The 144,179-nt window shown below is 38.1% G+C and overlaps 3 protein-coding genes across 3 annotated transcripts; 1 reads left to right on the forward strand and 2 right to left on the reverse strand.

Annotated features, from left to right (window-relative positions):
- Positions 1-447: 447 nt before the first annotated feature.
- Positions 448-72,873, reverse strand: LOC129739923 (uncharacterized). Its single transcript, XM_055731475.1, has 3 exons — positions 72,698-72,873; positions 11,670-12,725; positions 448-739 (listed from the first exon to the last, which is right to left on the reverse strand). The coding sequence occupies exons 2-3, from the start codon at positions 12,203-12,205 to the stop codon at positions 502-504; spliced, it is 774 nt and encodes a 257-aa protein (XP_055587450.1). The 5' UTR covers positions 12,206-12,725; positions 72,698-72,873; the 3' UTR covers positions 448-501.
- A 44,660-nt stretch (positions 72,874-117,533) lies between these two features.
- On the reverse strand, positions 117,534-118,698 carry LOC129738918 (general odorant-binding protein 99b-like). Its single transcript, XM_055730248.1, has 2 exons — positions 118,385-118,698; positions 117,534-118,315 (listed from the first exon to the last, which is right to left on the reverse strand). Exons 1-2 carry the CDS (start codon positions 118,427-118,429, stop codon positions 117,920-117,922), a joined length of 441 nt encoding a protein of 146 aa, XP_055586223.1. The 5' UTR covers positions 118,430-118,698; the 3' UTR covers positions 117,534-117,919.
- Positions 118,699-133,380: 14,682 nt separating this feature from the next.
- Positions 133,381-134,091, forward strand: LOC129755387 (general odorant-binding protein 99a-like). Its single transcript, XM_055751844.1, has 2 exons — positions 133,381-133,539; positions 133,608-134,091. Exons 1-2 carry the CDS (start codon positions 133,501-133,503, stop codon positions 133,983-133,985), a joined length of 417 nt encoding a protein of 138 aa, XP_055607819.1. The 5' UTR covers positions 133,381-133,500; the 3' UTR covers positions 133,986-134,091.
- Positions 134,092-144,179: the final 10,088 nt, after the last annotated feature.

Genomic DNA, 144,179 nt, shown 5'->3' on the forward strand with positions numbered 1-144,179 from the left:
CTATCAAAGTACTAAAGATTTGAACAAAAGCCTATTCTTGGGTCTACTATTAGAACATACAAAATCATTTATCAAACTCAGAATAAATATAAGCATATACACTTGAAAGTAAAATCAAGTATTATTTAATCAGATTTACGACAAATTGATAAAATCTGTTAACTCCGCGACAAAGATTCCGTGTCAAAGTTTTGTCGAAAAATCTTTAAAATTGCAGATTTTTCTTGAGTATAGGGCATTGGTTCTTTCTAGGTTTATTCCAAGAAATTATTTCTACGAGTGGCTCCAGAGATATTTATATTCATGATACTGTTTTTTGCACTATAAAGGATCTCATTATGAATAATTCATTCCAAACTCCATTTAGTATCAAAACGGGCAAATTTTATTTACAAAATTGATAATTTTTCATTCGGCCCAAATTCTTAATTTTTATTACCCTCAATTTCGTGCTGAAACATCTAAATGTTTCCCATTTTATCATACCAAATCCTCAATGCGTTACCTACCTGTACTATTGACGGCGCTCTGCTTAAATCTTTCGCCAGCCGGCAGCAAATACATGGGGCCCGCAATCTGAACTCCATGATTCAAAATCGTACTCAGCACCCCCACCAGCAGGATAATCCAACCCCAATCACCCTCCGGATAGTAATGGCGCCACAGGGTGGACACTTTCAGGGCCGCTTGCCCGGAAATACACCGGTGCCCATCGCACGGCAACTCCGCACTGGAAACCCTGAAAATGAAACAGTTGAAAAACAGGAAAGTTAGTCGAACAATTGTTAAGAAAAAAAATGTATTTTAAACATAGGTTTAAGAACATTTAAACTACAAATCAATCTGCTCAACACAATTCAATCTCGTCTGCTAATTGAGATGTACCTAATCCAATTAGTGTAGCACCTTTTATTTTCCAATTACGTTCCGTTTTTCGCTGCAAGGAGGAAAAAAAGTTCGAATTGGATTCACCCGGCTTCAAATGGCATTGCACTTCAAAGTATCAAAACATCAACAGGATGACACACTTGGCACAGACTAATCCAATCAACGATGGAACGAAACAGAAAACCTAGGATAACCACCGAGTGAAAGTGAAAGAACGAAACGAAAACGTAAAACTTCAATTTCCAAAGGTGCGATACAATCTTAAGTATGCTTTGCTCTTAGCAGTCCAATTTCGACGGGTAAATATTTTTTGTTTTAGTTAGTTTTCGCCCTAGGAGTGATAGATGAACCAGGTCATCGAAACCGCCAGCCACCAAAACCAAAAACCGAAACTGAAAAGATGATTCAACTTTGCAGCCAGGGAATGGGTTAGCGGCCCTGACCTAACCTGGATGGTCGAACGACCAAAAACGAGGTGAATCCTGACCAGGACACTGGAATGAGGAGCTCAATTTGTGGCTACAAAAGTGATGGATGTGCCAGTAACTCGGCTAAGTGGGTTCTAGTTATCTGCTTCTATCTGCTCTGCATGCTTGTTAAAAACGTGCCTGCACGTGTTGTGGCAACGTTATTTTTTTGCTCTGAGTGCTCAATTCGAACCGAGCTGAGCTGAGTTCGTTGATCTGGATGGTCTAGGATTGCAAAATTAAACGAGAAGGAGTACAGATTTTTGTGTATAGGATATTAAATGAAAATTTTTGAATTTACTTCCAAAATGAGTACAGCCGAAATCAATATTACGACATTCATTTGTCACGTTGATCTTTGTGGGAATAATTTTTGAAGAACCTGGGAAATAACTAATCAATAAACGAAATACGAAAATTGGTTCTGTTTTTGACGGTCGCCATGGTGCGAGAAGTGTTTTGGGAATTTTTTTTACGCAGGATGTTTCTCTTTTCGTACATCTTGACACACGTGACTGATTTGAAAAGAAATATTAAATTATAATGTCCGCTCTTTTCTGATGAAAAAGAAGAGGGTTGCACATCATGCTTCAGTCTGTATTTTATCTAGCAATATTGAACATTGCTATTATAAATAGTTTTCAGTATTTGAAATATAATTTTTATCTTATTACCATGCTCAAAATCGGTAAACAAATTAACATGGAAGAAAGACGGTGCCAAAAATAAGTCGTTTTGAAAAGTCTTACCGACAACAAACGTCAAAGACGTCTATAGCGGTGAATAGGTGCACTATACTTTTTTCTTCTCTTACATTGGTTTTTTTTCTTTCTCTTTACTTTTTCGGAATCAGCCAAGAAGAAAAGGCATTTTTATGAAGAGAACGACAATTTCAGAATTTCTTTTCTAGAAGAGATTTTTGGTGATTTTCTACAAGTACCGGAATTCGGCTGCAGGACCACGCAATTGACTTAAGAGACTGGCAACGGAACGAAGCGCGAGCAATATATATACATCGCTCTAAGAGCAAACACACAAGAAAGACTGTAGTAGGCCTTGTGGTGGCCGGGAAAACGTTACGTAAATGGTCCCGCGTCGATTCTCCATAGCACAGGACCGTGGTAAAAGACCTCCACTATTGACGATCCGGAGCCAGCGTCTTCACATGGTCCCAGTCTCTTCGACAGTCCGGATTTCGACAGCTAGGAGTTTCTGGGCCTGCCTCTTCTTCGATGCCCATCTGAATTCCAGTTAAGCGCCCCTCTGCAAATTTCGTTTCATCTCTTTGCAGCGTGTGCCCAATCCATCTCCACTTACGTTACTGAAACTCGATTTCTAGGGCCCTTTAATGACACCGGGGATGTAGTTCCTCATTTGAGATCCAGTTGCTAGGCCACAAGGCGCTGGCGAAATTCCGCAGGCAGCGATTTACAAATACTTGCAGTTGCACACCCAAACAGCAATACGGATTGGACGCTTGAGTTGAATATTCGGATTTTAGTAAGAGTAGAGTGATCTGGAGTGAGCGCCAGATGTTTCGGAGACTCGCAAACGCAAATCGTGCTTTTCTGATCCGAGTTTCGATGCCTTTCTTGGTACTACCATCAGGCTTTATCTGGCTACCAAGATACTGGAAGCACTCCACTTCCTCAACCTGTTGTTCAGCTACCACGAAATACGAAGGATTTTCTGTGTTGATTTTCATCGACTTGGTCTTTCCGACATTGACTTTGAGACTTGCTGCCTTGGAGCTTTCGGTGAGGTCGTCGAGTTTGCTCTGCATGACTTGCTGTCTTTGGGCGAGCAAAACAATATCGTCAGTCAGGTCAAGGTCGTCAATGTTGTCCACAGGAGGGAACTCCCAGATAGTGGATTGTACATTTAATTCCTGATCACACGCTTCACATCAAGTGGGACCATACTGCGTGTCTCCATTACCTCGCTGGCTGGTCATGTACTGTATATGCCGATTATGAAAACGGCTTTCCACCAGCATACAGAGTATATCGGCATCGTTATCGGTGTTTTTTGAAACTCACCGTTTGGTTCGGATCCTTCCGCAAGTAAACGTTTTCCGGGCAACTGAAGATTCTGCTGCTTCGTCGTTGAAACCAGAATTTTTTTTCTTTATTCCCACTTGTTCCATGCAATTTGTAATTGCGAACTATAGAATTGGTGATTACGGATTACAGCTGATGATTGTAAACACAGTACCAATGTTTACATCATCACACGATAAAGCGAAAGTACTCAAGTTAGGTTCGTGGTAACGCAGCAATGTTGCCAGATATTCTAAGTGGTTAGCACAGAATATCACACAGAATTAATAATTGAAGATATCACTTCAGTATAGCAAGGATAACGGCTATCGCTCATGTTATAAGTCTGGAACATTGGAAAACGAGTTAGTGAGAGGGGTTCTCTCAAGTTTTTCATACTTGTGGTTAGCAAGCACTCCAGCAGCCAGTGCAGAAAGGGGTCAGCCACCAGCTGGAGGACCACCGCAGAGGGCCATCCAGCTGATGGAAGACCGACAGAGCAGAGACCAGCCAGCGAGATATCACAGGCCAGCCAGGAGGTTCCACTAGAGGTCGAGTCTGTTCCTGGACCTAGAGGGTTTCTCTCGATGCCGTAACGAGCCGAGCTGCAGTTAGCAAGCGTGAGCTCACGTCCGACGGCCGGGACAAGTCTCAGGATCAGTAACCGGGCTTCGCAGAGTTGGACAGGTCCAGCTGCAACAACACCCCGGATTAATTGGGTGGTGCTAATAGCCAAGAGGGTTACTCCATTGTCGAAGCATTCCACGGCAATCCTCGGTTTGGTCTACAGACAATCGATCCAGTCGAGATCTCATCCATTACGATGAGATAGAGTAGCGGTGTAAGATACGTCCTTGTCTCACTCCAGCAGTTACCGGGACTGGATCAGACAAGACACGCTTCCGGTCTCATCAGTGGCTATTCACCGTGCTGGCCTGGTATTTACTTAATGCTTAACCGCATCTCTGATATTCGGCCTCGAAAAAAATGCAAACAACTGATCAAATCGATGCACGGTAGCTCAGTGACAACCTCAGCTTGCTGACGATTCGAAGTTGTTCTTCCTCCTCAAAAGTGGCTTCGTCAGCCCCGTGTTAAGTAGCTTCTCCTGTGTTCGCTGACTGCGTCTCTGGGCCGGTTCGGAATTAACGGAATCTTGATCGTCATCATCATCATCATCTTGCGCCATACGCTGACTGCCACCGGAATCGATGAATCATTGATTCCGGTGGCTGATAACCTCAACACGCAAATGAACGGAGTTTCTTGCATGTTGCTTTCTGGAAACCCCAGAAAAGCAACCTCTTGTAGCTAATACCTGTCCATAAAGCCTCAGAAATCAACGAGCGGTTGGAACCGATGAAGACTAACCTTCGCCCAAACAACCTTCTTCGATGCACCTGGAACAGCTTCGAACCGTAGAATACCAGCTTGACCAGCTGGACCAAATCCTTTCGACTTGTTGAAGTTTTTTTGCTTCACTCCCGGCAGTAAGGGAAGAAACACAAATCACTAAATAACGCCACAAAACAAAACCAAAACAAATTTGTTGCTTATTATCTCTCTTTAATCATTTCTCAATTCTGCTTATTTTTTTCAGACCGCATACTCTTTCGTTCTCCTTCTTCTTCTTCTTCTCCCACACATCATCATTCTCTTTTTCTTCTTCCATTCCGATTCTACTCGTCTCCTTCTTCAGATTTATCAGGCCTTATTCTTGATCATCAGTTTTCCGCCTTTGTTCTTCTTCCACTGATGCTGCTGCTTATTTCCTATTTGCCTGCTTCTTATCCTCTTCTTACTTTTCTACAGCTTCTTCTTTTTCTACTTCACTACTTTTTCTTACAAGCGCTAGTAATCACTTGTTCTTAATCTTACATTTCAGTTTTACTTTGCAGCGACCAATGATGTCATCAGATGACCGAAGCGGGTTTGGGCACCGCTGACAGCAATCCATCAACCAGTCTATAACTCCCAGAAGAAGCACGGCTCCAGTTCCCAAAGAGGGTTGACTCCAGCTCCAGCCAGCGGCGATTCCATGCACCCTCGGCTTTCAGCTCCCAATAAAAGCCCTTCAATAAATAAACCAGTCAATAATGGGTACCAGTCTGTAATCTTCGTTTCTCTTCACTCAGTCCATCCGTACTCACTCAATTTGGGGATCTGAGAAATGTTCGTTGCAGCCAATAGTGATCGGAAGTTTTTTCTTCCGATGTCCGCTCTCTATAAAAGGGGCCTTCAGTTCGGTTGTCTACCATCAAACATCCAATCAGATTCACCCGAAGAATCGATCGAAACTTCCTTGTCGTGTTCCGTCTAGTTGCCGATCTCAGATCCTTCCGCATCCCAGACTTCCAGAGTTCTGCACGGAAGCCTTGAACGGTACTGCTGATGGAGAGCATTTTTGTTTTTATTTTCCCGCTCGTGGAATTTTGTTTCGTTCCTCCCGTTACGGACTTCTGCGCGCCTCGTTAAGCTGGAATCAGCGGGATCAGCAGCAAACTCGCGGGGATTATGCCAAACGAGATGGTGACTTGGTGACTTGTTGATTTCGGTTAGCTTGACGTTTTCACATTTGCTTCACACTGATTTTGTTTGTTGTTGTTGTTGTTGGGTTTTACTTTTGTTGGATTGAGTGTCAAAAGCCTAGTCCACTCTAGGCAACATGAACTGCGATTTTTGTTGTGAGACGAACTGTGTTGTATGTTGTTGTTGTTGTTGTTGGAAATCTGAGACGGTTTCTCCTGAAGAAAATGGGAGACGCTGAAAGCGTCTCGAGACGAACCGCCTCCTAGCGTGGACTAGGATAAAGTCATATCGCCAGAGGCAATGTTTATGTTTGTTTTCCATGACGATTGAGATGATGATACACAGATACACGCAGAGAATATTTTAGCAACAAATACTTAAAATCAACTCAAATGCTTCAGGCTTCATGGCTTTTCGTTCCGCTGCATCAACGCTTCAAGCGCTTCAAAAAACCTGAGAGCAAAGGTCAGCAGCATGAGTCCAATTTGGCTCTGATGCGTTGCTGCAGTTGCTAGCAACTAACCGTTGCCCACGACATCTCCTCCAAAGCCATAGTAAAATCGTACTGTAGGCTTAGATGAGCTCACACGTACTGATTGCAGCGTAGTTCTACATCACGAGAGTAACCCCTTCGACAAGCAGCATTTTCCAACCTTCAACCCGGACTAATCCGCATTCGTACCTGACTAATCCCTGTTGTACATACTGAGAGTCTTATTTCCGGGCGTCAGAAATGAAACCACGCTGCTAACCTAAGGTTGCCAGAATTTTTTTCACTACCATCCGGGCCTAGCAATTCCGGGCATTCTTTCAAAAAAACCTGGCAAAATCCGGGCATGGATTTCAATTTTTCAAATCCAAAAACCAGGCAAAAACCGGGCAAAATTTAGGTGTTATTATATATAAAAGCAAAGAAAAATGCAAAAAAAATCGAAATTCATATTTTATTAATGTAATTGCAGACTTCCAACAACTTTTTGGAACACTTTAATATTTAAAGGTTTATAAAAGTAAATCAGCGAAATTATTTGATACAACCGTTGAAAATTTCCATACCGATAATCGGTTTTGCTGAAACGTACTCAAAAACTTTGATTTTTTTTGGTTTCTTTGTGAAAATTGTGAAAAAAACCGGGCAATATCCGGACTTTTTTCACGATATCCGGGCAACCGGGCCGGACCGGACTTTCTCGAAATTTTGCATCAAATATCCGGGCAAACCCGGATAAAACCGGGCAATCTGGCAAGCTTATGCTAACCGCAGCGCGGCTAGTATTAGCATCGAGATTAAACCTCTCGGATCCCGACTTTCCGGTATTGAACTTCAGAGCACCTTCTGGCTGACCAAGAGCACCTCGTAGCATCTGCGCTGGTGGTTCTCTGCACTTAGATCTGCCCTTAAATGCTGACCACAGCTCACAACCAAATCACGAGAGTAACCCAATTAATCTGGGGTGTTGCTGCATTTGGCCCTGTCCACCTCTGCGCAGCTCGGTTGCTGATCCTGAGACTCTGCGGCATCGAGAGTAACTCTCTCGGTCCACGAACCTCCCCGGAAACGACCTCTGGCGGAACTTCCTGGTTGGCCTGGGTCATCTCGCTGGCTAGCCCTCTGCGATAGCCCTCTAGCTAGTGGCTGACCAGACCAGACCAGACCATCTGCACTGGCTACTGGAGCACTTACTTACCGCAAGTCTTATAAACTTTAGAGTACCCCTCTCACTATTTAGCTCATTTTCCAATTTTCCAGACGCATCTGAGCCCATTACATGTTGAAAATGAAGTATTCAACGCAGGTTTCAGTGGTGGAATAGGGTTATCGTTTATTCACTTTCTTTGTCATGTCCTTAAATAACATTGCTAAACTGAAGTGATATCCTCAATTATTAATGTTCTCAATTATGTGTAATATTCTGGGCGAACCACTCCGAATATCTGACAACACTGCATTACCACGAACCTAAATTGAGAACTTTCGCTTTATCGTGTGATGATGTAAACATTGGTATTGTGCTTACAATCATCAGCTGTCATCAATAATCTCCAATTCTATTGTTCGCAATTGAAAATTGCATGGAACAAGTGGGAACCAAAACAATCAATATTCTGGTTTCAACGACGAAGTAGCAGAATCTTCTGTTGCCCGGAAAACGTTTTCTTGTCGGAGGATCCGAACCAAACAGTGAATTTCAAAGAACACCGATAACGATGCCGATATACTCTGTATGCTGGTGGAAAGCTGTTTTCATAATCGGCATCTACAGTACATGACCAGCCAGCGAGGAAATGGAGACACACAGTAAGGTACCACTTGATGTGAAGCATGTGATAAAAAATCTAGTACTTGGGGCTAGTGAACGGTAGACAATGTGCAACTCGAGACCCCATACACCCAACCTTCGGGTAGTGATCATATCACCTCTTGTCTGCAACTCCGATTCTCTACCTCCCCGTGGTGCTAGCTGGGGTGCGAGCAACCTTAGCGGAGATCGGGTACCCAACCCCGGTGGATGCTTTGGTCGCATGCAGACTGAGTCAGGGGGCTTCGTACGCGTCTGTTCTCCATGTCAGGGGCGGCGTGCGGAGTGCAACAACGTCCTGGTGGTGTTCGGGACCCAAAACAGCAACATCACGACGGTCCTCCTGCGAGATAGTGGGATTGGCTGCGGGTCTTGCGAGCCTGTGACTACAAAAAACATAAGCAACGAACAACGAACAACAAATTTCAAATGGAAATCGGCAAAGACCCACGCGACGAAAAGGGACTAGCGATTGGAAACTTGGAACATGGAACTGCCGATCTCTAAATTTTGTGGGCAGTACCCACCCACGTGCTCTCCAACGAATTGAAGAGCCGCAAATTCAACATCGTAGCGCTTCAGGAGGTATGCTGGAAGGGCTCCACGGTACGAACGTACCCAGATGGTCGTGCCATCTACCAGAGCTGCGGCAACACACACGAGCTTGGAACAGCTTTTATGGTGATGGGAAAGATGCAAAAGCGCGTGATCGGGTGGTGGCCGATCAACTCACGAATGTGCCGGTTGAGAATCAAGGGCCGGTTCTTCAACATCAGCATCATCAACGTGCACAGCCCTCACCTCGGAAGTACCGGTGACGACAAAGACGAATTTTACGCGCAGCTGGAGCGTGAATACGACCGTTGCCCAAAACATGATATCAAAATCGTCATCGGGGGTTTCAATGCTCAGGTCGGCCAGGAGGAGGAATTCAAACCGACAATTGGAAGGTTCAGTGCGCACCAGCTGACCAACGAAAACGGCCTCAGACTTATCGACTTCGCCGCCTCCAAACGAATGGCCGTACGTAGTACCTTTTTCCAGCACCGCCTCCCACACAAGTACACCTGGAGATCACCGTACCAAACTCAATCACAGATCGACCACGTTTTGATCGACAGCCGGCACTTCTCGGACATCATCGACGTCAGATCCTGTCGAAGCGCCAACATCGAGTCGGACCATTATCTGGTGATGGTGAAGATGCGCCCAAAACTCTCCGTAGTGAACAACACGCGAAACCGGCGCCCGCCTCGGTTAAATATCGCGCGACTGAAGCAACCTGAGGTCGCGGCAGACTACGCGCAATCGGTCGAAGCAGCGCTGCCGGCAGAGGGCGAGCTTGACGAAGCCCCTCTCGAGGACTGTTGGGATACCATCAAAACAGCCATCAACAGTGCTGCGGAGAACGTCATCGGTTATGTGGAGCGAACTCGACGGAACGACTGGTTCGACGAGGAGTGTAGGAGGGTGATGGACGAAGAGAATGCCGCGCGGGCGGCAGTGGTGCAAAGAGGCACCCGTCGAAATGTGGAAAATCACCGACAGCGGAAGAGGCAGCGAGTCTGAATTTTCCGGGAGAAAAAGCGCCGCCTGGAGGAGGAGGAGCTCGAGGAGTTGGAGCAGCTGCATCGTTCCCAAGAAACACAAAAGTTCTATCAGAAAATCAACGCATCCCGCAAAGGCTTCGTGCCGCAAGCCGAAATGTGCCGGGATAAGAACGGGGGTATCCTGACGGACAATCGCGAGGTGATCAAAAGGTGTAAGCAGCACTTCGATGAACACCTGAACGGCGCACATGCAGGAGATCAAGACGGTGGGGGAAGGTACATCGCCGGCGTAGCCAACGACGAAGAGGAGCCACTCCCAACGATGAGTGAAGTTAAGGAAGCCATTCGCCAGCTGAATAGAAACAAGTCGGCTGGGAAGGATGGCATCGCAGCTGAACTCATCAAAATGGGCCCGGACAAGTTGGCCGATTGCCTACACCGGTTGATAGTACGGATCTGGGACATAGAACAGCTACCGGAGGAGTGGAAGGAGGGGGTAATATGCCCCATCTACAAGAAGGGCGACAAATTGGACTGTGAGAACTACCGAGCGATCCCTGTCCTCAATGCCGCCTACAAAGTGTTGTCCCGAATCCTACTCCGCCGCCTAACGCCGCAAGCAAACAGATTAGTGGGAAGTCATCAGGCCGGCTTCATGGAGGGACGGTCAACGACGGACCAGATATTCACATTACGGCAAATCTTCCAAAAATGCCGTGAACACCAAGTCCCTACGCACCATCTATTCATCGACTTCAAAGCCGCATACGACACGATCGACCGTAACGAGCTATGGAAAATCATGGACGAGAACGGCTTTTCCGGGAAGCTGATTAGACTGATCAAGGCGACGATGGATGGAACGCAGTGCTGTGTGCGGATTTCGGGTAAATTGTCGAGTTCATTCGAATCGCGCAGGGGGCTTCGACAAGGTGATGGTCTATCCTGCATGATGTTCAACGTGGCGCTAGAAGGTGTTATTCGACGAGCGGTGGGCGAAATGCGGGGCACGATTTTCAACAGATCCAGTCAACTTATCTGCTTTGCCGATGACATTGATATAGTTGGCAGATCATTTGCGGCGGTGGAAGACATCTACCGCAAACTGAAACGCGAAGCAGGAAGGATTGGGTTGATGATTAATACGTCCAAGACGAAGTACATGCTGGCCTGCGGATCCGAGACCGACCGAACCCGCTTGTCCAGTAGTAACAAGGTCACGATCGACGGCGACGAGCTGGAGATAGTCGAAGACTTTGTCTATCTCGGCTCACTGGTGACCGCAGACAATGACACCAGCCGTGAGATCCGGAGGAGAATTATCAGCGGAAGTCGTGCCTACTATGGACTACACAAGCAACTGCGGTCGAGAATACTTAGCCCTCGCACGAAGTGTAACCTGTATACGACGCTCATTAGACCGGTTGTTCTCTACGGGCACGAGACATGGATATTGCTCGAGGAGGACCTGCGTACACTCGGAGTATTTGAGCGACGAGTGTTAAGAACCATCTTTGGCGGCGTACAGGAGAACGGAGTGTGGAGGCGAAGGATGAACCACGAGCTCGCGCGACTCTACGGCGAACCCAGTATCCAGAAGGTGGTAAAAGCTGGCCGGATACACTACGGGACATGTTGCGCGAATGCCGGACGACTGTCCTGCAAAACAGGTGTTCGCTACGAATCCGGTAGGAACAAGACGAGCGGGGGCGCAACGAGCAAGGTGGTTAGACCAAGTGGAGCGTAATCTGGCGAACGTGGGGTGATCGAGAAATTGGAGAACGGTTGCCATGGACCGAGTGAATTTTAGGAATTATGTTTGTCAAGTTATGTCGTGAGACGGACTAAATGTATAAATGTAAATAAAAAAATAAATAAAAAAAACTAGTTACTCACCCCACACCACTGCTCCCACCGGGTTTCCTGCCCAGAGACCCGGGCACCCTCTCCGCATAGATGTAATCCCAGTTGTCGATCTTCAGCGATTCAGAACGAACATTTTTCCGATAGCTCGGGAAACGATGATCACTCGATTCACTTCCGGTATTGAGGTCCCGCTCTTCAACCCGTTCCACTTTTCTTCTACCCCCACCACTACTGGCACCACACTTCCGGCATTGATAACGCCGATGATTCTGCTGCAACCGACTCTTGCCCACCAAACCAAATTGACCCACGTTGGCCACATCCGGCAGATGCAGCCTCGAATCGACGACATCATCGATGTTCTGGATCACGAACTGCGGCGGGTGTCCTCCCATAATTTCGGCAGAAATGTTTGGATTCGATTCCACCAGATTAGTGGGCCCTGTGATGCAAGCCGGTTCCACGATGGAGCTGTAGGTGCGACCCCGAGAATCAACACGCAGCTGGACCACTGCCATCCTGGTCAGAATCGATGGCCATGTTTTGCTATACTTGAGCAGGGACATTCCCGCGAACCTCGTCAGATCCCAGCTGCTGGCCAGGTTAAAAAGATCTGGGAGGAAAATGGGGGGACGGGACCAAGCCAATGAATTTCAAACTTTAACATTTAACCACTAGACACAGCGGCCGCCCACAACACAACACAACTCGGAATGGGTTGTCATAATTTTTATGGAACCACTTGATACCCAGGACGATGATGTTGGCACGGGTTCGCTCGTGTGGAAACATCACTGGCTTCCAGCTTCCAGCTTATATTGCCGCCCCGGAGGATTTTACGGGACCAGACATCGTTAAATGATGACACTTTTATTCTCGATTACTGGCAGTTTTTAGAAACAGTTGCATACTTTACACCCACTTCTTGGTGGCTGGTTGGCGTTTTGGAAAAGTTTCGCTCAAAGTGCTAGCCAAGAATTATGTCCGCTGCTGCTGTTGGTGGCCGAATGAGAAGGCGTCTGTTCCTTAAAAAGTCGTTGCCACCATTTTCACCGGCGATGGTTCCAGGCAATGGAAACTAATTTTCTGCCGGGAGAGAGAAATAAAAGAAAGCAAAGCAGAATGTTAATGTTAGTAGTTTATACCTATAACTTGTCAAAAGTAGGGTTGGATGAATTTGATGACTTTTTAATATTATTTTTTTTTATTTTTAATTTGATTGATCTCTTTGCTTGAGCATTTGATTATAAATTGTATCACATTCAATCGAACAATTCATCCCAAAATGAAAGTCAAAGAAAAGTCCTTAAGGATGCATCCCCATTACGAAATTGTCCCTCTTTTTTAAGGTCACACTTTTGCTGACCGGCTGACTGACCTATTTGAGTTTTCAAAGAAAAACAATCTCTATTTGGCCTAGCTCAATCGCATTCTGCTTCAGCCAGCCAGTGCAGGATCTATTTATCTAGTCTTGGATTTCATGAGCCCAGGCCAGGAAATAAAAGTTGGTAAATGTCCGACCTCATCGTTGTCTTGCTGTAGGGTGCCAAAAGTGATGACTTCACTGAATGGTCCATTGGCTTTGTGCAGCATCAGTTGGTTGGCTCCTCATCTCCTGATTTGTCTTGTACTGGCGACAAACACAAAAAATAGTGCACTTTCATTGCGAGTTTGCTGCACTCTGCAGCCCTACTGCCAGCTCGTGACAGACATCCTGGCCTTCACTGAAATGGCAGAAAATCTTGCTCATATTGGCTCATTACATTTTAACATGAGATGGGGAAATTTCGTTAATTTACAAGAAAATCAATGCTGTCCAAGTATTCAAAAATTTTGAAAAACCACATCAAAGTCAGTCAATAAGGCTAAAATATTTTATAAGTTTTTCACAAAGAGCAAAAACCATCAGCGTTTTTATACTTGGCGTAAAAATCTTCAAATGTTGAACGTTTAACCAAATGGTGACTTTGAAATAGTTACAGAAAAAAACTGCATTAAAAGTATTCCGTGTCTCTCGAACAACAACAAAGTGTCTTCAGAATATTTGGTCCTTGGTCCTCCTTTATAACTTTTTTTTTTTTTTGTAAATTCTTTATTTGAAACGGCTCATACCTTTAGGCTTTAAGGAGCCAAACTCGTTTTGTTTGATAACAATTGTGTGCTTATATCTAGTTCACTTTTAAAGAAAAAAGAAGATAGATAGGGAAATATGAAAATAAGAAGAAATTATAGACGAAGATCAATAGCTTTTAGGAAAAGATATATTTCGAACATGTAGTCCAAGTCTCTCACACCCAGCACATCTCTCACTGGAACATAGGGTGGTTTTCCTCGGGCCCGAAGGGAGTCTATCAGGTTCGTTCTAGCGACAAGATGGACCTCGCACGACCAAACAATATGCTCGATGTCGTGGTAACCTTGACCGCAACTACACAAATTGCTGCCAGCAATATTCAAACGATAGAGTACCGCGTCTAAGGAATAATGATTGGACATGAGACGGGAAAATATACGAATAAAATCTCGACTCAGGTCCAACCTATTAAACCAGGGTTTGAGGCTTACCTTTGGGATAATCGAGTGGAGCCATCGACCCAACTCATCCTCGTCCCATTTGCGCTGCCAGTTGACAAGAGAGTTCCTTCGAACTATGAAGTAAAATTCGTTGAAGACGATTTCACGGTGATATGTGTCGCCTTCCATCGCCCCCACCTTTGCCAGAGAGTCCGCCCTCTCATTACCCAATATCGAGCAATGTGAGGGGACCCAAACGAAGGTGATGGCAAAGCAACGTCTTGATAAAGCACTCAGAGTCTCCCGTATCTTCCCGAGGAAATACGGTGAGTGCTTTCCTGGTCTTATTGAACGGATTGCTTCAACAGAACTGAGGCTGTCCGTTATAATATAGTAGTGTCCTACTGGCCTTGAAACGACGCTGTCCAACGCCCAGTAAATGGCTCCTAATTCTGCGATGTATACCGAGCATGGTGGATGGAGGTTATATGAGGCAGTAGCTATTTCGTTAAAAACTCCAAATCCCGTTGATTCCTCTATAAGCGACCCATCTGTAAAGTACATTTTGTCAGCATCGACGTGTCTATATTTAGCATCGAAAATTCTTGGAATCAGAAGTGGACGATGCGAATCAGGGATTCCACGAATTTCTTGCTGCATAGACAAATCAAACTGGACAGAAGAGTTGTCGTAGTCTGGGATGTAAACACGAGTTGGAGAATATGAAGAAGGATTAACCTGCATGGACATGAAGACATGGTATATAGACATAAATCTGGTTTGAAGATTTTGCTCAAGAAGCCTTTCAAAATTTGCGGTCACCAATGGGTTCATGACCTCACACCTGATGAGGAACCGGAGTGATAACAAATTGAATCGATCTTTTAGTGGGAGTATGCCTGCCAAAACTTCAAGACTCATATTATGCGTAGAAGGCATACAGCCCAAAGCGATGCGGAGACAACGATATTGGATACGCTCGAGTTTGATGAGATGAGTTTTAGCAGCTGACTGGAAACAGAAGCTACCATATTCCATAACTGAGAGAATTGTTGTTCGATACAATTTTAAAAGATCTTCTGGGTGAGCTCCCCACCAAGTGCCAGTGATTGATCGGAGAAAATTGATTCTTTGTTGGCATTTTCCTTTCAGATACTCAATGTGGGCTCTCCAGGTACATTTGGAATCAAACCAAACCCCAAGATACTTAAAACACCTCGATTGAGTGATCGTTCTGCCTAGGAGATGAAGCTTAGGTTGAGCAGGTCTACGCTTCTTAGAGAAAACAACCATCTCCGTTTTCTGTGGAGAAAACTCAATCCCAAGTCCCAAAGCCCAGGTTGACAATCTGTCTAAAGTATCTTGTAAAGGTCTGTGCAGATGAGACTCAGTAGATCCTGTGACAGACACTACGCCGTCATCTGCAAGTTGTCTTAGTGTGCAACCTTCGGAGATACAACTGTCGATGTCACTTACGTAAAAGTTGTACAAAAGAGGACTCAAACATGAACCTTGCGGGAGGCCCATGTAAGAGGTCCTTCTAATTGAAATATCTCCGTGAGCAAAGTTCAGATGTTTCTCACAAAGCAAGCTGTATAAGATGTTGTTCAATAGGGGAGGCAGACCCCGGGAGTGCAACTTGTCAGACAAAACCTCTATTGAGACTGCATCAAAAGCTCCCTTTATGTCTAGAAACACTGAAGCCATTTGCTCACGTTTTGCGTACGCCATTTGTATCTCTGAAGACAGCAAAGCAAGACAATCGTTTGTCCCTTTGCCCCTTCGAAACCCAAATTGAGTATCTGAAAGGAGATCATTTGTTTCCACCCATTTATCCAATCGGAACAAAATCATTTTCTCCATCAATTTCCGAATGCAAGACAACATCGCTATTGGACGGTACGAATTAAAATCGGAAGCTGGTTTCCCAGGCGTAATTTTGTGGGAGGTTTGTCGCGGGAAACATCCTTAAGCACTTTGTGGAATGTGGCACGCAGCATGCGTAATCGTTCTCACACGAACGAAAGTGAAGAACATTCGCATAAATGGATTTTCAATTTCGCACGGAAAATCTGTCCAGATTCCACACCAGTGCAAAAAATCATCCGAAGTGTGTCTCCGAACAGATGCGATCTGGATTCCAGCTTTTCAATGATGGAATTCTCACTTGCTCTCCTCTCTTGTAACAATTCAGCTCCGGGAGTTGATAAAATAAAATTTAACTTGTTGAAAAACCTTCCGGATGCCGCCAAATTTCGCTTGTTGAATTTATTTAATCAATTCTTGGAGCATAACATTGTTCCCGAAGATTGGAGACAAGTGAGAGTTATTGCCATCCAAAATCCTTTATAACTTGAAACCAACAAAATAAGTCCAAGTCTACTATGACAAAATTGAAAATCATGACTTTTTCGTTTCAAGAGAAGGAGCTTTATTTTGAGTTGTAGAGTAAGCTTGCCAGATTGCCCGGTTTTATCCGGGTTTGCCCGGATATTTGATGCAAAATTTCGAGAAAGTCCGGTCCGGCCCGGTTGCCCGGATATCGTAAAAAAAGTCCGGATATTGCCCGGATTTTTCCACAATTTTCACAAAGAAACCAAAAAAAATCAAAGTTTTTGAGTAAGTTTCAGCAAAATCAATTAACGGTATGGACATTTTCAACGGTTGTTTCAAATAATTTCGCTGATTTACTTTTATAAACCTTTAAATATTTAAGTGTTCCAAAAAGTTTTTGGAAGTCTGCAATTACATTAATAAAATATTAATTTCATTTTTTTTTGCATTTTTTCTTTGCTTTTAGATATAATAACACCTAAATTTTGCCCGGTTATTGCCCGGTTTTTGGATTTGAAAAATTGAAATCCATGCCCGGATTTTGCCAGGTTTTTTTGAAAAAATGCCCGGAATTGCTAGGCCCGGATGGGAGTGGAAAAAATTCTGGCAACCTTATTGTAGAGTACTCAAAAATATGAAACTTTGTTGAAGAACCAAGTGCAACAAACCGGTGTTGGTGCCATTTATCACCACGCGCTTATATTTGAACACAACATGCAAATATTTGACGTGTTTCGCTTGTTTCCAAACAAAAATTGAATTCTGTGCTACGCAGAACGTGAAGAACAAAGCGATTGATAACACTAGTTTACAGCATTTTTGAACTTAGCAAACCGAAGGACATTTTAAATGTGAAATCAGGCGCTAAATCCGAAAAAAAATTTAAAAAAATCTCAGTAGAACAGTTTTTGAATTATGCTACAAATATGAAGTTTTGAAATAGTTGAATGGAAAAAAATTGACAAAATTGACAAAAATGATAAAAATGACAGAAATGACGAAAATGTAAAATGTAAATCAATAATCATCAAAATGCAATAAAATATAATGTGTGCGCTCGATTGCAGTGAAATTGCTGTTTGAATAACCGATCACTTTTTTGGCAAGCCAAACATAAAATTATTGGTTACTAGCTCAACCCAATTGCCACTTAAATGTATACTAGTAAGAATGCCCCTGAAATGTATGATAAAACTTTGATTTCTATGTGATTCATTTTAGTAAAGGGCCAAAGATGTTTCGAGAAAATCGCGTTGAAAGTAATTAGGTTTAAAATGTAGGTCTTCAAACGGTACTTTTCCACCCAGTTGACAATTCGATTTGTTAACATTTGGCCGCATGCCCTTTTGAAAAAATTGATACCATTGCTGCTCTCATGCTGGGTGGGAAAATAGAATCTTATTGGAAAAAAAATAATGTGATACTGGGATCAGCTCATCTAGTAGAAGCATGTATCCTGCCAAGTTAAAAACAAAATCAAAAATAAATATTTTAAATATTGTCGAGTATAAGTTTTTGCATCATTCAATTCCACTTGCCGTTCCAAATGTTCATTTCCTTTGAATTAACTGACATATAATCGTTTTTTAATTCAAGTGTGTGATTTAATCATCAATACTCTTATTAATCTAAGTATATGTCTATAGTTGTATAACTTTCATTTGATAGTATTTCTTATAAAGTTTAATACTGACAAAATCGATTTAAAAATGAGAAAAATGAAAAAGTATACAAAATAGACAAAATTGACAAAATTAACAAAATTGATAAAATTGACAAAATTGACCAAATTGACTAAACTGACTAAATTGACTGAATCGACTAAATTTACTAAATTGACTACCTGGGCTTAATTGACAAAATAGCCTAAATTGAGTAAATTCACAAAATTGTCAAAACTATCCAAATTGACAAAATTGACAAAATTGAGAAAATTTACAAAATTTACAAAATTTACAAAATTTTCAAAATTTACAAAATTTACAAAATTTACAAAATTTACAAAATTTACAAAATTTACAAAATTTACAAAATTTACAAAATTTACAAAATTTACAAAATTTACAAAATTTTCAAAATTTACAAAATTTACAAAATTTACAAAATTTACAAAATTTACAAAATTTACAAAATTTACAAAATTTAAAAAATTTACAAAATTTACAAAATTTACAAAATTTACAAAATTTACAAAATTTACAAAATTTAAAAAATTTACAAAATTTACAAAATTTACAAAATTTACAAAATTTACGAAATTTACAAAATTTACAAAATTTACAAAATTTACAAAATTTACAAAATTTACAAAATTTACAAAATTTACAAAATTTACAAAATTTACAAAATTTACAAAATGTATACATTTTCAAAATGGACAAAATGACAAAATTGACAAAATTGACAAAATTAACAGAATTGACAAAATTGACAAAAATGATAAAATAGACATAATTGACAAAATAACAAAATTGAAAATATTGACATTTCAAAGTTGTCATAATGTTCAATATCTGTAGTTAATTCGATCGATTTTTGTAACCTACGTTGAAGCATCGTATTTTAGTCTAGCAGTTGTAAATTTACTTTTTTTTTTTAATTTCTTCGCTTCCTTTGCTTGAGTGGTTGAATTATTCGAAACACATTGAGGCATCTTTTTTAAAAATTATACTCTTTATTTTTAGACCTCTTCTATTTTATAGATATAAGATCATAATGTCATAGAAACGGGATCATACAAGATATCCCAGAATTCAATCATTCAAAAAATTACAATTAGTTTACAATAATGTTATCATTTATGTGAGTTTTTTAATTATTTCAAAACACTTTTATCCTATAAAAATTTTTGAATCTTTATTTCTTAAATTCATTTAAGATTTACTACGTTCGAAATACTTTAATCATTATTTAGAATTTATAAATCTATCATTTATTTATTATTTTGTTTCCTGTGTATCCAAATATAATTTATAAACTGTAAGAAAGGCTACAATCCACTGTAAAGTGTATTAATTTGGGTTTTTGATTGGCCTACTAATGCATATGCAAGGAACGGAATAGTATACCTAGCATCCAGTTATCCTGGATATAGAGGGAATTATCTTTAACCTTAGCACAAGCCAGGTGGTTTCGTAAAAAATCAGGACAATGCGAAGCTAAAAATTAGGATTTTTCAAAACACCTCTTGATTCATGAAAATAATAAGTAGTTCTGCATTAATGAAGGCACAATACTGCCGCTATTCGCAAGACTGTCCCATATGCATTTTCGTCATTTTTCAGTTTATCTCTAAAATCGTTCAAATACAGTTAGTTCTTCAATTTAGACTAAAAACTTTCATAACTTTGTTCTCAACATATATGAAAAAATACCAAGTCATGTCTGTCCCATATGAAATATACCCGCAAAGTTGTCCCATATGTCTATTTATACAGAATGCTTCAAAATTGCTCCTCTAATTTACGTTAATTTTACAAATATTTATACTATGTGTGCGACAAAATAAGCATTCATTGAAATTGCGAGAGTTAAACTAGATAAAACAGTACAGTAAAGTTAAAAATAACAATTTCCATTTAATTTTTACAAGCTAAGTTTAGCCTAATGGGTAAATTCCATCAAACCTTTTTTTTTAACTTCGTATGAAGCTTATTGAATTGTTCTTTGTAAAACATGGAAAATAGTCAGCTACAAAGCCATATTTTTTAGGTTTTTGTCATGCTGTTACTTGCTGCTTGGACTTTCATAAAATCTATGAACAAAAATACGCGTACCTGGTAGCACACGCTTAAGTCATATTGAATTGATTTTTCTCATCAAATATTGGCAGCCAAGATACTTTGCTGTTTCTGATTCAGCATTTATTTAATTTGAAGGTATTTATAGTCTTTTTAAAAAGATAATCGACAGAAAAACTTTCCAAAATATGATGGTACAGGTTGTTTTATTCATGGAACGTTGTTATTCATTTTATTTTAGACCCACTCAATTCTTACGATAAATTTTCTTTATCTTTGGCTATCTAAACATGTCATGAACATCATTTCAAGCTTATTTTTATCAGTAAACAACCAGCAAAGTGAATAATACAGCGCAGATAGAGAGAATTAAATGATCAACTGACAAAAGAAAAGCCCAATATGGGACAGCTTTGCGGGTATATTTAATCCACATGCGAAATATACTCGCAAGGCTGTCCCATCATTATTTTCTCCTCCGCATCAACAACTTCTAAATCAAAAACACATTGGACGAAATTCTACAACAATTATCTTAATATCTGTGAAGAAAGAAGTACAAAAGGTAAAGTTTCAACCGAGAAATCCACGAAAGTTTATAAAAATCTTTAAAGCCGTTTTTCTCGGTTCGTTGTTTTTGCATATGGGACAGACTTGCCGGCAGCGGCAGAATACAGGTATTGTAAACGCCTTGATTTATGCAACAACAGTACGCAGCTTTTTGGCTGGCCTGCAGTTCATATTGAAAAAAGCATCATTTAAATATCATCTGAACCGAAGATAACCATCTGTTAGAAGGGTTTAACTATTATATAACAGATTTATTAGATTTTCCCATAGTTTAACTACAAATTCGATTAAACTTTAGAGGTTTTCATAAAAATCAGAACAATTCAGGACATTTAGGCACCAACTTTTAAAAATCAGGAGAACTCGAGAGTTTTTAAAAAATTAGGACAGTATCTCGAAAATCTGAACAAATCCTGATAAATCAGGTTACCTGGCACTTCTGAGCACAAGAGAAACAAACCGCATGTAGCAGTATCATTCAATAACGATCCCCATTATCTTCTTCCCAAGACACCCAAAAGATTCCCTTTATCGTTTTTGGATTACCGTCAACTGGGGCAACATGCAACAATTTTCAACTTCAATGGCTTCTAAAAAACTTATGTTCACAGTTAATCTTATCCTTTATGCATCAAAAGTTTTAAGGATGCTGGGGCATCAAATTGGCGTAGTTAAAAAAATATTGGTTTCTTCAGTTATTTTTAATTTTCTAAAAACATGCGATTTTCACACTCCTTAGACAATGGGGTAACTTGCAACAAACTTTGTTTTTAATGAAAAATCTTATGAACACGTACGAAAATTCATAGTTTTTAATATATTTGCGATGCCTTAAAGACCATTACGCATGACAACACCAATTGCAGTAGTTTTTGTGTCTGTAAAAACAAATTTTCACATTTTTTCTGAAAATAAGGATGCTGCATACATTTAGGGGTTAAATAATACTACGAAAAAATCTACAAGCTGAAATCATAAAAATAAATGTTTGGATGAATAAAATTTAAATGTTTACAAACGCGTGATGCAAAACATTCATATTCCAGCACATGGTAACGAGATTTACAAGGTATTTCTTTGATTTGCATTTTGTTGCATTTAACCCCAGACACCTAACTGAATTTTAAAAATATTCATTTAAAAAAATTGGGTGATTGTTCGAAAAATATTTTTACACCAACAATGTTGGTATAATATGAGGAAACCTGTAAAAAGTTTGTAGGTAATTTTATCAAGCCGATCCGTCATACTGGGTAAAGTTTTTTTCGGCATCAAAAAATGTTTAAATTTGTACATTTATTGCTCGATTTTTCAAATTTTACATAAAAATAAAAAACTTAAGACAACTAGCTTAAGATGCGAGAAATTATGTCATCATCATTTTGTTATCATAAAAAGATAACTTTATAACAATACATTAAATTAAAAATTGATTCAATGCAGTGTTATATAAATGTTGCATCGAACCCCGCTGTTGCATGATGCCCCGTTTGACGGTATTAATGAACGATTATACTAATCGTTTTTTCATGAAATGGAATCGTTTAGACACAAATAACGATACAGGGAACGGGTTGTTAAGTAAATAAACGATTCATTTCTTTTTTTCTTTTTTCTACTTGCTCTGATGCGAGCTATATCATACGTGGTATCTTTACTGAATGATCGTCTCATAAGAAAAATAACGATACAGCATATTGTGTAGTGTTGATAAAAATATCAAAATTAATAATTTTAATTCGATTTTCGGAAACAATGAAAAACATTTAGTTCAATTTATTACATTTATTTTATTTGTTGTAAATAAAGTTTATCTTAAAATACTTATCAAAAAACTTCCAGCACCTTCCGGATGTTCCGAATAACGCCTTCCGGATTATGTGAATAGCGCCATTTGCATGGGTGTTGCTTGTTTTGGCCATATTGAGGAAGTGACCACTTGGTCGTTGGTGCAATCCTGCGGTATCTGTTTGTTGCTGCAGCAATTCCGGTCGATTCTCCAGCTACCAGCTTCGCGGAGCTGCTACGTTGGCGTTGCTTCTAGCAGATTTCGGCTGCAGGGTTTTTCCTCCGAACCTGAAACAATGTTCAATTGAGACAAATTATGAAGAATCGTTCTAAGAACAAACTTTGCTTTCACGTGCTTTATCTTACCTCTTACCTTACGCTGTTTTGATTCCTTGGAAGTCTGGATCTGGCCAGAACCACAGCCCGTTAAATTTACGTGAACTCTTTTGCTCGAAGATTTTTTTTTCTCGAAATCAGACCGCGTGTAGTCAGACAGCAGAAAAGTTGAAGCGTGTTGCTTAAATAATCATTTTATTTTCAAAACGATTCATTGTATCTTTGAGAAATAATTTTTAATCATTTCAGCGTGTTGCAAAAATAATCGATTTATTTCTTAGAATATTAATCTTATCTTTCATGAATAATATTATATCAGTTTCTAGCTAATGCACATTAACCCAAGACACTTCATGGAACGTTACTATTAATGTAATCAGAACGGAATAGTATGGAAGATATGAAGTATCGTATTGAGCTATGCGGGAACATCAACAACTGAACAATTGTAATGCACGTCAGTGGTGCCAGGTGTCCTGATTTTTCAGGACTTGTCCTGACTTTCGAGAGGTTGTCTTAATTTTTCTAAAACTTTCGAATTGTCCTGATTTTTGAAAATTTGTTTTCAAAATGTACTGAATTGTCCTGATTGTCAAAAAAATCTCTAATCCTAATCGAATTTATAATTGAACTATGAAGACTACTGTTAGTCCTGATTTATGACAAATTACCTGGCACCCCTTATGTACGTACAAGTATAACTATGCATGCCAACGAATGACGCGCAACGTAAGGTCAATTTTTGAAAGGGGCACAATTTTTGCCATATTTGAAAAATTTGTCAGGTTTGTAAAATTTATCAAGTTTGTAACCCAAGTAACAATTTTAGCTTTATTATGGTCAGCAAAATATCGTTTGGACTATCGCATTAATCTTCATAAAAAGCTAAAGCGCATTTTATAACATCACCTGGACTCTTATAAAGCCAAAATCAGGCTATTTGGCCCTACCCTAGAAACGTCATCAAGACATCTAATTGTTGGTCATCAATGTTGGTCACCAAAGCTTTTAAAAAGCTATTATTTTTGTTTTTTTTCGGTTCTGTCAGTTCTCGGAGTTTTTTTTTAATTTTTCCAGCAACCATAATGGTTGATGAATGATGATTGCATTATTCAGATATGATCTGGTAAAATTAATAGCTAAAAAAACCAATGTTTTAACCATATATTGAGCGTCTTTTCTACTGCCAGTCAAGATTTTAGGTAAAATGTATATGAAATAGTATCTTAAAATAAATGCGCCTCGTCAAATCTGATGGTCAATCATGATGGAATTGATGGAAAAAGGCCTGAAAAAATATTTTCCAATGCTTGTATGTGAATCCATCAACATGGCGTCATTTTGTGCCCTTCGATTTTGCAACCAACATGGCGTGAGTCAATTCATTGTTTTATTATGGTTTAATGATGACCCCAAAAAAAGCTACGATTTGACGTTTCTCTCGCAAGCCAACCAATTACACGCTAAGGTTTAGTTCTTCATTTCTGAGTTGTTAATCATTAGTACAGTAAATGAGGACAGACTTTTTGAATGAAAAGAGATTGGTTTTGAATGACCCGTGGAATAAATCATGAGTCAAATTTCGTTTTCTGACGCCATCTTGAAATCCAAGATGGCGGCTTCCGCTGAACTTTAAAATGGTGTAAATGACTTGAAATCGCATGAAACCCCAACAAAATGGGTATCGGGTGAAAGGGCTAAACGAGTAGAAGTTGAATTTCACTATCAGACGCCATCTTGAAATCCAAGATGGCGGCATCCGCTCAACTTTTAATGCTTAATGCTGACAAAAAGTCGCATTAAACCACCACTATACGGGTATTGGGTGAAAGGGCTAAACTAGAAGTCGATTTTTTTCTTTCCAACGCCATCTCGAAATCCAAGATGGCAGCTTCCACTGAATTTAAAATACTGTTAATCAATGAAAATCGCTTGAACACAACTTTTTTTCACGTAATACTACTACTATTTTAAGACAATTTAGATCATTTTAAATCACTTTTATTATTTTTTCATTATGTTTCTAATGCATTTAGCACTTTTCTTGTTTTGTTTATAGTTTTTGTTTTTTTTTGCCATTTATGTAATTCTATTATTCCTATCATGCTATTATGTTTAAATTGTATTGGTCTTATTCTAGCGAAAACTATAAGGTTATGTTGTTTCTGTTAACCGTCTGATTTAGGCACATGTGCCAAATTCGATGTTGCCAAAATCGAATGTTGCCAAAAACGAACGGGGCCTGTATTGTGGTGGTTTTTGTGGGATTTTCAGTCACTTACAGATTTTCAGAGAAACGCGAAAAGAGATATTGACTTCTATCATTTAGCCTTAGCACCCAATACAAAATATTTGGGAGTTCCATGCTATTTTCATTCATTTACAGTATTTTAAAGTTCAGCTGAAGCCACCATATTGCATTTCAAGACAGCGTCAGAATGCAAAAATAAACTTTTTGAAGCTTATCCCAATTGACAAACACCCATATTTTGGAAGTTTCATGCGATATTCAATGATTTAGAGCATTTTTAAAGTTTATAGAAAGCTGCCATCTTGGATTTCAAGATGGCGTAAGATAGCAATATTCGACTTCTACTCGTTAAGCCCTTCCACCCACTACCACCTGGGTTTCATGTCATTTTAAGTCATTCACTACATTTTAAAGTTTAGCGGAAGCCGCCAACTTGGATTTCAAGATGGCGTCAGATAGCGAAATTCAACTTCTACCGGTTGATTTCTTTCAACTTATACCCCTATAATATAGGTTTTATGCGATTTTCAGTCATTTACAGTATTTTCAAGTTGAGTGGTAGCCGCCATCTTGGATTTAAGATGGCGACGGGCAACAAAATTTGACTTCTACTCGTTTATTACTTTCACCTAATAACCATATTGTGAAGGTTTCACGATATTTTCAGTAATTTACAGCTTTGAAAATAAAAGCGGAAGCCGCCATCTTGAATTAATGATGGCGTCAAGCAACAGTTTTTTTCCTACTATTTGGGCCCTTTCACTAAATACTCATATTGTAAAGATATTCATACTACTTTCGGTGATTTCAAGTTTTCAAAGATGTATTTTTTTAATTTTAACTCAAAACCAACACGCATAACTTACCAAAAATGTGTAAAAATGGGAGTTCCAATTCAAATATGTGCTATCTAATCTGAGCGTGTCCTGTTTTGACATCTTGATCGAGAACTGTCACTAAGTTTTATGGCGGTTTAATAATCATGCACTGAGTGCTATTATAGAACATGCAAAAGAAAGCTTGGAGCAAACTTTTAGGTTTGTGTTTTATTATAGTTTAAAAAGAGCATTCATAACTCTTTCAAAATAACTAAAACAGCATGTTTAATAAAAGTTTTATTAGCGTTTTCAAAACCATCTGAAAACATATGGTCGAAATAAAATTATAAGCATTCTGCATGACCATAATAAAACCACCATAAAACGAGCTGCACAGAAAAATGCCATAATTAAACCATAATAAAACTTCCTAATGCTAGTTGGAATAATCTGTGTTACTTGGGAAAATTTGTCATTTTTGTTTTTTTTTAAATATTTTTTAACAGTTTTGTCAACAATGCGAATTTGTTCCAATTTGTAATTTTTGACGATTTTAACAATTATGTTATTTTTGTAATCATAGACTTTTTTGAAATTTTTGTAAATAAGGTAAGGTTCAAAAATTTGTTCGTTTTGTCCAATTTTGTCAATTTGGCAAATTTGGTCCACTTTATAATTTAAGAAAATTTAATCAATTATTTAATTTTTTTTATTATAAGTGACTATTTTGACATTTTTGTCAATTATGTCGGTTTTGTAAATTTGTTTAGTTTCTTCCATATTTTTCACTGTTACCAATTCAGTCAATTTTGCTTATTTTAACAATTTTTTCAGTGATATGATTTTTAATTGATGTTATCTATTCAGTTTAGCCAATTTTGTAAATGTTATCACTCATGTCAATCCATTTATTTTGTCATTTTTGTCAAATTAGTCATTTTTATCATTTTTGTTATTTGTGTCAATTTTTAAAAATTGTCAAAAAATAACATTTAATTTTCTAAACTAAGAACCAATTGAACATTTTGCAATTGAGAGAGTCATGCTTGGGTCATGCTGGAATATTATCAAAAATTTCACAAAAATGACATAATTTACCAAATTGAAAAAGTTTTAAAAATTGACATTTACGACAAAATTGAAAAAACTAACCAAATTTACAATATGGCAAAATTGATCAAATTAACGAAATGCAACAAAGTGATAAAATTATCAAAATTGACCAGAACGGCAAAATTTTCAAAACTGACAAAATTATAAAATTGAAAAAAAAAGGATAGTTTACATTTCAAAATTCATCAATTATATAAGTTTTGTCAGTATAATGAATTCTGTCAATTTCGTTATTGTTGTAAATTTTGTCATTTATGTTATTTATGTCATTTATGTTATTTTTCAACAATCTGTTCAACACATGAGAAGTCATATACTGAAATTGCCAGCGAGCAATGGCGGTGAGCGCGATAATTAGTATCAAAAATCACAATTTTCGTTTTTCAAAATCATTCATGCACGATCCTAATCTGTCATCTTTTTTTCACCTTTTAACCTCTTCTCATCTCACGTGGTGTGCAATCTAGATTTGAATTCCAATTAAGCTTTTGGCCGAATCGGTTCTAAAATTACAGGATTAAGTTCCCGATTTACAAGCATACATCAGACATAATATTATTCATGTTTGGAAAAACTTCCGTTTCATAGTTGTACTAATAGTCTAATAACTAACAAAGGTTTAACATAGGAACTTGGCTCTCATACCGTAAACTACGTTAGCGATTTCAAGTCCCATCGTTCGCCGCGACGCCATGTCGTTTGCCACTTCTCAGATTAATCTGTGCTTGAGAATATAGCGTTGGGAGAAGGATGAGGATGGGACTTACAATCGCTATCGTTGTCTACCGTATGAGAGTCAAGTCCAAAGTAAACAAAGTTTACAAAAATTCACACTAATGCACATAAATACACAGACATCGCCTGAACTCGTCGAGCTGATTCGATAGGTACCTATAAAGGTACATATATCTAGGACCCCTAATTAATGATCTCCCAAATCGACCGATAACTATACCTTTCTGAAAGAAAGGCAAAAAGATAGTTAAAACGTTATAACTTCCCGTATTGGTACTAGAGTCTATCAGGTACTCACTTCAACAGACGTTATAAAACAAATTTTCCGTGTCTTTTCAGCATTTCACTCGCATCATACATATGACAGTACATTCTTTCGGTTCTGTTTTAATTTTCCTGTCATTCCATGCACCCGGAAATGGATGCACTCGTCTTGTTCTGGGTGAGTGGGCGAGCATGTTGTATAGCATTGCACCAAGAGGATATTCCTTTTGCAATAATATTTCTGACAACGACAATGACGACGGAAGCAATATAGAACAAATCATACTTTTACTGGAAGTCAAAGATCGATCCAATCTGATTCCTGGTTCAAAGAACAAACGAACTTAGTTTTTCCTCAGAATCGGATTGATAGAAAAGTCATTTCTCAAATATTGAAATTGTCAACCTTTTAGAAATCTTCAATTTTCATCGCCTTGAAGAAGTTTTCATTGATATGCTGGAAAATTCCAACTCACAAAACAGATTTCATTAAAAGTCAGACATGAACCGATCGTCATCATTAATCGCGTAAAAGTTTATCAAGAACGAGCCAAAAAGGGTAGTAATAAAATTAATTTCACCAGTACTTAAGTTGTAAAACAGCACACACTCACAGGCTCTCTGAACGACCGTTAAAAAAAGAAAGGAAAAAACCTAACAGCGGAAGTTCCCATCCAGCAACATTGAAGCACCGAGAAGAACTATGTTGGAACTACACTGCACATGCACATGCACAAATTCTGTCCCAGGGCGGCAGATTTTACGTGCCTTGTCTGGAATCGAGTCGGTCGGGGTCGGTCGATCCGGAGTTGACCTATTTTCCTGGGAGCGAGCGAAAGTTGTTAAGGTTGGAGTCCTGTCAAAAAAAAGGACGGGAGCTGAAAAAGTAGAAAAGCAACACCGGAAGCACAATGTACACATCGTGCATCGAGCGTCGAATAGAGTTGAGTTTCGAGTCTCGAGTCCCGACTCAACATTGTCAAGAGGCACGCGACGAAAAACCATAAAAGGGCGAATAGAGAACAGAAAAGCTTTTTCCAACAGCATCCGGAAACATGCGGAGGGACGAGATCGAAAACACCCCCGTCGCGATTCGAGCTGGCCGAAGAGAAAAAAACGAAAGCGGAAGCGGAAATGCAATTCAGCTGTTGAATGGAAAACCATTTGCATGTAATTGAGTGGTGGAATCAAACAGGAAACATGTGGCTGGTTGGTTTAAGCCACTGGCATTATCCTTTGAATTGATCGGGAGATTTGATCTGGATTTGTTCGATTTTCTGGGAAATTGGTTCAGATTTTAAGATTTCCATTCATCTGAAATCTTTCCCAACTTCTTCCTTCTTCAATCTTTCTTCTTCCTTCTTCCTTCTTCCTTCTTTCTTCTTCCTTCTTCCTTCTTCCTTCTTCCTTCTTCCTTCTTCCTTCTTCCTTCTTCCTTCTTCCTTCTTCCTTCTTCCTTCTTCCTTCTTCCTTCTTCCTTCTTCCTTCTTCCTTCTTCCTTCTTCCTTCTTCCTTCTTCCTTCTTCCTTCTTCCTTCTTCCTTCTTCCTTCTTTCTTCTTTCTTCCTCCTTCTTCCTTCTTCCATCTTTCTTTGCTTCACCCTTATTCAGACTTCTTTCTTCATATTTTTTTCCTTTTATGTAATTCAATTCTGAAATTTTCCAATCACTGAAAAATGAATGTGGTATATTTTGTATGTATTTTTTTTTTTGTAACTTCTTTATTTGAAACGGCTCGTACCTTTAGGTTTTAAGGAGCCAAACTCCTTTTTTGTTATTTTACAATGGATTGCTTAACTTATCACTTTTCCATAGAAAAAAGAAAGATAGAAAGGGAAACATGAAAATAAAGAGAATCATAGTCGGAGGTCAATAGTTTTAAGGAAAAGGTATATTTCGAACATGTAGTCCAAGTCCATCACGGCCAATACATCCCTCACTGGAACGTTGGGTGGCTTTCCTCGGGCCCTAAGGGAGTCAATAAAATTCGTTCTGGCGACAAGATGGTCCTCACACGACCAAACAATATGCTCAATGTCATGGTACCCTTTGCCACAGCGACATAGATTGCTGCTAGCAAGATTAATACGATAGAGTACCGCGTCTAAGGAATAATGATTGGACATGAGACGAGAAAATATACGAATAAAATCTCGACTAAGGTCCAATCTATTAAACCAGGGTTTAAGGCTTACCCTTGGGGTAATTGAGTGTAGCCACCGACCCAACTCATCCTCGTCCCATTTGCGCTGCCAGTTGACAAGAGAGTTTCTCCGAACCAGGAAGTAAAACTCGTCGAAGACGATTTCACGCTGATACGTGTCGCCTTCCGTAGCACCGACCTTTGCCAGAGAGTCAGCCTTCTCATTGCCCATAATCGAACAATGTGAAGGGACCCAAACAAAGGTGATGGAAAAGCAACGTCTTGATAAAGCACTCAAAAGAACTCGTATTTTCTCAAGGAAGTACGGTGAGTGCTTTCCCGGTCTTAATGAACGGATTGCTTCAATAGAGCTGAGACTATCCGTTACAATATAATAGTGTTCAACTGATCTTAAGGCGACGCTGTCCAAAGCCCAATGAATAGCTGCTAACTCTGCAATATATACAGAACACGGTGACTGAAGATTGTATGAGGCGCTTGAGATTTCGTTGAACACTCCAAATCCCGTTGATTCATTTATGAGTGACCCATCGGTAAAGTACAATTTATCAGCATTGACGTGCCTATATTTAGCATTAAAAATTCTCGGAATTAAAAGTGGGCGATGCGTTTCCGAAATTCCACGAATTTCCTGCTGCATAGACAAGTCAAACTGGACAGAAGAATTGCCGTAATCTGGGTTGCAAACACGAGTTGGATAGTACGAGGAAGGATTTACCTCCATGGATATAAAGACATGATATATAGACATAAATCTTGTTTGAACATTTTGCTCAAGTAACCTTTCGAAATTTACAATCACCAATGGGTTCATGACCTCACACCTGATGAGGAACCGAAGTGATAGTAGATTGAATCGATCTTTCAAAGGGAGTATTCCTGCCAAAACTTCAAGACTCATGGTATGCGTTGAGGGCATACATCCCAAAGCGATACGCAGGCAACGATATTGGATACGCTCGAGTTTGATGAGGTGAGTTTTGGCAGCTGACTGGAAACAGAAGCTACCATATTCCATCACTGAAAGAATAGTTGTTCGGTAAAGTTTTATAAGATCTTCTGGATGGGCTCCCCACCAAGTACCAGTGATTGAACGGAGAAAATTTATTCTTCGTTGGCATTTTCCTTTCAGATACTCAATATGGGCCCTCCAGGTACACTTGGAATCAAACCAAACCCCAAGATACTTGAAACACCTCGACTGAGTGATCGTTCTGCCTAGGAGTTGAAGCTTAGGTTGAGCAGGTCTACGTTTCTTAGAAAAAACAACCATCTCCGTTTTCTGTGGAGAAAACTCAATCCCAAGCCCCAAAGCCCAGGAAGACAATCTGTCTAAGGTATCTTGTAATGGTCTGTGCAGATGAGACTCAGTAGATCCTGTGACAGACACCACGCCGTCATCTGCAAGTTGTCTTAGAGTGCAGCCTTCAGAGAGACAACTGTCGATGTCACTCACGTAAAAGTTGTACAAAAGTGGACTCAAACATGAACCCTGAGGGAGGCCCATGTAAGAGGTTCTCCTAACTGCAATATCTCCGTGAGCAAAGTTCAAATGTTTCTCACAAAGCAAGCTGTATAAGATGTTGTTCAATAGTGGAGGTAGACCCCGGGAGTGCAACTTGTCTGACAAAACCTCTATTGAAACTGCATCAAAAGCTCCCTTTATGTCTAGAAACACTGAAGCCATTTGCTCACGTTTTGCGTACGCCATTTGTATCTCTGAAGACAGCAATGCAAGACAATCGTTTGTCCCTTTTCCCCTTCGAAACCCAAATTGAGTATCTGAAAGGAGACCATTTGTTTCTACCCATTTGTCTAAACGAAACAAGATCATTTTCTCCATCAATTTGCGTATACAAGACAACATCGCTATTGGACGATATGAATTGGGGTCAGACGCTGGTTTTCCGGGCTTTTGGATAGCAATGACTCTCACTTGTTTCCACTCTTGGGGAACAATGTTGTGTTCCAATAATTGATTGAATAAATTTAATAAGCGAAATTTTGCAGCATCGGGAAGATTTTTCAACAAGTCAAATTTGATTTTATCAATTCCCGGAGCTGAATTGTTGCAAGAGAGGAGGGCAAGAGAGAATTCTACCATAGAAAATTTGGAATCGAGATCGCATCTATAAGATGGCACTTCACGAATAATTTTTTGTGCCGGTGTGGAATCTGGACAAATTTTTCTTGCAAACTTGAAGATCCATCCATGTGAATGTTCTTCACTTTCATTCGTTGATGATCGATTGCGCATAGTTCTTGCCACCTTCCATAAGGTACTTAGGGAAGTTTCGCGTGACAAACCTCCCACAAAATTTCGCCAATGCGCCCTTTTTCTTCCCCTTGATCAATTTTTTAAATTGATTTTCGAGGGAAACATAAGCATTAAAACTGTCGATGGAGCCGTCTTTGCGGAATGATTTGAACGCGTTCGATTTATTCGTATAAAGCTCAGAGCACTGGTTGTCCCACCATGGATTGGGAGGCCTTCGGCGAACAGATGAACTTGGTATGGGCTTCGTTTGAGAGCGAACAGCACAATCGTAAATCGCACCTGCAAGAAAGTTATATTCCTCCAAGGGAGGTAGAAAGTCGACAGAATCCATGGCTGTTATTATCGCTTCCGAATATTTTTTCCAATCGATGTGTCTCGTTAGATCATATGTCAAATTTACTGGATTTGAAGTGTTGACCCCATTGGTGATTGTAATTTCGATAGGCAAATGATCACTACCATTGGGATCCAATATTACCTTCCACTGGCAATCCAATGATAGTGAATTTGAGCAGAGCGAGAGATCAATAGCACTTTGTCTTGCCGGAGGTTTAGGGACCCTTGTTTTTTCACCCGTGTTTAAAATTGTTAGATTGAAACTGTCACAAATGTCATAGATAAAAGTAGAACGACTATCGTCAACTTGTTCTCCCCAGACAGTTCCATGCGAATTGAAATCCCCCAGGATCAACCTTGGCTCAGGCAAAACTGAACAAAGGTTCTCTAGGTGACTTCGATCCAATGCAACCCTCTGAGGCCAGTACAAACTGACAACACATAAGTCCTTACCTCTTATAGTTGTATGACAAGCAACAGCCTCAATCCCTCCTGACAAAGGAAGGGGGACTCTGTAAAAGGAGTGATGTTTATTGATCCCCAAAAGTACCCCTCCATAAGAATCGTCCCGATCCAAACGGATAATATTGAAGTCGTGGAATGAGATGTTAGATTGTGAAGAGAGCCAAGTTTCGGACAACGCAAAAAAATCGCAACCAGATTTATGAAGCAAATAATTGAGAGAATCCATTTTAGGCAAAAGACTACGACAATTCCACTGTAAAACAGTGATATCTCTGGCTTCTGTTGAATTAGCCATCGAGAGAGATAAACACTGAAAGGAGGGGCCAAGTTTGCAGCAATTGTTGAAAAAGTGTCTTTACAATAGGCAGCATTGAGGTAACAATGCTTCTTACGGACTCAGAAACATCAAAACACGAAAATATTCCGTTCAAAATATCAGACAACTTAAAGAGTCCCGATTGAGTAGTTGGTGTTGATGAAACTATCTTGGATGTTGAGACTTTCGATGATCCTGCGATTGTTGGGTCATTTGGAGGTGAAGTTGTTGCACGAAATCCCGGAGGAACTTGTGTTTCTTTTTCTATTACAGTCGATCTGTTTATAAAGTTGAATGGAGATATAACCGGAGAGCTTTTTCTCTTTATCTTTGAGGATGATGCTTTAGCACGCTTTCTGGAGTTCTCAATCATGACAAATGGTCGCCCTTCATCAGCTGAGTCGGTATCACCTACATCAATTGGCAGCGCAGCAAACACGTTGTTGGATTGGGCCGGTGGGGAGGCGCTCTTAAGAATTGCAGCGTAAGAACGTTTTGAACGTTCTTGTAGTGAACGCCTTTGTTTCTCCCAGCGATTGTTGAAAGTTTGACAAGTAGATATTTCATGAGGGGTGCCTCCACAATAAATGCATTTTTCCTCAGTAGCTTGACAAGCTCCCTCCTCATGAGTTTGTCTACAACTAGAGCAGCGCGCTTTATTGCCACAATGTGATGCTGTATGTCCTAGCGTCTTACAATTGGTACAATTCATCGGACGTGGTACAAAAAGTCGAACCGGTAACCTCAACATTCCGTCAATCAAGACGTAGTGAGGGAGGGCGGTACCTTCAAAGGTAACACAGAATGAAGCTGACGGAGAATACTTTTTAATACCATTAACAGAGCTGGAAGTTCTGAGTTGGCGGCAATCCAGGATTTTGACCGAAGTCGTATCGAGGCTCTTGAACTTTCCAACCCCATTGGTCTTAATGTATTCTTCCGACAGACTCATGTCCGTGATCACGCCCTCAATCTCTACGTTTTGAGACGGAATGTAGACCCGGTACTCTAAAATAAAATGTTTGCTGGCAGCAATCTCGTTAGCAGCCTGCAAACTAGTTACCATAACCCGCAATTTGTTCGGCGTAATCTTTGTGATATTGGTCACAGAGGGCCATCTCACCAGATCCTTTGTAATCTGCACAACATTCAAAACTTTTCCGTTCGGCTTGGGCCGAAAGAAAATCACCCACGGACCAGAGAAAGATGGATTCTCCGGATAAACTCGAACCCGGGGGGCCACACGAGTTTTTGTGGATGACTGCGGTGAATCATCCGCTGGAATATCATTAGCGCCGGAATGACCCGGTTCCTCTTCTGAAACCATTTTCTCTGGAACAATCAGATCATTCAGGCGCCCCACATTTCCGTGGATGACTCGCCCATCATCACCAAAGACCGGTGTGACTAATCCCCCGGCTTCGTTCATATTCAATTACGGAGACAGGATCGTCTTCCGTATTTAAATATGAACGAAGTACAATTATCTCAATTAAGCAAAAAAGTGAAAATATAGATACTCAAATAGAAACGAGATTAGAGAGGAAAAAAAGGGAAAAAAAAGAAAAATCAAACTTGTTTTTATTCTGCTTATTCTCCAGTTGTGATACAATCCAGCGGCTACGTTTTGTGGCCGTCCCTCACACGCTTTCGAATCGGCACCAGTATCCAGCCGATATGCGGAGATGACCTTCAAGGTCATCACGAGGTACGGAGCCAAACAACGATTTCTTTTGTTCTCCACAACAGCACTTGCAAAAAAACCACCGAGATGGAAAAAAAGTTCACAATATCACAGCACAAACCAAAACCCACTATTGTTGGATGGGGAAAAAATGTCTGCACTAGATCTAGCTAACCGGTCACGGTACACACAAACCGAACTTATCCGGTAATCGGCACTACGGTGTTTTCACCCGGATGTATGTATAGCCGAATAAAAGAACGCACTATTGGTTCGCGAACTAGCAACGATGTAAAAGCACGTCCGCACTAGCCAACAGCTACGACTCGAATGATATTTTGTATGTAGCTAGCAGCTTCCACGGACTTATATTTTACACTTAAGGTCAACGTCAATTATCGTTATTTTTGTCTTTGGAGCCGATGTCCGCGAGTACGAGCCCAAAGAGCAAACATCGAACACAGTTGTACCGGATAAGTTTTTCAATAACGATCCGCCAACTGCACCGTTGATAACGTCGCGAATGCCATAAAGATGGTAAAACGACTATAATCGAAACAAAAAAAAAAAGTTATTTTTGTCGGTGACCTATATACATCTGAAAATTAAATTATCTGTGCAATTTTCATGCATGAAGAAAAAATGTTTATGTTTCCACACAGAACAATAGTGTAACTCAACATAGCAATAGTCATATTTTCAAAATTTCAACCGGAGCTATTTCCGGAGAAATACCTAAAAAAAAAAACTGACATTATAAACTTACGAAACATGTGCTGTTTCCAAATAAATTTGCAATAGTTGCGGTACACGGTGACAATTATGATGACAAATATGGCACACATTAGTGACTAGAATGTTTTTCACGCAAACCAAACTTCGAACGTGTGCTCCTTTTTGTTTTTTGTTGTTTTGAGCGATGTGGGGCTGCCACAAATGATTTTCCTGTTGATGGTTTGGCGTTTGTGGTTGGCGTAAGCGGAAAACGAGGAAAAATCATTGAGCAAAACTTTCGATGACAATTGTTGAGCTGTTTTTTCGTTCCCGTGAGTTTGTGTTGTTTTGCCAATAAAAGGGGACATTAGCAATAACAGACATATTTGCTACAGTAGACTGAGTCAATTTGGGGTCATTTTTTAATTTCTCAAAACCTGGGGTCTTAAAAGCTTTGTTTAGGTTCAAAATTCATCCATGAATAAATAAAGAACAAATATTGAATAATCCTTTGTATTTTGATGATGTAAATAGTTCATAGGAATAAATGTAGAAATATAGATTTTCTTGTGAACAAAGGTCATCAATATGTGTAAGTTAAATTTATATTATCCTTCGTTAAGATCTGTACCTTTCCATAAGTGGAATCAGATGAACTTTGAGGGACTCGTGATTGAAACGAAGGTGGATGAATAAATACATGGACGACATGGATGAATGATCGAGGAACGTTGGTGAATGACAGACTAGTACGGGCATTTTCTATTCTAATTTAGGAAAGAATGGTTGGATAATTGGCGGCAGAGAAATATTGAATTTCTTCATGGTAAGGATGGTGTAATATCAGTCCTTATTCTGCGCCGCGCGTGACGTGATGATTGTCACCTCACCTCGGAGTCACCGTGAGATTTGTCTCCTTATTCCCGAAGTCGTTGCGGGTAAAGTGACAGAGGTTCATTCTAGGTGAGTGACCGAATGAACACTTCTGTCAAAATGGAAGAATTTAGCTGGTGTTGTTTTAATTTTGCTCTCGGTTCGGATTTCCCGAATTAATTTTTTGTGTAACGGGTTAGAATTTCTGTTCGAAAATGGCCATCATCGGATTGTACGGTCACAGCAAGCTGCCTGAGGATGATAAACGGACGATTTGTGCGACGTAAGTGAAAATTTCGCTCATCAAAGCTGGGTTCGGATCTGGGTCATACTGCCGATAAAACAAAAGCCGACGGCTGCTGCTCCAAAGAAACATTTCCAAAAGGTTTATCAGGTATGTAAAATAATTTGTGTTTTGTACCTGAAATTGGTCGAAACAGAATGGTTTTAATAAATTTTCATCACCCAAGAGAAAATAAGTTTTTCTTCGTTTTCAATCATGGAGTATGCTGCCGGTTTATATATTTTCCCCAAACGAGGCTACCCCCGTGGCATGCCGGAAATTGTTCGCTTACCAGATAGAACATTATGGAATGCCGAGAACTTATCGAAACCAACAAAATAGCAGCAGCAGCATCAGATTCAAACTTCAGATTTCGGTTAAATAAATCTGAATCCGATTTTCAATTTACCTTAAAAATGGATTCCAGATTTGAATTCGAAAACTACACTTAAAATTGTGCTTCGGCTTTAGCGTCGAATCCATATTTCAATTTGATTTTCAAAAAGTTATTTAAAAGCATTGAACCAAATAAAAAAAAACGAATTCAATTGATTTTTATTAACGGCTTATTTTTCTTTGGAACCTTCCAGGAAATTCATTTTTGTTTAAATGTTTTGACTTGTCGCTTATTGATACCGGTAATCCTCACCTGTATCCTTCACTTGAATTCCACATTTTTTTTATTTTGAAAAATATTCCTTAGCATGGCATATTATCATTAAAAAGTGAAAATAAACTTAAAAGTACTAATATTTGATTTTCAAAGTCTTCGTCATTTCATCGTTTAACGTTTCGCAAATCAAATTTCAATTAAAACTAAATTTTGGATTTCATTTGGAGATCATACTTTTCATTCAGTATTCCAATTCAAGTTACATATTTTAGATAGCAATGAAAAAGTTTCAATATATTTAAAAATCATATTTGCTAATAAATTTGTTTTATTTTGTTTCCAAAACTATCATTCATTTGTATAATTTACTATTTAGAGCCTAACATTCTGATTTACATAAAATTTTGATTAAATTCCTATCTCGTCACCACCTGAAAAGGTACCGAAAATTCTTACCTAAAATCGTCACCTGAATGCGACGATTCTCACCCACGGTGACTACGAGAATAGGGTAAGAACTCACAAAGTTCATCCGAATTGACGTTCGTCACCTGAACCGACTACTGGAATAGAGTGACTTGGGTGACTCGACTATCATCACGTCACGCGCGGCGCAGAATAAGGGCCATTATGTGAGATCGATAAGTTGGAATTTGGAGTAAATTGTGAGAAAAAAAGGTTACAACAGATATCACTTCAATGTGAAAGTGATAAAAAGCTATAGCTAATGTGATGGCCTTTAGTTTTAGGACTAAAATGACGAAAATGAATAAACGATAACTCTATTCCACCACTTTCAACAGATTATGGGCCCAGATACGTCTGTATTAAGAAACAAAGAGTTATAGAGGGGTAGGACTCTCGGGAGGACTCTCGGGACCTGCAATCAGGATTGGTCAAATTCGAGTACTTCTGATGGAGGATTCGCCCGGAACGGAAGTGAGAGAAACCTATCTGTGGAAAGGGGACTCTTGGAATGTAGAATTATGCTGCAGTTAGCAAGAGTGAGCTGATTCAATGTGGATTTGAAAATATTTTGGGTGACGGTTAGTTGCTAGCAACTTCAGCAGTGCATCAGAGCCAGATTGGGCGCATGCTGCTGAATGTTTCCGGCTCTTTAGAGTAATAACAGCGTTGTAGAAACTGAACGGTCTATAAAGCTGCGAGCAGAGAAGATTATTTTCGTACTTTCGAATTGCGTTGCACATGTGGTCTACATGTGTGAGCTCGTCTTCGCCGGTTGAAAACTGTTCTGGGTGCTTTGAAGGAGGTGATTTGGGCGACACGGTTAGTCGCTAGCGGAGCTAACCAATTCTTTCTGCCGATTCCTGCACTGAGTGCAGTTCCACAAAGTCATCCTTACATGAAAACTTTAAGCGGAAACGCAAAGATAGCTACAAGCGTTTGTTTAACTGGGGTTACCAGAATACAACGTTTAAGAAATCAATGCTTTACATTCGCATGCTGAGGTTATCGGCCACCAGAATCAACGAAAGATTCGATTCGTCATCGATTCTGGTGCTAGTCAACAAATTGTAGGTTCAAGACGAGAGCCTGCTAGCGGATGTTCGAAATCTCATAGAGCTAATTGTGATTGCAACAGCAAAGAGCGGAGAAATCTTAAAAGCCTCCAAAACAGGACTAATTTATTTAAGCAACATAATTGGGAAGTCAATAGTTTGATATACTTGTGGTTTCAGGTTTGGATGACAGCTTACTTTCGGTCAGAAAAAGCACCGAAAACGGTAAAAGGTTTACTTTTCTCGGAAAACAAGCACAGTTTGCGTTTTCAAGGGATGTTTTCGCCCGAGAGAAACTTCTGAACAACGAGTACTGCCTTAATTTGTTGGTGGTGCCTAATCGAGACGATGTTGTTCATGAACAAACGGTCATCGTCAAAAGTGTTGAGATTCCATCCGAAGCCTTCATATCTGATCGGTTAGCCCATGTCACACATTCGAGCGGTCAGCCGATGCCAACAACAGAACACTCATCTGAGCGGTTAGCTGATGTGTCGCTGGTATCAATCCTACTAAGTGTGTGGATGTAGATGATCAAGGCTGGAGCGACTACGAGAGTAGCATGGAATTTAGTGACGATGATGATCAAGATTCCGTCAATCCAATACCGACTCTGAGGCTCAGTCAGAAAATCAGTGAAGCTACTAACTGGCTAACGTAGTTGCTGATATTAATGAGGAGCTACCTTAAATCATCAGCGAGCTGAAGCGCCGTACAACAGAGTCTTCTGGAAGACAGCTATCGACAAACGAATGGCAACCCTGGAGAGGAAGTATGCGGCATGGGAAGCGGTTAGCCTTCCCTAGGTCATAGGATTCGTGATACGAACGTTCGATAGATGAACGATGGTAAGACTACATCGCGACAGAATATCAGTGCTGCGGTTAACGCACTCAGAGAATAGCAGGTCAGCCCGATGCACAGGCTTTGGCGAGGCTTGAGGCGGGTTCTGCTAAACCATCGACGTATCACTGTTGGTATACCGTAGAAACGCGACACCGGAAATACTAATCAGATATGCAGATGAATCCGATGACCGAATATCTGTATCGGGTCACGCTTACATGATCTTCGTGAATCTTATATCCTGGTCAACGAAACGTCAGCAGATGGTCAGTCTAACATCGACCGAAGCTGGGTTAGGATCTCTTTGCCATGCAGTCAAGGAAGGTTGGTGGTTTACTAACTTCCTGAGTGAATTAGATCTGTTAGCACCCTTTTCACATTTTAGAGGACAACATCCCTTGCATGTAGTCCTGGAGGAGGCGCGGTTCAATCAGCGGATAAAGCACTTGGATTAAGTGTGAATAGTTCTTCAGAAAGATCGCAGTCACCAAGAGCGTAACCAAGGGCAAGGCGTACGAAGCTGTTCAATATTGTTTAATATGTAAATTGAGGGGAGGTGTTGAAATTTATCTACCGTTCTCCCGACAGAGCAACTTTTATTGGATCGGTCAATTCGCAATTGAACAAATAAGCGATGATTCTTGATGACAGGTGATGATGATAAACACGGTACAAATGTTTACATCACCACACGGAAAACCTGAACGACTTCGTGGCTATTCAGCAGTGTTTTCAGATATCTATTCTCAGAATATTCACATAGAAATGAATGGTTACTCATTTACTAATTCAGAAATGAGTATTTTCCCGGATAGGTGGAGAATGCGACAATAGCAATCGCCTGATAAATTTATTGGTTCTTATTCTGCGCCGCGCGTGAGGTAACGATTGTCGAGTCACCGTGGGATTTGTCACCTTATTCCCGGAGTCGATGTGGGTTAAGTGGCAGAGGTTCATTTCAAGATGAGTGACTGAGTGAACTCATATGTCGAAAAAACTCGGTTTGTTTTGGTCGCGCTTCCGAATATAAAAAATAGTTTTTGAATCAACAAGTGCGAATTTCTGTTCCAAAAAGACCACAATCCGATTTTACGGTGATAGCAAGTCGTCCAAGCCGGAATTGAGGCCGAGAATTGCAGCGGATGAGCCAGTAAGCTGCCTGATTGGAGAAAAAAAACTAACCGCAAATCAAATACCCAAGCCGACGGATGTGTCCAGAGCATCATAAAACGGATTCAATTTAGCATTTTCAAGTAAGTAAGAAATGTTTTGCAGGCAGCTTCTTTATGTATCTAAATGCGGTTTTCTCCTGTTTTTCAAGCAATTTATTTGGTACCTCATTAACTACAGCTGAAGAAGAAAAACGTCACGCTGCTGGGAGACCTAATAATTCAACCGTTTGTTTTTACTTTCGAATGGCAGCAGCATCCGCCGGATTAATTTATGCATCAAGATGCAAGCTGTTGAGTTGGACATATTGCTCGCCATTGGTTACCAAAACACACAACTTTCGAAATTCCGAAATTTTTCCAGTTGATACAAAAGATTTCGATAAAAAAAAAGTGGTATAGTGAAATGAAATTTAAATTTGAAACAAATAAGGGTACGGATTTATGTAATTTTTGAAATTTAGGATTCAGAAGATTATTTGAAAAATAAAAACTTATTCAATTAAAAACTTACTCCTCACTTGTTTTATTATTCAACTCTATTTTTTTAATTTTAGGTTCCAATTTTGATTTTTGTAATGAATTCAATCATATATAAAAGGAAATATTCCTTGATTTTTTTTTATCATCTGTCAATCTGTCATCTGTGGGCATTAATCGAAAAGTTGATTTTAAAATTTAAGTTTTAGGTCCTATACCATACTGCTTTTGCAGCTCACAACTTTCCATCTAATCGAAGGATTATTCTCACGCCACCTCACTTAAGGCTCAATCAATCATTGGCTATTAAACCTTTCTAACTCTTGTGCTTCTCGAGATAAATCCAGCAATATTTAACGCCGACGTCGCCTAAGTGTTCTATTTTCGGATCTGCACATGATCCATTAATCTCGGCTCGGCAAACCCTTCTCAATGGAGAGAAATATCACCACACCACCAACATTGTCACCGTCATTATTATTATGGCATTCGAAAGGCCGTTAAAAAGACGCAGTAGAAAGGCGAACCAGAGCTACAGGACCATTTCGTATCTGAAGCCGTTTGGATGGAGCAAATCCAACCGATGAATTGGCAAATATCCTGGCATCATCCTCATCATTCGGTGCCGCTCGGATGGAAAAAGACCAGTGTCATTTTTGCTCCCAGGATAAAGAGCTCATGTCCTATCAACCTCCGGCAGACTCCGGTAGCTTTGGATCCGCCAATTTTCCTCCTCCTCCCTCCCTTTTCTCACTGTTTTACAGCCATTTAACTCTTGGCCTGGTTTTTCAGGCGGCTGGCTGCTTTCGATTTCTTTTCTCCTTTTGCTTTGCTATAATGCTATATATGGATGCGATAAGATTCACCAAAACCGAATATGGATTCAGTTGTACTGCATCGGACTGAAATGTTGAGGACTGAAGATTTTGTATGAGTGCTTTACGGGCTGGAAGAATCGATAAATTTCATCTATTTATTTAAACTGACTTGTTTTGGAGGAAATTCTACAATTTCTATTGATTCACTTTTTATTATTACTAATAAAAAAAAAAAAGAAATAAATATATTAATTTGTTTGCCAAATTAAACATGTCCTATACCTGAAACTGAAATGTCCAGTCAACTCCACGTGAGCTCATCACGTCATACTTTTTTTAAGGACCACTAGGAACTTCAGAGCCTTGCCCTCCTTAGAGAATAACCCCAAGTGGATAATGGGTTCTAGAGAGAGTCCAAAATTTGCGACTTGTGCGACATCTACATCAAAATGTAGATAAGCACGTACAAAACGTGTGAGGCTGGCGCAAAAAATATGACCTTTCCTCTTAAGTTGGGGTACTGCGAAGGGGTGGAAAAATAAATACCTACCCATAAAAAAAAACGAGAGCCGTCTGGGTAATTCACACACAAATCCAAGAGCATGAAACCCAAACATTTGGCTCCCCGACATCCGGTTTGTTTTTGTATTTTTTTTGTGATTCAAGTGCAGCGGTCGAAGAGTAGCGTTTTTTCCGGTTGTTTCGTTCCGTTTTTGTGGCGGCTGAATTGTGATTGTGTGAGCCAGGAAAAAGCTTTCCGGAAAATCCAGATTATGAGGTTGCCCATGTTTGACATACTCAAGTAGGTACGCTTGAACTGGGGTAAAGGCTTTTCTGTTCTAGTCTCATGGATTGTGACTCAAGTTATAACACTTTATGATAAGTTGAATTTTAAAGGCTTGAAAAGTATTTACGAGTAAGTATAGGTCAGAACCCATAAGTTAACGAGGACATTCCATGATTTTAAAACGGTAAGTTTAAACATGAATTATACTTGAAGCCAACGGTTCGGTCTCAGACTAAGGTTGCCACAATTTTTATTCAGCACGTAACCGGGCCGGACAAATCCGGGCAATTTTATAGAAAACCTGGTAAAATCCGGTCATTTAATTCAAAATTGACAACCAAAAAACTAGGCAATTTCCGGGCACATGTTGTCAAAATCCAGAAATTACTCAACAAAAATCAAGAATAAAATTTAAAACAATTTTTTCTCATCATAATCTATCGACAGATCTAAAATCGTATTTAAGCCTTACAAAAATCCTTTCATGATTTACAATAACTTACTAAACTTAAAACGTATATAAGTCTTCCAAAAAAAGCTATCATGATTATAAAATTCTTAAATTGAAATCCTTATGAAGAAATCAATTTAATAATTTTACTACAAAATTTGTTTCTCTTTGTTTTATTTGCCAAATCAACTGAATAAATCCGGGAAAATCCGGACATTTTTTTAAAATCAACCCGGGTAATCGGGCCAGGCCGGATTGTTCCCAAATTTTGTTTTAAATATCCGGGCAAACCCGGATAAAACCGGGCAATCTGGTAACCTTATCTTAGACAAATAATCCTATTTCACTTAAAAAACGTCACTACCTATATTATTCAGATGCAAAAACTATCAATATTCTGATCTTAATTCAGAAAGAAATCCTGGTATTGAAACCAATCCGGTTCCTGATTTCTTATTTGATTTTGATCCTTATCCTAATCTCGATTCGGATCACTATATAAACCCTTATCTTGATCATAATCCTTGTCTCGATCCAGATCCAGATCCAGTCTTGGTACATATTGATACTGATTATGATTAGGGTTATCATCCTGATTTTTTATCAATCTAAGAGACATTTTACCCTTTTCTGAAAAATAGCAAGATTGTTATTGAACAATTTTCATACTTAGTGTGAGGTGCTTTAATATGCACCATCTACAGTTGCGTTCAAAAAAGAATGAAATCGCGTGAAGCTGCGCACCCTTTTCCAACTTTGACAAGCTACCATTTCTCTCTCGGTTTATATTTTTTCATGAAAATTTCACACAACTCTAGTTCAACTATCCAACTAACACTCCACAAAATTTGAAGTCTTTTCAATGACGGATCAACAAAGATACAGCTATTCCCGTAATAAAGGGAAATTTGGAACTGCTTCACTTAATTTGCTGTATCTTTGACAATTTTCATTGAAAAATCTTGAAATTTGGTCCAAAGATGTAAAAATGTTTGATCTAATACCAGGCCAAGTTTCGTCAAAATCGATGAACGTGATCAAAAATGGTGCCGGGTTGAAGATGAGGTTCATTATCGCCCAGCAGACGATTTATCCCATGTATTCTTGGTTTTTTTCTTTCACAAAACCAAAAGGTATCACAAAAATGTTGTAAATTGCTAAAAACTTCATTCGTATTTTGTTTCGAAAGAGAAAATGTTTCAACAGGGTTCGAATCAAGAAAAACAGAGTTTCAGAAATGACCTGCTAATTATACGGATAAACAAACTTGATCCACAATTAAAGCGAATATTCTATTCGCTCATTTGTTTCAATACCAGCTTTGTTGGAACAATTTCTATTTCTAAACAAAGCAAGGATGAAGATATCAATTTACAACATTCTTTGTAATAAATGTTGGTTTTGTGAAAGAAAAAAAACCATGAATACATAGATTATGATGTTTTCCATACAAACATCCGTCCAAAAAAGAATGAAATCGTCTGCTAGGCGATAATGAACCTCATCTTCAACCCGGCACCATTTTTGATCACGTTCATCGATTTTGACAAAACTTGGCCTGATATTAGATCAAACATTTTTACATCTTTGGACCAAATTTCAAGATTTTTCAATGAAAATTGTCAAAGATACAGCAAAATAAGTGAAGCAATTCCAAATTTCCCTTTTTTACACGAGAAGCTGTATCTTTGTTTCTCGACATTATAAAGACTTCAAATTTTGTGGAGAGTTAGTTGGATAGTTGTACTAGATTGTGTGAAATTTTCATGAAAAAATATAAACCGAGAGAGAAATGGCAGCTTGTCAAAGTTGGAAGTGGGTGCGCAGCTTCATGCGATTTCATTCTTTTTTGAACGCAACTGTAAGTGAATCGTGATTTTGCCATGTTATGCATTATTTTTCTATTATGTTATTGTGTTTCTAAAAATTTCAATATATCATACACTATATAGAGCATGGGTGGAGAAACCATGGCCCGCGTCTGTCTTTTTGAGGCTCGCAAAGTTCGTTTCAGAATTGAATGTTTTTCTTCTACATCATTAAAAAGAAAACGACTTGAGCAAAAGAGAAACGTTTTACTTACCGTCAAACGGGGCATCATGCAACAGCGGGGTTCGATGCAACATTTATATAACACTACATTAAATCAATTTTTAATTTAATGTATTGTAATAAAGTTATCTTTTAATGATCACAAAATGATGATGACATAATTTCTCACATCTTAAGCTAGTTTTCTTAAGATTTTCATTTTTATGTAAAATATGAAAAATCGAGCAATAAATGTACAAATTTTAACATTTTTTAATGCCAAAAAAAACTTTACCCAGTATGACGGATCGGCTTGATAATATTACCTAAAAACTTTTTACTGGTTTCCTCATGTTATACCAACATTGTTGGTGTAAAAATATTTTTCGAACAATCACCCAATTTTTTTTAAATAAATATTTTTAAAATTCCGTTAGGTGCCTGGGGTTAAATGCAACAAAATGCAAATCAAAGAAAAACCTGGTAAATCTCGTTTCCACGTGTTGGAATATGAATGTTTTGCATCACGCGTTTGTAAACATTGGAATTTTATTCATCGAAACATTTATTTTAATGATTTCAGCTTTTAGAATTTTTCGTAGTATTATTTAACCCCTAAATGTATGCAGCATCTTCATTTTCAGAAAAAATGTGAAAATTAGTTATTACAGACCAAAAAACTACTGCAATTGGTGTTGTCATGCGTAATGATCTTTAAGGCATCGCTAATATATTAAAAACTATAAATTTTCGTACGTGTTCATAAGATTTATCATTAAAAACAAAGTTTGTTGCAAGTTACCCCATTTTCTAAGGAGGGTGAAAATCGCATGTTTTTAGAAAATTAAAAATAACTGAAGAAACCTATAATTTTTCTAACTACGCCAATTTGATACCCCAGCATCCTTAAAACTTTTGATGCATAAGGGGTAGGATTAATTGTGAACATAAGTTTTTTAGAAGTTGAAAATTGTAGCATGTTGCCCCAGTTGACGGTACTGTTTGTACTTTGCAAATACGTATTGTTCAATAAACATTTGTTATTTAGATACTTCATACCAGTGGTATTTAAAGTGACCTCCACTATGTTGAAAGTCTTCAAGCGGAAACTAGTATAACATCGAGACGTTTGGAAGGCGTCAGGGAGATATGCTCATAAATTAAGAAAGAACTCAAATAATTCAGAACACTAAGAAGATAATTTTTTTTTTTGTTTGAGCACATGATAAAAAGAATGTAAAAAATATTGTATATTATTATGAGCCGAAAGTTATACAAAATTTCAAAACTAGCCATAAGATTTTCACAAAACGTATATTTAGTTTTTTTTAACTTGGTATGTCGAAGTTATAATTGAATTTATCAACTTCAATTGAAACAAATCAAACCAAAAGAAGTTCACCAAAAATTAAGCAAAAATATAATTTAGAAAACATAAAATAAGCGGACTAATAAGTGATTGTACTTTTAAAGCCAGACTCTGCAATTAAAATATACAGTTAGGTAACATTATTCTAAATTTCAACTTGAACTGGTACTTACGTAATACGGAGAAGGGGGACTTATACAAAAATATTTTTTTTCATATTAATTTGGGTTTTCTGATTTTTTTTTCATTTGAGACTGATATTGAGACTGACGATGTCGAATTTAAATTTCATGAAATGGGATATTCTGATAGAATGATCAATGAAATTTTAAACATTTAGCTTAGATACGAGCAAATTTTGAAATTTTTCCAAAGAACAACACAAGAACGTAACACGGAAGAGCTCTCTTTGTATTTTTTTTATTATAATTCAGTTATATATTCAAATTTTTACCATGATTGAAATGTGAAAACCATGAAATTGACCATGCAGTAATTAAAGACACACTTCATCCCAAACTTATTTGAATTTTCTGGATGAATTAATATGCAAAAAAAATTTTTCCCTTACATTGTACAAATTCAGGAATCAATCAAACCATTTCAAATTTTACATTGATGCTTGGTGACCCAAAAGGCATCGTAAAAACATATGGGAGCTTAAAGTCAATTTTTGCAGCGGTCTATTGATCACCCAGTATCTACTGTTTTGAAACTTTTTGGGTCCTTATTAAATTGTTTTTGAGAAAACATATGATGTCTGTAGATGCTATCGAAAACTTTGCAAAAGACTGAAAAAGTGGTCAAAATTGGCGCAAATCAGTCTGCTGAAGCTTATGAGCAGTCTTCGATATAAAAATAGATCCCTGGCCTACGATTGAATGGAATCAATTTTTTTATTGATCCACTGTAAAAGAAGACTATAAAGAACAAAAAAGAGAAAAAAATGGATTTGTTCCTGAATTGAGTTTATTTTGTTAATTTTAAATCGTGTTTGGGTATAATGAGACACTCATGATTAACACACAAAGTAAAAAAAATGACTGATAAAAAAAATTTTTTGAAACATATTGCAATGAAAGTTTTAAATTTTCGATAGGTCCTTCAAAAGAGTTTCTTAGCAAATACAGAGTTTAAAAAATCTGTAATCGTAATTTGAAATGTGAATTTCCGATAACTGAAAAACATCCATTTTGAACTTTGCAGAGTTTATTCAATGTTTGATGGTTTATTTAATTTGATAAAAAGAATAATATATTTTTTATATTATTTTAAAAGTTCCAGTTATAGAAGCCAGAGATAAAACCGTTTAATCCTCCAATTTTCAGAATAAACGGCTTAAAAAGTTCATTTTTGAAGTTTAAATAATAACTTCATGATCAATTACACTGACAAATAAATGTTGGGAAAAGGGTAATTACGTGAATGATCAATAAAAACTGATAAAAAATAAGGATATCAAATTTTTGTTATTAATATTGAAAGCACAAATAAAATACAAAGTTAGTTAACACTGCGCAACAAAATTAGGTTTTAAAGTTGCTACTTCGAAACATTTTTAAAACTTTTTAAGATTCACTTAAAAATCATGATCGATCCAAAAAATATGATTTCATATAAAAACATAGTTCTAAAATGTTTTTAAACTTTCAATCGCAGATATTAAAGTTTCAAATTACAAGTTCTGAGAATTTTGCCACTTTCGATTGAAATATTGGGTCCGAGAAAGAACAGAAGATTGAAACTATGTTTTCTTATTAAAAATTTCGAGTTAAGGGCTTATGTTTCAAGAACACAAAAATTCTGAATTGAAATATAAAGACAAATTTGTTAAAAATATTTCTGAAAATCAAAAAGTTTGACTATAAAATTCGGCATGTTAATGAGAAAATTGAAAAAAAAAAACTCTAAAATTCGGTAAATTTATTTGAAAATAAAAACAAAATATGAAAATGAAAAAGGTTAGTTTTTAAAGAACATTTCAGAAAGAGTTTTTTTTTCAATAAGCATGTTTCACCATAACCCTTAACAGGATTCAATTGAGAATTCGAGAATTCATTTTGGCGCTTATTTTTTAATGATTGATTTGTTAAATAATGTCCTATACTCTAACTTTTGTCAAATTTGTTAGAACACATTTAGTTTTGGCGATAAGGAGCTTTTAAATGTATCAGTTTTAAGTGAAATCAAACATTGAAAACTGATTAACCAACAAACCTACATTTATGAAAAATCTGGTTCTGATTCTTCATCCAATTAAGAAATAATATTATGATGATAATGATGCATGATATAAAAAGTAAAGTTCAAGCGTAAAAAAAAATGGAAAAATATCTTTACAAGTATTTTTGACATTACAGCAGAAAGTGTAAAAAAAACTTGAAATTTGATAGAGAGGAAAAGTAAAAAAAACATCAGACTTCTATAACGGTTTGTGCAGGACTTAAACTACTTGAAGTCTTGAGGAAAATTTATAATTCATATAAAACTTATATTTTAAAATAATATGTTTTTGATTTGAGTTTTTTTTTTAAAGTGTAGGAATTTCTCTAATGATTTTAACTTATTTTCAGAAGTCATTTAAATAACAAAAGCTGATAGAAATATTGCATATTTAGATTCTAGGCACCCAATTTAGTTGAAATAACCTTTTAAATTTATTGTACCTCAGCAAAATGAAAATGTTGTGGCCTTGTGTGAATTATTAAAACCTTTTTTTTTCAAGCAATTAGAAGAACAAAAAACAAGAAATAAAATTGAGTCTGAAATTGTTTTTTTGTTAGAATATTTCATATCATCATAACATTTGTAATAACACAAACGTTTTTAAAATATAAAAAAATTGTTCGTAGGTCGAAATATCTCAAGTGATTTATGTTGAAATTCCGCCGGAGGCGAAAACAAATTTCTGACTTGCTTGTTAACACTTATTTTCAAATACCCACATTTTAAGATCAAGTAATGCATTTTTTAACGTTTTTATCTACTTTTTCAAGTTTCATCCAATTAGGCAATAGACTATTTGAGTGTCTGAACACGATACAATGATGTAATTCACATATTACAGCTGTTCTCTATGGTTAAATAAGCGTTTTCCTTAAGGTGGCCATTATGCCCTCATCTCCCCTATTTTAAACATATCGCTTAAATAGAGAAAAAATCAAGGGTAGAATTTGTTTAAACTGTTTTACGAATTCAAACACTTGCTCCCTTCATTTAACACTCCAAAACCAAAAACCATAAGCTGATCCAACTTAAATCCGTTGACTTTGGATGGCGTCGTCTGTAAGAAATCATGACCTATATAGGGGAGAAAAAATTATACCCAGACATGTTCCAGCTCTTTGCACGTCTCCAGTAAAAAGCATCAACATCATCAACGACACGATGCCGGTGAACATTCTCTCATAGAAAACATTTCCTTTTTCGCAGCAGCAGGATTTTGTTTTACCTTTTCTATCACCCTGGCGCACCTTTTTAAGTTTTCTGCTTATCTAAAAGGGAGGCTGAAAAAAGTGTGGGTTACTCAGTCAGTTTTCTTCTGCTGTCATTCCTTCAATGAGGTGACAAAAGTTGACCAGCAAATGTTTGTAAATGATTCTAAACCGAATTCAGCCGGGAAATTCCGGTTATTAAAAATTTGACGTAGAACTATTTCAAGCATCCTTTAAATTTTGATTCTTTGTTTCAAATTATGCCAAATATATTTGTTTTTTTTTTTAACTTTTGTTGATAAAAAAGTGTTTTTTGTGTCATAATATTTGCCTGAAATTGAGAACTCAAAAAAAAACGTAACGTTCTGTAGCGTAGAATCGTTTGACTTAAAAATGCAAAAAAAATGGTTCAGCTCGACAGTGTAATCTAAAAATAGAATCAAACTGAAAACAAAATTCAAACTCGATCCTTGCAGCAAGAACTCGTCGACCCAGTTAACCTAGTTTTCGGAAAACCGAAACACCTGCCGAGGATAACAGAGCGACAATTTATCTACCCTAGACGACCATTTTCTACTCCACGGAAAGACAAACAGAGGAAAAAAAAACAGAGAAGAAAGTCTAGAGTCTAGAGCTTGAGCTAGCGTAAGTGAAGGAAAAACGACAACAGCCGAAAAAAAAGTATCAACATCAAACGCCATCTTCAGAATACTAACTAATCTGGCGAGGCCGGGTTCTGCCGTTCGCTCAGCTGGTGGTGGAAACCATTTTAAGCCACCAAAGGAGAGTTAATTTTTTTGAGAGCTTGGGAAAATTGTTCCAATTTTCTTTGTAGGAGCAATGTAATGCCCTATTTGTACTGATCGGTGCCGTTGACATGCTGTTTAGCGTCGTTATCAGATACGCGAAGGTACCGATTATTTTCAAGGTTTTTTCTTGCGTTATAAAGTTATAAGGCAAGAAATTTGTAAAAAAAGGAACTAAAAATGTATTTAAACATCGAAATAATATATTTCTGAATTGTATAGCATTCTTTCAAAATGATTGACGTTTTTCAATTTTAATTTAGAATCAATTTCCGTTTTTGGAAAATTTCTCGAACAAGTCCCAAAAAAAATCATAATGATGAAAATCAAACAAAATTTACGATGATTTCTATTTTTTTCTTATAGGGGAGATAAGGGCATAACGAGCACCAAGGGCATAATAAGCACTCCTTTTTTCTACAAAAGCACGGTATTTTCTTAAAAAATATTTCATGAGGATTTGTTTCGTACTACCTATAGTATTAAGTTTTCACCAAAAAAGAAATATCCTTTTCATCATTACAGAAATATTAAATAATAACCAGCTAGGTTCTCAAGTGACGAAAAAATTCTAATTTTTGAGCACCACCAAATAAGCTTTTAAGACCTTTAAATCATAATCCAAAAAAGTATGTTTAGTCCTGGGGGAGGAAGACTGAAATTCGCTGTATCGTTTTCTGTATCGTTTTTTTTACTGTTCGGCAAAAAGCCAACAATTGTTGAAAAGATTTGTAATCGTAAACTTTAAACTATATAAAAATTTTGTCCGGTCAATGGGAACTACCCAAAATCTAAATCTGTTATTCAAGCTATCTTTAGAATAACCATTAATCAAACAATTTTTATTTATCAGCTTCAAAAACTTCAACGAAATATGAGCAACTCAATACGCCTGATCATGCAGAATTTGCCAGAGCAAAACAAAACCTTATTAAATCATTGTTTCATTCAAAACAAGTGCTTTTCAGTATCAAAAAAGTTTCTTTGATATTCACTAAATATGAAAGTAAGATTTTGTAACTTCGCACTGGTCGGTAGATTGATGAGAGAAATTTTACGTATGAAAGATTTTTTTCTTTTTTTATTCAGTCTTCCTCCCCCAGGTTTAGTCTAGTTCTATAAAAAAAATTACTATAAGCCCTTTTTTAAAACTTAATGAAAAAAAAACAGTGAGTTATTTTCATTGGAAAATATAACTTTAAACAGAAATAAAAATCTTGGCAGTACAAGAACACTTCCCGATTTACCCATGCTAATAAAACAGCGTATTTTTGTTTCCAAAGTTTGTTGAAATATCTCATAAGCAGTTGTTGACATTTGGAATGACAACCGTTAGTACATTTTGAAAAATGGCAAATAATCTTTAACGCTTTCGTTCGCTGTCACGGTGTTGATTTATCACCTCGTAGCAGACGACAGTATTTTTACGCACCCAATAAGCGAACCACGGCACGTTGCGTTCGGTTGCCAAATAGTAGGTAGGAACCGTGTTTCGATTCATAAATCGGTAGACGAATCTGGGATCCAGAATGAAAATGAGATTGCAGTGAAACACGTGTTAATCCAGCTTTTGCTTTGGGCAGCTGGAGATGAAAAAGTGTTATTTGATGTTGAATTTTAAACTACACGCAAGCGATCTATTTGATCGTTTTCGGTTTATGCCTGAGTGATATTCTGCAAATAATGACTTAATGCGTCAAAATTAATTATCCGCTCGGTGCTGGCCTAAAAATATTCGGATTATTTTTAATTTTTTTTTCTTTGAAGCTTGAACGATGGCTGGGCCGCCGTCCGCGGCGGCCTTCGAATCTTCTAAGCCAACGGTCATGGCATCAAATCCCGGTCACGGCATACATAGTACACTTTCTGTGGTTTGGCTGTGTTAGCATTTGTAAGATCCATCACATCTAAAAAAAACTAGGACTTTTTTTAAGATAATGAATTCTCTTCAAGAAAACATCAAATTTCATTGAAATTCAATTTGTGTTAGGGTTGGTTAAAATAAAGATTAGAGGACTAAAGGGTGATACGGTCAAAATTTGGTCAATGGAAAACGCGTGTTAGTCGGTGAAATCGTTTATTTTAAAAATCAAATTAAATTTCTTTTTCAAGTTTAATTAGTATAAAATTCAGGAAAAATATTCAGTTAGGCTCCCGCTTTTCCAAATCCGAATTGCCGGGCCTTACGCTTAACCCCTGCCATCAGATTTTGTACAGCCACCTTGTCCACCTTCTTCGCCGCAGAAAGCCAGTTTGCCTTGAACTGCTGCTCGTCCTTAGCAGTTTTTTTGGTCTTCTTTAGGTTCCGCTTTACAATAGCCCAGTATTTCTCAATTGGGTGGAGCTCTGGCGTGTTGGGAGGGTTCTTGTCCTTGGGAACCACCTGCACGTTGTTGGCGGCGTACTACTCCATGGCCTTTTCACCGTAATGGCAAGATGCCAAATCCGGCCAAAACAGTACGGAACAACCGTGTTTTTTTCAGGAAAGGCAGCAGACGTTTATTCAAACACTCTTTCACGTAAATTTCTTGGTTGACAGTCCTGGAAGCTATGAAAATGCTGCTTTTCAAGCCACAGGACAGATGGCTTGTCAAACCAGATATTTCTTCGCGAGCTTTGACAGTTTCGTGTGCTTGAAAATATCTGCTACCTTTCTTCTTCCTTTTGCCGTATAAAACTCCTGTCCCGCAAGCTCGGCTAGTCGGCTTTGACGTAGGTTTCGTCGTCCATTACCACGCAGTCAAACTTCGTCAGCATCGTCGTGTACAGCCTCCGGGATCGCGCTTTAGCCGTCGTATTTTGATTATCATCGCGATTTGGAGTCACTACCTTCTTGTAAGTCGATAGTCCGGCTCGTTTTTTGGCTCGATACACGGTTGTAGACGATACACCCAGCTTATTTGCGGTATCTCGGAGAGAGAGGTTAGGATTTCGCTTGAAACTACCGGCAACTCTCTTTGTCGTCTCAGCGGCTTCCGGTTTTCGATTTCCCCCGAATCCAGACTTCCTGGCTGTCGACAAACGTTCCCCAAACACTTTAATTACATTTGTAACGGTTGATTTGGCAATTTTTAGCGATTTTGCCAGCTTTGCGTGCGAGTAGCTCGGATTTTCGTGATGCGCGAGCATAATTTTGATACGCTGCTCTTCTACTTTGGACGGCATTTTGACAACTGAAGATTGAATTCCAAAATCAAAATAGGAGCAACACGCACACCTGCAAAATGAGGGGTGTTCAGGTTTTTTAAAGGCAAAATTGAAAGAAATACTTCAAGTTGATATTGATCAAATTTTGACCGTATCACCCTTTACTATTTTTCACATAAATTTCTATTTCGAAACCTGGGACTGTTCAAGTCAATCTAAATACCATTAATGCACATTCCTCAAAATTTCATTGATCCAAAGACTAACATTTAGCAAAAAAAAAAAACAAGCCAAAACCCACCGAGCGCTGATGCATTCCTGCTATCGGGTTCACATTCTATTATATAAAATATGACATGCAGACTCGTGGTCAGCTGCGGTAAAACTGCATTTGCAATATTTACTGGCCAATAATGTCAGCGAGCGAGCAAACGATGAAATGGTCATCAAACACGAGGGTTTGCTTTGGTCCATCCATATCGAATTCGCTCGGGAGGGGCACCTGTTGGACATTCATTTGGGCTGCGATTGAATGGATCATTCATGTCTTCATTTCCCCCTTTTTATGGCAGCGTGAAAGCACGTGCTATGCATAAACAATGTCGCCTCTATCGTTCTAGTTCGATTAATAAATTCAGATTTTACTGCTAATAAACAACGCACTCTGTACTGTTGCAATTATTCTGCTTTATGAGTGCTATATGACTTGGTGGTTAATCTTTACCACAAGCATATGTTTGTGGAAACAAACTTGCGATATTCATGGATTCTCAAGGCCACATAATAATTCCCAAGCTTCACAAAAAAAATCATAGGGGCCAAAATCCTCCTAAATTGGAGGGTGTGTCCCATATAAAAGAAACATTTGAAATAATTCGAAAACCGATCATGCAAGTGGAACCAAATTTGGCCTCGATGGATATTTGGGTACGAGAAATGTTTCTATGATTTTTTGAGACCCCTTGCTTTATTCAGTGAGGAGATAGAAAGGGAAGAAGAGGCTCTCATATACATTTTCAATACCTCTAAAATGAATCAAACAAATGAACTATAATTTGAAATAGAATATATGATTCTTTGAGTATTAGTGATCCTTCTCTGGAAGGGAGCGGGGTACCATTTTTTGAATAAAACTAGATAATCTAAACGAATAACTGGAATCAAATGTGGCATGGATTAGCGTATTTGAGTACAGTGTATGCCCAATAGACTGAGTCGATTTGGGGTCATTTTTTAATTTCTCAAACCCTGGGGTCCAGATAGCTTCGTGTTGGTCCAAAACTCATCCATGATTTTTTGCAGAATTTTTTAGCAACGTTTACATGAGTAAATTTGAACATTTAGGTTTGTATGGGATAATTTAATGTTTTGTACTGAAAAATCAACATCATTTTTGTTTCTTCTGTAGAACCGAGTTAGCTGATGGTTTTTGTGCCAAATTATAAAATCTTAAAGGAAATTTTCCGCCCAAGAACTTTGTTGAAGACCGTCACTTCGTATCTTATTGTGCAAAAAAGTTATTAGCTGTTCAACAGGGGTATGTGTTTTCGCACTGATAAACAATAAATTCAATTGACATCACTGCTGGGTGTCTTGCAAGATATTGCATGACTATTTTTCATGCAATACTTTGCGAGGCTCCAACAGTGTTGTCAATTGAATCTATTGTTTATCAATGCGAAAAGTCATACCCCTGTGAAACAGCTTATAACTTTTTTGTTCAATAAGGTACGAAGTAACGATCTTCAACAAGGTTGTTCAGCAGAAAATTTCCTTTAGGAAATTTATAAATTAGCACAAAAACCACCAGCTGGCTCGGGTCCACAGTAGAAACAAAAATGATGTTGATTTTTCAGTACAAAATATTCAATTATCCCATACAAACTAAATGTTCAAATTTACGCATGTAAGCGTTACTTAAAAATTCTGCAAAAAATCATAGATGAGTTTTGGATCAAGACGAAGTTTTTGAGACCCCAGGGTTTGAGAAATTCAAAAATGACTCCAAATCGACTGAGTCTAATGCCCAAGCAACCAAAAGTCACATATTTACTTGAATAAAGGCTTTTAAAGTCCCATATTGGCTGACAAAGAGAATCAAATGCCCAATTCCCTTGAGTGAACTTTATGTACTTATTAATGAACTTGATATTTGCAAAAGTGATCAACATGTACGTTGTATGTGACTTATTTTGCTCAACTCCCATGGGTGAACTATATGTACTCATTAATGAACTTGAAAGTTGCAAAAGTGATTTATATGTACGATGCGCAAAGATGCTCAAAACGGGATTTACTCAGTCATAAAAGATGCATTGAGGTGGTTTTTTTCCTGGCTGGCTGGCTGTCTGGTTTGGCGGGTGCGTCTGCAGGTTATTTTTTTTATTTCCACTCGGTCCATGGCAACCGTTCTCTAATTTCTCGGGCACCCCGCGTTCGCCAGATCACGCTCCACTTGGTCTAACCACCTCGCTCGTTGCGCCCCCGCTCGTCTTGTTCCTACCGGATTCGAAGCGAACACCTGTTTTGCAGGACAGTCGTCCGGCATTCTCGCAACATGTCCGCCCAGCGTATCCGGCCAGCTTTCACCACCTTCTGGATACTGGGTTCGCCGTAGAGTCGCGCGAGCTCGTGGTTCATTCTTCGCCTCCACACTCCGTCCTCCTGTACGCCGCCAAAGATGGTTCTTAACACTCGTCGCTCGAATACTCCGAGTGTACGCAGGTCCTCCTCGAGCAACATCCATGTCTCGTGCCCGTAGTTACACTTCGTGCGAGGGCTAAGTCTTCTCGACCGTTTGCAGGTATGCTACACAATTATATCACCACTTCGAGTTTTAGTTTCAGTTAGAACAACATCTAGGCGTGGTCTTGTGGTAGCGTGTTTGATTCTCACCACAAAGGTCGGGGTTCGATTCCCAAGCCGGGCAAGTTTATTTTTCAATATGTAATTTTACACTCGAGTGACCATTCTGCTGCGATATACAGTGAGCGAAATAAGAATAGTATCACTATGTGTTTTACTTGTTAAAATATGAATGATTGAAAATCACCAAAATTTTCTTCTAAAGTTTGTTTTGAATTGTTTATCGGAGAAATCGAGCATAAGTTTACTTTTTTTGGACGTAGCGATTGGCGTTGTGGACAAAAAATATGAAAAAAAAAGGGTGCGAACTAAGAATAGTACCGCTTGCGTTTTTCAACAAAAACAAGATTATTTCTTTAAACTTACTATGTAAAAGTGAATAATAATGCTTCTACGAATTATTTGAATAGATAACAGCATTTTATGGACTTTTCTAGAATTCCAAAGCTTTTCAAAGGTATTGGAAGGTGGTTTAAAGAGATGCTCTGATAGAACTTAGGAATTTGACATTTGAGCTATAATTCTTTACCAAACTACTTACTTTTTTCATTGAAGTTACGTAAAATGATGACACAAATATTCTTGGTTTATTTTGAACCAGAAAAAACAGGTTGGAATTCCAAAACTAATTTTTTTAGTAAATCACACTTTTTCCAGTTTCAAGTCGTAGATGGCAGCACTATCTTGCAGTTAAAACCAAATTTGGTCTAAATATTGATTTTCCAGGTTTATTTAGTTCCATATTGATAATTTCGAGGTACTTTTCCAACACAGTTTTGTTGAAGTTCACGCTGCAGAAAGCTATTAAGGATTTGAAAAAAATCACCAGCACAAGTATAAATATACCACCGCCATAATTCCTGCTCATTTCAACTTCCGATTCAATTGCAAATCATACTAATAATACTGCTAGCTGTCTAGTCCATCAAGCTCCACCGAAAAATACAACATTATTCTGATTATTGGTCCAAGAAATTTACTTTTAGTGACTTTGATGTAATTTTAATTTTTTTTATTTGTGTTAACAGATTATCACCGCTGGTTTATGATTTCATTGAGAGATTGATAAATACGGTGTGAGACAAATGGTCTTGTGCGGCAAGAAGTTTTCTCAAATCACGCTCTTGGCTCATTTTCACCACCATTCATGCTTCCTAATCTAATCTATCCGTCTATAATTTTCGTTACTTTCATTTGATATTCATCCTATTAGAATGTACAGTTCACCGAAATGCCATTAATCATTCAGTTATTTTTTTTTATTTAATGATCTTAAAATTTTCAAGGCGTACACACGGTACCAAGTACTTATTTCTTGACCAAAATCATGCAGCACACCTTACATAATCCCGGATATTCGAAAATGAGTATCAATTCGGTTTAATTGCAAGATAGTGCCATGTATGACTTTTATTTGGAGAAATACTGTTTGACTATTTAAAAACATTAGTATGTTTTTTCAATTCAAAATCGGCCTAGAATCTATGTTTCATCATTTTTCATCATACAAATGAATGTAAATGAAGCAATCAAGCAGTCTGATACAGTTTATTGTTTATTGTTTGTTATCTTGATATCATCTGACAAAGATGGGTGTCTGAATGAATAAAACTTAAATCTAGGTTTACATAAATCGTTTGCTAGTTTCTTAATCGTTCACTCATGATATGCTCAATCCGTTGTTTGAAAGTTGCAATGGACACATTAAAGTCGAATAGGGTATAATTACGGAGAAAGCATATTTTTGCGGCACGAAGGGGGTCGTTACTGCCATAGCGCGTACTTCGTGGTTCCAATGAGAGCCAGTCTCGATTCCGAAGGGTTCGTTCTGGAGCATAAATGTTACAACGGGAAAGCAGCCAACAGCAGTCAATTTCATTTCTTAAGATCTTTGCCACGAACAGTGATCGACCAATGGAATGACGATCAGCCAGCGTATGGAGTCCAAGCAGAGCACATCGTTGTGGATAAGGCGGTAGATTTAACGGGTTTTCCCAAGGTAGTTCACGGACAGCATACCGCACAAATCGCCGTTGAAATGCTTCGAAACGCGCAACCCACAAAGCCTCAAACGGCCACCATACCAGATTCGCAGATTCCAATATTGATCGAACCAGGCAGCAATACAAAGCTCGTAAGCAGACGGGATCGGTGAATTCTGTACTCAGGCGTATAATGAATCCCAGCATCCTGTTGGCATTCTCGAGTAAATACCACAGAGTAATGGGGCTTAAAAGTCATATGACGGTCCAATAAAACTCCAAGATCCTTTATCTGATCCACACGTTGCAGTGACTCACCCAGTATGCTGTATTCATATATGAATTGATGTTTCCTCCGACCGAATGTAATAACACAACACTTAGCAACGCTTAAAACCAGTAAATTATCAGCACACCAGTTCACAACCATGTCCAGGAAGCCTTGTAACTCGTAACAATCAGCTAAACTGTTTATGACCAAATATATTTTTAGTTCGTCCGCATACAGGAGAACTCCACAGCCAATAAGAAGCAAATTAATGTCATTACAGAACATTGTAAACAACAAAGGGCCCAAGTTGCTGCCTTGTGGAACCCCAGAATTTGGAATAAAATCAGGAGATTCTGCAGAACCGATTCTGACAGCTAAACGGCGATTCGTAAGATAACTTTTTATCCAAGCACATAGTCGTTCAGAACATCCCAAACGTTGCAAATTTTTCAGGAGAATATCGTGATTCACTGAATCGAATGCAGCCGAAATATCAGTATAAATTGCATCAATTTGATTTCCGCCATCCATTTGTGATATGCAATATGATGTAAAAACTGTCAAATTCGTGGTTACCGAACGTTTAGGGAAAAAGGTAAGATCTCAGGTAACATAAACCAGAATATCGACCCATAATTTACAATTACAACATTTATGTTTACATTTTCTGTTCTAGAAAAGTTTACTGATAGTAAAATTCCAGCCCATACTTTGAAACTTGGAATTCAACTTTCAATTCAATATGGGGCATATGACAGCGATGAAATATGATTTGCATTTTTTAAATCATGATTTTTTTATGATTTATTACACTAAAAGTTGTGTAACTTTCATATATTGCACTAGCCTCCTTTGAGGTAAGCGATGAGTATTAATTTCTAAGCGTGTCGAAAAAATGAAAAAAATATTAGGTGTACTGGTAGCGACATCTTATGGATGTTAGTCCACTTACGAATTTGGTTTGAAACTTAGGTTGATAATCTCACACACGTTTTGAGCTCCAGCTCGAACTCTGTTCTCTGTGGTATTAGTTCGTTGTATCCATACAGTTGTTTATGAACGATTGTGACGTAACGCGACGCCATCACGGAGTCAAGTATCGCCCAAATGTAGCCATGGAGACTTATAAGGAAGAATGTTTGGGACGCAAACAAACTTGTTTATTATTTTGAACGAATACCGTCGCCGTGCTGTGCGTCAGGAAAAAAAAAGCGTAAATGAATGGCTGCTGTGATTGTGATTTATGAAATTGTATGGAACATTGTATGCCGTCGGAGAATGGCGACTTCAACGTCGAGACGCTCATAAACGATTGTGACGTAGCAATCAAAACATTGAAAAAACTAATTCTCACACTCGTGCAAGGGCACTCTTGTCCGCACCTATAGATAAACCACATAGGTTTAACACCGCTATAAGTACTCCGCCACCCCTGCTACGACGACTATTGACAGAGAAATACATTATAATCAGAGCCGAATAGCTGACTAGACGGTACTGAAGAATCAAGCCAGGTTTCGGTGAATGAGTAGATTTCGTAGCCGAGCTCTATTGTTCAAATATCAAATTTCTTAACGCAGCTATCTGTTAAAATATTTTGTAGAAGCATTTTTATTCACTTTTACACAGTAAATTTTAAAAAATAATTTTGTTTTTGTTGTAATACACAAGTGGTACTGATTTCACACCCTTTTTACCGTATTTTTGGTCCTCAACGCCAATTGCTACGTCCATAAAAAGTAAACTTATGCTTGTTTTAGCCGTTCAACAATTCAAAACAAATTGTAGAAGAAAATTTTGGCGATTTTCAATCATTCATATTTCAACAAGCATAACACATAGTGGTAATATTCTTATTTCGCTCACTGTACACTGGTTATTATTGCAATTTGGGAGCGATAAAACGATTCTGTTAAACGTGTTTCGGATGTTTTGCTTACGATAATCACAACTGCGTTACGCTTTAAATAAATCGTAATTTTCAATAATCGATCAATGCTAGTGGTCTTCATTCTGACTATATCATCCGAAAATTGTTGATGGTGATGAAAGCTTAGGATGAGCGTTTAAGTTTGTGATAAAGCTTCATTTCTCCGTCTTAACTCTGGTTCTAATGACGTAAATATAAATTAACTTCGCAGGAAGAGACAGAGATTGATAAATAAAACAAGTACTTTATTTGGTGTTGATTGAAGCATTTTCTGAGAACCATATCTTCAGGATTAAACTCCACTCGCACTGGATTCATGACTGTCGTTATATGAACTACAAATACTATGTTTTATTTAACTGGAAGAGCATTAATACAAATAAATATTATTCAATCAAGCACAAATTAATTGTCTAATTAAACAAGTTAATTTATTCACAGTGTGCTTTAATTCGAATGAATGAATGATGTGGACTGAATTGCGATTCTTTTGAAATTTTGTTTTTGTTTTTATGTTTCAGATGAATTTGTGTTAATTTATATTATTTTGAGAGACCGTTTTTCTCAAAGCCATCAATCAAAATCATTTCAAAACAGGTTATGCTATCTCAAAAAAAAGGTAAAAAAGTTTAAGCGTGTATACGTTCTTCTCGATTGTCAACTCATCTGTCATTTAGTTTTATCATGCCTACATCCACTGCCCCAATAAAACAGTTTTTCAACTAGGCTCGCTAGTTTTAAAAGCGCATTAGGTGCCTTATTAAAACAGATACCAAAGCCCTAATAAAAACAGGAAAGTATTTATTTCATCGAAGCTTTAGCAATACTTATGCAACTTCTTAACAGCACTCTTAATATAGTTTTTTTTTTCAAGTTTTAGCAAAAAACTTTCCGGGCTCTTTTAATACACACGATAAATGAAGCATTTCCTATGTTACAATAGAACCGTTTTTAAAATAGGATGCCATGGAAAAGTCTTCATAATGCAATGCTAAAACTCAAATAGCCAATTGGCTTAATCTGTGTTACTTGGGATATAAGGCTATGAATATTTAGAATCCAGACAGTTACGAACGTGTGTATTTTAAAAACTACTCATTTGATCGAAAAACTTTCTATGGAGGAAATTAAAACGTTAATATGATATTTGATGATAAAATATTAAAAAAAATAATTTGTCGTAAATTACAATAAATACTCTAATTTGATCATAAAATATCTTTTTTATCTTTGCACACTTTTTTTCAGTCATTTATTGATCTGTTATTTTTACCAAAGAAGCTAACTCTTTGCAAAATCATGATATTTTACACAAATTCAACTGGAAAACCAATTGAAATATGGTTGAAACCTTTTCATGAGCAGGTACTCGAAAAATTTGACCTCTTAAATTCGGTTTAAACATGACTTTCTTTGTCCATCAGAACACATCTGTCACATTGCTTTAAAACCGGTTGCACAGATTGCGATCCATGGAACTGCTCAATATTATTTATTTACTGAGTGTCTACTATTTAGGCAACACTGTTTACCTGCCGGAAACGGATTTACTGCATAGTTAAGGGGTCTGCATTCAGTTATCCCCAATAACCATAGACTTTTAACCATAGTTGAGATCAAGGGTCTCCTATGCTCCGCTTGGTTTAAACTTCGTGAAGGTTCTAGAGTGGCTCCTTATTCTTCTTAACCATTTGGGCCAAAAAAAAAATTCAGATAAAACCAACAGTACTTGAGTTTTAAAGTCGACAACGAAGAATTTCCGAGGCGGTTGCGCAAGTTTATTTTTACCATGTATTTTTGCATCGTGAATATCTCTAACACATGTGGACTTAAAAATTTGAAAACATAAAACAGACAAGATAGCCCTTTTCATAACCAACACAACGCTGCTAAAGGTTTGCATATCCGAGCTCTAGTAACGTAGTTATCGTCGATATAAAGTGTCCGGATACTAAATGATCATAGCCTTATATACAGACAGGGATAGGTCGGTCGGTCTCGACAGTTGGGACTTAACACACTTTTCAAGGCTTAGCTTGTACATCTGTTTATCTGTGTCTCAGACTAAATTCTACCTTAATTTTGCCGCTGAACTGTTTTAAGTTGTTCAGTTTTTCCATAAAATGAATAGCAATGAGCTTTGTTGATTCCTAGATTTGCTGTCATGCACGCAAATTAATTTAGAAATTAATACTACGGTATTTTTCCCGTAAATTAGAATTTTGTTGCATCATATCGATTTTACGTGAATCGTGTAGTAATTCACAGTTAATCAAGGATGCCCTGGTAGTAACTACTTTACTTCCTCATAAAAGCCGCGTGAAATTCACGTAAAATCCAAGTATAGATGATTTCAACTCCGTTTTTGCATCATTTCTCATATTTGGGATGGAAAATTCTTATTATAAAATGGAATTGTCGGCAGACAACTAATTTTGTTGGCTGTTAGGATTTTAAAACCGTTGTTTCTGATGGCAAACGGAATTGTTTTACTTTGACCAACTAAATAATCTTCCCCGGAAGAGGAGCTCCGTCATGACAAAGAGTTTTATCGATCATCCGATTCAGATTTGTCGTTTTGCTAAGTTATAGTTATAATGTATAATGCTTAATTCTTACGAGCTAATTTTTGTTTTTTTTTTTTATAGCAACAGCTCTGGATGCTACCGAAGGACCGCTTAGTGGATATCTTTCATTTCTACAGAATTTCAAAAAACGAGCTGCGTTGCAAAATCTTAAGGAGTGTAAGTGTTTTATTATTAAAAAAAAAAGTGTAGTGTTAGTGAAATAATGTGCAATGATTGTGGAAATAAAGGTTATTTACAAAAAAAAACTTTGTATAATTCATTATCATCATAATAAACAATATAAAAAATACAAAAGGAAAAAATACCATAATTTTCATTCCAAAACTAAAAACATTAGCCGTAGCTTTCATAAACATCCCACGTAAAACTTATACAAAATTCACGTTAATTGTAAGTGTTTTCCATGAAGCACCAATTCCTATGGGTCGATTCACGATAACGTATTCTCCCTTTTGTGGTGACAGTTCGCACGTCCTGTTTACAAAATTTTACGAACGAGAAATGGGGTGCGGCGAAATTTTTCGTGTAGCTGCACGGTCAAGAAATTTAACTCAAAACTCAGTTTAAGGATAGCAAAAAACCAAGTTCCATTTTGTGAATTAAATTTAGCGCATTTTTTGGTTTCTCATGTTTATCTCTTTGGAAATGAACAGAAAGTTGAAAATTTGTAAAAAAAATCGAAAAGGAGGTTTTTTTATTAAAATGTTTCAACATGTTTTCAAACCCCTTCTTCAACAAATTTGTTCTGGACCAACCCACTTTGCATTGGATATTCTGGGAAAGCGCGTCTACTTGAAATAAAAAATTCCATCAAATGTCCAAATGTGGAAACTTCTAAAGACTTCGAATGCGCCGAATCGATTGTCCGGGAATTTCTTGTGTTATTTTGACCGGAAGCTGTAAAACAAATGCACATACTTATACGACAACACTATTCAGGGACAGAAGAATCTAATAAAGGAAAATTCTCCGGAAAACATTCCGAAAGAAAAGGCTTAACTATTATAAATTTTTATCATATGATATTTTCGAGGAATAAAAATAACGTCAGTTTAACCACTAATCACACTGACACGAGACTTATAGAACAAAATTCCTCTCAGTTTTTGGCTAGAAGCCTCTTATCGTCGACATTGCGCGGCAGCAATTCGAGCATGAAAATTTTACTGGTATCGACATTTTCGAGCAGCGCCAAAAACCAAAATCGAGTGTCCAGCAGGGTTCAACAAAACGCACTCTTTTAGACGCGCGCGGCACACGCAAACCATTCCTCTCGAGCGAAACACTTCTTCGTTTGCGTTCTGGCCGTTGACGCGCTCTCGCTCGAAACAAAAACACGCTCGCTCTATCTTTTCCCCTCGTTCTCGTCGACGAGATGCACTATCCGAAATCTGCGCGAGCGGCCGAGTCAAACAGGCACGGCTAGCTCTCGCGCGTCCTAATCGAGCGGCGGGTGAGGCCTCTCTTTTGGCTCAAAGAACAGCACGCAGCGGCCCACAATGCAGCGCGCGGCGGCTCTCCGAATGGTCCGAGGCGGCCCTCTTTTCGTCACCGGGCGGCGCGCACGGGCTCGAGTGAGGGCCTTGTGTTTCGTTCGTGTTTCTGTTAGCAGTGCCGATTGAGAAATCTGTGTGTATGATTTTATCAACAGGATAGTTAAAATATATGTAAGCGCGCAATGGGATTTGGCGGAGGGTTATAAGAATTAATGTAGGAGGTTAACGTTACCCATTAGTAACAGGTACCAGCACTAGTAACTATGAAAAATTTACCATGAAATAGTAAAATTTCGCGAAAAACGCCAAATCAAAGAGCTTTTCACAAGGATTGTTAAAGTGAATGTTAAAAATGTTCTAGCCACTAGTAATAGTTACCAGCACTAGTAACTATGAAAAATTTACCATGCAATAGTAAAAGTTCGCAAAAAATGCCTAATGAAAGAGCTTTTCACAAGGATTGTTAAAATGAATGTTGAAAATATTCTCGCCACTAGTAATAGTTACCAGCACTAGTAACTATGAAAAATTTACCATGCAATAGTAAAATTTCGCGAAAAACGCCAAATCAAGGAGCTTAACACAAAGATAGTAAAAATGGATGTTGAAAATATTCTAGCCACTGAAAATAGTTACCAGCACTAGTAACTATGAAAAATTTACCATGAAATAGTAAAATTTCTCGAAAAACGCCAAATCAAAGAGATTTACACAAGGATTGTTAAAATGAATGTTAAAAAATTTTCTAGCCACTAGTAAAAGTTACCAGCACCAGTAACTATGAAAAATTGACCATGAACTATTAAAATTTCGCGAAAAACGCCAAATCAAAGAGCTTTACATCAGGATTGTTAAAATGAATGTTAAAAATATTCTAGCCGCTAGTAATAGTTACCAGCACTAGTAACTATGAAAAATTTACCATGCAATAGTAAAATTTCGCAAAAAATGCCTAATGAAAGAGCTTTACACAAGGATTGTTAAAGTGAATGTTAAAAATGTTCTAGCCGCTAGTAATAGTTACCAGCACTAGTAACTATGAAAAATTTACCATGCAATAGTAAAATTTCGCAAAAAAATGCCTAATAAAAGAGCTTTTCACAAGGATCGTTAAAATGAATGTTAAAAATATTCTAGCCGCTAGTAATTGCTACCAGCACTAGTAACTATGAAAAATTTACCATGCAATAGTAAAATTTCGCGAAAAACGCCAAATCAAGGAGCTTAACACAAAGATAGTAAAAATGGATGTTAAAAATATTCTAGCCACTAAAAATAGTTTACAGCACTAGTAACTATGAAAATTTTACCATGCAATAGTAAAATTTCGCAAAAAATGCCAAATGAAAGAGCTTTACACAAGGATTGTTAAAATGAGTGTTAAAAATTTTTCTAGCCACTAGTAATAGTTACCAGCACTAGTAACTATGAAAAATTTACCATGCAATAGTAAAATTTCGCGAAAAACGCCAAATCAAGGAGCTTAACACAAAGATAGTAAAAATGGATGTTAAAAATATTCTAGCCACTAAAAATAGTTACCAGCACTAGTAACTATGAAAAATTTACCATGAAATAGTAAAATTTCTCGAAAAACGCCAAATCAAAGAGCTTTACACAAGGATTGTTAAAATGAATGTTAAAAATTTTTCTAGCCACTAGTAATAGTTACCAGCACTAGTAACTATGAAAAATTTACCATGAACTATTAAAATTTCGCGAAAAACGCCAAATCAAAAAGCTTTACACAAGGATTGTTAAAATGAATGTTAAAAATATTCTAGCCACTAGTAATAGTTATCAGCACTAGTAACTATGAAAAATTTACCATGCAATAGTAAAATTTCGCGAAAAACGCCAAATCAAAGAGCTTTTCGCAAGGATTGTTAAAGTGCATGTTAAAATTATTCTAGCCACTAGTAATAGTTACCAGCACTAGTAACTATGAAAAATTTACCATGCAATAGTAAAATTTCGCAAAAAATGCCTAATGAAGAGCTTTACACAAGGATTGTTAAAGTGATTGTTAAAAATGTTCTAGCCACTAGTAATAGTTACCAGCACTAGTAACTATGAAAAATTTTCCATGAACTATTAAAATTTCGCGAAAAACGCCAAAACAAAGAGCTTTACATCAGGATTGTTAAAATGAATGTTAAAAATATTTTAGCCACTAGTAATAGTTACCAGCACTAGTAACTATGAAAAATTTACCATGCAATAGTAAAATTTCGCGAAAAACGCCAAATCAAGGAGCTTTACACAAGGATTGTTAAAATGAATGTTAAAAATATTCTCGCCACTAGTAATAGTTACCAGCACTAGTAACTATGAAAAATTTACCATGGAAAAGTAAAATTGAGCGGGAAACGTCAAATCAAAGAGCTTTACGAAAGGATTGTTAAAATGAATGTTAAAAATATTCTCGCCACTAGTAAAAGTTAACAGCACTAGTAACTATGAAAAATTTGTCATGGAAAAGTAAAATTGCGCGGAAAACGCCAAATCAAAGAGCTTTACGAAAGGATTGTTAAAATGAATGTTAAAAATATTCTCGCCACTAGTTATAGTTACCAGCACTAGTAACTATGAAAAATTTACCATGAACTATTAAAATTTCGCGAAAAATGCCAAATCAAAGAGCCTTACGCGTAGAATGTCGAAATGAATGTTGGAATATCCTAGCAACTAGTTGTAGTTATCAGCACTAGTAACTATGAAAAATTGCTAAGTAAAATCTCGCAAAAAACGCGAAATTTTGATATTGCATGGTGAATTTTTCATAGTTACTAGTGCTGGTAACTATTACTAGTGGCTAGCATATATTCAACATTCGTTTTAAAAATCCTTGTGTAAGGCTCTTTCATTTGGCGTTTTTCGCGAAATTTTACTTTTGCATGGTATTTTTTCATAGTTACTAGTGCTGGTAACTATTAAGCGGCAAGAATATTTTTAACATGCATTTAAACAATCCTTATGTTCAGCTTTTTGATTTGGCAATTTTGCGATATTTTACTACTGTATGGTAAATTTTTCATAGTTACTAGTGCTGGTAACTATTACTAGTGGCTAGATTATTTTTAACATGCATTTTAACAATTCTTATTTTAGGCTGTTTGATTTGGCGAATTTCGCGAAATTTTACTATTGCATGGTAAATTTTTCATAGTTACTAGTGCTGGTAACTATTTTTTGCGGCTAGAATATTTTCAACATTCATTTTAACAATCCTTGTTTAAGGCTCTTTGATTTGGCGTTTTTCGCGAAATTTTACTATTTCATGGTAAATTTTTCATAGTTACTAGTGCTGGTAACTATTTTTTGCGGCTAGAATATTTTCAACATTCATTTTAACAATCCTTGTGTAAAGCTCTTTTATTTGGCGTTTTTCGCGAAATTTTACTATTGCATGGTAAATTTTTCATAGTTACTAGTGCTGGTAACTATTTTTTGCGGCTAGAATATTTTCAACATTCATTTTAACAATCCTTGTGTAAGGCTCTTTGATTTGGCGTTTTTCGCGAAATTTTACTATTTCATGGTAAATTTTTCATAGTTACTAGTGCTGGTAACTATTTTTTGCGGCTAGAATATTTTCAACATTCATTTTAACAATCCTTGTGTAAAGCTCTTTTATTTGGCGTTTTTCGCGAAATTTTACTATTTCATGGTAAATTTTTCATAGTTACTAGTGCTGGTAACTATTTTTTGCGGCTAGAATATTTTTAACATTCATTTTAACAATCCTTGTGTAAGGCTCTTTGATTTGGCATTTTTCGAGAAATTTTACTATTGCATGGTAAATTTTTCATAGTTACTAGTGCTGGTAACTATTTTTTGCGGCTAGAATATTTTCAACATTCATTTTAACAATCCTTGTGTAAGGCTCTTTGATTTGGCGTTTTTCGCGAAATTTTACTATTTCATGGTAAATTTTTCATAGTTACTAGTGCTGGTAACTATTTTTTGCGGCTAGAATATTTTCAACATTCATTTTAACAATCCTTGTGTAAAGCTCTTTTATTTGGCGTTTTTCGCGAAATTTTACTATTGCATGGTAAATTTTTCATAGTTACTAGTGCTGGTAACTATTTTTTGCGGCTAGAATATTTTCAACATTCATTTTAACAATCCTTGTGTAAGGCTCTTTGATTTGGCGTTTTTCGCGAAATTTTACTATTTCATGGTAAATTTTTCATAGTTACTAGTGCTGGTAACTATTTTTTGCGGCTAGAATATTTTCAACATTCATTTTAACAATCCTTGTGTAAAGCTCTTTTATTTGGCGTTTTTAGCGAAATTTTACTATTTCATGGTAAATTTTTCATAGTTACTAGTGCTGGTAACTATTTTTTGCGGCTAGAATATTTTTAACATTCATTTTAACAATCCTTGTGTAAGGCTCTTTGATTTGGCATTTTTCGAGAAATTTTACTATTGCATGGTAAAATTTTCATAGTTACTAGTGCTGGTAACTATTTTTTGCGGCTAGAATATTTTTAACATTCATTTTAACAATCCTTGTGTAAGGCTCTTTGATTTGGCGTTTTTCGCGAAATTTTACTATTTCATGGTAAATTTTTCATAGTTACTAGTGCTGGTAACTATTTTTTGCGGCTAGAATATTTTCAACATTCATTTTAACAATCCTTGTGTAAAGCTCTTTTATTTGGCGTTTTTCGAGAAATTTTACTATTTCATGGTAAATTTTTCATAGTTACTAGTGCTGATAACTATTTTTTGCGGCTAGAATATTTTTAACATTCATTTTAACAATCCTTGTGTAAGGCTCTTTGATTTGGCATTTTTCGCGAAATTTTACTATTGCATGGTAAAATTTTCATAGTTACTAGTGCTAGTTACTATTACTAGTATGTATTTTAAAACTTGTAACATTGATTGTTATAACCCTCCTCTCAAGGCTATTGCGTGCTTCTATCTGTTTAACCATATCTTTTGATTTAATTATTCGCACAGATTATGCCGTCGGCCCTCAATTACGAAAACACGGCGAACACTCCGTGTGCTAAAGAGAGCCGCGCGCGCCGTCCGGTGAGCCGCCGTGTCCTCTCGGTAGATGCTCGGTGTTCCTACACGCACGCGGCAGAAAAACGCAAACGCAGTTTCCGAACCGCTCGTGCTCTCGAATAGGCGCGCGCGAATTCGCTCTGCTCAAAAATTTTCAATCTGCGTTTTGGTCGCAAATTTCTCGAGAGAATTTCGAGCAATCAAATGTGCCCGTGAACCGAGAACGAAAGAGCTGCGTTTTATTTGCTCTTTCTCATTGGACGCACTCCTGCGTGTTGAACCCTGGTGTCCAGTCAGTGGTCAGTGGTTTAACTTTTGAGTTTAAGTTCATCTATTCTAGCTGGATTTCAGCTGGATTAACAAACAAAATGATTGATTTTTAATTATTTGATACTGAAAACATCTAATTTTCTTTTTAATTTTTTTATCACAAAATTAAGCTGAGAACTTTTGCTAAAAACGTGTGAATGAGAATTAAATGAGGACCGAAATGTTTGCTTTGCTTCCTCAGCGTGTAGAATTGGAAAATAAGGAATCAAAACAGGAATCGCGAAATGTCAAAACCCGTGAGGCCAGGCAGTGCATGAATCGACCTATAGGGACGCGTTTCCATAATGAATTTGAAGCACCTACGTGAAAATCAGTTGGATAAAAATTATGTAGTGTTTCACGTAGTCACTACGTGCAAATTATTGTGGGTGTGGAGAAACCTACATATTTTGCTACGACACCTCATTTTCGTTTCACTTTGATATCCCTAACCAAATTCTGATTTTCTATCGCCTGAAAAACAACACCAAAAAATGCTAACATTTTGAAAGCATTTTGATATCCATTCAGGCATCAAAGTCTGCTCGGGAAACCTTTCAATGAATCACGCTTTGAGATGGGGTTTATTTTTCATCCCTCCTACCTTATTTAGGATTTTTTTTTTCTCCAAAAGTGAATCCAAAATGGTGGTAACACTGGCATCGAACTGCCACTCATTTTTCTAGATCGAAAAGCACATTGATCAAGGATTTCTGAGGCCATCAAATTCATTTTTTTTCTAATAGGTCCATTTCCAGTTTTCTCATGTTTTAAGGCTCCTCTTAGCTGCAACGTTTGATAACAGCTAGTCAAACAGTTTTAATAAGTATGGATTGTTAGATAAACTTATTTTGAAACATTCTGCGTAAAGTTAGTAAAAAAGGTTTTATAGCAATTTTAGTGGGCCCCATTTTAAGGCAGGTTGGGCACTAGGGGGTTAAATGTTACTTAAATACATGTATTTTGATAGATCATTATGTATAACGGGGTTGAAATATGTTAATCGCATCCTGTTATCTAATATCTTTGCATTAATTGTTTTTGATGAGTTTTGAAATTTTCTACAATACGAATAATTTAAGATGCTTTAATCAGTTCTGAACTATTGATGGAGAGATGTATTTAATTTTAATTTCAAATTCAGTTCAAAGTGGCAGTGTTATGTTATGTTTGTGCACTAAGATAATTTATAATTTTTTGCCAATCCAAACAAAGGGAAAATTTATTGAAAATTCATTTGATGTTAAGTTTCTGGACAATCTTCATACACTCATACAAATTTTATGTTATTTAAATATTAACACAGATTAACACAGATTTCCAAACTCATGATACATTAATCCACTCCGGTCTTACAAAACAAAGATTTTAATCATTCAACAAATTCCATAGTTATCAATTAGAAATTTGAACTAGATTTATTTGTTTTCACTTATATGTAACACTATTTCGGTATCAATAATATTCGTTCACCTGATTCTCAACAAAAAAAAACAAATGGAAAACAAACTTAAGCAATATTTCAATTCTCGATATTACCCACCACAACTATATCAGGCAGGAACTTCATCAATATTCAATTCCATCGCCGCCGCACGTTTTCCTTTTTGATCTTTTTTCGCGCCACCACTTCATTTCTTCCCCACACCTACTACAGCGCTTCTAAACATATGATTGCTTGTATGGTATCGGAAATAGCGCTCTCTGCTCTGCTAATAGCGATATTGCTGGTAGGGAGCAATGATAACAACAGTAATAATAACAATATCTTACAAACAAACCATTCATGCCTCAATCCCTACTCCTTCGACGGTTCCAAAAATGGCCCCAAAGTGTTTACCAATTCGGCTCACACATTTCCACTCACTTTATTTTTCCCCAACCACCCTCACCTAAACCGCAACACATCATCATCATCATCATCACGATTTAGCTTGATCCAGACATTGCTTCGGCTTGCTTCCGAAAGAGTCGGGCTAACACTTTTCATCACGCACTCACTTCCCCAAAGTCCTGGAGTATAGTGGCGGCACGTAAACACCAATCAACACTGTGTGTACCCATTTCTGGTGTACCATATTTGAAAGCGGCTCTTCTTCTATAGCATTAGGTAGCTCTAGTTAGCTTCAGCCGTGAGTTGTTCTCACTTTCAACTGTGACGTCACTAGTAATGACCCAGAAAACTCCACACGAATTTCCTTTCCCTCCCCGGAAAGCCACTTGTTGAACCTAGAACCCCTCCTAATCACCACTATCCCTCACTAAAACACCTAAAAAATTTCGTACTCAACGACCCCAGAGCCAGACGACGACGAAACCGAAACGGTTCCTTTCGCGGTCCCCAAAATGTAAGTCCGTAGCGCGCCAACCGATGTAACCGACTGAATGGACACGGTTTGAATAAATCAGCATGTTACGCTTTGGATCCCATTCACAGCTCCAAGTCCAGCAGTTCAGTTCACTTTAGTCAGACTCCAAGCAAGTCGAAGTCGGATCGGAGTCGAGCCAGAAAGGATGACAGTTTTGCTGTCGGTTTTTTCCCCCGGTTTTGCTTTCGCTGTGCTGTCAGTCGTCGTCGGATGAAGATAGCAAAATCCAGTCTCCAGTTAAAAGTGTGAGAATCTTGGAAAGAGTTTTCCCGCGTAAGCATGTAATAACTTTCTCCGAAGCGTGTTTGTTTTTTCCCCATTTTTCCTTCACAACAGCAAAGGGTGTTACCAATCGTATACTAAGTTTATGTGCCGCCTCGTGGTGATATCCCCGAACAACATGTTACCGAGGATTATCACAAGAAAAAAAAAAGCCGGCGTTGGAGGTTGTACCACAAATAAGAGATTGTTGCGGGTGGAACAACGCCGCCGCATCTTCAAATGGCTTCATCAAAATCCCGGCCAGCCACCGGTAATAACTAAACGAATACACAAACAGCGGGCGGGTATCATTCACAGGGCAATGAACAAGGGCGGAAGGAATCACAGCTTTTCCAGGCTTCCTTCTAACAGTGCAATATTTTCTTCAAAAGCTTTTTCCGATTAGGGTTGTCAGAAATATATTTTGATATTTTATTTACATGATATTCCGTCTCACTAAATAGCCTGACGAACAATATTCCTCCAGTTCACTCAATCCTTGGCAACCGTTCTCCAACTTCTCGGGCATCTCCTATTCGCCAGATCACGCTCCACTTTGTCTAAACACCTCGCTCGTTGCGCCTCTGCTCATCTCGTTCCTACCGGATTGGCAACGAACACCTGTTTTGCAGGACAGTCGTTCGACATTCTGGATACTTGGTTTGCCGTAGAGTCGTGCGAGCTCTTGGTTCATCCTTCGCCTTCATACTCCGTTCTCCTGCACGCCACCAAAGATGGTTCTTGACATTCGTCGCTCGAATACTCCGATTGTACGCAGGTCCTCCTCGAGCAATATCCATGTCTCGTGCCCGTAGAGAACAACCGGTCTAATGAGCGTCATGTAAAGGTTACACTTCGTGCGAGGGCTAAGTCTTCTCGACCGCAATTGCTTGTGGAGACCACAGTTAGCACGACTTCCATTGATCATTTGCCGCCGGATCTCACGGCTGATGTCATTGCCTGCGGACACCAGTGAGCCGAGATAGACAAAGTCTTCGACTATCTCCAGCCCGTCGCCGTCGATCGTGACCTTGTTATGACTGGACAAACGGGCTCAGTCGGTCTCAGATCCGAAGGCCAGCATATACTTCGTCTTGCACACATAATGATTGATGTTGTTTGATAACCCAATCCTTCCTGCTTCGCGTTTCAGTTTGCGATAGATGGATAGATCTCATTCACTGCCGCAGATGATCTGCCGACTATATCAATGTTATTGGAAAAGCAGATAAGTTGACTGGATCTGTTGAAAATTATACCCTGCGTTTCGTCCACCGCTCGTCGAATAACACTGTTGGGGGTTGACGTACCTGCGTGGCAATCGTATGACCTCAGATGACCTTTGGACCACTCCTGGATCCGGCAGTGTAGTCGCTCTTCCCCTTCTGCCCTCAGAAGTGCGGATTGGTGCCACGGCTTAGTAGTGCCTTGTGCCTAACCTAGAGGTTGTTCAGGGTTCTGGTCAACTCCGGACCAATGATTCAAACCACTGACGTATGATTTGAAGCACAATACATTTATTTGAAAGAAAATACGGTTTATCAAACTACACTACATCTAACATTTATTGTTTAACACCAAGTACACATAATGGGGTTTAACAGAGGTTCCCTATGACCCCTGTGAGGTCCGACATCACTGTTTGCCAGTTTCCATTGGTAGCCGCAAATGGCAGCGTTTTTCGATTAGGTTGGTTCATCATCCAACAAACACCTTCAAGCGCCACGTAGAACATTATGCAGAATAGACCATCGCCTTGTCGAAGCTCCCAGCGCGACTCGAATGAACTCGACAAATCACCCGAAATCTACACACAGCACTGCGTTCCATCCGTCGTTGCCATGATCAGTCTGATTAGCCTTCCGGAAAAGCCTTTCTCTTTCATTGAATTCCATAGCTCGGTCGATCGTGTCGTATGCGGCGTTGAAGTCGAAGAATAGATGGTGCGTAGGGACTTGGTGTTCATGGTCTTTTTGAAGGATTTGATGTAATGTGAAGATCTGGTCTGTCGTAGACCGTCCCTGCATAAAGCTGGCCTGATGACTTCCCACGAATCTGTTTGCTTAAGGCGTTAGGTGGCGGAGTAGGATTCGGAACAGCACTTTGCAGGCGGCATTGAGGACAGTGATCGCTCGGTAGTTCTCGTAGTCCAATTTGTCACCCTTCTTGTAAATGGGGCATATAACCCCCTCATTCCACTCCTCCTTTAGCTTTTCTGTGTCCCAGACCCGGACCATCAATCGGTGTGTAGGCCAACTTGTGCGGGCCTATTTTGATTGGGAGTGGCTCCGTCTCCTCATTGGCTACGCTGACGATGTATCTTTCCTCACCGTCTCGATCTGCTGCATGTGCGCCGTTCAGGTGTTCATCGAAGTGCTGCTTCCACCTTTTGATCACCTCACGATTGTCTGTCAGGACATCTTATGCTTATCCCGGACCATTTCGGCTTACGGCATGAAGCCTTTGCGGGATGCGTTGAGTTTCTGATAAAACTTTCGTGTTTCTGGGGAACGATGCAGCTGCTTAAGCTCCTTGAGCTCCCCCTCCTCCAGGCGGCGTTTTATCTCCTGGAAAATTCGGAATCGTTGCCACTTCCGCTGTCGGTGATTTTCCACGTTTCGACGAGTGCTTCTCTGAACTACTGCGAGACACGCGGCGTTCTCTTCGTCCATCACCCTCCTACACTCCTCGTCGAACCAGCCGTTCCGTCGAATTCATTCCACATGCCCGATAACGTTCTCCGCAACCCTGTTACTGGCTGTCTTGACCGTATCCCAACAGTCCTCTAGAGGAGCCTCGTGAAGCTCGCCTTCTGTCGGCAGCGCTGCTACAAGCGATTTTGCGTAGTTAACCGCAACCTCAGGTTGCTCTAGTCGTGCGATATTCAACCGAGGCGGGCGTCGGTTTCGTATGTTGTTCACTACGAAGCGTTTTGTGGGGCATCATCACCATCACCAGATAAGGGTCTGACTCGATGTTGGCGCCTCGACAGGATCTGACATCGATGATGTACTAGATGTGCTGACTGTCTATCAAAACGCTGTGGATCTGTGATTGCGTTTGGTACAGTGATATCCAGGTGTACTTGTGTGGGAGATGGTGCTGGAAAAAGGTACTATGTACGGCCATTCCTTTGGAGGCGGTGATATCTTTGAGTCCGAGGCCGTTTTTGTTGGTCAGCTGGTGCGCGCTGAACCTTCCAGTTGTCGGTTTGAATTCCTCCTCCTGGCCGACCTGAGCGTTAAAACCCCCGATGACGATCTTCATATCATGTTTTGGGAATCAGTCATATTCACGCTCGCTCCAGCTGCGCGTAGAATTCGTCTTTGCCGTCATTGGTACTTCCGAGGTGAAGGCTGTGCATGTTGATGATGCTGATGTTGAAGAACCGACCCTTGATTCTTAAGCAGCACATTCGTGGGTCGATCGGCCACCACCCGATCACGTGCTTCCACATTGTTCTCTTCAATTCGTTGGAGAGCACAGTAACTACAGTGAGGGGCAAAATAAAGTGTCCAAATTATTTTTTTTTAATTTCTTTTATTTTTCTGGTTAAAATTCAACGAAAACGCATCGCAATCATTTTTTAAATATTGTTCATTATGTTCTTTTCAATTTTTGTTAATGTTGCGCTGTTAAAAAAAAAAGTTTTTCTGATAGAAAAAAACAGTTAATATTCCAAAAAACAGGGGCAAAATAAAGTGACCAGATCGGTACAGCTTCAAATTGATTCAAACTGAAGGCAAACAAGAACGAATTAATAATGGGTATGGCCTCCTTCGGCCTTCAACACCTCCTACAAGTGCTTCGTTATACTTTCAACAAGGTTGTGCAAGTGTTGTGGGTCGAGTTCCTCCCACGCATGCTCCATGGCATCAAAATAAGTATTTTTAATTTGTCACACCAGTCTTATCAATCAGAGCATCGGGGAAGGCCCACAGATTTTCGATGGGGTTCAGATCAGTACTTTGTGGGGGCCATTCAAGGGGTTAGATGCGGCAGGAACGGGAAAATGACTTCATCGGATTGGCCGTATGCTTCGGATCGTTATTCTGCTGTAAAACGAAGCGCTCTTCGAGGCCCGTCTTGATGAGGTATACCTCGAAGTTTTCCCGCAGGATATTAGAATATGACTCAGCTATCATGATTCCGTCAATTTTTACCAAATTGCCCACCCCACCCCAAGAAAAGCACCCCCACACCATCACGTTACCTCCTCCGTGCTTGAGTGTTCCTTGGATAAGGCGATCTTGGAGCTCCTCATCCGACTTGCGCCACATATGATCCCGCTTCTTCCGGTTGAATAGCTCGAATTTGGATTCGTCGGCCCACAACAATGTTTTCCAGTACTCGAGCCGTTTATCGGCGTATTCCTTGACGAACTTGAGTCGCTTAGCCTTGTTCACCTGGCTGATGAAAGGCCTTCTCACTGCGATCTTTCTATGGTAGGGGAAAGGTTTCCTAAATGGGCCTATCGGGTTAAATGACCCTACGGCTGTTTGGCGAAATGGCTGGCTAGACAACTTATCTGACCAATGCATTTTGAGGGTTATACGCTTAGAACATAAGGCAAGAAAGAATTTTATGAATTTATAAACTCAAAAAAATTTAAAAATTCATACAAGGTTTTGATACATTTTGATGTAATATTTCGACTTTTAAAAATTATACGTAAAGAAGTTTAAAACAAAAATTAGGATGGTTTTTGTTTCTTACTTAAATGAACTTAAGAAATAAAACATATTTCAGCTTTTGTGGACGTTTAATAATGATTATTTAGTGGAATAATAGATTGTTTTTGTATGCCCCCATCATGTTTGTAAAATGCCTCCATCCTTAAATAACAGGTTAAATAGAATAAATAAATGATTTTTATCACTGAACCTTCAAATCTAAGCTCTGAATGACATCTTAAAAATGAATTGAAGATCTAAAGATAAATTTGATAAAGTTTTTCTCATGGATGAACTGCCTCCATAGTATGGCAACCCTAACTTTTGTTTTATTCCACAAAATTATAATATACATAGATTTTTATAAAACTTCAGCTTTGTCGTACGGAAATTATCACTTTCTAGCAGTTTCAATGAAATTATACGGAAATATTGCCCAAAAAACAGAAATTTTGTTCAAAACATAAATAGGCGCATTTAGCCCGCACGGTTTGAGGTTCGGCATTTTAGACAACACTTACAATAAAATCGTTTTCTTGGAAACAGAAGAAAATTTTAACATAAAAATTACTCCATTGTATAGAAAACAGATGCCTGCACACGTGTATATAGTTTTTGTACACATATTCAACGTGATATTTGATTAAATCAGTGTTCTGCTTAATAGGCGCATATAGCCCGCTCCTCCCCTACTCCTTTGCATGGATGCGGCGACGGACAGTACAACGCAATACCGAAAATTGGAGCTTTTCCTGTATCTGCCGGATCGTTATTATTGCGTTTTTCTTCACTTCAAGAATGATTTTCTTGTCCGTTCTGGCATCTGTCTTGGGCTTCAGTCCTCTTTCTGGGCGATCCATCTCCGATCCGAACGTTTTCATCTTTTTCATGATTTTTGATACCGCTGTATTGCTGTTTTCGTAGTGCTTGTCCACTTCCCGGTGCGTTTGACCGAATACTCCAGAGCCAAGCCAGTTGTTTATGAAACGTCAAAATACACAAAACAAACAAATTCGAGGGGCCTCGCGATGGAAACTTATCGAAATTATATTGATTTTTGAGTTGGACACTTTATTTTACCCATGTTTTTTTGGAATATTAATTGTTTTTTTTTTCTTTCAGAAAAACTTTGTTTTTTTACCAGCGCAACATTAACAAAAATTAAAAAGAACACAATAAACAATATTTTAAAAATGATTACGATGTGTTTTCGGTGAATTTTAACCAGAAAAATAAAAGAAATAATAAAAAAATAATTTGGACACTTTATTTTGCCCCTCACAGTACGTAAAATTTAGAGATCGGCTGTTCCATGTCCCAAGTTTCGTCGCGTTGGTCTTTGCTGATATATATCCGAAATTCCTTATTTATTATTCGTCGCTAAATGTTTCTTGCAGCCACGAGCTCGCAAAGTCCGCAGTTAACTCCACTATCTCGCAGGAGGACCGTCGTTATGTTGCTGATTTGGGTCCCGAACACCACCAGGACATTGTTGCACTCCGCACGCGGCCCCTGGCTTGGAGAATAGACGCACTTTACTTCCAAATAACTGACACATGAATTTTATGTAAAGTCTTGGTGGATGGGTCTAAATCCTTTTTTTTTTGCAATTTTCTCACATGTATGGTAATATTTATATCACTATTGGTGACGAGAATTGTTGTCAGTTAGCTAGCTTGATTTTTTGTTCAAATGCGGCAGCTCAAGAGCATTCAGCGTCGGAAGACGATTCTATTTATATCTACAATGTATATAAAAATGGATCTTTCCCTGTCTGTATGTTCCCTATAGACTCGAAAACTACCGAACCGATCCATATTAAATTTGGTGTGTAGAGAAAATGGTTTCTAAAATACATTCAAACCACTTCGACTTGAAGGAGGGGGCTCCCATAAAAAATTAAAGAAAATATGACACAATTCGAATAATTCTCGAAAACTACTGAACCGATCAACGTCAAATTTGGTGTGTAGCAGTTTTCAAGACCGGGAACGATTTCTTAAATACTTTAAAACCCCCTCCATCCTTTCAATGAGGAAATAGGGAGCGGAGAGGGGAGCTCCCATACAATTTTTCGCACAATTCGGGAGCTAATCAAGCAAACGGAACCAAATTTGGCATGCGCTGGTATATTGGTAAGAATCATATTTTAATTATGGTTTGAGACTGCACCACCCTCCCAGTGTGAAGATAGAAAAAGGGGAGGTGTCACCCATACAATTTTTTGCAAAATTCGAGAACTAATCAAGCAAATGGAACCAAATTTAATGTGGGTACGAGAAATGTTTTTATGATTATTTGGGACTCCACCCTCTTCGATTGAGGAAATTCAAAGGGGGGGGGGAGGAAATCTGCCATACAATTCAATGCATTACTCGATAACTTATTCTGGAAATGAATCCAAATTTCACATAGGAAGGTATAAAGGTCTAAATTTATACGATATTTAAGACGCATCTGTCCTTCCACTGCACTGGGTGGATAAGAAGGAGGGAGGGGGTCTACCATGCAGTTTTATGCATTGCTTAAGAACTAATCGATTGAAAAAAAAAAAACAAAAAAATTATCATGGAAGATATTTGAGTACGAGATATGTTTTTATATGTTCCGAGACCCCTATCCCTCTTCAACTGGAAGAGAGGAAGGAAGATGGAGATTTTCATACAATTCCTTAGGATCCCTCGCGAAATTATAATTCAAATTTAATACCAGAGGGTATTCGATTAGCATTTTTTCCTATAATGGTTTAAAGCTTCTTCCTCCTTTCACTGATTCGATAAGAAGGGGGACGGGGAGCTTCCATATATTTTTTTTTAAATAAATCGAAGCTAACCTTACAGATGGTCACAAATTGGAAAGATTATAATTTTAATGGCATGTGCGGCGGAATGAAAACTAGAGAGAGAATTTATTTTATAGAATTTGAAAGAAAGGTGGATAGACAGGCATTAGTGCACCACTAGGAGAAAGCTTGATAGGTGTTGAAATTTTAGGCTAGAGGGCATGTTGATGAAAAGCTCCCATGAATTGCTCCCGCCTTTGCTCTGCATTAGCTAACTATACATGAGAAACCCAGAAAGAGAATTCCCATGTATAGCGAGCCCAATGGTTTGAGAGCGTGTTTTTACGCACACTTCAAACGAGCAAAAACGTAGCAACCCATGGGCCTACTGAGCTTTCCTTATGCGAGAACAGTTCTATCGACGTTGCCATTATTTCAGATTCGCTGCGAATAGTTGCTACTTGTCGATTTTTTCGCATTTCACATTTTATCTATTCCGCGTTCTAACTTTTTTTGGCCAAGTGTCAATTTTTTTGAACCGTATTTTTCTTGTTGTATTTTTTCTTTTTGCCAATGATTGTTTGATATATGATTTTAATCGCCGTAATTTGTATGATTATAATTTTAATGGCATGTGCGGCGGAATGAAAACTAGAGAGAGAATTTATTTTATAGAATTTGAAAGAAAGGTGGATAGACAACGTCGATAGAACTGTTCTCGCATAAGGAAAGCTCAGTAGGCCCATGGGTTGCTACGTTTTTGCTCGTTTGAAGTGTGCGTAAAAACACGCTCTCAAACCATTGGGCTCGCTATACATGGGAATTCTCTTTCTGGGTTTCTCATGTATAGTTAGCTAATGCAGAGCAAAGGCGGGAGCAATTCATGGGAGCTTTTCATCAACATGCCCTCTAGCCCAGTGATTGAAATCCTCACCAATTTTCTCATCAGAGGCATTCAAAATACACACTTTGAGGCCTCGCATAGCTATACAGGAGACGATACATATACATTCATTCAAACCTCCCCCCATGAGGAGGATCTGCTCTGAGAGACACTATCCGTTTGCTGCCCCGAACGAACTCTCTCAACGTTCGGTTGCTACATGATGCATGAAGAAGACGAGGCACACATACTCATTTACGTTGTTGAATTTGAATAACTCGAGCCGACCGCAAAGGTTGAGGCAACAACAAAAACAACCGAACTTATTGCGTTGCACGGCCCGCAACGTATGGTGAAAGAGGGGGGAAGAAAAAGAAATGAAAAAACTAGCTGCCTGCGTGCGGTTGCTGTGCAATAATAGCAATAGCAGAAAAACCTCACGCATTCGATCCAGGCACAAACGAGGAGACTCGGGTTTGCTCTGCCTTTTGAATTCGGTTCCCTCAAGGTTGTGACAGGAGATGAGTGAGAGCCATTCGTTTGGTTTTTTGGATTCGCTGCCTCGAATGTATATTGCTTCATGAAGGCGGCCATGTTGAGAGCGTATACATCATCGGTTTTGTCGTTTACGCTGCCTCAAAGCAACCTTTGCTTCCGAGTAAAGCGTTGAGCGAGAGATGGTTGATCAACTCATGCTCAGCAAAATTCAATCACTGCTCTAGCCTAAAATTTCAACACCTATCAAGCTTTCTCCTAGTGGTGCACTAATGCCTGTCTATCCACCTTTCTTTCAAATTCTATAAAATAAATTCTCTCTCTAGTTTTCATTCCGCCGCACATGCCATTAAAATTATAATCATACAAATTACGGCGATTAAAATCATATATCAAATTGGAAAGAGTATTTAAATACAAGAAATATTTCTCAGATGATTTGGTTTGGATTTGGATAATTTTTAATTTTGGATATCTCGACTCACTGGTGACCGCAGACAATGACACCAGCCGTAAGATCCGGAGGCGAATTATCAGCGGAAGTCGTGCCTACTATGGACTCCACAAGCAACTGCGGTCGAGAAGACTTAGCCCTCGCACGAAGTGTAACCTGTATATGACGCTTATTAGACCGGTTGTTCTCTACGAGCACGAGACATGGATATTGCTCGAGGAGGACCTGCGTACACTCGGAGTATTCGAGCGACGAGTGTTAAGAACCATCTTTGGCGGCGTACAGGAGGACGGAGTATGGAGGCGAAGGATGAACCACGAGCTCGCGCGACTCTACGGCGAACCCAGTATCCAGAAGGTGGTGAAGGCTGGCCGGATACGCTGGGCGGGACATGTTGCGAGAATGCCGGATGACTGTCCTGCAAAACAGGTGTTCGCCACGAATCCGGTAGGAACAAGACGAGCGGGGGCGCAACGAGCGAGGTGGTTAGACCAAGTGGAGCGTGATCTGGCGAACGTGGGGTGCCCGAGAAATTGGAGAACGGTTGCCATGGACCGAGTTAATTTTAGGAATTATGTTCGTCAAGTTATGTCGTAAGACGGAATATTATGTAAATAAAATAAATAATTGGATAATTTTTCACCGATTAAATCCAAGAGCCGCGAACACTGGACATTGGACAAAAAATAAATTGACAATAACAACGGACAGATAATTCTCTTGAGAAAGACCACTAAAAATGGTCGAAACGTCGGGCATTTCAAAAACTAAGTTGTTTGATTGAATCCCTTGACCGAAAAATAGCCAACATTACTATAAAACATCAATCACGGTAGAAAACATAAATTTAAATCAATTTAATTTGTGACGAAAATCAATATGTTTTGATTTTTTTTCACCAAAATTAAAAACATAAAAAATAGTAGAAAAAATCCAAAAATCGTTTTGATATTAAACACATTTCACGTAGCATTCATCCTCGTAACATGGCGAACGAAGTGGTGCGTGATGTTCATAGAGCTAAATTCCTATGAGAGGAGCGTTTACTAATTTTATTCATACCAATTACGTGAAAAACAGCAGATTATTGCAGGTTATTTTGAGTGTTGATGGTCGAAAATCGCATGAAAACTCCACAAAACAGGTATTGGGAGAAAGTGCTCAACAAGTAGAAGTCGAATTTCGCTGTCTGACGCCATGATACGCCATGGTACGTCATCTTAAAATCCAATTTGTCGGCTTTCCGTTTGTTTTAAATAGCTGAAAATCACGTGAATGAAAAATTATGACAAAAATCTGACAAAATATGACAAAAATGACAAACATATTATTCGAAAATGTGATAAATTTGACAAACAACTGTCAATAAAATGACAACAATTTTTCAAAACTATGAAAAAAAACTAAAAATGTGATTCAAATAAGACAAAATTATGAGAAAGTTATGAGAAAATGTCAAAAATTGGAAAAAATATTTACAAAAGTGATAAAAATATGAAAAAAAATAAAAATCAGAACAAAAATTCAGAAAATGTGATGAAAATTGGGGAAAACTATGCATAAAATATGACGAATTTGAAAAAAATTTGACCTCAAGATTACGTTTTAGTGTTTCTCAATCAAAGTTAATTTTGAGCGGAACAATTTTCAATTGATGGACAGGTTGTCAGTCAGCACTCCTGCAATGCTATAGAATCCGTATGGAGCACATCTATCAGATTTAAGCTTTTCCCTCAAATTTAAGCTTTTTTTATCAGATTTGAGCTTTCGTCTCCAATGCTCTTAAGGTAAAAAAAAAGCTTAAAAACGAGATTCACTAGCACAAAGCAAAAAGATGTTGGTCACACGGTACATAAACAAATCCTATATCATTTCAGGGGCCTGTCTGTCGGCCAAATGTATACAAGATTGATATTCTTGCAACCCTACGAAACTGCCAAGAGGCAAACCACCCACCCTGCCTCAATATTTTTTCGCGTGTCGAAGTTTTCCTCCCACCTCAAACGAATACCAACCTGCAACGGCCACGCTGCTCGCTTCGAATCTGGCTGGGAATATTTTCCACCATCCACCCACCCTTAGTAGGCGACGACAACGAGGACGAGCGAATCCAAAGGTGGGCACCTAACTCGATGATAGCCAACTTGCTGGCAAAGATGAAGGATACCGTCTGCTTCAATCCACTTGGACGATTTTTTTGCTGCCTCTCATCTTTTACTTTCGCCTGATGCCCGGGTTGCTTTGATTTAGAGATGATGTCTGCCGCCCCCACCCAAAAAATATCTGCTCCCAACCCAACTCTCAAACGAACGGGGTAGAGTTGGAATTTTATTGTGCTGGAACGCTTTGAGATTGTTAAAGTTTTCGTTTGGCGCGCAGGGCGGGATTTTGGTTTGGGAGTTTTCGGGGTGACGATCAGATATCGTATTACCAGCGATTGAAGCGAGGCTTCCTGGTGCTTCCACTACTGCCACTGCTGAGCAGAAGTCGAATTTGATTAAACTCTGAATAAGTGATGAGATTTGAAATTATCTCATTGATGACTGTCGGGCGCTTTGACGACATCGACTTCGGAATCGTTTCAAAAGGTTAAAAGTTAGTTTATTATAAAGCAGAGTGGATGACAAGATGTAGATTGAAACTTTTTTGTATCCCATCCCTGTTGTGGAGAATTACAAAAATTATTCTTTTCTTTTATGGTTTTCAAAATTTTCACTTGGTATATGTAACGAGATTTACACTTAAATTTTTAGAGGAATAAATATAGTTTGTTCTGGGAAGTTGTTTATTCATAAAATTGAGTCAAAGCATGCAGGCAACTGTCGATTGAAATACACGCTGGTGGAACTTGCAGCAAAATCCTTCGACGACATTACACGCGGTTCCTCCACTAAAAGGGACATTACAATGGTATTCATAATCGAGCTACAAGCGTCGTCATGGCAATGACGGACTGTCAGCCGTCCAAGCCCTGAGTTCGTTTGTGGCAATGAGGTCGTCCAGCCTACTTATTTGGGCGAGTATTGATCCTTTCCGAGAACATTATCCCCGTGTGATAATATTTCACCCAAATACAGACGCCACGAGATCCATAAACACTTCCAGCCCGCAAGCATCTCGAAAAAATCTAGGGTTTCTTCACCAGCACGCAACGAATTGTGTTCTTTGGGAACTCCGGAGCCCTTTGACTCCGGACTCCTGGCTCAGCTTATCGAAGACTGTTCCTGGGCCTATTCGGAACTTCTTCGGGCCCGCATTGATCAAGGTGACCGGAAACTGTACTTGATCATGATCATGATTTGGTCGAAGGCGCGCCAAGCTTACCTCCACGGTGCGCTGGGCCGGAACTAGGGGCAGAGTGATAGCACTGATCACACTGACATGACACTTAGAACAAAAATTCGACCATTTTCTTACTAGTTTTTTTTGTCGATTCTTGCGGGTTTGCAATACCGACGGCAGGTGGCAAACCTACCATTTTTCCGATACAATTTCCCTATAGGAAAAATGGACCTGTTTAGCCCGATTTTATCGTAGGAATTTGTATGTTTTTTTTAAGTAGGTTAGCATTCAGGAATCGATATTGCATACTGTTGGAAAAATAATCCACAAACGAAATCGAGTGTCCAGTCCGTATGGTCAGAGGTGATAGCCCGGACCTTCGAAACAACGACTCTGGTGTGGTCGTGGGGTCCTTGGAGCTTGGACCGGATAGGGCCGTTGGATGGCTGGGCCCGTCGGTTGTCTTCCAGGTAGGCCCTTGAAGACCGGACTGGTCTGAAGATGGAGCCTTTGTTCGATGGCACGAAGCCTGCTGGCACGTTAAACTGACGGGTGCCTGAGATCTCCACGTGTTTTTTTCGGTGGAGATGGGCCAACGGACCAACGGATTAATTATAATTATTAGTACAGTAAATGAAGTCAGACTTTTTAAATTAAATAAATAAGGAATTGGTTTTAAGTGTCCGGTGGAGAATCGAAGTCGAATTTCGTTGTCTGGCGCCATCTTGAAACCAAAGAAGACGGCTTCCGCTTAACTTTAAAATGTTGTAAATGACTTAGAATTGCATGAAAGCCGCAAGATATGGGTATAAGGTGGAAGGGGTGAACTATAAGAAGTCGAATTTCGCTATTTGACGCTGAAAGTGCCGTGGACTGTATTTTTGCTCGACTTTGGGGACCGTTCGAAAGTCCGAAGACACAATATACCGCATGTATTTGGAGGGATTTACTTGAATAACAAAGCACTTAATTGTTCTTTATATACAGTTTTATTTACACTATTTACACTTAAATTAATTGAAAGAATCAAAACTAAAAGGAGGAAGGAAAACTCAACTTAACTTGGAAACCTTGGAAGGAATAACTTCAACTTGTAGGAAGGAATCTTAAGGAGGAATTCTTACCTTCTTAAGGAGCCACGTCTTAACTGGCTGGAAGCTTGAATGGATCTGAATGGAGTAGCGAACACGCCGGTTGCTTGGATTGGATGATTCATTTATACGCACACACACATCTGTGTATGCATGGAAATTTCCACTGCTCGCTGGCTGAAGCAACAGCATGCAATTGTTGTTGTACGCCGGCCGGCGTTTAACAGCGTTTTTTATGCACACATATGAATGCATGGCCTTGAATGGACAAACAACACATAAAAGTAGCAGGCGGTGATCGGTGATGATTTTTTCGTTGGTGGCGAGATTGCGACGTTGCCAATTCTTCGAGTTTGGCTCGAACAGACGCCATCCTAAAATCCATGACGGCGGCTTCCGATCAACTTTAAAACGCTGTAAATGAATAAAAATTACATGAAACTTCCACAATATGGGTACTGGATGGAAGGGATAAAGTAGAAGAAGTCGAATTTTGCTATCTGACGCCATTTTAAAATCCAAGATGGCAGCTACCGCTGAACTTTGAAATGCTGTAAATGATTCAAAATAGCATGAAACCCTCAAAATGTGGGCAACGGAAAAAAGGGCTAAACTAGAAGAAGTCAAATTTCTCTAACTGACGCCGTCTTGAAATCCAAGATGATGGCTTCCGTTCAACTTTAAAATGCTGCTGATCACTGAGAATCACTTGAAAGCCTCACAATATTGGTATTGGGTGAAAGGGCTAAATTACAAAAAGTCGAATCTAGCCATCTGACGCCATCTTGAAATCTAAGATAGCGGCTTCTGCTGACCTTTGAAATTCTGTAAACGAGTAAAAATTAAATAAGTAAAGTAAAAATTCAAAGAATGTGTCTTTTGGGGATGTCCGGATCGTTCACTACAACTCCTACTGCAGCACTAGAGGCTCTGTTTTCTATCAAACCTCTACACTTGTTCCTAAAACAGGAAGCCTTCTCATGTGCTTTTCGTCTACAGGCAGTTGGTCTCTGGCTGTCAGGAAATATCGAAAGATCATCGAGTCATACAAATGTGTGGCCTGAATTAGTTAGATTAAACAAGTTTAATCTAGCGCCAAACGATTTAACACTCTCGAGTAGTTTTCCCTACATGGGGTTTAAAGTCAAATTCCCTTCTCCTCAAGAATGGTTATCAGGTTTCGTAGAGGACCAAATGTCCTCTCATATTGTATTCTATACTGACGGTTCATTATCAAACGGCCGTGCAGGTGCAGGAATTTACTGTCACGAGTTGAACATAGAACATGCTCAACCTCTAGGAAAATATAGTACAGTCTTTCAGGCTGAGCTATATGCTATTATGTATGGAGTGCAAATTGCACTTCAAAAGAAGATTATGTTCAGAACAATTTACTTCTGTTCAGATAGCCAAGCAGCTATCAAATCACTCAGTGCTTCCAGTTCTAGATCAAAACTGGTAATCGCATGCCGGAAAGCAATCGAAGAACTTGCTGAAGGCAATGGATTAAACCTTCTATGGGTACCCGGACATAAGGGAATTTTTGGAAACGAATGCTCCGACGAACTCGCTAGAGCTGGGTCGGTAAAGGAATTTTACGGACCAGAGCCGGCTGTCCCAATATCACCATGTTGGTCCAGAAACCAAATTCAAACTTGGTCCTCTAACCAGCATGAACGATACTGGGAAGAGTTGGACACTTGTCGTCAAACTAAATTATTTTTAGAAAAACCATCTCCAATCATATCGAGTTACTTATTAACTTTAAATAAATCTCATTGCAGCATCTTGATCAGAGCACTCTCCGGTCATTGTAAACTCAACTATCACATGCACAACATTCAGCGTGCTGAATCTCCAGTATGTGGTAGTTGTGAATCAGATGTGGAAGATCCCTTCCATCTTATATGTAACTGTCCCTCATTTGCCAGACTACGTTTTCGTACTCTGGGATCTTACGCTTTAAGCGAATCTGAGTTTAAGAAATTAAACTTAAAAAACATTCTATCATTCCTTACCGAATGTAGAAAAGAGCTTTAATGCTAATAATCCCTAGTGGAAAGGCTTTATGCCATCTTAAATAGATTGAATTTATTTCTTCCTTTTATAGGTTTTTTTTCAGGTTTCTCAGGTAAATGATGAAATCTTGGATAAAAAAAGGCTAGGCACAATTTTCCCGTATGTTTGGATAACGTGCCGCTATTAAGCCTACCCCCATTCTGATACCTGATACCTGATGAAACCCTCAAAATGTGGGCAATGGAAAAAAGGGCTAAACTAGAAGAAGTCAAATTTCTCTAACTGACGCCGTCTTGAAATCCAAGATGATGGCTTCCGTTTAACTTTAAAATGCTGCTGATCACTGAGAATCACTTGAAAGCCTCACAATATTGGTATTGGGTGAAAGGGCTAAATTACAAAAAGTCGAATCTAGCCATCTGACGCCATCTTGAAATCTAAGATAGCGGCTTCTGCTGACCTTTGAAATTCTGTAAACGAGTAAAAATTAAATAAAAACCCCATAATATGGGAATTAGGCGAAAGGTCTACACGAGTAGAAGGCAAATTTATAACTTCACACATTACATAACTTTAAATTCTATATTGTTAAGTTAGGTAATCTATTTTTGATTTCATAACTGTAAAATAAATATGTATCCGAACTCGCCAGAACGCGGTAGATATAACCAGTTAAAATGACTATTTTCGTTGAGTTTGTTCAAGATATCTTGTTTGAACTTAAAAATCTGTATACAGTGTATTCAGCAAAAGTGTGCAACTTTGCTGTTTTAAACATTTTTTATAAAAACAATCATTTGCTAAAATGTGTTCGTTAAAAAAATGAAATTTGAATATTTTTTTTAATTGTCCTAACTTTGAAACGTTTATTGATACAGTAATGATTTCTTAGACAAAGTTGCAAGAATTGGTGCAAGCTATAAACTTTTCCAGGAGTCATGGCCGTAGGAACGGGGGGGGGGGGGGGGGGGGGGGGGGTTTGGGGGTTAAACCCTCCCCATGAGGATCCAAAAAAGCAAGCGAGGTATTTTACTCTACACTCAAAATTTTAAATTTATAATCAAATTGTGCTAAAAGAGCAAAAGTATACAAGAGTAACTATCCTGACTAAAAACTAATGCAAAATCCTCAAAAACATATCCCAAGTTCCCAAGAGCGAAATTCTGCTACAGCTTTCCAAAGTTTTGTCACTTGTTCATAGAATAATGTTGTCAAATTTTTTTTTATCAGCACGTATTCGGGCCGGATAAATCCGGGCTGTTTAATATAAAACCTGGCAAAATCCAGGTATTTTGTTTCAAAATTGTCGACCAAAATCCAGGCAGTACCAGGCAATTTTGGTCAAAACCTAGAAATTGCTCATGAAAAACCTAGTAAAAACTTAAAAATAACCTTCATGATTATTTCTTTGAAACTTAGGCACACAATTTGGTTGTTTTAAGTTTGATTTAAAGTGATAATGAGAACAAACCCGGGCAAAATCCGGGCTTTTCCAATCAAATCCGGGAAACCGGGTCGGACCGGACTTTTCCCAAATTTTATATTAAATATCCGGGTCAATCCGATTAAAACCGGGCGAACCAAAATAGAAAACGCAGATTCAGATTCATCATTTCTAGTTCACATTTTAAATAAGATTCACAAAATAAATTAAAATAAATAATTTAAAAGAATGAATTTAAAGATTAAACCAGCACTACAGAATTTAAAAAATTGATTCATGAATGAGGGCTCTTAGACTTAGCTCATAAAATTCTAATCTGGAATTAAGATTCGGAAATCGTATTTTTTGTACATTTCAGAAATCTTATAGAAATTCTGAAACAGATTCAAAATTCAATTTTTAAATTCAGGTTTAGAATTCAGATTTAAAATTCAGAAAAAGATTTTGCTTGTGAATGAGTTTGTTCAATCAACATTAAATCGTTGAGAAATTTAAGAGAACAAGAACTAAAAAGTTTGCGTGTCAATTCAATTTCCAGATTTCAAATTTTGAGTTAATTTTCAAAGTTTTGATTCATGCTAAGTATCCTAAATTATATTTAAAAAAAAGTCATACACACAATTTTTCTTATGGAATTGATTCTTTGTTTCCTGTTAAAGATTCATGTACCTGATCTTCAACTAAAAAACCTGAACAAAATTCTATATTTTGAACAAAATTCTATATATTTTCTATATTGCAGTTTTTTAAAGCCAAATTTTAAACTAAAATCATAAATTTAGTTCAAGTTTGCATCAAGCTAATTTGATCCGAAGAATTGCGCTGAAGATAAGATATGCGTTTTCACAGTGGTTAATATGATATTGAGTTTGAAAAAACCATTAAATAGGTTGAAAAATTTAAAAAAAATCGTGGCCTTTGGTTTTTTTTTCCTTTAGAACAAATTTGCTTTACCAAATATCCTTAATTTTTATTCCATATTCCATATCTTTATTCTCTATCGTATACATTTTATTAAATTTCTGCTTATCCTTCATCTCATCTCTACATTCCTTTTCAATTCTATTCTCAATAAAATCTTCAAATTATAGACTTTTGTTTTTTTCTAAATACAAAATTTTAGATACCAAATATCCCTCATTTCAATTCTACATTCCATTCTCTGCCAAAACTTTTCAAATATTAATTTTTGTTTTCTGCATATTCTTCATCCCATCCAAAAATATTCTTCACAAAAGCCTTCCCTATTGCTACTTTTCCTATCTCTCTGCTTTTGTTTACCAGAGCCGGAACAATCCGCAAAAGAAAGAGTTGGAAGAACTCGACAGTATTCTTAGAAACAGCCTACCAAACCAGAAGACTTATCCAAAACATACAATAAACAGCAGTAGCCTTAAGAAATCGGAATAAAAAAATTAATAGCAGCAGCTTTAAAAATCTGTGCTTCTTAAGCCAATGCTGTCTTTTTCCACCAGAATGCCAAATCAAAACAAACAATCAGCAACAGCAGCCTTAAAAATCTGTACTTCCTTACACATCTCCACTTTTTTTCACCGGAAGGCCAAATTGAAGCAGACAACCAACAACAACAACCTTAAACATCTGCGCTTCAAAATCCATTCCGTCTTTTTCAACCGGAAAACCAAATCATAATAAACATAACAGAACAATTCCGTCTTATTCCACCGGAAAGCCAAATCAAAACAATAAGCAGCAGCAGCCTTAAATATCTGCGCTTCTTACGCCAATTCTGTCTTATTCCACCGGAATCAAAGCCATAAAAATCTGCGCTTCTATTGCCAATTCCGTCTTATTCCACCGGAAGGCCAAATCAAAACAATTACCAGCAGCAGCCTTAAATATCTGCGCTTCTATAGGTAGTTTTGCTTATTCCCCCGGAAGGCCGAATCAAAACAATCAGCAGCAGCCTTAAATATCTGCGCTTCTAACGCCAATTTCGTCTTATTCCACCGGAAGGCCAAATCAAAACATTCAGCAGCAGCAGCCTTAAATATCTGCGCAATTTGTGCTGATTCTACCAACCACGCCATTGTCGTGATTTTACAAATGTCAATTCAGAGATTCACTTAAACACGTCTGTCGCTCACTAGAATAGATCAATGACTGACTTTGTTTTGTTTGTTTGCCTAGTGTTGCCAAAATAGCAAACGTTGCCAATGAAATTTATTTTACTTTGTTTATCTTCAGTGTTGCCGAATCCAACTATTATTTCAATTTATTTTTAATTAAATTTGATTTATTTTCTTCATATCCTTCATCTCATTCCCCGGATGGATTATTTTAAATTTGGACTCAAAAGATGAGTCCCAGCTTTTAAATGGTGCAAAAAATAGCGATGTTCTTCTTTGAAAAATAAAGTTTTCTCCCTAAGACACCGTGAGACTAAAAAATCTGATGCAACATATGAAAAAGAAGGCCAGAGCGTTCATTTGTTTGAGACAAAAAACAAATAATCAAATACTTGTATTAAATAATTTTGAAATTTCTTATTTTATGTAAACGACATTCAAAAACTTCCCCTACATGGCGTACCGAGGCTTGTTGCTGAATTCTACCCAGGAAATTGTCCTTGGTATATCGTCAAGCAAATCGAAGACGATCTTAGTGTACTTTTGAAGTACATATTTCAGTCATTTATTCATTGATTGTTAAGCATGATTTAATAAAAAAAAATTAAAACAAGGACAAAATTAAACGCATAATGGCATTTCGAACGAGGATTTTTGGATTGCAAATTTGGCGATAGTTGCAAACTTTAGTGATTGTTAATTTCTGTGGGTACAGTAGTACAGTCTCCAAATGACTTATAGTTAACAGCCACCAGCAAACCAACGCGTTGCAACGCCTAAGCTTCGGAGTTTAACTATGTGAAGATTACAAGTCTGTTTTAATAGGATTCGTCGGACTCATCGCGACAAATAGAATGTCATGGAAGTGCTAAACCAAGAAATTTAGTGACAGACAGCAAAAGAGGGAGCACATAACATTCTCCAAATAGAAGGCAGGATTGATTACAGCAGAAGAAGAAAAACGAAATTTTCTTGGGCATTTTTTTTCTTTTGAATCATTTTTGAGGTCTCATTATAATTTGGCCACTAATGATCATCTCAAATTTAGCTATTGATAACTTTATTTTTGCCCATCTTTTTTTTCAGTTCGTTCCTTTCTGTATTTTTGGTAGATTTTTGTTCAAATGTAGGCCTAAATAAGAAGATTTTGGTTCCCCAGGCTGTTCAATGAAGAGATCATAATTCATGATGCATCATAATAAGAAAATATTTTACATTTCCCCTCATTTGTTTGTATTGCAACGGTCAAGTTTGATCATTTTCCGGATAAATTTACTATTAATGGACCTATTTATTTCGGTCAAACATTTGTGCAGCTGTTTACGCATTCGGTGTAATCAACCACCAAAATTCGCCTTTTGTCGGGTTTCATCAGGGTCCATAAAAATTTCCGGCGGCTTCCATAATTATATCGTAAAATTTTACGCCTAACTACACAATATTGAGCCGATTCCGATTTGATGCGTATAGGTCCCTACTTACCTATAGGTATTCTTTGACTGGAAGTAGCTTTGGCGATGTGTTAACGACCGACGCTGACGCCGACGCCATTTGGCAGGGCAGAGGGTTCTTCTGGTTAGATTTCGGATGATGCACGGACATTTGCGCCGCACGTACAAAATGCGTGCGTGGGGGTCAATAATTTTCCCGGGCCTAGGTCTGGAACGCCGGAGTACATGAAAATTAATGAGATTTAGTAGGTCGCCATGTGCCGAACAGCAGCAGCCAGCCTAGAGGGAAATTCGACATTTGCGCTCATTTAATTCGTGACACGCATTTTGTAACCATTGACCGGCTTTCGGCTGCTGGATGATGGAGCACTCATTACCCTGGTCAGTGATCGATTGTTATCGATAATTGGACCAAAACATATGCATAGGTGAAGGCGCATTTAGGCTTGGGAGTTTATTCATGATAATTTAAAATAATGTTAACTTACTATCGTATTGGTTGAATTGTTGATTGAAGGTGAAATTGTCAAATGTTCTGATGTTATTTTTTTTTCCTTTAAATTTTTAACATTAATTGCCGTTTCATCCCAAATCTTATTTCATATTTCCCCTTTAATGTTCGTCAGTATCGGATCAGCATTCCAAATTTTCCTATCTCCAGCACTCGTCAATCTTGAAAAGTACCGGAGGCGTGAAAATATCTGCCCCAGTTTTGCGCCACTACATTACACATACATCCCTACAACTACACACAGACAGCAACAACAACAACAACGCCTACATTATGACCTACACCAACAGCACATTTCAGCTTTCAGGAGCATGAGAAAGCCAGCGACGGTATGTGAATTTTTAATCGACCCCATCATCGCCGCCATCGAAGCCCCACCAACAACCCCCTAGGAATTAATTTGATCCTGATGGAAAACTTTCACTGGCTTGAATGGGTGGGTGGGAGTTTGAAATTCGATGGAACGTCTTTTTCGGTTCTGGTCGTTGAATATCATCGCTTGAAAGCGCCTCGCGACATGTTCTATTGCATTTGGGGTAGATAGTTCGTTACAGTGGATTTGACTAGGTACATTCTTTATGCAAAAGAGGGCAATTGATTGTTGGGACGCATTAAAAGCTAACTAAATGAATTCGAAAAGTTCTGTACATTTTGCATACTTCTTAAAATCTAAGTTACAAACTTTAACAAAATGTATCAACATGCATCCCAAGTTAAAATATTGCTACCAGATTCAAAACATTAATCCAATTCAAAAACATGTTGAAAAACAAAAGCAACATAACAAACCAACAGCATTAACCTGGACACGAACCATAAACTTTCCGGCGGAGGGGAAACTCCAAAATGGATTCTGCGCAGCACGACATAACTCAGTGACTGGGAACGGTTCGATTCGATTCGATGATTTGAGGGGCAGTTTTAGAATTTCAGCACAGCCTTAATTCAGCACAGACAGCAGACGAAAATACAAAAAAAGGTACCAAAACAACAGGATATAAAAATTAGAAAATTAGAAATTCTCAGGAAAGGGGGAAGACTTGAAAATTTTGCTCGTGTAAAATACAAGCCAATCTGAAGAATAAAGTTGTTCTAGACCCCTCGATCGTTTTTTTTTCCCGAAAAGTTCGTTGGGTAGGGGAGAGTCTCATCTGTAATGTGGCAAAATACCAGTGGAAAGTTGCTTTTGTATTTGCGGGGTTAGAGCGAAACAGATTCAAAAATTCGGTGTACTTTTTCCCCACCCTGAGATGATGATAACGCCGTTAAGTAGACTATCAGATGTACCATTTATCCACCGCTATAATGATGCCAGTTGTTCATTCTTTTGTAAATTGGTTCATCATTAAGCGGGAAAAGTTGTAATTAAGGCAAAAGACAAAATAAAAACTCTCTTTGGTTTAAGTTTTCCTCAAGAACAGTCGTTCTCATTTCCCTACCCGAAAGTCAGAGAATGGTCTGACGAAACATTGGTGCCGTGACCAGGATTGGGCAGCTTTCGCTGGAACATTGATACTTCTGACATTGCGTTAAGCTGCCCTCTTACCTGTTGTTTGAACCCGTGGCCGTGATACAACAAGGAGCACAACTTTGTTGCCGACGCGTTACCTCACCGAGTGACCCTAGACCCATTGAGCAATCCTGAACCCAACTAACTGACCTAAGACCCAACGCTTCCGAAGTGTTATCATCGTGTAACCAGTTCCAGTGAGCAACGATCCAAGAAACCCTGTAATCCCTGTTTAATTGTTCCGTTCACGATCAGCGAATGACCCAGATGGGAGGTACTGGTTCCAAAACCAGCCATCTGGGCTTCTGCCGTACTGGTCACCCGGCCAGTACTAGCTCCCAGTAGTACACCGAAGGTACTATGAGAGTGATTGCGCCGTTTGATGATCACTGGTGGCATTTGGATCCTCATGCCCATGGAGAGACTCGTAGAATCGAACAATAGTTTACCCGCAGAATAGTTGACCCGCAGAATAGTTGATTCGCAGAATAGTTGACCCGCAGAACAGTGTCCCGCAGAGCCGTTGTCCCGAAGATCCTCAACTGAGTCCAGTTTTCAGCAAGCACGATAAACCTACCTTTCCGTTCCATTCTGACCATCCAGCTGATGGACACCGAAGCATCTGTTGACCTGCCATACGATTTCTAAAAATATTTACTTGTTTCACGCCTAAACCTGCAGATTTTAAGGTAAACAGTGTACAGCCCTGATTGAATGTAACATTTCAGTTTAGTTTGATAATTTGTTGCTAAAATATTCGTTGCGTTTACCTGTCATCATCATCATTTGAGTAATCTTTACACACTCTAGGGCGATATAACCAAGGACTAAAAAAATCGTATTCAAATCGGAGCAGCCAAGAAACAAAACCGCGCGTAGTTCACAAAAGTTCTGACCACAGTAGGTTCGCGACTCAGCAAACACGTGATTGTAGAGGATTTTTTTCAAGGGGAATCCGATCGCCAAAAAATCGTGAGCGAGCCGTGGCAGAAAACCTCGCGAACCTCGCGATTCTGGTTCGTGAACCAAATTGGAAAACGCATTGCACACTTGATGGTCGTGTTTTCCGTTTCGTTATTTTGTCTCCACATGGTTGTTGATTGCTCCAAATGCAACGCGTGGACAGATGAAATAAATCGATTTTTCAAAGTTTTCATAACAATTTCTTGAAAACAATTTACAATGCTGTAAATTTAAACGATGTATATAATTTGTGAATTGAAGTTTGTCCTTTCTGATGTTAAACAACGTTAAATTTGGCAAATTTGTATATAGAGTTTCGAAAGGATGCAATCTGGCCCAGTAACAGGTAGAAAAAATATTGATTTAATTATCCGAAGGATAAAAAGTTCCTCCGCATCCTAAAAAGATGTATGGGGTGGGGTAAGGATAAAAAAAAAATTCAAGTCCAATCTAGAAATGTGCTACTTTGGCATCTTAATTGTATCCCCTTTGTTATTTTCAAGTTTCTTCCGAAGTTCAAATTGAGGAAGTTATATAAATTTGGAATTTCAAATTTCATGTCATGGCAGAAAAAAGGAGGCATTAATCTTGCGATGAAGTTTTGAAAGCGAGGGAAAACCACTAAGATAATTAAGAATTTCAATGTTAACTCATTGCGGACCAAATATAAGATATCTAGTTTTTTCGCTTGACGCGTTTCCGAGCCGGACAAACCGGGCAATTTTAAATAAAACCTAGCAAATCTGGGCAAAAAAACATTTTTGTTCATCAGAACTTATCGACAGGTTTTGAATCGTACTTTAAGATCCAAAACACCTTTCATGATTATTTTTTCTCAAAAAATTCCGTTTTGGAGGAGTTTATTATTTTGATTTTCCAAATAAAGTAAATATAACCGGGCAAAATCCGGCCATTTTTCAATGAACCCGAATAAAACCGGGAAATCGGACAACATTAGATAAGAAAGAAACGCTATTTCTCTAATATCATTTTCAGTTTATGAGCAAATAATAATGACGAATTAAAAATAGCAGGAAAAAAATTCAACAAGCTCAATCAAAGGAAATCCAGGCAATAAAAGTAGATTTCAAATCCATGAGCTTGATCAAGATCAAGTTCAAAATTAATGTTGAAGATAACTATAATTGAAAAATTTGCATTTAAATTTTTGAAAACTGCTTTTTTACTTCTGTTTTGAACTAAAAAAGATCTTTTTTTTAATTCAACCGATTTTGGATGCAACGAAATATTGGTGTATTGCAATAAACTATAGCAATAGGGAGTATATGATCTCAGTTGAATTTCTATATTTCTCAGGCTTTATATTGACATAATCTTTGATTTATGAAACTCACTTATGACAAATTAGGGACTTACTTTTAAGATAAGATAGATTTGAGTTATAAGTTATTTAGAAGTTTTTTTGCTGTATGTTTTTATGGCTTCTATATTGCCGTTTCTCGCATAACGATCCCATTTTTATTTTCGTGTTTTTCATATAATTTTTCACATAAGACTTTAATATGAAACAATACAAAAATAGTATGTAAGTAGGATGGTGTGTACAGATATAAAAGAATATTTTGATGTGATTCATAGCTTAGTCATTGTCTTCAACATTTTTGATGTTATTCAGTTTTTCAAAGTTACAGAGCCATACCTAGTTCAGAAATATTTCAATATTCAATATTTTATTCGATTTGCGATTGATATTTCAAATTCTCAATTTCAGCTGAAATTCCGAATGATGAACAAAATTTGAAAACAAATAATTCAATGTTCACGATTCAAAATACATTTTTTTAAATTCCTTTTCTGGATTCAAAATTATACAATTGATTTAAAAAATTAGAATTGAAAATACTTTCTCATAAATTCTTAATTTCATATTCGTGATACTAAAATTTAAACTGTACAATTTAAATTCGAATTCTGAGTTATGAAATAAGTTTTACGAATATTTGAATCTAATTTGTGGATTAAGAATTCTCAATTCAAATACTAAAGTGTGACTTTTTCATTCAGAATTGAGTCATCAGAAGATCACAATTCCAAAATCAGGATTCCCTATTCCAAAATGAATTTCAACTGAATATTTTTGAATTTGGAATAAGCAATTTTCAAACATTAATTTGTCCATTCCAAACTCTATGCAAAGAATGAGAAAATATAAATTTTAATAGCTAAATTCGTATGAGCGGATTCAGAAATGTTAAAATAAAATCTGAAAAACAACAAACTCCGTACTTACTAACAGTTCGAAACACAGAGTGATGAACCCATTAAAAGAATATTGATAGTTTTGAATCATCAATAATGAATAATTAATTTGGAGTTATTCATTTTAAAGTTGCGTTGTGAATTTTGATGATCGAAAAATAATCTTAAGATTATAAGAAGACAAAAATGACGAAAAAATGGTAGATAAAAAAATTGCAGAAATCAATTCAAGAAGCTCAATCGAACGAAATTCAGACAATAAACGGTGATTTCAAATCCTGTAGTAAGATCCAGATCGGATTCAGACTTTTTGTTAGAGATTATTATAATTTAAAAATAACAATGCAAATTTGTAATTTATTTTCCGACGTATCATTTATTCTTTCGGTTTTTATCATTGATTGAGTATCAAACTCATTTTTTTATTTAAAAAGATTTGAATTGAGAATAACATGAATTTATTGTAATATTTAAAAACTACCGTCCCGTTATTGTGGTCAAAGTCCGATTTCGCTTTGACAAAATAAAGTACGCACTCTTATAATTCGGGTTTTTTTCTCTTCTTGGAAAATTGTTTCGTCTTCTAATAAGTTAAAAAGAATTCAATTCTTTGCAAAAGCCGTTGGAACTAAGGGTTTCATTATTTCTTCATCCTTTTAGGGGCATGTGAATAAGGTGGTGAAAAAGCAAGTTTCCGTAGATATTTGTATCCCTCAAGCCAAAACCCCTCAAGAAAGTTTTTTTTTAAAGAAAAATTACTTAAAAACTCTTCTTTATTATTATTATTATTGAATTAATTTATCAATTTTTAATGATATTGACTTTAATCCAAATTAATCATTGATACGTTTGCATGTGTTTTCTTATTGAAACTTTACATATGGAATCGTGGTTGTCTTTTCCAAATTTAAAAAACAGTTATGGAATTTTACACTCAACCTCTACTACAGAAATGTAGTGATTTGGATGAAATTGTAAGGCTCTGAGATTTGATTTGATTTGATTATTTATTCCTTAAACGGTTGTAAAAGATCATTATTAGGGCCTTCTTGTGTCCATTCTAATCCATAATTTTGTCAAAAAGCTTTGTTTAATTCAATTGACCACCCAGGAGTTGACATAACAGAATGAATTTGATTCAATATTTAGAGTTTTGTCAATCTCAAAACGCTGTAAGTTATCAAAAAAAATTTTTTTTTAATAAACTTAAAAATAAAACAGAAATTTTCCATACAATAATTGAAAGAACAGTGGAAAATGAAGAACTTCCTGCTGCTGCTTGAAGCACAATTTATTACCCGTACGCGTACCTAAAGAGACGCACAGCCTGCCTACGGAAGAAAATCGAATAACCACGCGTTCCCTTCCAAAAAAAAGTTCATGAACCGTTTCGCTAAATGGTTCGTGAGCCAAAATCGCGGGGAAAATTTTTCATGTATGTTACGATTTCCACGAGCGAGACAGGATTCAAAATCCAAAAGAATCGTCTGTTGGTTGGACTGCCTCGCTCGTGTTTCCTATGGTTCGCGAACCTAAGGGATTTTTTTTCACAGCCTGCTCGCGCTTTGGCGAACCTTTTCGGGTAAAAATCGTAGACGAGCGGGAATCGCCACTCGTGTACACGATTTTATTAGTCCTTGGATATAACCCAAAACCAATCTGAAATGCCGCAAAATCGGATGAAACTGGCTCCCGACGAAAATAAGTTTGGGGGGGTTTTCCCAAACTTGAGAATAAACGTCATTCTCGCAACTTAATTTTGGGGTGTTGTCATTTCGGAGGGAAATTTTCGTTTCAAGAACCGCTTATCAAAAGGGATTATACATATTAAATGAATGATTGTTTTTTATTTATGTTCACTAAATTTATTTTTATTAAAAAACATTTTCTAATCGTTTAGCCACGGCAGCAATCAAAAACGAAATTTGATGAAAATCGAACTTTTGCCATTGGGAAGCATGCATGCATTATTATTGCCGATTCGGAAAAAAGAGAACTACACCGCCAACGCACGGAACTGATTGAAAATTTCGGTTTAACCTGAATAATGTACCCGCAGTCATGTGGATTCTCATACCTGCAAAATGAAAACAGAAGATAATTTAGAAAAGCGATAACAATATCAATCAACAACCTACATATGAATACTATTTCTCAACTCCTTATAGTAACTGGAACTGGTGAATCTAGGCTGGCTAACTGGAACATGTGAAAGCCCGTTAAAGCTATGCTAAATCTGGATTGATGATGTTGTTGATGGAACATCAAGATTGTCTGGATTCCGGCGATTTATTCTACCACTGCAGTCTGTTCTGGGTGGTGTCGTAACCGGGGTCGGAATCAAATTTTTTTCGTCAACTTGTCCGAAGCTAAACAAACTCCGGCGGAGCATAGTTATAATTGTTAAGTTGTAGCTCCCTTAGTCCCTTCTACAGTGGGTGCACGTTCCGATTTCGCAAATGGTTTCTTCCTCTTCCCTGTCGGACTTCCGGCCTGCTCATTCTATTCGGTTTAGAGGTTGGATCTTTCATTCGTTCCATATCCGCCAGATGCAGATGCCAAAACAGCATCTTGCGAAAAAGATACGTTCGGAGAATAAAGGTTTCCTGAAAAATAATGTATTAGATTAAAGAAAGCATATTTCAATCAATATTACCAACCAATAAACCAGCCATTTTTCTCAATTGAGACCAACTTGTTTGGGATCAAAACAAAACAAAGGGAAATTTTTTTTTGGGACTATCAGTTCGAGCTATGAACTTTTATTTTGGGGGATTGACAGTAACCCAAAGTTAAGAATGTCAGCTGAACTTTGTTTTGATGCGTTGGCGTTCTTAATTTTGGGTTATTATTGTTCTGAGTGCAGTTGATGGCTAAATTATTCGTTGCGTGTACCTGTCATCATCGTCCAGCAGCTGAAAATAATAACAAGACGAAATTAACAATAAGTCATCATCCGGGTCGCCATCGCATTTTTTCCTCGATTATCGGGCAAGTGTGCTGCTATTTCCCGTGAGTTCGGCTGTTTCCCGGAAGATGTAAACGGTGCAGGTTTCCAGAGCGAGGCCAAACCTTGTGGCACAGGAAGCCGTTCCTTTGGAAGGTTAGTTGTTGTTGCTGTTGATCAACGGACACGATCCAACTTTGCCATTCTAATCACAATAGCACTGCAAAGATTCTTCGGGAGCTACAGTTGGATGAACCAGCGATTGAAGGAATCCACAGGGCCAAAAGGATCGTGCGAAATTGTCGGATTCTAGTAAATACTAGTTAATTAGCCTGTAAACAACATACCACATACAGGCCACTTTTCCAGAGAGCCGACATAATTAGATGACGGCTATTGGGTGAAGCCACACCTTTCGGACGAGCAAATAGAAACTGGTAAGATTGGAGTTCCATCATAGTAGTGCACAGGCTAAAACTTCGTTTACCATAGGCATACGAGCGTGAGCATACCAGCCTGAAGAGCAAAGCCTCACTCACTCCCAGACCCCAAAATGGGTGAGTACGACATATGATTAAAAGAAGGCAAAGTTAGTGATGAATGTTTATTTAAGGGTATTTTTCTAGAGCCGAAAGTTGTTCCGTCCGGGAGCCGGAGTCGTGCTTCTTCTGGAAGTTGGTCGATCATCTGCTGTCAGTGGTGCCCAAACCTTCTTCGGTCATCGGATGACATTAAGGTTGCTGTGAAGGAAAATTTAATAAAAACAACAAGTAAGTACTAGCGCTAGTCAGAAGAAAAAGAAGAAGCTTAAGAAAAGCAAGAAGAAAATAAGAAGCAGACAAGCAGGAAGAAGAAGCAGCAGTACAGAAAGAAGAAGACAAGAGGCGGAATGGAAGAAGAAGAGTAGAAGCAGAATGGAAGAAGTAGAAGAAGAGTAGAAGCAAAATGGAAGAAGAGGATGATGATGAGCGGGAGGAGAAGAAGAAGGAGATCGAAAGAAAGTATGCGGTCTGAAAAAATAAGAAAACAATGATTGGAAATAGATAATAGGCAACAAATTTGTTTTGGTTTTGTTTTGTGGCGTAGTTTTTTGTATGTTTTTTGTGATTTGTGATTCCTCCCCCATTGCTAGCCGGGAGTGAAGCTAAAGAACTTCAACATTGGCGCCCAACTCAAAAACCCATGAAATTATGCCACCGCAAAATTATTTTAAGACTTTTGGATTGTTGATTTTAGTCTAGTCTTAAGATTTATGTTTTGTTTTGGTGATTTATGCTTAGATTTGTTGTTTGTGGATTTGACATTAGTTGTTTTTGCTTATCAATACCCATTTAAAGCTAACTTTTTTAGACTTTGCATACATTTTTGTAGTTCAACAGTTCAACGGGAACTTTACTACATTTTTAGATGAGAAAATCTCTCATAATGATAAAAATGATTCGACCATGAGAAATTGATTGATTTTCTCGAGAAATATAAATTCCAGCTATGACACAGAACAACCTCTACCTGTGTACTACAACGCTCAACGCGCCCAAAACATCGTTTGCCGATCGGGAAAAATCGTGCCACCCACGAGTGCAGTTAGTGAGTTCATTTCTTGCCATCGCCTCGTATCACTCCAGCTATAACCATTACCACTGGTTTACTACCAGACAAATTCAATTCGTTGTCACCAAAACACGCATCGCGGAAACCTGAAACGACACCGAACCGGATAGAGTTTATTTACGTTTTCGCAGAAGGGATGAAGCCTCCCCATCGCAGAAGTACGCAACAGTCGCTACTCAACATCTCCACGAGTCACTGCAGCACGAGAACCGTAGGAGAAATCTGGAAACAGAACAGTGGAGACAGATGTTTACTCGACAGGCTCCTCAGTAAAAGGAGTTCAACGTTTGGACAACACAAACCACACTACCGATCAAGTCCATTTTGGCGAATTATCGTCAATTTTCGTCTGAGCATCAATATGTGCACTGTTGTACACTCAACGACCACCAATTGCGACAACAATGCCACCATATGCCCACTTGAAGGCTTGCCGTTAGTAAGATCGCGAGAAATTTACCGTGCTAAAGCGCTAGCACGCTGTTACTGGATCGTGACAAACCAGACCGTTTCCAGAACGAGACAAACTGTGCAAAACAGCTATGAACAACCAGTGAAACTACCATCCTGTTGACAATCTGGTGAGCATACCGTACAAGTGTCATCGTACTCAATCATGTAATTTTAGTCCCAAATTAATGTCGTATCGTCAATTTGTTAAAGTGTCATCTGAGGATCGTCATGAAATCACCGATCAAAAGTAACGCGAATTTGGAGCGCGCTAAAACTCCTCTTCTGGGCTCATGGCGAGGTTGGTTGGTAATGCTTCCTCACTCAGCACACTGTAACTATTTTAATCATCACCAAAACAGTCTGATTTTAATTCGTTCAATGTTAGCAATAAGTTGAACGTTTTTTCAAGGAGGAGGAGCAAAATGAAATCTAAACAAAGCTAGGGTTGTCAATTGTAAAACAGTCTTTTTAGGTGGCCAGTATGATGAATCTCATCACTATTGGTCACCCTGAGATGATGATAACGCCGTTAAGTAGACTATCAGATGTATAATTTATCCACCGCTATAATGATGCCAGTTGTTCATTCTTTTGTAAATTGGTTCATCATTAAGCGGGAAAAGTTGTAGGCAAAAGACAAAATCAAAATTCTCTTTGGTTTAAGTTTTCCTCAAGAACCGTCGTTCTCATTTCCCTACCCGAAAGTCAGAGAATGGTCTGACTAAACATATGGTAATAATATAATGTGGTGAGGTGGTCGTCAGTGGAGCATGTTGCGTGGCGATACAGAATGAATATGTAATTGGAAAGAGAGAATGTGGTATGTCGTCACGATAAGTGGCATAACCTCAAATACTATCATGAAAAAGTGACTATCGGGAATAAAGCGCTTTTGTTTCAGCAGCTTTGTTCGCTGAATCACAGCGAAAATGGAGACATCGGAAATACATCGAGCTAAGGGAAGACGTATTCGAACGTCTGGATAACGCCGGCATTGAGCTAAGCGAGCTTTTGCGAATAATTATGCTTTCGCGAAGCTTGCCCACGTCCTTCCATACCTTCGTAACATCGCTGGAGAATAGGCCTCCGGAGGATTTAACAATCGACCTTGTGCTGACGAGACTTCAGGATGAACGCCAGAAGTGGGATAGCCGGCGAGGAAGCAGCGTTAAAACAGAACAGGCAATGAAGGCAAAAGTGAATTCGAAAAATGAAACTCGGGAGTGTTATCTGAAAAGTAATAGCCGGAAACTTCTCGCCTCGAACAAGGAACAAAGTCCTAGCCAGTTTAGTCGAAAGGAAGCTTCAGAAGTGAAGCTAGTGTAAGTGCCAGTGCAGCGGGATGCTCAGAAGTCGAGCGAAGAATCTAGTGCCATTGTTGGTGCGAACAGTGTACGCTCGCAGTGACGGGCACCGCAGGCTTGGCCACCGCGATGCTGACGTCTTAGGGCTGATCAAGAAGAAAAATCTGGATAGTGATCGGGAGGTCAAGGATTGTGGCGAGCAAATAGTGTGCGAATGTTGCCTGAAAGGGTGGTTAGTCCGTCATCCTTTCTCAGCGTTGACTAAGCGCAAGTCCAAGAAGCCTCTGGTTCTGATCCTTACGGACCTGTGTGGTCCGATGAAAAAACGAACACCGAGCGGCAACAAGTACCTGATGACCATGATTCATGATTTCAGTCGGTTCTGCATAGTCTATATCCTAAAGTCCAAGTATGAAGCAGCAAGGAAAATCATGGAATATGTTCGCTTGGCTGAAACCGGATTCGGAAGGAAGCCCCGCATCATTCGATCTGATGGCAGAGGTAAGCATTGCAGTAACGAACTGGTAAACTTTTACAAATCCGAAGGTGTCGAAGCACAGTTCAAGGTTCCCTACTTTCCGCAACAAAACGGAGTAGCAGATCGCGAAAATCGAGCGCTTCAAAGGGGCCGTTCAAATATTACGCAACGCAATTTTCGGGCATTTTCAACCCCCCCTCCCCCCTACGTAACACATTTATCTCGAAATTTCTAAACAAAATCCACAAAACGTAACAAACTGCTATACCCCCTCCCCCCTAAAAGCGTTACGTAATATTTGAATGGTCCCAAATGATTGCCTATTCGTGCCGTGGAACGCACACTGTTCGAGCTTTGGACTGCGTCGAAACTGGCACCTGACCCGAATGCGAGTCTTTGGTTGTCCCGCCTACATGTTAAGACTGAAAACAGAAAAAAAATGAACCCAAAGCGAAAAAGCTTGTGTTCGTCGGATATGTGGATCAGCAGAACGGATGGAGATTCCTAGAGAAGCAAAGTGACCGCATCATCGTCAGTCGCGATGGGCGGTCCATCGAGCTGGGCAACGGCTCAGAGGAGGGAATTTCCGGAGAAAATAAGTGAAGAAGAAGAGTGTGAAGTGATATTCGTCCCGAATCTAGATGAAGAGGTCGTTGAAGAAGCCGAAGAATCAGTGAATGAAGACGCTGACGAAGATGGTGATTTCTAAAATAGCGGAATAAGGCACTGCATACTGTTCCGACGGAAAAGCTGGGATTCCAACAGTGTACATCCGACTCGTGCCTCTACACCCGAATTGTCGGGGAAGTGAAAGTGTATTTGCTAGTGTATGTCGATGATTTGTTGCTCGATTGTGTAGACGAGAAGGAGATCGACAAAACATACGAAAATTTGAAGGTGGTATTCGAGCTGACGTGTCTAGGTCCAGTACGTCACTTCCATAGCCTGGAAATCCAGAAAGAGAACTGCATCTACTATGCTTACGGTTTACGTCAGAAAATTGATCAAGAAGCTGGGTATGGATAAGGCGGCATCTATCAGACACCGATGGATCCGAGGTATGTTTCAGCCAACTCTGACAGCAAGTTAATGCCTGATCAAACAGCATATCGCAGTTTAGTGGGTGCGCTTTTGTATTTGGCTGTCAATGCAAGATCGAACATATCCGTCAGCGACCCAGTCTGTGTCCTCGTATTCCATTGATGTCTTGTGGCTCCTTGAGGGATAAAATGCTCTAGTGCAACTACGATTGGGATGTGGTCACTACCGTGAGTGTTTTCTAAAACTGCCCAGAAGAATTTTGGGCTGAGATTGCAGGATTCTATACTATAAGGCAGACGTATTCCCAGTAGCGGGGTCAAACATTTTCAATGAGCGCTTCTTTTTGGCTAGTTTTAGAAATCCCCCCGCTGATGGATTGTGCATTCAAGTCACCCATGATCAAGGTTGGGGGAGTTGATCTAAGGCTTCCTCAAATTCTTGGGTGTATTCATTCAGTGGTTTCACGGGGGGTATGTAGAGCGAGACTTTAGTGATGTTTATAAGGGATTTGAGTTGGATGCCGACAGTATTTAGTGGGGAGTTGATTGATATAGTTGTGTATGGGTACCCGTGTTTAATAGCTCAACCAGATCCTTGCCCGTGGTTAGAGCTCAGATGTTGTAATAGCCTTTAGTAAGGTTTTGAGCAAGCTGGCTTTGGTTGGTGTGGAGTCCTGGTTCTGGACCATATAGAGGTCCAAATCCAGACTACTTACTGCACAACCGACTTGATAGCTGGCTTGATCCTGTAAAGGTCAGTTGTGCTGGCGATTGCTCAACATCGTTGGATAATATATCAAGAAGCCACAGTGGGTTAGGGTTTCTCGTAAAGCGAATACAATGGGGAAGAATATTAAGTTATTATTGTAGGGTGGGCATTGGTTCAATTGAGTGGCAATGAGTGGAGCCATTATTTATAATGGTTGAAAGATTTGGTTACTCACCGATTTGCACGATTTGTCAAGCGAATCATTTACGACTACCCTGATTCTTTTTGGAATATACTATGACAATTTACATCATCCTATAGATGATTGAGGTTGTAATTTTGCAGGTCTTCGCTCAATATGCGATTGGGAATATCTTTATATATGACATTTTTCGTAACAATATGGAAAGTTTGACGGCTTATTTGGTCGTCTTCTGCGACTTGAGTGTAGGGTTCTCATTTTCCGTCAGTTGAATAAATATAAGATATTTAAAAAAATGCGTTTTTTGCTGTCAAATACAAGTTTATATCGTACAATTTATTATTTACCTAATTGCTAAATTTTTTCAACGTTCATGAAGTTATTGTAGTATCTGGACTTGATCCCCTGACGATACGATCTGTAGCTCATGATGGTTCCTCGACGCTATCTGGAATATATGAATTCAACGGGAATTGCTTCAAAGACATTAAACCAAAAGCAAATCGTATTTTTCTATAACTAAAATCTTTTAAATCGTAGAACACGTCATCGATGATCTAAAAATAGACCAACTGGTAAGTACCTCTACTTTTTCAGCACGTCGGAATGATGAAATTCGGTTCCAGCTTCTTCAGAATCCAGGTTGCAGGTAAGTTTTTCAGGTAAGTCAGCGTCCAGGTAAGTATTCCAAACTAACAGGTAAGTTCACTGAATTTTATTCCTTTTTCAACCCTTATATTCACTTTTAGCTCACGAACTATTATTATTTACAATTTGGATCATAATTTCTATATAGTGCGACATAGATTTGTTTTGATGTATGTTTATCCTATGGCTGCCAGCAGAGAAAAAAGCTGTCACGTTTTTTCGAAAGGGCCTTTTATAAAAGCCCTGCCGGAAACTGCTCTTCGTTGTTTTCGCACTGTTTTACTCCCTTTTACTTTGACAGCAGGCCTCATCGGCCAAACTTTGAACTTCAGCTGGAATTCACACCCAGATAGCGCTACCGCACTCAATTTCGTGGTTTCGAACACCAACATTTTGAACTATTTTGCTATTTTCACACATTTTCCCGTTTTAAACGCTTTTTGCATAATGTGTGAACATTTCGTTTCCTTAAGCGGTTTTTCCCATTAGTGTGCAGCGGTACCTTCACACATTTAATGTGTTGGTCTACTTATTTCCAAAATGTGTGAAATTTCACACACTAATGTATCAAATATTTTGTCAGTGTAAAGGTGTAAAACGACAGTATTTTACAGTTTTCGAAGCCTTCCTGATCCCTATCGGAAAATTCTTGTGAATTTTTATGTTTATCGAAAGGTACGCTATTGGATACAGCATCGGCCTTGATTTCGGATAAAAATGTTCCGCCGTCGCGCTCAATGTGAACACTCTGGGAAGAACTTACCACCTTAGTACTTTTTTATCGCTGAACTAATCGACTGTAGGTGCCACTCTTCCGACATTTTATATAGATATATATATTTTTTTAAAAATATTATCTCTCATTTTAGCAATCTTGTTTGATAGAAAAGTGTTCTTTCTGCTAAGATCTAACACCTGGTTCTTATGATAATTTAAATCGTATTTCATGTTAAAAAAATCTTAATTTCTAATTATTTTATGCCTTGCCTATAGGCAAGGTTGCCGATATCACAGAAAAATCTGTAATTTCACAGAAATTTGAGCAAATTTTCATCACAGAATCTGTGTCACAGAACACAGAATATTGAAATATTCACAGATTACATAGAATTTTTAAATTTTGAATGGATTTCCAAAATTATAATATTTTGGTCGGTTTAAAATTCGGGTTACTTACTATGAATTAGAAAAATATGATGAGTTTGGTAATGTAAATTGATTTTTACCAACTAGAATGTTAAAAATATCCAATTTATTATGACTTTCCAATGAAATTAAAGGAAATAGCATTACAGAATACCATCACAGAATTTTTGGGTAAAACAGAAAGTCAGAATTATTTTTGGCAACCTTGATAGCACGACAAAATCTGTCAATCATGGCTGATCATCGTATATCGGTCGTTTCACGGATTTTTTGCGAATTGTCGTACACAAAGGTTGAGTTATGTACATAAAAACGAATCTCTCTTCTTGTCGAAATAAAATCATGCAATGTATTTGAATACGATAAAGAATATGCATGGGCCACACATTGTAGGTACAGATATACGAAAATAAGTTTAAATAACATTCTATACGATATAATCTGTAAAATAAAATACGACTTCTGGTTGTATGGGTTGATATCTTCAGTTTCGATGGTTGATTTGGAATGTTCGCGTTGGTTTAGCAGGGCTATTAGTTGAGCGACTTGCTGTTCTAGTTCTTTGATTCGGCGATCTTTTTCATCGATGAGGGTGGTAGCTTTGGCGGTTTCCAGGCGGAGCTGAACTGAGCTGGCATTTCTGGACGCAGCACAACGGGATTGGTACTCCTTAGTGGCGGCGCTTTGAGAAATTCCTACCCAGGTGTAAGCGGATTTGAACGATTGCCTGTTGTTGTTGTTGTTGTTGTTGTACATTTATTTAAAGAGGGTTTTTAGTCTTGAACATTTACCCTCACGTAATAACTAATATTAATTTATATTACATTTTTTCGAATAAGCTATTTTTTTTAAGAAACTTCACTAGGTTGTTCATACACTCAATATCATTATTGATTATATCACTGAGATTTTCACTAATCTTGAAATTTTTTCTTGAAGCGTCGTATGTTTTGCATTCCGTTAAAATATGTTTGATGGACAACGAGGTATTGCAAGAGGTGCAAACTGGTGCAGGATGTTTCGCTATCAGGTGTCCATGAGTCAATCGGGTGTGCCCTATACGGATCCGGGTGATGACTCGTTGCTCATCTCGGCTTGATAGGTCTTGCCATTTTTCAAGTTGTGGTTTTATCCTCTGCAGTTTGTTTTCTGTTCTGGTTGCCCAAACAAGTTGTTGGGATACAAATAACCGAGATAATGCCCATGTAATCGCATCTTTGGCCGGAGTTCCAGTATCCCAGAGTACGTCGCTACTTCTCCCCAACTCTGCGAGTTTGTCTGCTTCTTCATTTCCAGCTATAGAACTATGACCAGGTACCCAGACATATGTGATGTTTTTCTTGTTAGAAAGATGTTCAATGAATTTTATAAACGCATGTTGGGATCCTTTTTCTAATGCTTGTAACACACTTGCTGAATCTGTGTAACATACAGCCTCGTTTGTACATCTGTGTGTAGCACTGGCTAAAGCAGCAGCTTCTGCAGAAAAAATGGAAGCGTTCCGAGATTTCCAAATTTGGCCCTTTAATTCCAATTCCAACTTTTCCGTTTGCTACAGAACCATCCGTAAAAAAGGTTTGACATTGTCTGTATTTATTGTTGTGTAGCTCATGGAAAATTCTTCTTGCTGCATCCTTATTCGACCCTGCTTTGCATCTTTTTTTTATGAACCAATCAATTTTCGGAATACGAGCATTCCAGGATCGTCCTCCTTCAATAAGCTGTTCGCAAATAGTTGGCAATCGTTCACTAGTCAGTTGGTTAAAAAATTGATCTGCTCTCTTGAATAAAATTTTCCCTTGGCTTGGTTTCTGGATAACACTACATGCACGTCGTATCAGGATCGAACATAGAAAATGTTCAAAATCTAATCTACCACATTCTGTGACAATAGAGTCAATCGGTGAAGTTCGAAAAGCTCCTGATGAAATTCGTAGAACACTATTGTAGATAGGTTGTAGTCTTGAAACTTCTTCTGGTTTAAACATCTCAATTCCATGCATCATTTTTGACACAATTGTTGCCATTCCAATTTGTAAAATCGTTTGTCTGTTACCAAAGTTACTTATTGCCTGCAAAAAGTTGATCCTCGAACTGCATGCTTTTCTCACTTCTCGAACATGAGCCAGGGCATTACCCTTTCGATTTAGATGAATTCCTAAGATTCGAATGCTTGAAACTTTTGGAATAGATAGTTCTTTTATTTTAATGTTCTTTTTTTTGGAAAAACAATGGCGAGTCTTTCTTTGGCAGGTATGTAATATGTTGCTCTTCTGCGCACTTATACTATAACCAAAAGTATTAGTCCAAATAATTATTTGGTCAACAGCCTTCTGTAGATATCGTCTGGCTATAGCTGTATATTTATGTCCAGTAATTAATAGTAGATCATCTGCATAAACAAGCAGCGTGACATTATCCGGAAACACTTCGAAGATTGGATTTACTGTCAACAAAAATAAGGTTACCGACAGCACTGAACCTTGAGGAACTCCGTTTGCTTGACATTTCACTGATGAAAAGGAACCTCCTACAGTGACACGAAATGTTCTGTTTTTTAGAAAGTTGAGTATATCTCCAATAGATCTTTGTCCCAATTTCGCATGTTTGGCTGCATTTATGATTGCTGGATGCCAAGTACGATCATAAGCCTTCTCTAAATCGAGCTGGACTATCTCAGTACATAATCCTTTATGCCTGTGATCAGCTATTATATCGGTCAAAGTACTAAAATAAGTTGTTGTACCAAATCCTTTACGAAAAGCGTGTTGATTTTCACGAAGTAAGTGGTTTTCTTCAATGTAATTCCTTATTCGACGGTCTATCATCCTTTCATATATCTTACTGAGGCAAGATGTAAGAGAAATCGGTCGGTAACTGGTTAATGATCCAAAAGGTTGTCCAGGTTTATGTATCGGAATTATAATACTTTCACGCCAAGATTCAGGAAAATTTCCAAGCTGCCATTGGTTATTGAAAATTTCAAGCACAAGACATTTTGCGGCAAGAGGAAGATGTTGAAGCATTTCATAGGAAATGTTATCGGGCCCGACTGATTTGCCTCTCACACAATTTAGGGCAAATAATAATTCTTCCATTGAAAAATCACAGTCTACAGTTGGATTAGCTTCTATATCTGTTATAGATAATTCTTCTATTTCAGAGTGAGTCTCTAGGAAATCATTGGCGAATATAAAATTCTGTTCAAATTTCGAAGCAAAGGATTCGGCAATTATGCTTTGATCTTCTACAAAAACGTCATCAATTTTCATTTTGAGAGTTCCGATTGATTTACGACCAGTGAGCTTCGAAAAATTTTCCCAAATAGTGGAAATGGATGTGGAAGGGCTAAAAGAAGCTGAGAATGCTTCCCAAGAATCCTTTTTCGCTTTTTCAACAGCTATTTTTGCTTCATAACGAGCCTTGCGAAATGCATCATTAGCTAATATCCAAGAAGGACTACCATGTGGAATTTTCCGAAGTTTTTTAAGTGCCTTTTTCCGTTGTTTTATGAGATCGCCTATATGGTCTGACCACCAGTATGCAAACTTTGACGAAGTATTACCAGTTGTTTGAGGAATCGCATCATTTGCAGGACCAATTATTATTTTAGATAAGTTTTCAACAGAAGAAGTAGAATTGATTCTTATCAGATCTTGAATTCTCGCTTGAAAAACCTCCCAGTTAGCCATTTTATGTCTCCACTTCTTGACATGAGGAATAATTGGGCCATTGTCACCAAGTCGAATAAAAATTGGGAAATGATCACTATTGAAAGGCTCATTTGATGTTTTCCAACTGAAATGTTTGACAATATCAGTGGATGCGAAGGTTACATCGATGGAAGAATCAGAACGACCTGCTGCATCAAAACGGGTGATCGATCCATCGTAAAGAGGGATGAGCTGGTTTTCACAAGCCCAGGTAGCAATGGTGTTACCCATGGTATTCGAATTTATTTTATCCCACGTGAAATGTCTGCCGTTAAAATCACCAGCAAAAATAACTGGCATGGGAATGTTATCGCTTATTTTTGAGAGTGCATGATAAGCATCATCCGGTTTTTTTAAGCTATTGTACACACTTACTACTGTTACTGCTATTGGAGAATGAATTCTCACCGCAAAAGCTGGAATTTCTGGGGCAATATCGAGAGGATCATGGGGAACTTCTTTGAGAACTGCTATAATTGCAGGTCCCTTCTTGCTTGACGTCTGACACACTGACTTATATATAAAATATTTTTCCTCGAGGAAACGGCCATATTTTTCGGTTAATGTTTCTTGTAAACAAAGAATAATCGGTAACTCACTGCGTATCTCCTGTATAAACTCAGCTGCGTTGGTCCAAAAACCTCGAATATTCCATTGTAAAATGAAAATCCGACCTTTAGAAACCGGTGACCGATGTCGTTTATCGTGGATTGATGTCCTCGATGAAGAATTTTGGATAGGTGATATTGTAGATTTCTTGAATTTGCGGGTGCTCGGGCCCTCTCCTGGGTCCCAACTCGGCGAAGATGAAATAAGGGTGGCGTTGATTTCTCGGTTGGCATTTCTGAAAGGTGGACCAGCGTTTGGCACAGTTTGATTGTAATTTATTGTGGTACTGACCTGTACATTGTTGGGGTGCTCCATGCCAGCAACCTGCCATGATACTATGTCAGCGGTAGGTGCCAGCAAGGAGCCAGGCTCAGGGGTTACAGTTGCGCCGAAAAGGGCTGTGAGATGCGGTAGACTGTCGACGGGTTGGAGGTTGGCGGCCCAGATAGTTTCCCGAACATCCCACACTTTGGACGATGGGGTGGCTACTACACTTTCACACACCCCATACCTCAAATCGGCGTTTGATGATTTTCGAGTATTGATAGATCTTGATGTTTCCATTGATTGTTGATTTTCTTTTGTTTATAATGATTGAATTTTGTTGATATTTTGAATGTTAAGTTGAGTTGTTGATCTTTGGTTGTTAAAGTTGATGTGTGAATTATTGATCGCGAAAGAACTGGGATCTTTGGGAACGTAATGTCATGTTCAGAAAAGGTTCATCGAAACCAGGTTCATTATGATCGGAATCAAATGAAGAATTCCATTGAGAATTATTCGAAGAATTTAAAGCTACTTTCTTCTTATCCTTCTCAACTGCCGGTGGTGAATGATTAGCACGTTTGTTCCTGGGATTGACATTAGCTACTGATTCGTAATCGTTGACAATTTTCGTAGATTTGGTAGTTTTTAGAGAATCAGACAGATCATTCAAATCACTTATAGTTTCATACTCACGACATTTATCCAAATACTGCTTCAGCTTATTGAAGTTAGCTTCAAGTTGAACCATTCGCTGCTGATTTTCCAACAACAACTCAACTTTTTTGGTAAGCTCTTCTATCTGCTTATCCTTTTTGGCAATTTCGATGGATGGTCCTTGAGATGCAGTAGTAGCGTAGGATGGTTTCTTTGACGTATGCAATTGTGTTTCGATCTTCTTTCTAGCTTCCGTCCAAGACAAACTTTCATCAGTTCTCACGCGAATGACGGCTTCTTCCAAACGATATTTCGGGCAGTTTCGTCCAACAGCTGAGTGATCATTGTCACCGTCGGGGCAATGGGGACATTTGAATGGCAACTTGCAGCTTTCATCTTCCTTGAATCCATGACTACCAGAACATCGGATGCAGCGTCTTTCCTCCTTACACCTTTTCTTCGTATGACGATATTGTAAACAGTTTTTACAAATCATGGGTGATTCGTAGAAGGTTCTTACTGGAACTCGGGTCCAGCCAAAATAAATTGCTTTTGGGAGACATGTGCTTGCAAAAGTCAATATCGTCAAAGGAGTTTTAATTACCTTTTTATCGACAAACTTTGTGATGCGTTTTACTGCAATCACGCCTTGTGTTTTGAGCTCCGCAAGAAGCTCTACCTCCGTCATGTCGATGGTATCTTGCTGGAATACAATTCCCTGAGTGCGGCTTAGAAAGGGGTGGTCAATAACTTCAACAGCAGTGTTGGAATCCAGCCTAGTAATTTTCTTCAAATCTTCCACCAATCCCAAATTGAAAGTTGAAATGGCATAACTTTGCCCACCATTTTCCAGAGACAACGTAACACTTTTACGAAGAGATCCACGTTTCAATTGACGTTCAATTTCATTAGCCACGTAAAAAGGATTTGTTGGCAGTTTGTCCCGATTTTCATTGTCACCTGGACGTCTTAGCTGGAGCCATCTCTTTTGTCCATCAAAAGACGTCGATCGCATATAAGGTGGTAGAGGAGAAGATTCAGGCAATGCTGACGCCTCTCCACTTCCGGCGGAAACGCCTTTCATGGCGCCACCGATACTTTCACTCATTCACTATTGGCTTTTTGACACTTTTTGTCCGATAAAATATGTGATTATATCACAAGTAGAATAAAGCACTAATAATTATTACAATTCCAAAAAAGTCTTTCACAATCAAATCGAAACCATACGGAAAAAAAACAATGTCGTATCCTAGGTAACGTAAGCACTCGATAGCAATCCACGCAGCGACGGTAAAATGCGACTGAACTGTAGCAAGGCTTGCTTAAGACTGACGATTGCCTGTTCTTCCTGTTGCTTCGGACAGAAACGGTGGATAGCTGTGTGAGGTCCCCCGTAGTTGAGGCACTTCTGAGCCTTGGCGCATTTTAGGAGATCCCCTTTCTAAACCTCAACGCGGCACGTTTATCAAACAAAACGCAGGGAGCATCCAGAATGCACTTCGAAAAAACCCTCAATTGCACTTCTCGACAATAATACATTTATTCAACGTTTGCACTGCACAAAAAAAACACACTATACCTGGAGGGCCAAGCCCTTCTGGATGCTGCCAACTCCTAGTCGGCAAGGCTAAGGTTGTAACGGAATCAGTTTCCGCATTTGACGGTGGATGGCGGCACCTCAAATACGTGGACGATCACGATTTGTGTTGGCAGAGGCCCTCAACTGGCGTCTGGCTTACTGTGTCAGTCGATTCGTTTGGTTCAGGAAGGACGATCAACCGAGGCCCTTGATCGTGGGTTAATCGTCGTAGTTGGAGGAAAAAGGATATTCCAACTACGGTATTTTGTCTCAAAACAAATGGGTTAGGAGGACTGGCATTAGCGCGCGTCCTTTTGGCAACTTCTTCTTTGAGTGTAGGAACACCCAAATGACGAAAACAGGTTGATGCCACAAGAAATCAATCAAACGACATAAGTACCTTTTATCAACTGTTTAAAAAATTTCAAAAAATATTTGCGTTACAAAACATCATAGTTAGAAAAAATACGCTGAGGAAATTAAGGGTTCTGTGATATTAAAGAAACCTTCAAAAAGTGTTTTGACTAAGAAGTTTATTCCAACATTCTAGTTACTCTACCATTCTTGCTTCATTACAGACATGCATCATTAACGCTCGATCACGTCCAATCTCACCGTCGTCAGCGCGTAGCTCGCGTGACTTCCGTTCTGATTTCACACAGGCGATTTACTTATCAAACTCGCAAGTGGCGTGATTCTGTCTGGGCGTTTTGAGCGTTCTGGGTAGAGCAAATGCGGCAGTTATCACATTTAAAGAAAACACACACGGGTGCTACTACTTTACAATGGTGCTATGTACAGCGGGAGACTTAATTATAATGAAGAAACGAAAAACATCTTTGGTTTCGAAATGACACAATTTTCGGCGGTATTGATTGCTCTATCGGTGGTAGTTTTTGGAAGGTCAATACTCCGGTTCCGGAGATTTAAGCTGCAGTAGATTACTGTTCTGAATGCACTGATACAGCGCATAGGCTCGATCGCAACCGTCTTCCTGCTCAAGGTCTCGATCAGCACAGGACTGAATTTCATCTCGAATTTCCTTGGTGCTGGAGGAAGATGCGAATTTCATTTGTCGAACCAAGCGGCCTACATGAGCACCTCGTTTCTCATTGAATAATCCCATCCGGTTCATGATACATTTGACCATGCACTTGGCCGAGCCATCATCCGGGAAATCGAGCAATCCCATCTGTCCATTGCTAACATCGGCGTTCTCCTGAAGATCTAAAATCCGTACGCATTTGGATCTCTGTCGAAGTAGATCATCGATGGTTTGAATCCGCCATCCAGAGGTGGTCTGCAATAAACGAACGCACAAATCGTTAATACGGTCTGAGATGATTCAACCAAATTACACCCTACCTACCACAACTAGCAAACTCGTTAGCACAATCAAATTAGCAATCTGCATAATTCAGCCGTTTATTTGTTTATTTATTAATTTACAAAAAAACCCTTCTTTCTTTCTTTCTCACGCTGTAGGAGGAACGTTATGAACTCCCGCGAAGGAATTTTCTGATTTCGGGCGCAAATTCAAGCCCCTGCTGCCGTTCGGAAGCACTGATAACTGTCGACTGAATGGGTCAGCATCCGCGATCGAGGAAGCTAGCCCGGTCGAGTACCAGTACCCTATGAAAGTCGCCCGCCTTATCGCGGTTCTGTCCTGGCTGCCCTGCCCCGATCGTCAATGAATGCGTTGTTGTAGTTGGAAGTGCACTGAACCAGGCGCCCGAACGATGTGCGCCGATAAGCTTCAATCGCGTTTCGTGTTTGTGTTGGAAGTTTTCCCCCTCAACTGTCTCAAATTCAAATATGATTACTGCAGGAGTGAGTCAGAGTAGTTGCATAACTAAAGGCGCGTGTGGTGGGCTATTAGAAAAAATGTTTTTCTGTGAAGATGTGTTAAGCCAAAGATTGTCATATAATTCCATTACAGACTCGGGATGAATAAGCCATAAAGATGCTTAAAATCCCTAGAGAAAAATAAATAAATAATGGAATTAAAAAATGCCGGGTAATAAAACACTTTCGATCCATTGCTGAATTCCTTTTACAAGATTTGACCAAGGTTCATCAAAACACACTCGCTGACGCACGTACGGCTGACTCACGCACGGCGTCTGTACTTTCGCTGGATTGACAATGCAAAAATCAGTTGGAGTTACCCACCCTACACCGTTTGCGTCTAGTTGCTAGCTCCGATTCCTTTGAAGCCCAATTGTAATACAGCACAGTAAACATGAATCGGCAGACAGGTAACTCAAATCGACAGAGGGATCGTATCGATCTCTCTAGCGATTTTGCATCATCTAATCGGCAGAGAGGAACACACCATACGCGTGCCTTGGATGAGTGCTACGAAATAATCTAAGACACGCCCTCTAGAGAAACACACGAACACAATCCGAATCGTATGTTTCCCTTCGAGAAGCGTGTTTGCCTGCCTGAGAAGTCGACTGCTATGATTGAAAGCACGGGGATAAAAGGCGAGCACACCGTACGAGTGTACGATTCGAACTGATTTCGCATGTACGCATTCGTATTCTTTGCCTCTAGGTATCTCAGCAGGACAAACCGAATGAGAATATATTTGCGTTCTTGGAGTGTTGCCGAAATTAATCGTTTTATTCTAAGATCGGTGACTCAACTCTCAATTTTGATGGGTGATGGGTGTATTTCTCGGAGGGGGGGAGGAGGGAGGGGGTCACATAAAAACCGGGTGACGCTCTCTTACTCAAGTAATCCGCTTAATTTAGCCACACGGGACACAAAACACACGACGTATTATAGGACACGACACTTAACGTTCTTACTTAACGGAAAAAAGGTAATTTTAACCTTTTTTGTCGACCGGTTTCAGGCTCAATGTTGCCCATCTACAGGACGATGTCCGACTGATTACTTGAAGACAATTAACGTAACCAATTTCCTACTCTGCTGATGTATTCGTCGAAAGGGTGTCGCCTCATGCGAACTTTTGGTTGATCAGGTTGAAAAGTGGAGATATAATCGGCGGGTTATCTTCGTTCATCAACGGTTTCTCAGCCGTGCTGATGAACATAGCGTCACATCAAAAAGCGGGTGACGCTGTCTTACTCAAGTAATCCGCACAGTTTAGCCACACGTTGCAAATTAAGAAGTTCTTCCTCTTTATTTTCTCGCTCCGAGAGTTTCTTTGGGCCCGGCTAGAAAAACTACCAAAATGAGCGTGGTGACGAACGTGTTAATATCAACTCAGAGATTGACTCAGACACGTCTGTCGCTCACAAGAATAGATCATCGGCTGACGTGTGCTTTTGTTTACACTTCCTATATTCTCGTCCAGTGTTGCCACATATTTCTTTTAGAATTATTCAAACAGTTATACCAGATGAAAATATTGTATTAAACTTACCAAAATAGCATATAGCTACAAAATTGGAGGCGATATATCTTCAATGACAAGATTCCAACGATTCCATTTCCCCACAAAAAGCTTAATGAGCCGAATGATATTCGATATTTATTCATACATACTGGAAGAATGAAAGAGAGCACAAGTTTTTTTTTCTCAACGCTTGCGAACCATTGCCAGCGACAGTATTTGCTGCTTCTGTCATTGGACAATTTTTGCAAATACACTATCTGATTTTTAGCCATCTGTTTGCACTGCTGGTCGCAGAGAGAGTGTTAAAATCCCAGCAAAACAAACAAAAAAAAAGGTCGCAGAGAGAACAACAAAGCTGAAGTCTCACTTGACCCACGCGAGAGAAAAAAATGAACGAAATCGTCTTCAAAATATGCAAACATGGCGGACTATTTATTACATCCGATTAAACCATTTAATCCGACTTCGAGTAACGATTTTTACGACCTTTTACTTGCGTTAGTTGGAATTAGGATTCGCAGTAACGTTTAAAATGACTTGAGTTATCATTTTTAATGCGATTTTATGCTTGCTGGGGGCATGTGAGACTAGCCGCTAGTCAGTCGGCAGGAATTCCAGAGATTCCTTATACAATCCCTAGTGTCGGCAAGTTTACTGAAAAAAAAGCCGCGCCGAAACCTTTTCGCATGTCTGAATAGCTTTATAGACCGCTACGTGCCAAGGAGCACCGAGAATTTGAAGACTCCCTGGGTCGACTGAAGACGGCGAAGAGATCCCAAGCAACCAAAAGTCACATATTTACTTGAATGAAGGCATTGAAAGTTACATTTCGGCTGACAAAGAGAATCAACTGCCCAATTCCTTTTAGTGAACTTTATGTACTCAATAATGAACTTGAAAGTTGCAAAAGTGATTAATATGTACGTTGTATGTGACTTGTTTTGCTCAATTCCCATGAGTGAACTATATGTACTCATTTACGAACTTGAAAGTTGCAAAAGTGATCTATACGTACGTTGTATGGGACTTAAAACACATAAAGGGCACAAAAGTGCTCAAAAGGGATTCGGTATGTCACAAAAAGTGCGTTGATGTGCTTTCAACATCAAATCACCCCTTCGAGTTTAAGTTTCATTTAGATCAACATCTTTTTTTTTATTATTTGTTAACCCAGGTGGTAAATCCATTTTACGGATTGCATTCCAAGGCGTGGCGAGCCACCGCGTCCGCCCAGTTTGCTACTCTGGGTCCATGGGTGGAATTGGACGACTCATGATACAATGCTAAGGAACACTGTACCCCCCACGCCATAAAGTTCACCTGGGGCCACTGACCATTGTTCCCACCTCGAACTGTTTGACACACTTTGCCTCAATAGTGGGAGGTCAATTCGCGCTAGTGCGCTCCAAGGCAATACTCGTTTCCAAAACCTCTATCAGCAATCCCTCATTCTAACACAACTCGATGCGCAGCCTCTCCTCTGACGAGTTAGGACCCAACATCTCATCGTGTGAATGAGGTCCCCACTCAGCGCAACTACTAACTTTGTGAATCCAGTCCAGGAAGTCCGAAAGCACAAAGCGAGTTGTCGACGACACTTTCTCTGTTCAAACACGCGGGTAGGGGGGGTAAGCCCCTTAGCCACGTGTAGGACTCAGACTCCTCCGAACTCACAATTAGTGTTGACTTAAGTCACTACTCAGCGCAACTACTCAATCTTCAAGTCGGGCGCTTGACTCACCCGAAGCGCAGATCGAGCTATGGACCGCCCTTATCAGGTCACACTCGCGGTTCAGGCGTATCAATTCCCGAAACGCGTGTCGAACCCTGACACCTCCGGCAAACTGTGCCTCTCAGACACTGACGTGTAAAACACATCCCTAAGTGATCGGCCCACCATTGGCCACCACTTTGCGCATCTACTCGTTTTGCGAGTCGGGTGCTTACCCACCAAAGTGCAAAACGAGTTGGCGATCGCTCTCCCTCCGGTCACATCCGCATATCAGGGCCATGACCCCCCGAACGCGTGTTGGACCCTCACGCTCACACCCAAGTACTGGTACCTAAGTACGCGCGGATTTGGCAGACCCGTCGACAGCCTCTAGTGGGTTTAGTGTAGTTGTCTTGGCCGTACATCTGCAATACGCCGGACTTGCAGACACGATTCCACCACTGACCATACTGACTGGACACTCGATTTCGTGTTCTGGATAATTTTTCCAACAGTACGTAATGTCGATTCCAGAGTGCTCATCGATCGATTTGAAGAAATGCTATCCCAGTTAGGAAATGCCACCCGACTTTAAAAATAAAACACGCAATATCTACGATAAAATCGGGCTAAACAGGACCATTTTTCCTATAGGGCATTTTTTGTCATCGATATTGCGAACCTTCAAAATCTGACAACAAAGAATTAGACAGAAAATGGTTGAATTTTTGTTCTAAGTGTCATGTCAGTGTGGTCAGTGTTTCCACTCTGCACCACGGGAAGGTGGAACTACGTCGCAAAGCAGAACTGGTACCTAAATAAATACCCGGGTGTACCACTGCTTCCGGGCGGATTTGGCAGATCCGTCGACGGCCTCTAGTAAGTTTCGTGATAGTTCTCTTAGCGGTACATCTGCAATCGCCGGATTTGTAGACACGTTTTCGCTCTGGACCATGAGGAGGTGGAACTACCAGCCCAGAGCAGAGCTTAAGTGTGGGCGGCTAAAGGTGGGGGTGTCCATCTGCCAGATTGCCATCCAGGGCTACCAGATCTACCAGGACACAGGGCTGGCAGCCCTAGGTGCCCCGTTTTTTTCAAAAGGCGACAGCGCGGGAATAGAACCAGTTCAGCTAAACCTCAACCACTGCCACTCAGCACACCAGCTGTTGCGGCTGATGGTATACGAGGAAAAGTTGGACATGGCGTTAGTGGCAGACCCGTATCGCAGGACCTCGGATGGTAATACATAATTGGGTAATCGATAAAGCCAAACTGGCCGCGATATGGGTTACAGAAAGATACCCGATACAAATAATGGTGTCGGCTGGAGGATAGCCGAGGCTTCGTGATAGCCAAAGTCAACGGGATCTTCGTCTGTTGCTGCTACGCCCCTCCAAAATGGTCCCTGGAGAGGTTCGGCGTCATGATGGACAAAATTGTTGAAGGTCTCACGGGTAGGAGCCCCGTTGTCCTAGGCGGGGACTTCAACGCGTGGTCCGGAGAATGGAGTGGTCACGTTACAAACCCCAGGGGAGAACTTCTACTGGAAGCCCTAGCAAGGCTGAACGTAGACCTGGGGAATGTATGCGTCACAAGAACCTACCACAGGAATGAGAGCGACGAGTCCATTATTGACGTCACTTTCTGTAGTCCTGGCTGAACGAGCCACTGGAGGGTGAGCGTCGTGTTCACCTATAGCGATCACTTTGCGATCCGTCATCACAAGTACGCGGACAGGTAGAAAAGGGTCAAAAACAGGAGCACGCCTCTGAAAGACAACACAATTCAACCGGAACGTCTTTGTCGATGTGTTAAATTGGGAGCGGAACATGAAAAACTTGTCTGCGAAAAACCTGACAAGGGATGTCATTCGACTAGTCATTGAATGAGCAGACAAAGCCAGGCTGAAGAAGAGGAAAGGAGACCGGTTTTGCGCAGTGGTCACCCTTGACGTGAAGAACGCCTTCAACAGCGTTAGTTATATCTGTAGGATGGTGTAGTGTTACTTCCGTAATCGCCAACTATGATCAGTGAGGGACTGGAAACAGTGAGAGTCTCGGCAGGGGTTCCACAAGGATCGATACTTGGCCCGGTATTGTGGAACATCGTTAACGACGAATTGCTGAGACTGCGTCCCCCCACGGGAGAGACACTTATGAGATTCGCCGACGACGTGGTTCTCCTGGCATTGGGCCCATCAACCGAAGAGGTCACAGTGGGTGACACAGTTGAGACACCTGAGCCCGTAGTGTTCAACTGTCCGAGGTTCGAAGGGGTACGCACTAACATACATACTTGCTGCCTGCGGATCAGACACGACAGCCGACAACATCGTGCGGAGGATGTGTGAGTGATGGTATGCATTTGGCGCGTGGTCAGCGATGGGTTCACCCGGATCATGACTGTAGAGGAGTTGGAACTAGGCAAGTCCGCGACCGGTATAGGGTGACTCCTTCGCCGGGGAGCATCTGAGTTGTGCGCCTCCGAGCCTTGCCGCGCTAAGAAATGTTATAGGATTCAAACGCTGGAATTTGTTTGACATAGGGTTATTCGTAAGTTGTGTTGGCCATCAGAAATCATCTGTCTTATTGCCTCTTTACCGACTATACAGCATACGAGCTCTGAAACTAGCAAAACTTGTTTGATGCCAGGTATTAATAGTCATAGCTAGCCAAAATTTTCAGCTTTTCGGAAAAAAATTGCAGGACATTTCAGCGATCTACTCATAGTATTTCGCTTATTCAAAATTAAAAATTCCGGTATGAGCCTTGACCTCCTTGATGCCCCTCACCGTATGTCCGATAACTAGGACATGAGCTATCAGCAAAAGAAAGTGGCCCATTTCTAATTGAATTAAGCATAAGTTTTACTAGCATTAAAAACAGTTTTGTGATCATCCCTATACGGCTGATTATGGAGTTTATCAACCTTGCTCGACCATCGGAGCCAGAGAGAAACATTCAAACACTTTCCGCATTTATGTTTATGTTCCCTTAAATTATTATTGAATCACACACTGGCGCAGCCACAACAGATCGACAAACAAAAAGGTAGAATTATGCCCGATGATTGGTAAACGGTCGGTCGCCTGAGCGCGTCTTCCTACTGTTGATAATTTGGCGCGTCTCAACAATTGCATCTCACAGCGCTGAAGGTAAGCAAATCAGCTGTGTGGAGTATCGTTCCAGGAAGAAAGGGAAACTGTAAACGTTCCCAAAAACTATGTTCTCAAATATCAAGGTGACACCATTTTAAAATTCATTAACGATATATGAATTCAATTAACATGTATATTCCTTGAAAAATAAAAATAAAAAAAATTATTTATTAGAGATGTACCGAATAGTGGTATTCGGCGAACGGCCGAATACCGAATATTGACCTTTTCAACTATTCGGCCAAACGAATATTCGGCCGAATATTCGGCCGAATATTCGGCCGAATATTCGGTCGAATATTCTATTGAGTTTTCAATGAAAAAATCTTAAGCGATTATTTCAATGGTTTCCATTTGTTCCATATTAATGCCCCTCATGTTTTAAGTCGATTATTCTCAACCAGATGATGTTATCGGATGATGTATTACAAGATATTTTTCAAGAAGGGGTCTTTTTTGTTGTCGTACGTTTATTTAAAGAGGGTTTTAAGCCTTAAACTTTTACCCTCAGCAGGTGTCTTTCTGATTTTTAAAATGTTATTAATAACTGAAAAAACATCAGATGACTAGTCGTTTCTAGAGCGTTTATCTCCAAAGAGATTGCGTTCCTCTGAAATCTGGTGCAAAACATGTCGAAACAGGTGCCAAGCTATTTGAAATTGCTTCTCTGATGTTGAATTTGATGAAGGTCGAATTTTAGCAAGGTATTTTCAAAAGCATATCATACTTTCAACCACACGTATCCAAACAATCAGGCATTCAGGACGATTGTTGAAAAAAAATTAAAAAGTTCAAAATTTATGCATGTTTTTAAATTTATGAAAAATCGTTATTGAAGACAAGATCTAAATATAATTAAAAAGCAATTTGAGTTTTTGATTTGATTTAGCAAATAATCTGTATAAACCCGAGCAAAACTCGGGAAGTTGTAAACAATATCTGGACATCTCGGCCAGATTTGACTAATCTAGATTCTTTTCTGGATTTATGGGAAAACCTGAATATATCCAGAAAATCTGGAATAACCTATAATCAAAGTATGAAGCGATACTTGTCAGCCTTCTCCTGAACGATCTACAGTAAAAGATACGCGGATACATCATAGATGTTTCGCTGAAACCATATGTTTTTAATGATTGTGTAGCTTTTACATAATTACTTTTGGATATTTGAAAAATTATCCAAAATTATTTGAAAAATTTACAAGTCCTTAGTAGATATTCGGCCTATTCGGCCGAATACTTAGCTCAACTATTCGGTGAGCCGAATATTCGGCCTAACGGTTTTTCGGCGGTATTCGGCCGACCGATTATTCGGTACATCTCTATTATTTATAGCCTAACAGCCTTATTTCCACGCTAATCATCGCGTTTATACCGTCAACTGGAACATCATGCAACATTTTTCAACTTCAATGGCTTCTAAAAACTTAATGTCTACCGATAATCATACCACTCGTATATAAAAAGTTCGAAAGTTGATGGGACATCAAATTGACATAGTCAAGTCAGAAAATTTATAAGTTTCACCAGTTATTTTTAAATTTACAAAAACATGCGATTTTGACCCTACTAAGAAAAGGGGTAAGTAGCAACAAACTTTCTTTTAAATCATTAATCAAATGAAAACGTTTGGAAATTTATAGTTTTTTTTAAATATATGTGATATTAACACGCATAAAGCACTTATGCAGTAATTTGTTCGAATTCAATTTTACATATTTTTTTTGTTAAAAAAGGTATTGAAGAAAATGATGCTGCATACATTTAGGGGGAAAATATAGTACATAAAATTCTACTACATGATATCATAAAAAATAATGTTCGGATGGATGGAATTTTGAAATTTTTAAACGCGAGATGCATAACAATCATATTCCAACATATGGAAACAAGATTTAAATGGTGAATCTTTGATTTGCATTTTTATGCATTTTAGCACGGACTGATAACTGAACTTTAAAAATATTTATTTAAAAAATTCGGTGGCTGTCCGAAAAATATGTTTATACCAACAGTGTTGGGAGAGGATAATAAAAGCAAAAAAAAAGTTTGTAGGTGATTTTATTAAGCCAATCCTTCATACTGAGTAAGGTTTTTACGGCATCGACAAATGTAAACAATTGTACATCTATTGCTTTTTTTTAATTCTCTATGAGCATTAAAAACTTGAAAAACTATCTCACGATGTGATAAACTATGTCATCATCATTTTGTTATCATTAAATGATATAAGGATTATATTATCATTACATTATCTATAAAATAAAAATTAAATAAAAGTTGTGATGAGAGGTTTATCCACCTAATATATTCTACTTTATTACTAAAAAAATATTTAAAAAAATGTTCATGTCATTACAAATATTGTACTGATCTGAAATATTCTTAAAGAAACCAATTTCAGCCTCAATTATTTTTTTTTCCTGGTTCTTCTCAATGCTCAACACATATTTAAAAAGGTTTTTATAAATTGCACGAGGCCAAAAAATTACATTTTTCTGAAGTGCAATGGATTTAAAACGAAATTTCGACTAATTTGAGTGCCCTGAATCTAAATATGCAATTTTTCTATCATCTTTTGTTATTGAAAAAACCTTTGCAAACAGGTTAAATTATTGAAGAAAGTTCTGCACTTTTTTGATAAAACTTTATAACAACATCATAACATTTTAAAATTAAAATTTTTAACCAAATATCAATTTTCTTCAAGATTTCAAGTACCGTAATCCGGGGTAATATTGATCACTTTTTTCAATATTTTTCGATTATTTTTTCTTTCAAGAGGAATGTGGCATGTTTCATATTTTTAAAATCAGTACTGGACTCCAATGAACGTGAATCATGGTTGCAGAAATTTATTGGACCACTTTGAGTTTGATTTAAAAATCGATTTCGTCTCTGTTTTGAATTTGATGCTTTGGGGTTACATTGGTCAGTCTCTATTTTGTGGGTTTTAACGAATTTTCTCGATCATAAAGGATACAAAAAATCTTCATAATATTTAAAAATGCTAGTTTATCAATTTTATCTTGCTTTTTAACGTTTTCTTTGAAAAACATTTATAATTGAAAAAAGTACTATTATGTTGCATACATTAAGGGGCAAAAATTTAAACAATTGCTAAATAGTTTGAACTAAAAAATACACATGAAATTTTTCCTTAACACATTCCTGTTAGCCCTCCCACTTATTCCATTTTGGTTTTTTCTTCAAAGATAACCATTTTATTAGGTTTCTATCAATTTGTTCAATACGGGCTTATTCTTGGAAAATATCCCAATTTTTTAAATATCAAAAATTTATAACTAAAATACTGTAAAAATAACACTACAACTATATAAATACAAAGAAAAAAAGTAGTTCTTTAACATTCAACAACCTGTTTGCTACTAAATGCTTTTTTGGTTCATCAGGAGAGCTGTTTGTTTGCAAGCCTTGGAAAAAGTAGACATTTTAAAATTTTGTAATTACATTTTTACTAACAGAAAAAAATTGTAAATACAAACCAAATTTTGTCTATTTGATTCTCAATTCATAGACCTTCAAACGTAGAAAACAGTTTTCAAAAATTCAAACTATTGACTGAGTTATTGATGGTAATGTGCAATAATTTATTGTTGGTCAAAGATACCCCGATGATCAAAGTTACCCCGTTTTACGGTAACTTTGAGTTCTGCGAAAAAAAAACTAAAGAAGTTTTCATATTGTTTATTTTTCCTCATTTAATGAATTTTGATAGAAATTTCAAACCAAATTAAATTTTTGTTAAATTTTTTAAGCATAAATGTAATCGTTTTTAAGTTTCAACGAATTTGTAAAACGAAAACAAGTTTTTTTTTATTTCTGCAGTAATTTCAAAAATGCTTGTACCTAATGATATTTTTTCCAAATTTTGATAAACTGTCTAATTTTGCATTATTAGATCATGCATCATTATCTTCAAAACATTATTCCTAAATTGAATCCTGTAGAATAAATCAAACCTGTTTTTTTTTCTTACATGAAGGTTTAATAGTGAATCCGTTATCCACGATTGATTTCACTTCAAACTGACACATTTTAAAACTCCATATCACCGAAACTAAATGAGGCCCTTGGAGCCAAAGGGGTATAAGTGCATAAAAGCTTATTTTAAGAAAACACGCTGTTAAATTGATGTGTTTGGCCATTTTCCGTGTATTTTTCAAGAATTTGTATTTTTCTATCAAATGTAAAAGTTTGTAAAAAAGTTCTAAAAATCCAAAAAAAAATCATCAAATATAGTTTGAAATGTGAAAAACTGTTTGGCATCATTAACTCATTATTTTGTCACAGCCAAAGCTGTAGGTTCTGAGAGCCTCAAATGTGATAGACCAAATTTGACAAAATATTTGAGTTCAGGACGCTAAAATCTACCAAATCAGTCATTAAACCATAAGCATCAGAATGTTTCTCCCTTTAATAAACAATAAAATTCTATAAATAAGTTTTTATAACGGTAAGAAGTGTTAATTAAAATCGAAAATCCTTCTTAAATGGTGAAAAACATCAAATTTTATTTAAATTGTCTAATGAATGTACGGAATTTGCTTCACAATCATTTCTAAGCAGTCTTGTATTAAAATTTTAAATAAATACAGTATGGCTTTTACGCGATTTTTTCGCTCGGTTTTTTTAGACGGCTTTTTTACACGGTTTTCAGAAATTAACGTGGTTTTTGGACTTAATGCGGTATTTGAGAGAAAATATTCCTAAGTCAAAAAAAAACAAAAACATTTTTTTTTTAAATATAAAAAAGATAAAAAGGGCCTTTGCAAAGAAAAGAACTAAGAATATTTTTGAGACCACAAACCTGAGACCTGAGAAAAGAGACATGAGACCTGAGCGGATTTTTTTACGCGGTACGTATTACCGCGTAAAAAAACTTTACTGTATTCCCAAAAACAGATGTATGTTTCCTCCATCATTGGTAGCAAGGTTCAGCCTATGTCTGTGTGGCCTTCGAATTGCTCCTAGGGCTTCCACACCCAACCTTCAGAGACCTACAATGGTTGGCAATCCACTCCGCTTGCAATAGTCTCTTTAGATTTTCCCCAGATGTTTTCCCTCCGAATTATTTAAATTATATATTTAGTTATGTATGGCAACACATCTTACCTATCGGCAACTTAGGGGATTCAAACCCCAAAGTTTTTTCGCCGGTACCGGGAATCGAACCCAGTACGCACGACCATCTCAGCGCTACCTAAATATTAACAAAACACAGATTTAGAAAATAAAATTTAATTCGAATACAAATTTAATTCCATAAATAATCGCGATTAGAAATGTGAATTTTTGAATAGGAGAAAAATTAAAGGTTTATGCTCAGTGTCATTCAGACAATATCAGTCGATTTGAATGAAATTGACTAAAAATCATCAGCATTATAAAGTATCAATCAACGTAGGAAATTTATGTTTGCTATTTTAATTTTTCGGCCTTATCGGTGAAAAGTGATGTCCTTTTTAGTAGGGCCATCTAAAGATTATGAAATTTTTATAGATAGAAGGTTAGATGCATGGTTGGTTCGCACTTCTCAAATCCGACAGTGCGCTGTGTGAATCGCACCGTTATCTTCTACGATTTGTAGAGCACCACACTTCATTCCGAAATGCTCTACACTCGTTTCCGAGTACAGCCGAAGCCAAGTGCCCCAATGCCCCCAATAGCAACACTACTGTGTGAGCAAGAGAAATCTCGAAACACACAACTGAAGTGCATTTTTTTTCCTTCTCTTCCTACCTACCACAGTAGGCAAACCAACAGCACGAAACTATATTGCTTCTTCTTCTTCTTCCTTTTCTTGTTGGGAAAGAACCAAGCCTACTGAGTTGCTTTAGCGCTGCTCCCCTACCCTTAATGTGTGATTTTTTTTCTCTTGCTCTCACCCTGGCGAAGCGTTCTCTGCTCTTAGATTGGGTGTACGCCCGGCGTCTTAACAGAGCAGGGCAAGTGTTTCAGACCGAAAAGTTCACTGAGTTGCATTTTTCAAGCTGCTCGGGGAGAAATGGACAACCATGGTTAGATGAAATGAAAGATGGTGAAAAGAGCGGGTAGCATTTATTTTGAAACATTGCATTTACCACCACACATTAGTAGGCCAAGCGTGGTTCGCCCCACAAGATGAAAACTGCAGTGCGAACGAACAAAAAGATGATATAAGATCGCTCAGATATGCTCCCTTTAAATCAGAAATGCATCTATCGATGTATAGTCTTCTCAGTTTGTTATCATCGCGTTTGTTACATCCGGGGTTTGGATGCGAAACAGTACGGTCGATAGTCTGATAGTGACCTGTCACCGATGCTATGACGTCGTGTTTTTATTTATTTTTGGCCAAAGTTATTTAATTTTATGAAGGATTAATCACCGTTATTTATGTTTGTTACTTTAATTTATCGGCCTTATCGGTGAAAAGTGAATTTGATAAGTGATGATAATACTTCTAAATCAAATCTACCCGCTCATTTTCACCATCTTACATTTCATCTAACCTTCTATCCATCTATAAAAATTTCATAATCTTTAGATGTCCCTACTAAAAAGGACATCACTTTTCATGGATAAGGCCGATAAATTAAAGTAACATTATCAGCTTTGTTTGTGCTTTAAATCACCAAAACTCAGAATTCAGGAACATAGACAAAATTATTCCCAAAAATTACAATAGTTTGTCTATAAAAAACGGTTTTTTTTTTTCGAAAAATAGAAAAAAGCTGTATCTACTATGGTTTATGACTATTTTCTAGTTACTATTTAATTTTTTCCTAATAAAGGCGTTAGAACGTTTTTGCTCGTTAGGTCGTTTTTGCTCTTCTCGTTTTAAACGTGTGATAAAATCCGGTGAGTTGCACCGTTGCTAAGAACATTGTACGTGTATGACACGTTAGAACGTATTTGCTCAGAATAAAAACGCGATGTACTCGATAGCGTGTGACGCGACGATCATTAAATACTTAACTTTGCTTTGATCACATCCCTTCCTAAAAGGAATCCAGATCTTATTTACCTTCCCCACTAACAAACCACCCTTCCTGTGACGACTTTTGAGATTTAGAGGTGTCTCTAGTTGCAACGGAAGTCGAACTAACAATCCTTCCTTTTCCCCCGATGAACCGTAAGGACGTGGTCGGCGCCGTTATTGACCCTATAGGATAAGAAACTTTCGAAACGTCTACACAGAAAATGGTAAGCTAATCCCAAGCCCCGTTTATTTGGATCTATGAACAATTTTGATGGTTCTTGTCAATCACGGAGTAGCAACTTTTACCTAATCGGACATCTATTTAAGAAATTTTTTTTTTCTAAATCTGTGTTTTGGGAATATTTATTTTAAATTTAAAAACCAGACTGCTTAGAAATTATTGTACAGCAAATTTCAAATTCAGATTAACAAACATCCTTTTGAAAAATTTTTCAATGACTTTTTGAAAATTTTATTCATTTGAAATTTTAATTGTAATTTGTTTTGGAAATTTTGATTTATTTTATTAGTCACATTTGTTATTTTTTGAGTTTGTAAGATAATTATGAGTAAGAAAATGATGTCAGAAATCCATTTCCTTACTTATTTGTATTTTTGGTGTTGTTATTATTTTTAGCTGAATTGGAATTTCGAACCCCCCCATCCCCATGGACGGTTTCTTGGCAAGAACCTGACTGCAATTATTGCAATGTTGAATTAAATTAAATAATGACGTGAGTATGAACGAATTCCTCCAGAAGAATTAATATCCCCAATAATAAAATTTAAAAAAAATAACCAGACTTATTTGAATTCATTTGAGTTAATTTGAAAAAAATAAAAAGAAGGTTTTTCAATATTTGTTTCAACTAGGTTAAATTAAACCAGCGTTATCTAAAATCCTTCTGAAAATTGAAATGCTTCAAATCGACAACGACTGATAAAATACATGTTTCTACTTTTTCAGGGACCAAATACGCCACAACGCCCCAGAAAATGATCACATTTGATTTACTTTTTCAATCATGCGATGGTCAGCTATATGGATGTAGCGCTACAAGTAGGTATTATGTGACACTGGGTCAGCCGGCATTATGTGGCCAAGATCCCGGCTCGGTTGGCCAGATATAAAAGCTACTGATCCTCAACCAGCCCATCATCAGTTCCATTCGTTCGTCGACGCCTCGAACACCTACTACCTACTATAGTTAATACTCTTGAACCGAAGATCCGGGTCTTATCTGCTAATAATCAATCAAGATGAAACTATTCGTTGCCATTTTTGCTGTGCTAGCTGTGGTAAGTCAAGGTTAATCTCGCCTAACTGTGGTTGTAACTTATAAACCCTTTTTCTTTACTCAAAACAGGCCTATGCCGATTTCACCGTCCAGTCGACGGAGGATCTGCAACGTTACCGTACAGAATGTGCCCAATCGGAGGGCATCTCGGATGAGCTGGTGGCCAAGTACCGGAAGTGGGAGTTCCCCGAGGATGACAAGACCCAGTGCTACATCAAGTGTGTGTTCAGCAAGATGCACCTGTTCGACGAAACCAATGGACCGATCGTAGACAATCTGGTTCAGCAGCTGGCCCACGGACGGGATGCTGGTGAAATCCGCGAGGAGGTGCTCAAGTGCGTCGATGCCAATACTGACGGAAATGCCTGTCACTGGGCCTTCCGTGGCTTCAAGTGCTTCCAGCAGAACAACCTGCCCCTGATCAAGGCTAGCATCAAGAAGGATTAAGGTGGATCCAGGAGAGCTTAATGTAGGCCCCGCGAAAGTATTTATCCACTTCCTTTGGTTCTCTGAAAAACTATTGGAATAAAACCAGATCTGCAACTGTCAAAAATATTGATTCTATGCAATATCACGGGAAAAAAGTCCTAACCTTATTTGTGAAATCTATTTTTGGATACATTGTGTATCTACAGAGTGTTCAATAGGGTCGACCTACATTTTTAAAATTTTGTTGAGGTAAAGCCGATGCGCATACTACAAAAAAAATTACAGAAATTTTGGACTATCATCAGTCAAACTGTTCCTGTTGTTGATGAATGGTTTTCAGCTCACTGAAAATGACTTCAGTACATGGCGGAAATAAGATTAAACCTAGTTCTTTTAGAAATGTGACACTTTCATTTGCTGAGAGCTCATTTGTTAGTTATCGGACATTCGAAATTATGACAGCATTTTGCTGCCTGAAAAAAGTACTATCCGACCTAATTTATTCAAAATTTAAAATACACGAATTTTTGAGATATTCAAATGTGAAAAAATGATTTTCACAGTTTCCTTCTAAATCCATCATTATCAAATTGATAGCTGACAAAACCGATGATTATTCAAAGAATTACTGTGTGTGAGTGGTGAAAAGCATGCAAACACTGTCAAAAATGTTCACAAAGTTCAAATCAAGCATTGGAGTGAAGGAAAAGATCGGGAACTACGGAAAAGGGTCATCAAGTCAAGTCTCATACCAGAATTTGTTATTTTGAATAAGCGATAGATCACTGAAATGTCCAACAATTTATTCTCCGATAAGCTGATGGTGTTGCCTAGTTATGATGAGTTGTATTTATACAATGAATTTCTGTCTGTCTGTCTGTTCCCTATATTGACTCGGAAACTACTGAACCGATTGGCGTGAAATTTAGCAGGAGAAGTTTTTAAGGGCCGAGGAAGGGTCCTATAATACTTTAAAATCCCTCCCACTCTCTTGGAGGAGGGAGGGGACCTCTTAAACAAAAAAAAAACACGTTTGAATAACTCGAGAACAGATCATGCAAATAGAAACAAATTTAGTATGTACTACAAATATTCCTAAGATGGTTTGGTATCCTTCCATCTCTTCACTGGGGAAAAGTGAGGCGCGGAGGGGGGCTCCCATATAATTTTTCACGAAATTTGAGAGCTAATTAAGCAAACGGTACCAGATGTTTCGATGATAGTCGTTTTACCATCTTTATGGCATTTGTGACTTTATATCAACGTTGCAGTTGGCGGACAGTTATTGAAAAACTCATCCGGTACAACTGTGTTCGATATTTACTCTTGGGCTCGAACTCGCGGACATCGACTCAGGAGACAACGGACTTGCCAACTGAGCTATATCACAAGCCCTATGCGAGGGTATATGGGTCGGAAAAATATTTTAAAGATGGTTTGAGATACCTCCCTTCTTCCAATTGGGAGATAGAAATGAGAGGGAGGGCTTCCTATACAATTTTTTGCAAAATTGGAGAACAAATCGAGCAAACGGAACCTAATTTGACATGGGTGGTTATTTGGGTTCGAGAAATGTTTCTATGATTATTTAAGACGCCACCCTCTTCGATTAGGAAGATTCAAATGGAGGAGGGGGTCTACCATACAATTTAATGTATTATTCGATAACTTATCATGCAAATGAATAAAAATTTAACATAGGAAGGTTTGAGGCTACGAGACAAGTTTTAACGATGTTTGAGACCCATCCGTCCTTCCACTGAAAGGATAAACAGGCGGGAGGGGGTCTCCCATACAGTTTTTTTGCCTTACTCGAGAAAATATCGAAGAAACAAAATCAAATTTATCACCCAGCGAACATGAAATCGTAATAGACATGATAATCCAAATCGAATATTAAGACCAGGGTTGGTCGGCTCTTCTCAAACAACAAAGAGCCGGGAGAAAACAACACTGTTTTCAGTTCGGCTTCCGAGTGTAATCCTCTTTTGCTGATCGTGCTCCACTCGTTACCCGAGTTTACACGAGCTGTAAGTGACTCGGACGGCAAGCGTGAGAGCATTCGCATCTGATTGGGAGAAAGAGAATTCTAAACAAAGAGCGCCCTGTGTTTCAGCCATACACCTCAGAGTAAGGCTGATGTCATGCTGAAGCAACTAGCAACGCAACGCAACGCAACGCAATCACGCGACAAACCAGCTCTCATTTGATCTCCATGGAAAAAGCGCAGACCTGTCATACTGGTCGCTTTGTAAAGCGCGACAAATCTGATGCCAGTGTGTTTTGTAGCGCGACTAGTAGGAAATCCAATGGGAATATTGTTTTTTCTCGATTTGAAGCAGTGATTCCGAGTTTAAGCACAATAGTACGAAGATCTGTCCGAACTTGTGATAATAAACTAAAAAATATCTCAATCGGCGAGAAAATTTTCATGAATTCTTAGTTCCGGCAAAAAAACAAGGAATTTTGTCGGTTCAAATTTCAGCATTCTTGCAATCCGGGTCGTGATTTGATGAGTTTTTGATGGCTCCCGAAAGAAAGGAGACGATTCAAAGCATTATCAGATGTAGAGAAGTGATGATTTGTAGGGAATTTCAAAGCGACAGGTCGCGCCAGCATGACATACCAATGCGATGCAACGCTTTCTTATTGGAACGTTGCGTAGTGTTGCGTTGCTAGTTGCTTCAGCATGACATCAGCCTAAATCAGGGGCGGTCCTAGAGCTGGCTCTTGGGGGGGGGGGGGGGGTGAATTTCCAAATTTCAAAAATCAGTCAATAACGTAAATATATTGCGAAAAAAACGTTCATTTGGAGAGTGCGAGTGGGGGGAAGGCGGGAGGGGGTTGTGTGCAGTTTCAAATGAGACTTTAATATTTGCTCTACACCAGACCCGTGCGATGGACACGTCCATGGGTGAGGGGTTTCGAATTTCAAATTTTGTTAGAAATTATAACGATACCAAAAAAAGGACAATAAATAAGCAAATTGAATTCTAAAACCATATTCAAACCCATAATCATCACACAAACTCGAAAAAATGATACTGATACGAAACAAAATAAATCAGAATAAAAATTTCAAATCAATTTTATTTCCGGTTAGTCATTAATAAATCAATCGAAATGTTGATTCTTTTTCTGAACAAAAAAAATCAAGCAAGTATTTTCAAAACATCAGAAGCAGAATGCGAATTAAAAATTGGAATAGAGCCAGAATTTGAAGCTTCGGACATAACAATCAGTGCACAGAAGAAGAATAGATCAAATATATCACCAGGTTTGGGAGAAATTAAACTCGAATTCTTACCAAAATCAGATCAGGTCAGAATAATTGATAACAGTTTAAATTATCAATCATATTAATTTACATTTCTTTTCTTCAATTTCAATTGAATTTTTGTTTGAAAAGTTCCTTTGTAATGTCTTCCATTTGAAATAATATTCAATCACAATTTGAAATGTGAACTACCGTCAACTGGGGCAACATGCAACAATTTTCAACTTCAATGGCTTCTAAAAAACTTATGTTCACAGTTAATCGTATCCTTTATGCATCAAAAGTTTTAAGGATGCTGGGGCATCAAATTGGCGTAGTTAAAAAAATTATTGGTTTCTTCAGTTATTTTTAATTTTCTAAAAACATGCGATTTTCACACTCCTTAGAAAATGGGGTAACTTGCAACAAACTTTGTTTTTAATGAAAAATCTTATGAACACGTACGAAAATTCATAGTTTTTAATATATTTGCGATGCCTTAAAGACCATTACGCATGTCAACACCAATTGCAGTAGTTTTTGGGTCTGTAAAAACAAATTTTCACATTTTTTCTGAAAATAAGGATGTTGCATACATTTAGGGGTTAAATAATACTACGAAAAATTCTACAAGCTGAAATCATAAAAAAAAAAATGTTTGGATGAATGAAATTTAAATGTTTACAAACGCGTGATGCAAAACATTCATATTCCAGCACATGGAATCGAGATTTACAAGGTATTTCTTTGATTTGCATTTTGTTGCATTTAACCCCAGACACCTAACTGAATTTTAAAAATATTCATTTAAAAAAATTGGGTGATTGTTCGAAAAATATTTTTACACTAACAATGTTGGTATAACATGAGGAAACCTGTAAAAAGTTTGTAGGTAATTTTATCAAGCCGATCCGTCATACTGGGTAAAGTTTTTTTCGGCATCAAAAAATGTTAAAATTTGTACATTTATTGCTCAATTTTTCAAATTTTACATAAAAATAAAAAACTTAAGACAACTAGCTTAAGATGCGAGAAATTATGTCATCATCACTTTGTTATCATTAAAATATAACTTTATTACAATACATTAAATTAAAAATTGATTCAATGTAGTATTATATAAATGTTGCATCGAACCCCGCTGTTGCATGATGCCCCGTTTGACGGTATCGATGAGGAAAATATATCCATTTTGAACTTCAGAGAATTTATTCGAAATTAGTTGATGATTAATTTAAAAATGACAATAATTAATTCTATCAAGTTATTAAGTTATCAAAGATAAAATTCCTAACTTATATTCAAATTCTACCAGTTATTATTATAAAAAGCAAAGAAAGTTAATTTTAGATTGTGGTCGCAGTTATAACTTTATGGATTTAAAATACAACGATAATTCATCATCAATGAGTACAAAGTACAATTTGGGAAATAGAAGAGTTCTTGAATGATCAAACACGAAACTGTTCCCTTTTATTTGGGTATTTATTTATTTATTTATTTGTTTATTTGTTTATTTGTTTATTTGTTTATCCATGAAGAATGAATTGATGACATGTGATTAAAATACTTCTTATAAATTTTTACTCTCTCATTTTCAACATCCATACATTTCTTACTTTCTATTTGCAAGAATTTTCATAATGTTGAATTGTTCTTAGTTATGTTCTTTTAATTTCCATCGATAAGGTCGATAAATAAAATTAACAAACAAAATCACGGTGATTAACTCTTCATAAATTTTAATATAATATGAAGTTGAAAAAGATTAGTTTTCACATATGGAATGTTTTTTTCTAATAAAAACGTCTTACCACAATAATGCAAGATAGCATTTTGGTGTTTAATTTTTGATGATTGATTTGTAGATTTTGGTGCGCTGAACTCGAATCTTCAACTAGATTTTATTTATCACCTCTCGTTTTGGTGATATGCAGTTTATGTGGAATAAAACTGATTCTGAACTTGTTTATTAAACTTTATTCAATTAAGGAATACTACTTTCATGATGATGAATAATCGAAAAAAATCTACAGTGTTTAATAATTCTGGAAGACCAGAATTTCTGACATTAATGAAGAAAGTATTTTAAAACAAATATTTTATTTCATTTAAAAAAATTGCTGAAGTCTGAAAAACGATTAAGTTTATGCTTTGAGAAATATCTTAAATTCTATGTAGTCATTACATCCTTAAACATTCCTTAAAAGTCTATTATTTTACAAAATTGGGAACAGTTAATGAACAGAAAACTTCAATAAAAAAAAATTTCATAGAAGTCAAAATAACTTGCTTTCTTACGGAAAGAAATGTGATATGAACCTTTATTCCGAATTTTAATTGTAATGTTTTAAAGTTTTGCCAGAAAAGTACAGAATTTTCTTGAATAACTTGTAACCTATTTGAAAATAATTTAGGGCACCAACATAAATCAAGATTAGCTCTTAAATTCATTTCATCTAAAAAAGTATAAATTCTGTAGCCATGTGAATTTAGAAATACCCTTCTGAATGTGGGGTTGAACATTTAGGTAAAAAATAAAGGCTGAAATTGGGTTCTTAAAAAAATTCATATCAGCATAAAATTTGTAATGATTCAAAAAAAAAATTTATCTAAGTGATTAATCATCAAAGTAATGAATGAATTTGATTAGATATACTTCTTTAAAAAAAAAAACAATATTTCAAGATCATGGTGCTCACTGCTTCTCCACTTCCCTTTAAATTTCATTAAAATTAATTAGAGTTTTATATTAAAAAAAAATGAAATGAGAGAAGTTTAACAAACTTTCTCCACATACTTATTTTGATATCCTTTTAAACAGCTTACAAATCCTTTTATAAAACAATCTGCTAATCTTTAATATTCACGGCGAGCAATTGTTGACAAAAGGATAATTTTTGTCATTTGTATATTGAGTAGTTTAAAAATTATCAATTTAAGAACTCTTTAAACAATCTTCCGATATAAATGTTATTTTACAAATGAAAAAATACACACATGTGAAAAAATTCTCAGGTTATCTAACATTTTTATATCACCGCAAAACTCTCACAAAAATTTTAGTGATTCTCGTTTTCCAACAATACTTTTGGAAATTCAAGCATTTATTTGAGAATGTGTTAACAATTACTATGAATTAAAAACTGAATGTTTTATTATTTTATCGTGATTCGAAAACACTAATTAATACAAACTCTTGTTTCGATTCTTCAATTTCTAAATATAAATTTAACTCTAAAACAAATTCATTAAAATCAAACTCTTAGGTATGCAGCTTTAGGAACTTTTTTTAAAAAATTGTATTCTCTTAAATTTCGAGCACTCATAGATTTGAAAGTGAAAAATTGTATTTTTTCTTCATGCATTCAATATTTTCAAACATAATGTATGTATAATATTAAATGAAAAAAATTAATAAAGGGCAATTTCTTATAGCTTATACTTTTTTCAATGAAAAGTCCTTGTGCCCGAGAAAATAGTCGAGTTATGACGGGATATTATTATCACTGGTTTTATCTCATCTGGGAAAAATTAATACATAGGCAAGTTTTTGAAGCCTTTGTTCAAAAACCTTTTTTTGGAGGTATATCCTGAACTCAATTCTTGTTCATCACCTCTATTTTAAGATGTTGTATTTTTGGTATTTTTAGAAAATTGTATAGATATGATTGTATAAAAATGTATAAAAGATGCATATATGGTCAGCAATTTCGAATTAAACACTGTAAGTGCCTTAACAAAAGTAATTTAGTGAAAATAAGTCTAGAGAATTGCAAAGTACAGCTAGTTAGTTTGACGTACGTATTACAATTTAAAGAATTTACGAAATTTATAAAAACTTTTACTTAACAATCATCCCCACGGAGTGGAAAATTTTGAAAATTCCAAAGAAGACTCACTCGGAAATTTTCGAACGTTTCATAGAAATTCCAGCGTTTGCGAGTATTTTGTAACGGTTTTTTGCCGCTTGGGGGGGGTGATCACCCCGATCACCCCCCCCCCCTCCCCATAGGACCGCGCATGGCCTAAATGAAGAAAAAAAATATTTAGACTCCCACCACACAACGTAGAAAAATAACAACCATTTCTCCACCGCTACCATGTCCACTGCTGTTAGCTATTTTGGACTCTTTTTTCTTGAAAAAGGTTGCGTTCGAAGAAGAGGTGCCAAGTGGTTTCTTCAAAAAATCAGGACACCGCAAAGAATAAAAAACAGGATTTTTAAGGACACCAGTAGATTGGTGGAAATGAAATGCAGCTCTTCTGATATTGCATACATTAAGGCGATTTGGCGGTGCAGTATTCGCCTTAATTTATGCAACAGAATAGATAAGAAGTTAGGTGGCTTGTAGTTTATACCGAAAAACACTGTTCAAATATCTTCTGAAACGACGATTACTATTGGTTTAAGAGGTTAAACTGTTTTTATTACAAAATTAATTGCAATTAAGATCAGGATGGCTTCTAGCAAATCAGTACACCTCTGGGACCTTTGATTCGGAGAGCAGCATCTTTTCTCGTGAACGTACCAAGAATAAACTGAGTTAGCTCTCAGATTTCTCCTCAACACAATGCGAAACAGATTTTTCCGGAGAAGGGAATTCTCTTCATCAGCGAATGCGAATGCTCTCGCTCACTCTTATGTGTTGACAATCTCACTCTTGATTTCAGTGCGAAATATATCTCCCGCACAGGTTGGGGGAGCAGACGAAAAAAAAATTGCACTCTCTTTCACTGGACAAGCTGAACTGAGGAGTTTTGCCATCCATGAATTTCGTAGAAAATAAAAATTAAAGTTGAAAGTGCGCGGCCATTGGTGCTTTCACGGTAGTTTAAACCGAGGGATCAAACTATAGAAGAGATGCCGCAGTCATAAAGCCCCGTTTTGAAAACTCCGAGTCAACAGTGGAATTCACTCCATCCATCGCTTATCCTCCTGTAAATCCGTCTCCTTCTTAGCCTTTAGGCGAGCCGCAACATGAAGATAACTCCAACCATTCCAACACAAAAGTCCCAGGAGATCCAGGAAGTCCAGGAAAACAGCAATCAATTCCCGATTCACCAGTAGTGTCATCATCGATTCCAAATTCGACAGTAAACAACACGCCAATTCGATGTCGCCCAAAAAGACAAATCAAACCACCCAGTAAATTCAAAGATTACACCATGGAATAGAATTTGGTTTTGTTTTATTAATTCTTAAATGAGAGAGGATGTTAAAATATGAATTCATGTATCAATTGACTCGCCCCTTGGCTAGAGAACAAAATGATTCATTCTGATGTTAACCCCGTAACTGGTGAAGTGCACTTATTTTATATCCAAATAAAATAGTAATAAAACACCGGATACGATCGGGAAAAATTCTGGCAACCTTATTCTCAAGCATTGTATTTTTGAAATTAGAAAATCTACACAGCAATTTTTTTTTGTTGGAAACCAGCAAAATTTTTCTGGTTTTTGTCCCGCTGACTTTCCAGCAAAATTTCCAGCAATTCAAACTGCTGGAAAAACAGCAAACGTTAATGCTGGTGTCCAACAATTCAAATTGCTGGAAATCAGCAATCCAGATTGCTGGAAACCAGCTATTCATTTAAAAAAAACCGGCTGTATTTGGTATCAAATTTATATTCCAATCCAAATTAAATATTGAATACTGGCTGTGCATATAATAAGCAAAAAAAAACAATTATTCTATCCCATTTTTTTCTAAGGGATGTATTTATTTTCAGAAATATTTTTTTTCTATATTCCATCACCGGCTTTGGGGTGGCAGCATTCTGCCAAAGTGTTGATCATCAGCCACCTAAAAAAGAATTTTAGTTAGTATCTTTCATGGAATATCTACCTGTCCAATAAAAACTTACCCTTGACTTGATGTCTGGTTGCTAAAATATAGAGGAAAATAAAAATAGTTGGATAAATCTTACAAAAAATCGTAAAAAAAGTGTCTCACCTTGCTTCAGCGTGCGAAATCTTACAGACTCAAATTTGACAGCTCGATTGCTGATTTTCCAGCAAACGAAACCAATTGCTGGAAAGTTCAGCAATTTGAAAAGCGATTGCTGATTTTTCAGCAAAAATGACAAGAACACGCCCGAATTCTGAAAAATCCATCAATTAGAAAACCGATTGCTGGTTTCCAGCAAAAATTTGGATTGCTGAACGTTTCAGCAATTTTTTTTTGCTGGAAATCGAGGAAAAATTTACAGTGTAGGCAAAATTTGGATAGATTTATAATCAGTATTTAGTTGTAATGTAGGTTTATTAGTTTATCAACTGGAATTCAATAAAAATTGCTCATTTATTAAACTTTACGAGCTATTGCACCTAATTCACTCATTTTACTGGTTGTGCTAAACGTGTATTGCACCAAATCTTGAGGTGATGGAACAAATCTGACGAAATATTCGAATCCATGACGCCAAAATCTTTCGAAACAGGTCCCATGCAGATTAAAGTAGGTATTTGTCGGTTGTTTTGTAAAAAATAGAATGATTTGCTAAGACTCTAATCCATTGGAAAAAAAAAACAATTTTCGATACAACAACTTTGGTTTTCGCTGTTTTTTTTTTAAAGCTTAAACCTACGATCTATACTAAATGATTTTACTTTAAGTTCAATATCATGATGGTTTTACTTCGTTATTGTCAGATTTTGCCAGCAGACATTCCATTAAAAACGCTTTTTAGTGGCTCAAAAATAATGAAGTTGTGGTAATTTCAAAACAGCTGTATCCTCTAAATTGTTCTCAGTTTCTTCAAAAAGAGAAATATTGGACCGAAATGTAGCAGAGACTGAAGGAGGAGGATGCAGGCAAATACAGATTAAATTGGAAAAACTCTTCTTACAAAAACCGATAATTTTTTTTATGAATTATCATTAGATTACCTTTATTTCCTTCTCAGAAAGTTTTCCTATAGAACGGTTTCGAAATATACGCATTCGTAACT

This window comes from Uranotaenia lowii, chromosome 1 (assembly GCF_029784155.1).
Source record: "Uranotaenia lowii strain MFRU-FL chromosome 1, ASM2978415v1, whole genome shotgun sequence".
Classification (NCBI taxonomy): Eukaryota; Metazoa; Arthropoda; class Insecta; order Diptera; family Culicidae; genus Uranotaenia; species Uranotaenia lowii.

What these genes read in the sequence shown, in the direction of transcription:
- LOC129755387 (XM_055751844.1), top strand. Translation starts at nt 133,501, where the DNA reads ATGAAACTATTCGTTGCCATTTTTGCTGTGCTAGCTGTG. An exon ending in TTTTTGCTGTGCTAGCTGTG is followed by an intron (nt 133,540 to 133,607) that starts GTAAGTCAAGGT and finishes TACTCAAAACAG; the next exon opens with GCCTATGCCGATTTCACCGT.
- LOC129739923 (XM_055731475.1), bottom strand. Translation starts at nt 12,205, where the DNA reads ATGTCCCTGCTCAAGTATAGCAAAACATGGCCATCGATTCTGACCAGG. An exon ending in GGTGGGAGCAGTGGTGTGGG is followed by an intron (nt 740 to 11,669) that starts GTGAGTAACTAG and finishes TTTCATTTTCAG; the next exon opens with GGTTTCCAGTGCGGAGTTGC.
- LOC129738918 (XM_055730248.1), bottom strand. Translation starts at nt 118,429, where the DNA reads ATGCAGATTGCTAATTTGATTGTGCTAACGAGTTTGCTAGTTGTG. An exon ending in TAACGAGTTTGCTAGTTGTG is followed by an intron (nt 118,316 to 118,384) that starts GTAGGTAGGGTG and finishes CGTTTATTGCAG; the next exon opens with ACCACCTCTGGATGGCGGAT.